The 144179-nt window shown below is 34.6% G+C and overlaps 3 protein-coding genes and 1 long non-coding RNA gene across 5 annotated transcripts; 2 read left to right on the top strand and 2 right to left on the bottom strand.

The window, feature by feature from the left end:
* Positions 1 to 7175: 7175 nt before the first annotated feature.
* On the bottom strand, positions 7176 to 9125 carry LOC124367344. The gene is made up of 2 exons (XM_046824088.1): positions 8931 to 9125; positions 7176 to 7971 (listed from the first exon to the last, which is right to left on the bottom strand). The coding sequence occupies exons 1-2, from the start codon at positions 8985 to 8987 to the stop codon at positions 7387 to 7389; spliced, it is 642 nt and encodes a 213-aa protein (XP_046680044.1). The 5' UTR covers positions 8988 to 9125; the 3' UTR covers positions 7176 to 7386.
* Positions 9126 to 57196: 48071 nt separating this feature from the next.
* LOC124367343 (NCK-interacting protein with SH3 domain) lies at positions 57197 to 79986 on the top strand. The gene is given in 10 exon segments (XM_046824087.1): positions 57197 to 57472; positions 58030 to 58211; positions 59145 to 59411; positions 61621 to 61824; positions 63697 to 63999; positions 69078 to 69242; positions 69244 to 69320; positions 70949 to 71277; positions 73407 to 73576; positions 79190 to 79986. Coding segments are annotated over 9 exon segments (1881 nt in total). The 5' UTR covers positions 57197 to 57472; positions 58030 to 58037; the 3' UTR covers positions 79382 to 79986.
* Positions 79987 to 81268: 1282 nt separating this feature from the next.
* LOC124367342 lies at positions 81269 to 99351 on the top strand. Its single transcript, XR_006922886.1, has 3 exons — positions 81269 to 83640; positions 83955 to 95993; positions 98148 to 99351. It is a non-coding gene; the product is annotated as an uncharacterized LOC124367342 (long non-coding RNA).
* An 844-nt stretch (positions 99352 to 100195) lies between these two features.
* Positions 100196 to 127868, bottom strand: LOC124367340 (troponin C, isoallergen Bla g 6.0301). Of its 2 annotated transcripts, XM_046824085.1 has the most exons (7): positions 127677 to 127868; positions 120638 to 120665; positions 111232 to 111375; positions 110381 to 110500; positions 110160 to 110239; positions 109350 to 109401; positions 100196 to 100373 (listed from the first exon to the last, which is right to left on the bottom strand). In XM_046824085.1, the coding sequence occupies exons 1-7, from the start codon at positions 127677 to 127679 to the stop codon at positions 100345 to 100347; spliced, it is 456 nt and encodes a 151-aa protein (XP_046680041.1). In that variant the 5' UTR covers positions 127680 to 127868; the 3' UTR covers positions 100196 to 100344. The 2 variants fall into 2 exon arrangements, with proteins under 2 accessions (XP_046680041.1, XP_046680042.1); XM_046824086.1 differs by lacking the exons at positions 100196 to 100373; positions 109350 to 109401; positions 110160 to 110239 and adding an exon at positions 109985 to 110129.
* Positions 127869 to 144179: the final 16311 nt, after the last annotated feature.

The following is a 144179-nucleotide window of genomic DNA, read 5'->3' as shown; positions in this document are numbered from 1 at the left end:
AAGGGCAGCTATAACTGTCACCTTCACACCACTGCCTTAGAAATATAAAAAAACACAATTTGTAGACTATTTTATTAACTGCATATTATGCATTGGTAATGTATTGAACGGTAATGTAATAAAAGTGTACGCCTGAATTAAAAGAAGAAATATACAACTAAAAATTAACCATGTACCAGAATCTACACTTCATAGTTTATTAAGATACAGTTTTGTTTCTAGCAATTTTACTGGAATTTTTCAATTTATTAATAGTCATTAAGAGAAATCATAATTAATTATAAATAATTTTTGTCATATTAAGTAATATATGTCATTCAATAGCATAAAACAACTGGAACATTTGTTTTATTTACAAATAACACTCAAATGGTTATAATTTCATTGTATATTGTATGTAAGTGGTAAGAGGGAAATTAATTCGTTTACTCATATATCTCACTCTCGACACGTCTTGAGATATTTTAAAATTAATTCTTCCATTTACCGATTAAAAATAGTTTTATTATTAATCACTTATGTATTATCGGACTTTAGCAGAACTGTAAATCCTTGTAGAAGGGATCATGGTACAGTTTAAAGTATATAGCATACAGTCTACATCACTACCTAACTTTTCTATTGTTTTCGGCAAAATACTGTCAGTTATACAAACTGACATACAAACTGGATGAGTCAGACAGATTATGTAAAGTAACACTTAAACTGGAACTTGAAATGTTATACATCAATGTATAATTCTCATTCATTGTTATAAAACACAGGGATGTGTCATTACGATAACAGATAGGATTATCTAGAAAAGTTGGCATCTTACACGAAAGAATTTTGAGCTGTTAACTTACCATAAAAAGAAGCCTGAATATATTCATCAAGACGTGACTGGCCAAAAACGGAAAATTGCGTTAGAGCATTAACAGTCTAGAGAAAGTTATAATTAGTTGTATACGACATCTCAACGAAACAACTGAGATGGCATCTCACACCCAGCACAACTGTTGTAGATCTAATACATTTAACGTGGATGATACAGACAGTTCTTATCATTACCACAATCCCTTCCGCTTTCCTATTAGAGCCCTTTTACGCATGCGTTTTTCGTACGGACGTTAAAAAAACGGACCGTAAATTTTGTAACGTGCGTTTCAGTTTTATATCGTGCGTCTTGAATTTTCTGTCGTGCGTATGCAAAAGATTGATGGTGGGGGGTAGCAGTGCTACCACAATAATATTATTATTTTATAGAGATTTAAGGTGGCAATAATTAATAAAATTACTATTTTTATTCTCTTATTTAATTCAATATTACTATTAAGTCAGTTACAGTTAAATTTCTTCCAAGTATTTTAATTAAAGTCATTTTCACTAAAATTGGAGTCTACAACTGACATATTAGAACAACTAACAGGACTTTCAATGTTCCGGGTGCAATTCTCCAGAACCTGTGCAATGGGTGCAGTCTGCGAAGACGACAACAGAGTAGACTGGGGTCCATTATTCATTTCACTGAAAGTATTTCCACTGTGGGAAGATTTTGAGTTGTGTGATGCTTGTGGAGCAACTTACATGTTGCAGCCTTTTCTTTAGGAGTCTGGTCTTCGAAATTAGAGCAGAAGAGCATAGTTGTGACCACTGGTTTTTCTTCAGTACTCGGTCCTTGTAAGTCTCAGAAGAAGAATTCCAAATCGCTTCTCTCTTCTTAACTTCATCCATTAATAACTCTGTATTAATTCCCTCCATTGTACACTAAACTACGCGCAACATAAGAAAACGTGGTCAGACAAGACAAAGTGACAGCCTGGCAGAACTACCACAGTGCAGACAACACGGTTGGCTGCACTGCGGCTTGGAGCGGGGAACGCGCGTTTGACGTGCGTCTGCATAAATGCGGCCATATACTACCGTGTACTTTGAGCAAACGTCCGTCCCTGCGTTTGACGTCCGTTTCTAAAACACTGCGACATGTTTTAGAAACGGACGTCGAACGCAAGAGCTGTAAAAACGGACGACAGTGCATAAAGTCGCTCATATGGTCCAATGTATTTAAAAACGTGCGTTTTTTTTATCGTCCGTACAAAAACGCATGCATAAAAGGGCTCTTACTGTACAATAAATCTCGGGGATTGACGTGCATGATGTTTCCTCAAGCTCAATATTCTTATTTAACAAAAAACGATCATGAAAATTCCTAAAACTGACTCTAAATATTGAACTTGAATTACCTATATTAGGAGAGGCAAACTAAAACAAAGCCGTAGAATGCATTGTAAGAAATTATTAAAATGGAATAAACTGAGAACTTACAATATTTATAAACTTTCAAAAAAATGAGTAAAAATAAGTAATTCACTTAATAGAGTTGTAAGAGGGATAATTACATTGGACATAAGTTACCAGTGCGGTATAATACTGTTGCTAAAATGTGACAAATAGCTCTTTGTTCATTAATAAATCTTATAATACCACGTTTACGAGCGCACACAATTGTTCTCGAATCACTTATTCTTAGTTGAATATGGTCCGTATTTTCTTTATTATTGATACAAGTTTTCAACTGGTCAAAAGAAGAAAACTTTCTGCAACCCGCCATTTTAATAACAATGCACAGTGCCGCTTGGCGCTTACTAGAGCTACTTGAAAACCAGTCTGTGACGTCATAGTCGTTCCCGTTTTTTGAAACCAAGTACGGTGACCGGGCACATAGCCACTCCGAATTCAAAAACCTTGGCTTAATTAATTAATAAGTCCTTCAAGACTTGCGGGTTGATGGCGGGTGATATAAGGAAAGTGTCTGTGCGGCTCTTGCAATAAAACGGTACAGGGCCGGCACCATGCCTTGTTATGTAAAGGAATGTGGGGAAAACGTTGGCATATTAACCATTTGGCTGCTAAGAATTTTTTTGACATGTTATCCCAAAAGTGCTCAGGTTTTTATCGGATCATATCCCAACAGTGCTAAGCCTAAAATGGTGAATTTGTAGAGTTTTACTAAAAAAATCATAAGTTCCTCAAATTTAAACCTATTTCATTGATTTATGTTTTGTTTTGTAGTATAATATATGTAAGAAAATAAAAAAATAATACATTTTGAAAAATACAAAACTATGTAAACAAATAAATAAATATTTTTTTTGTTTTTTTTTCAACTTCGACACAGAAAAACATAATTAAATTTAACTTTTATTTTTTTTAAATACATTTTTACCTAAAACCATATGTTGTTTTGAGTACATACTGAAATTTTCATGCAAAAATATAGATTTTTACTTATGTAATGAAAAAAAATTATGGTTGCCTGTAAAGTCGGTTTTACGGGCGAAGATTTTACGTGACAACGTCTTTTTCTCGGTAGAATATTTATTGATATGAATATTATTAAATTGCATAATAGGAACAAGGAATTGAATGAAAATAAGAATTGCACAAATTTTAACTATAGAAATATATTTTTTTTACTAAAACATTGTACATAATTTGAAATTAATTAAAATTTGTTATTGTAAATGGTAAAGTTGAATAAAACATTTACTAAAATTGGAATTTGAAATTCTTGCTAAACACAGTTAAATTCTAACTCCGCGCGTGGTGATTGGTCGGTTTAGTTCGTTTGTTTGGTCGCACTGTTATGACAGGTTAGAGGTTATAATTTGTTATTTTAAATGTTTGACTAGCAATACGCGCTGTTTCTTCTCAATCGACTGAATTACGATTGATTGCAGAGTGATTTAAACTAATAATTTACTTAACACTATCAACATTTGTCAATAGTATGACATAACCTATAAACTCAGTTTCTCAACTTTTGTGTCAATCTAACAATTAATCAATCAATCATAGTTTACGATAATGAAATATCAGTGTACAATTATTTACCTTTATTGTTGTAGTTGTTGTAAATGACGAATCTAAGCACTCCACATTTTCACGAATAAACATAGTTATCTGCTTTATCCCGTGCGGCGGACCCACAGTTATCTGCTTTATCCCGTGCGGATCCCGTGCGGCGGACCCACTGGACGGGCATCGTAACGTTACCGGGCGTTACACTTTTTCATGAGTGACTCCGAGCCGCAACATAATTTAAGACGTTGTCACGTCAAAAACACAAAAAACTTACCCTGTGCAATCTAGATCACAGCTGTTTTGGCGTTAGTGTACTTAAAAAAAACCAGCAAATACAAGTGGTGTTATTATTTTTAAGGAAAAGTAAACTTATTCAACTGTCATTTACAGCAATCCGCGTGTAAATAACGTAATATTTAGCGCTGGAAAAAAAATTCGCAACAACGAAATATCGTTCCATAGCATTTTTCGGCACGATTACCGAAAACGATATATCGTTGCATAGCAGCCAAAGGGTTAATTGTGCTAACATTAATAAAAAGCAATTCGAAGTTTATAGACAGCCGCTTGGTGAATGGCGTGCGGCTGACGCATGCGCAAAGAAGCCTATCCCCCTCTTCGCCCGGCCACGTGGTGCAGTACAGTCACAGGTCGCATTCGTTTCGTTCAGTCTGTCTTCTGCTGCTCGTTCTGTTTAGTAGTGTCTGACAATTGTGATTGTTTTGTTTATGTGCGACAGTACGTTGTATTATTTTACCAATTAGTGATGGCTGATCAAGGCAACGAACTATTTAGTTCAAAATTAGTGAATAAGGTTAAAAAGAGCCAAACTCGAGAAATAGTACCGGTATCTAATGTAGCAAAATTTATGAAAGCCGAAGCCGATGCTGACCGGTTTTTGATTGACGTTAAGAAAGTTAATGCGAGAGTAAGTGCTGCCACTGGAGTTTCAGAAAGGACAGTGACAAGGATTAAAAGCGAGAGGAAAAAAGTAGAAGAATCTGGCACATCTTTCAAAACGCCAAATAAAAATAGAATCTTACCTAAAAGAGTGACGGGGTTAGACGACTTTAATTTGGGTGTTGTCAGGCGTATTGTGGATAATTTTTACCTCATTGAAAAACAACTTCCTACTTTAAAAGGTATACAAGAAAAAATGCGATCAGACATTAATTTTACAGGCTCTAAAAGCAGTGTAAGCCGCATCTTGCGACGAATGGGCTACAAGTGGAGGAAAACCAAAACAAACAAAAAGATATTAATGGAGACTCAAGATATTTCTTACAAAAGATTTGTGTTTTTGAAAAAGATTTCTCAATACAGAGCTGAGCAACGTGCAATTATTTATACAGATGAATCATATATTGATTCAACACACGTCTCCAAAAAAGGCTGGTCGGATGATTCCACAGCGGGTTTAGCTGTCCCGTTAAGCAAAGGAAACCGCCTGATATTTTTACATGCCGGGGGTGAGATGGGTTTTATAAAAGACTGCTTAGTTATGTGGCAGGCAAATCACAGAAAAGGAGACTACCATGATAATATGAATCATGAAAATTATAAAAAATGGTTGACAGAAAAATTGATTCCAAACTTACCGCCTAGGAGCGTTCTAGTTATTGACAACGCTTCCTATCACAACGTGGAAATTGACAAAAGTCCTACTTCAAATTCAAGGAAATGTGACATGCAAGCATGGTTACTTGAAAAAAATATTCCATATTCACACACTATGTTAAAGGTAGAACTTTATGAGATTATAAAAGCTAACAAACCAGCCTACAAAAGATATGTTATTGATGAGCTTTTAGGTGAAGAAGTACATGTAGTCCTTAGACTACCTCCTTATCATCCAGAACTAAATGCCATCGAATTTATCTGGGCTGAAGTAAAAAATTGGGTTGGTGCTCACAATGTACGTTTTAAAATGGATGAAGTAAACAAATTGGTAAATGATAAATTTGAGTCTATAACGGTTGATACATGGAAAAAAAAATATGTGAACATGTAAGGCAAAAGGAATTAGAATTTATAGGGAATCAAGAACCGATTGAAAATGTTATCGAATCTTTCGTTATAAATCTTGGTGAGGATTCAAGTGAAGAAGACGACTTCCTGGAATCTGAGGACAGCAATGCCGCAGATGGAAATATGTCCGGAATCGAAGAGCTGGGCGATTAAATTACATGGTATGATTTTATTATTGTATCACATAAATAACTGTAAATGTAAGCGATTAAGTAAAACGCCTAATTTACACTTTTATAAGTTTTTGTTTGATGTTTTATTGTTTTTAAATATCACATTTAATTAGTAAGAATGTGCTGTAAAATACATGGTTAAAACTTTAAATCATTACAAGGGTTTGCTAATGAAAACCGGTAGGCTAAAAAACCCTTTTATGTAATTGAAACTATTTCTAGAATTATGGCTGTAAAACCCCGTATCTAATAGTATGTGGAGTAAATAACAGTATACGTCAAATTATATTAAATTATCGCAGTTGTCAGAATTCATGCGTAAGCTTGACTATAAGGAGTTTGGAACCGGCAAAGAACAGAGTGGACTGTACATACGTCTTACCGAGACGGCACGGGAGGGGAAATGTAAGAAGTCTGAGTCTCTCGCTCGCTTCCCTCCACGAGCTCCTCACGCCTGAGATTTAATGGGGTGATCAACCGAGGCGGAGAGAAAGAGTGGGGATGGAGGGGCCCCTCCTGCCAACTACAGAATGATAGCCCGTGTATTAAGCCGTGTCCACACTATGCCGCGGCTGGCTTTTGGCAATGCCGCGTTGGCAAAGCCAACGCGGCAAACCTAGATTTTGGCTTGTCGTCTACACGTGAGTTGGCATTCAGTCGCAAAATGTCTGACGAGGAGGATGTACTAGTTGCTTTAGGCGCGTTTGTAATTATCAATCACGAAAAATTGCGTAAACGACGGTTTTGGGTGCGTCCAAGCCTTCAAAGTAGAAGAAAATACGGAACTAGTGAGTTGATGAAGGATTTGGTATTGGATGATGAAGACGAATTAAATCTCGAGTACAGATATGGATGTGGTTTCAAAAACTTTTTTCGAATGAAAAGTAGTGACTTTGAAGATCTTCTAAATAAGATAGCTCGTATCATCCAGAAACGAGACACGTCCTTCAGAAGTGCTATTCCTCCACATGAACGCCTTGCAGTTACTCTGCGGTTTTTGGCAACGGGAGACTCTTACCACTCGTTAAGTTACACATTCAAGATTTCAAAGCAAATAATATCAACCATCATCCCGACTGTTTGTGAAGCAATTGTCAGTGTATTACAGGATTACATCAAGGTAAGAAAAAATTGTATATTAGAAAAAACCTTTATTTGGTAGACATGCGTCTCAAGTTCCGAACAAAACACTCTCCATTACAAATGAAACCCTTATTTACTTAGTTAAAATGAGTATTAAGTTAATTACAATAACAAAAATGAACAAAAGTCTTAACTCAAATTTGAATTTTGAAGAGATGAGGTGTAAAATTCTCTTTTATTTAAATTTGTAAAATTATTATTACAGGTGCATCAATATATTGTCGATAGAGTCATTGTCCGTATGGGTTGATAGCGAGGAGCTTATGACTGAATCTGGAGAGTTTGCCTGTGTGATTCCGTGAAAAGACAGCTGCTCACTACATGGGTTTGGATTGGGACAAGCTGGTGGCATCGGGACAGAAATCGGTTGTTGTACGTAGTTCGGTGTTGGGTAGAATGGCTGTGAGTAACTTCCGCCGATTGGGTTGCCATAGTCGTACTTGCCCATTTCTGCTTCAAACAGAATATTACTAATAAGGTGTTTTGCAATTTTCTGAGCATTTGATGATGGGAGGTCTTTAATACGCAGTCCTACTTGCTCTCCAAAAGATTTGAACTGATCCATACCTTTATGCCGACCTTGGGTACTTCTCATAATTGACAGAGCTTCTTCTGTAGCTGTAGTCTTTTTTTTCTTTTGTGGGCCTCCGCCTGGCCGATCAGACTGTTCCTTTGGCAAACTTACACGTTTTCGAGGCGTTTCTCCACTTGGTCCAGCAACTTGGTCCTGGTTGACAGTTTGCGATTGGTTTGCAGTATCTCCATCTTTATTTGTATGCTCGTCCTAAAAAAAAGGAAAAGATTAATGATTGGATAATGAATATTGCTATATTGTTGTCATTTTGTTTCAGATGCCAAAAACAGAAGCAGAGTGGAAAGTTATTTCAAAAGAGTTCAATGATAAGTGGAATTTCCCAAACTGTGTGGGGGCCTTTGATGGGAAGCATATTGAGTTGCAAGCACCTATCCATAGTGGCACAGAATATTTCAACTACAAGGGGTTTTTCAGTATAGTTCTATTTGCGGTGGTAGATGCGCACTACAACTTTATCTACGCAAGTGTTGGTTGTCAAGGAAGAATATCAGACGGAGGTGTGTTTAGTCACACAACATTCAGAGATTGTCTGAGGAACAACACAATGCATCTTCCTCCTCCTACTCCTCTTCCTGGAAGAACAGATAAAACACCGTATGTTTTTGTGGCCGATGATGCTTTTCCTTTATCGAAGCACATCATGAAACCATATCCAGGTATTCAAAAAAAGGACTCTAAAGAAAGAGTGTTCAACTATCGGTTAAGTAGAGCACGTAGAGTTTCTGAGAATGCATTCGGCATAATATCCTCTGTGTACCGCATACTACAAAGACCTATGCTATTAAAACCAGAATGGGCTACGCTGGTGGTGTTGGCAGTACTTTATCTGCACAACTACTTGAGGAAAAGTAATTCCAAATCAGTGTACAACCCCGTGGGAACATTCGACTCTCAACTACAGGTGAGATCAATCCAGGACATTGGAGACAATCCCCTTCAAATCAAGCTTTGGTCAACATTCCTCGAACTTCAAGAAGAAGCACTGATGAGGCACAAGCCACTAGAAAAGAATTTGCAGACTTCTTCGCTTCCCCGGCTGGAAAATTATCCTTTCAACAAGACAAATAATTAGCCCTAACTATGTAATATGTGTTTGATATGAACGTAAAATATAATTACTAATACTTACTGTGTCAATATATATTTACCTGCGTGATTGTGTCCGTCGTTTCGTTAGGTGTATTTCGATCCTGGAGAAATAGCATGTTGTTATAGCAAAACCATTTACTCTTGTACACATCAGAATTTCCCGCACCAGACTTACTTGAGTCTCTCTCCTTTTTTATTTCACGTAAAAAATGGCACACTAGGTTTTTAATTTTCTTTTCCACTACTGCTTTGTCAACACCAAAAAACATCTGCTATTTCTTGAAGAGCATCTTGTTTCTTGTTTCTGTCTTTGTACCCTTTCAAGCGACAGTCCCACAGAACAGGTTTATCACGGTAGAGCTCAATAAGTTGACACACTTTATCGTTCGTCCACTCCATGACTGTACTCGGCACTGTCTCAGCCACAACTGAACCACGTGCATGCCGCGTGAAGCCAACGGTTGGCTCGTCCCCACTACCGGCTCTCACCGGCTTCCTTTGATGGAGACCGACACTAGAGCGATTTTCGTTGGCAAACCATTGGCTCAGCGGCATATGCCAACGGCCACGTCTACATTGCATTGGCTTTGCCAACGCGGCATTGCCAAAAGCCAACCGCGGCATAGTGTGGACACGGCTTTAGAATAGTGGAATGGGCAGTCCGCGCGTTCTCGCTCTGTACTCATCTGAATTTAATTGTTTAGTAGTAAAATTTAAATTGAATTAAATTTAAAACAAGTAATAGTATCTCAAAACTATGCCACGGAAAATTCTGTCAAATTTATCGAATTTATGTTTTAGGAAGAAGAGTGTAACAGAAGGCAACCAGGCAATACCAATATTACCAAACAGAGGAGTTATTTTTCCACGAAAAAGAACAAAAAATCCTCGCAGAGAGGCCTTGTTATATATGTTATCCAAATCAGGGCTAAATCAAATTTACACTTTCAATAAATAGAGTTCAATATATCTCCTTAAGTAGTAAGTATTCTTGCCTTTTACATGTAAATTGTGGAGTGCCCCCAGGGGTCTGTCCTTGGGCCTTTACTCTTTTTAGTAATGATAAATGACCTTAGCGCATGTGTTCCAACGGAGGTCATCCTGTATGCTGATGATACCACCATCATCAACACACAGAAGATTGGCAGTCGAGCATTGGCATTAGCAATATTCAATCAAAATTTTGTTCAAAATTAGTTGACTGCTAATGAATTGGTTTTAAATGAAGAAAAGACGTCCACAGTTCTTTTTGGAATTAAAGAAAAATCTGGCCCGGCTGATAGTCTTCCAAAATTTCTGGGATTCACTTTGGATCCCACACTTAACTGGTCACCGCATATAATTGGCCTCAAAAAGAAACTGAGCAGCAGTATTTATGCTCTGAAGCGTCTGTGTGGTGAGTTGGATCAGGATGGCCTCCGCCAAGCTTACTGTGGCCTGTTCCAGTGTCATTGATGTATGGGTTGATAGCATGGGGTAGCTCTGTCCATGCACATGATGCATTTCTTGTTCAAAAAAAGCAATTCGTACTATAGCTGGAGTTGGTAGGTTTGAACACTGTAGAAATTTATTTAAAGATCTTGGATTACTAACCTAGTTCTCATTGTATATTCTCCAATGTCTGATTTATGTACGGAAAAATGGAGACAGGGTACAACAAAGAGGTGAGATCCATGCATATGAGACTAGATTTAAGCATTATGTCGACAAGCCTCAAACTAGGCTCCATAAGAGTGATAAGAGCCCATTGATTATGTCTAGTAAATGCCTTAATAAAATTCCTCTAGAGATAAGACTGCTTAACAATGCTAGTTTTAAGATAAGAGTTGAGGAATTTTTGTTAAAAAATGCTTTTTACTCATCCAGGAGTTCATGAATGGACAGTGGATAATCTTAGACTTTTAAGATATAACTGTGAATTTAAGGTATGATAAAATTTGTGACTTGCCTATGTATTTTTGTATGAAATATTTATGTGGCCAATAAATGATTCTGATTCTGACTCACCTCCCTGGTGTTCCAGAGAGCCCTGAGAGAGATCGACGATCCCGGAACTGTAGTGGTGTCGCAAAACCTGGTCTACATCAGCTGTGATATCTGGAGCTGAGACTTAGACAGAAGTTGGGGGAGTTGTGCAGGATCCAGTGCACCAGTCTGGACCTGAGCAAGTATCTGACACTCTCGTCCGCAGACACCAGGTCTCCTCTGTAGGAGTTCATTGACAGGAGTTGTTGCGAGTAGTATGGCGGAAATCACTGTTCAACTGACCATCCAGAACAGACAGGCCACCATCTCTGTCGCCCCTTCTGCCGCCTCTCCTGTCATGATGCACAGCACTTAATCAGAAAAACCGTTTGTCTGTTGGAACTATCCTCTAGTGAAGATGATTGAAGATGCTGCTGTCCAACAACGTTTAATCACCTCCACCATTCATCTTCGACAAGAAGTTTTTGAAATTTTTGGTGGTAGAGTTCATCCCGAAGAATAGAATTTGAGGAGAACCCATTCATATGTTACCTCCCCAAAACGATTCGCTCACAGACAACCAAAATTGTTATGTACGATAATAAATTTTCTTGTGTACAAATACTACTTTATATTGACCTGTGTGCTATAACTCTTTAGAATTCACTGCTTTGTGCATGGTTTGTCTGATCATGATATACAGTTGCTGGAAATTTTCGGAATAACAAATCTAAAGAATCTTGTTTTAAGAAATTTAACTACAAAATTCACAGCTTATTTTTTTTATTTTAAGACAATTGTCTTAGTTAAACTGGTGTGAAGTTTTCCAGTTTTAAAGGGCCTAAGAAAGTTAAACCACTGGAATTTAATTAATTATGAAGTCGATAAACAGAAGCTTTCAATATCAAATGTGTCACTTGCACTAGATGGCAAAGCATTGGCAGACCCAACCTTGGTTGCTAATGTTTTTAATAATTTTGAAGCAGTTGATAGCTTAATACTTCCTAGCATTTCTTCAACCAACCACGTAAACAATATTGAATGTAAGCACTCAAACCAAATGTCAACTACTTTAAAATTTAAACCAGTAAATGAGGTTGACCTAAAAGGAATAATTTCATCATTTAAAAACAAATACTCATCAGGATTTGATGAAATTTCAATTATTGTTCTAAAGCAGTCTTGCTCACTAATAGTGAAACCCTTAACGCATTTGATTAATTTTTCTCTGATATCAGCAATTTCCACAGTTAAGTTCAAAGTAGCTAAAGTAATTCTTATTTTTTTAAAGGAGATCCAAATGATCCTGCATGTTTTAGGCCAGTGTCTCTCCTGCCAGTATTACCAAAAATGTATGAAAAAGTTTTTTTTTAACCAATTATTATCTAGAATCCAATAATTTCTTTAACAGCACGGTTTCCGATCTGGACAACTTTTACGATTACCGCAGGTATTGAGTTATTGATTAAATAATCAAGTCAGTGGTTAAGGGAGAACATGTGATTTGGGGTATTTTTGGACTTTACCCGAGCATTTGACAGTCACATTGTAAATAATCTTAAAATTAAAGGAAAGGAACTTCCATTGTTTAGTTCTTACCTTCAAAATAGGATCCAATACGTTGAAATAAAGCTAATAAATGTTTCAAAGAGTGCTTATATTGGTGCTGAGTTCCTCCTCTACCCAACTTACCACTACCAATGAATACACAGAATTCATTGCCATTACGAACATTACCGATAAAGTTATCAACTCATTCATTACTATCATCCATGCGGCATTGTCTCTGTGATCATTTATGTTTGGTTGGCCATTTTCATCATTTATTTTTTTACGCTGTTTTATTAAAATGTATGGTAATACTAATACATATTCTTTAAAAAATAGAAATAAAATTCAATCTTTTATTTTAAATTCAATTTATGTATTTTTTAAATTTTTTATGCATACGCGGGATTTATTATTTTACTATTATTGTGATTATTACTAGTTTGTACTTATCTAGATTGGATCTGGAAAGCACGCTCAGATATTGCTCTATGCACTGTCAATTTTCATACATTTTGCATGTACAACTTTTGGAAATGTCTTAAAAATAAATTTATTTGAGTTCGAGTACTTTTCTGAAGAAAAGGTCTTTACAGTTGTTTTAAAATTTGTTATAAGAATTAAAGTCATGAGATTATCTTGGATGGATTTAAAATCTCCCTATTGGAATGTATTTGAGTAAAAATTTTTTTAGTTACATATGGCCATGATTGTAAACGCAATTCTTATCTTATGTGTAGAAAAATGAATGCATGAACATTTTTCAAATAAATAGCAAGTTCATTGTTGGATGGATGTTAGTTCAAACCGGTAGGAATATTCATAGTCAAAGACAAGATTATCTCTTCACAGCAATCCTGGACATTCTGGCTGACAATAAAATTTAACCAAAATTGGTATGGACTTCTTTCTATTAAATAAGTAGTAACAGAATGATTTATTCATTTATTTTTTAGCCAAGAAAGTGGAGGCAAGGATTGTAAACATTTTTACAGAACTAGTTTGTCCCACTTAGCATAGACTAAAATCCAAGTTGTAATTTTTATTGTTTAGATGGGACTGACTATAACAAAATAAAGGTAGCTCTTTTGGGGTCATGGAGGCGTAGCCCATAGCTTTAACCATGAATCCTCAGAATGATTCATAATCAAGGCCCATAGGCAGGACAGTTTCCATTCACACAATGGCGGATCTGTGGAATTGGACATAAATTGGTAGGAAATGTTTTATGAAACATGTTTTAATCAGACATCATTATTTTCATGGACAAAAGAAACTCAGCTGCAGGGACAAAAATGTTTTCCCATGAATACATTTGTATTTTTCTAATCTCTTCAATGCATAGACTAAAAATTATTATACTTTATGGAACAAACATTTAACAAAGAATGTTAGAACTCTTTGGAAACGAAAAGAGATGTGAGAGACTCTCATGGCCAGGAACTCTGGGAGTCCAGGAGTTTTAGAGGCTGGTACCTCCCAAAGCTAAGATCTACCAGAAGCCAAATTAATCCCTGCCATTTGAACAAGATTTAGGATATTTTCAAAATTTTTGTTCCAAATTGTTGTTCCAGCATTCAAAGATCTTAAAAATAATGTACCACACAACCTGTCTTGCTATTTGAATCTGTGACACTCTTTTTGACACCCTATAATTTAAACGTAATAAAACCAATTTTGCGATGTTCGCTGTACGAGATTTATTAATGAAGGAGTTTATTCTATTGCTCTATTAAAATAGTTAAATGTGCATACTATGCTCTTTTCGAGAGTCATCTGAGGTACGCAATAACAGTCTGGGGCAACTCCCAGACAAATTTAACACTCAAAGGGTACTAGTGCTTCAGAAAAAAGCAATCCGTATACTAACGGGAACAGGACCTCTAGAATCGTGTAGAGGTGCGTTAAACAGCTAAGAATACTAACCTCAGTAGCCCTGTACATCTTAGAAGTAGTTGCATATGCAAATCAACAACGTCTGACAAGAGGAAATGACATTCACACCCTCAACACAAGATCTGCACACGACTACATACTTCCCACCCATCGTTTGACTCTCTATGAAAAACAACCCACCTATGCTGGTGCAAAATTTCTTAACATCCTGCCACAAGAGTTCAAGAATACCACGGAACAGCAATAACTCCGACGAAAACTGATCGACTGGCTTCTTGAGTGGCCTTTTTATACAATAGAGGAATTCCTGAACTGGAGGACTAACTACCTGACCACATCTCTCGAACCACTGTGATTTATCTCAACTTAAAAAAAATTGTATTTTGATTAATGACACCATTCTTGTCTCAATGATAATGAATAAAGTATATTGTCTATTGTCAGTTCAACTACTGAACGTTGAGGCCAGGTGGGCTGAAACACCCTGTATATTATCAAAGAAGAGTAGCACACTACCTACTCATATAGGCCAATCGATGAACAGGATAGTGCAGAGTTTTATAACAGATCACACCAAAAAGTACCTATGTGACTTTTTTGAAACCTGTCAGCATGTAGTCTAAAGTTGTTTAAAATATAAATTGAAGAGAGAGTAAATATTTCTAAATTTTTTAGGTGGGGTTTACAGAATTGTTTTTAGTTTAGCTGAAAAAACAACTTTCAATATCGTTTTTAGAATTTTGAAATTTTAGGCACTGCATATTACTGCATACCTAAGCTGCAAATATTAAAAATAGTACTATACTATATAATGTTTATAGTACCTACAAGCGTGTGCATATTAAATAGCTTTAATTGTTTCAATTTATTACAAAAGAGATTATTCTCAGATTAAATCAAAACATACATAGTTCATTAAAAAAAATTAATGTGATCTCTCCAGTATCAATTTATGTATTATCAAGAAAAGAACATGACCCAAAACTGACCCTTGAGGAATACCTTATCATTAATGAAGGAGTTTGAATAACGTTAAGTACCAGATGAGTCATTAACAAGTATTCATTGTCATCATCCTTCAATTTAATTTTTAATTTTAATTAATTCACAATTTTTATTTAAGCAATAAATCTATTAATAGTTAATATAAAGTTCTGCAGCCCTCATTTCTACAGGAAACTAAACATAATTTTGTTACTTTTACATCATAATATAATATTAATAATATTATTAGAATGAAGCATAAAACACTGTACCTATAATAAATGTATTTCCCTTTCACTGTGTGCTACAGAAAATCAATGTCTGGAAAAGTACATTGTAATGTACATAGTCAAAAGTCCTTTAAATGCAGCATATAAGACAGATAATACATTGTATGCCTTGCCAAGGAACTAAATTCTGAAGGATATATCTTTTAAAGTTTAAACTACTAATTATTGTCTTCAAGCACTTGTAGTTCAGTCTCAGTAAGTACTTATAATTGATAAACAGTGATTTTTGTTTTGTTTGGAATAATTATCTTTTGTTCTATTTATATAATTTGTTGTGTTGAAAAAATGGGTTTTAGTGTTAGCGACAATATCCTGTTTTGTAGTAGTTTACTTTATAGAGTACAGCTGGGGGCAGAAAGCACAATGGGCTAAGGAGTGAAAGTTTTATTATTTTTTCTTAAAACAAGCTGGGAGAATGAAGAATTTGAGCTACATTGTTAAAGTTATCAGGGGTCTGTTGTCCAATACGTATTCAGTAAAAGGTTTTATATTAAATTGTATTTATTAAAATTAGGCAAAAACAAAAATAACAAAGCAAAAATATATGCTTTGCTTCCCTTAAATAAGTTTATTTTTATGTAAATTTATAAAAATTAATTTAAAACCATCATATTTTTCAAGAAGACAATTACGAAATATATCATCAATCAGTTGGACACCAATTTTCATACGATTACGTACAATAAATGTAGACAACATTTCAAGACGTACCATAGGCTACATTTTTTGCATGGCGAGGATTTTCAAACCTTCAGTAAAACTTTTGTTGGATTGACATTATATCATATATGCAATCATAACTGCTCTCATTTAAAAACAACAAATCTTAGGTCAGTTTATCTTTCTTTAGTTTGCTCCTGTGACTAAGAGTGACAGCAAGTGCTAAACTAGGAATATTGCAACATAAATTGAATCACACTAACTTAGAGTTTATGTAATTGGACTTTTATCACTCAATTTACTTATCTATTAAATGTGCTGTTGAAAATCTCCAAACCATATTAGGTGTCTTGATAACAATGTTGGTTATAATTTGAGTAAAATAACGCCCATCATCCAGAGTTTCAAATATGAAATGAAAAAAATACAAACATCATAACCGGATCTGGTCTTACACAGTAGATGGTAGAAAACCCACTCAGTGTTACCAGTTGTAAAGAAAGTAAATTACCTGACGAAGTAAAAAACCTAAAATTCATCTAGAAGTGTCTTTTGGCCTCAGCAACCTCCTTGGATTCAGTTTTTATTCATTCACTGTCACCCTCATTGTAGCATATCGATGGCACGGCTTTGGGATATCCTCTGTATAGAGAATTTTCTCTTCATAAAGATTTATCTTAACATAGGACAAAAAAGAAGGCAAACATATATTTAATAAAGCAGAAGATTACAAAATGTTAAACACTAAAGAGACAGGAAAAGAAAGGAAGATTCAAACATACAGATTAACAATGTCTTTAAATAATACTATTTAACATATTTCTGCTAGTAGACAGTTGTATATTTTGGTACTGTTTTCTTTAAAACACACTCCTTTCATTGATAACCAACTAAAATTCCAGGATCACATTGATTTTGTCCGCAAGAAATTGAGTTTAGGGACATTTTAAATTCATACTTTATCCAATTTTGCAGATACTCGAGTAACTTTGCCCGCATACTATGGGTTGATATGTTTTATACCTGTCTTATGCTGTGGCCATTTAGAGATTTGACTGTGAACGCACCAGGTCAATATTCAAACTTCAAATAGGGCATTGAGAGCAGCATTCAGGAAACCACGCCAATATTCAAGGATCTTACCTTTCCGCCCCTTTAGATTTTGAGTTGTTTAATCTTTGTGTAAAAACACTTTGATTTGTTCAAGATTCAAGATTCAAGATTTTATTCATCATTAATCATACAGTGATGCAATAGATTTCGTCAATATCAATACAATATAATTTTACTTTTTATTGCTTGTTGAGTTGTTGGTAACTACTATATTTAAATGAAGGTTTAAATAAATATAGAAAAATAAATGTAGAATAACATAATAAATAGCTACAACACTATATACAGTACACTGTAATAGTTTTAACATTAAAAACATAGATTATCAATAGATTAAAAGACATACTATATAACCACTATATTTAAGTGAAAATTAAAACAAATATAAAACATTATAAATAGTTATAACACTATATAAACTACACTGTAATAGCTTCAACAATAAAAACGTAAATTATTAATAGACTAAAAGACATACATTTATGAATAAATAATTAGACAACAGTTAAAAACACGAAAACATAAACTAATAAAATTTAAAACAATGAACAGTGAATAGACTATATACATTACATCAAAATTCATTAAAATACATACATTTAACTATCTAATCTGAATTTAGCTTTGATTAAAAATTAGTAAAATATGTCCTTAAATTTACCATAATCAGTAGCTAGATAGTCATCAACCTTGTAGAAAACTTGTTCCTTTAACCACTTTCTCAAGCAATATTTGAATTTATTAACAGAGACAGTGTGAGCGGATTGAGGCAATTTGTTAAATAATCGATTTTTCATGCAAAATATGCTGTTATTTGTTTTTGTAAGTCTAGCAGATAGTAAATCTAGGGCATAGTTATTTCTTGTGTTATAGTTACAACATAACGGAAACTGGGATTCCGTTCACAATGCCCTTGATGCAGAAGAAGCCTTCAAATCATTTCAAACCATAATGGCTAGAACACTGGATCATGCTTGCCCAAAGAAAAGAACTAGAACAAAACGTAAATCTAAGCTTAAGATCTACTATGATGAAGAAGTTATGATGATGAAAGATGACTTCCTTAGAGCACACTATAAGTATGAAATGACGGGGAATGAAAGCGACAGGATAACAATGATTTCAAAAAAGAAAGCGTATGACATTAAACTTCGAACCCTTAAACGCAACAGTGCCGCTGAACATATAGCTCAATCAAACAACAAGTCCAAAGCTCTTTGGGAGATTATCAATTCAGAAAAACAAAACAAACTATCATGCAGTTCTTTATCGAGTTTAGAAATAGATGGCAAGATAGAAAACAATCCATATCTTATAGCCGAACATCTAAACCTCTACTTCTCACAGATTGCAGACACAACACTTGAAAAATCCTGTAACGAGATTCAAAACAATAACATACTCCCCCTAACTGGAAATGCCTTCACCTTATATCAAGGTGAACCACTAAATCTAACTCCTACTGAATCCAGTGAAGTACTAAGAGTTATTCAGTCACTGAAATTCAAACTCTCTTGTGGTGTTGATGAAATTCCATCGAAAGTAGTAAAACACTGTGCAACACATTTAGCAGCCCCACTTGTAAGCATAATAAATAAATCATTTAATCTTGGCCAATTTCCATCTGGTTTGAAACTCTCCAAAATTTACCCTAAACACAAAAAAGGCTCCACAACCAAAGCAGAAAACTATCGCCCAATTTCACTGATCTCCACCTTTTCAAAGATCATAGAGAAGATTGCACTTTCAAGAATGCTGGTCCACCTTGAACACTATGACCTAATAACAAAAAGTCAGCACGGCTTCCTCAGAGGAAAATCTACAATCAGTGCCATCACAAGCCTTACTGAATACGTCATCGACCAACTTGAAGACAATAATTATGTATCAGCAGTCCTCTTAGACTACAGTAAGGCTTTTGACTGCTTGGGGCATGATCTGATTCTTAAGAAACTGTCCGCACTAGGAATTCAAGGCAGAGCAAATGACTGGGTGGCTAGCTATCTTGAGGGACGCAAGCATATTGTTGAAGTAAAGAAAACTGCAAATGGACAAAGCTGTACTTACAGATCCAAAACAGCTCCAGTGAATAGAGGAGTCCCACAGGGCTCAGTATTGGGTCCATTTTTGTTTGTACTTTTTACTAATGATTTTTCACATTATATCAACACTGACAATGTAAAAACTATCATGTATGCAGATGATACAACCCTTCTTATAAAAAATGACTCCACACTGGGCCTGCATGCAGACATTGTCACATCAACAAACAAAACTCTGCAGTACTGCCTGAAAAATGACCTGGCAATTAACCCAACAAAGACCACCCAAATTAATTTTAGCAGAAGACAAGATCAAGTGCCTAACGTCCAAAACATCACAATAGAAAAACAATCAAAACTATTAGGCATAGTGATTGATGGTGATCTTACCTGGACTGATCATATTAACAGTTTGACCAAAAAGCTTGGATCTGGAATCTACGCAGTAAGAAGAATTAAGTGGATAGGAGGACTGCAAGCGGCAAAGACAACTTACCATGCTGTTTTTGAATCCCATATAAGGTATGGTATATCAGTATGGGGAGGAACATCTGCCCATAATCTTAGCAAGATCTTACTCCTCCAAAAAAAGGCAATAAGGACACTGGCAGATCTGGGACCACTTGAAAGCTGCAGAGAAGCTTTTAAGACTTTAAAACTCATGACTGTCATAGCACTGTACATCTACTCTGTAGTTGTCCAGACAGTTGAAATGGAGTTACCAAGAGCTAAGGATACTCACTCCCACAACACCCGGAGAGCAACTGACTACCTCCTTCCTGGACACCGTACTACACGGTACAGCAGGAAACCATCCTACATGGGAAGAAAAATCTTCAACACCCTACCTCTCAACCTGAAAAATCTTGGAGGGAATGAGATGAAGAAAAGCCTTCAAGACTGGCTCATGGAAAGACCCTTTTACACCATGACAGAATTTTTTGACTCTGTAAACAGTACATTGTAAAGCAAGAGACCTGGATTTTAATTCATTGTAAATTTTGACGCCATTACACTTCTTTATGCTGATGTAAATAAAGAACTTTTGACTATTGACTATTGACTATTGACTATAGTTATGTATATCAGATCTAATTTTATATTTATGCAAATTTTCTTTTACGTTTATTAGACAGAAATATATATATAAACATGGGAGTGTCATTATTTTTAATTCTTTGAAAATGGGAAAACAAGATTCACGATTGTCCAGTCCTTTTATGGTCCGTATAGCATATTTTTGCCATCTAAAAACTTGTTCCATATAAGTACTATTTCCCCATAAAGTAACGCCATATACAATCTGAGAGTGAAAAAAGGCATAATACGCATTGATCAACATATCACTACTAACACACAGTTTAAGTTTTCTTAGTAAATAAATGATTTTAGATAGCTTTTTGCAAAGGTATTTTATATGTACATCCCATTTCAAACTGCTGTCTAAGTATAGGCCAAGTAGTTTAATAGACTCTGCTTCAGTTAATTTAGTTAGTGAAAAAATAATTGATTCTGTCTTTTTTTTATTTATATTTAAATGATTTGTTTTAAACCAGCTCTCTGCAATATTCATTGATACATTCTGATCTATTTGCAATTTTCTCATGTCTTTTCCACTCCAAACTAAAGTAGTATCATCTGCATATAATACCGATTTGCATGGTATATTACCTGGGAAATCATTTATTGCTATTAAAAATAGGAATGGTCCCAATACAGATCCCTGGGGAACACCAGATTTAATTAATTGAAAATTAGATATACCATTTGTTTCCTGTTACACAAGTAGGATGTCATTAAGCCAAGTTCCACACCCCCCAAACCATAACATTGCAATTTTTCCAATAATATTTCATGAGAAACACAATCAAAAGCTTTGGTCAGGTCAATCAGAGTAGCACATGTCAATATTTTATCTTCAAAACCGTTCAAAACATAATTAATAACACATTCAACGGCCTTAATTGTATTCAAACCTGGTATAAAACCAAACTGTTCAACACAAAGCAAATTATTATTAACAAAAAAATTATATAATTGATCTTTAATACATGCCTCAAAAACTTTACTTATTACGGGGATTAATGATATTGGTCTGTAACTTGATGGATCAGACTTTTTTCCTTTCTTATAGATTGGTATTACCTTTGTAAATTTTAACACATCTGGGAACACACCTTCAGTTAAGGCTCTATTGAACAAGAAAACCAATGGCTTAATTATAAAATCAATGATTTCTTTGATTATTCTATTTGATAACCCATATATGTCTTCACTATTAGATGTGCTAAAATTACTGACAATCTTTTTTACCTGTTGTTCAGTTATTGCTTGCCAGAAAAATGTTTTATTTTGCATTATTAAATTATTATTATGTAAGTATTGATTTACAAGTAATGTTGCTCCCATGACATCAATAGGTTTGTTAATGTTCATTTCTGTTGGTGCATTAATGAAGTAGTCATTAAAATCATTAGACTTAATTGGACACTCAAGATTTCTACTGTTTCCACCAGATTCTTCTCTAACTACCTTCCATGCTGCTTTGCACTTGTTTTTAGAATTTGCAATAAATTCATTATTGTGTAACATTTTAGCCTCATTAATTTTATATCTGTAATGTTTTTTTTCCTTCTGATACAGTTCTTTTAATTGTTTTTTTTTGTCCAACTCATCATTATTACATTGGACATATAAGTTATAGCATACAATTACTCTTTCTTTAATTTTTTTCAACTCATTGTTGTACCACTTATTTGTTTGCTTTGTTTTATTATGTTTGAATTTATTAGTTTTTATAGGACAACATTGCTCAAAGGTATTTCTAAGATAACCTAACACATTTGTAAATAGCAATTCTACATTCCGCTCACAGAGCAAATAGCTCCAGTCAGTCTCACTTAATATGTATTTAAGAGAATTGATAGCCTTTACAGATAGCACTCTAAAACTACAAGGTGATGCATCTTTCTGTTTGCTTTCTATATTCTCCCTAAGTATCTGACAATAAAGGCCATCATGATCTGATATATGTGGTTTGAAAACTTTGCATTCACTTACATTATGTACATTATTAGTTATGATGTTGTCAATACAAGCCAATCCTCTAGTAGGATTTTTGTTTAAACAAAATAAATTATAAGATGTCAGAAGGTTAAGAAAATTTTGAGACTCTTGTGAGTTATCTGAAATATTTACATTGAAGTCACCTGTGATAACTAAGTCATATTCAGGCATAAACCTTCTGGTAAGAAAACTTAAAAAATTGTCTAATTTTGTCAAGAATAAGTTATTATCAGACTGAGGGGTACGATATACACTAACTAAAACTATGTGGTAACTTTTTAAAACAATAGCAACTACTTCAAAAATACTTAAAACACAAAAACAATTAACATTTAGTATTTCAAAATCGATGCTTTCCTTAATAAATATGGAACAGCCCCCACCTCTATGAGGTTCTTCTCTACAATACATGTCAGCCACAACAAAACCTTCAGGTACATAAAGTAATTTTTCATATGAGTTAAGCCAGTGCTCATTTAAAACTGACAACATTACAATTAAATTCATTCAACATTACTTCTAACATTCCAACTTTTTTTCTTAATGACTGAATATTTAAGTGAACTAAATTAAGTGGTGTACTGTTTATTACATTTTTACTACTTATATAACATGACATATTTTTTATTTTATGATATCTATTGATGTTGAGGCCAACTTCTTCTGTAGATAAGGTTTTGTGACTGTTCAAGCTGGTCTTCCATTTTCTGAAGTGAACGCGTTTCCCAAGTCTTTCTGATTCATTACATCCACATCACTTATAAGTTGTTGAGGTTTGAATGAAGAGTCCCCAATTCTTTTCTGATTATATTTTATTACCGCTTCACATATTTGTTCTGAAAGCCACATTTTCCCATGAGTGTTGAGATGCATACCATGTCTTGTGTGATGTTGTCGCATTGCCTTACTAGATTCTACAAGAATAATATTACTATATTTTTTACTCAATTGTTTAAGGTTACTATTAACTTTTTTTACCTCACTGTTCACACATGCCCAGTCAGATAGATCATATCTGTGAGGGACATCTACAATAACAAAATTATGGCTCTTCTTTTCATTCAGTACGTTTTCAATTCCAGTTATGAATTTATCACCTTCATTTCTTGCAACATCATTAGTTCCACCGATAATTACACATAGGTCTTCGTTTCCTAAGTTTTCTTTATTAATGGTTTCCATATTTAGAACCTGTTCAGATCGTCCACCAGGTCTAACAAAACCAATTGCTTCATAAAGGTTCTGCTTCTTATTTACATGCCATGATAAATTTTTCCCATGGCTGTCAGCACATATTAACAATTTTTTCTTCGGTTTTTTTATTGTTACTGTGGTATCTATAGTAGTAGCTTGCTCTTCATCTATTTCAACACCTGTCAATTTATTGCTTTCACTCTCTATAATATTAAGTGACTCAAAGCGGTTGGGAGATATAAAAGAAATTTCTGGTTCAGTGTATGTTGATTTAGGTGTTATGTTTATTTTATTTAATCTTCTTACTACTGTAGAGAATAATAATTCCTTATTAACGTTTCCTGTTTTTGGCAGTTCACTCATAGCAGCATCAATATGATTAGGAGTAGATGTAGGTGTATAATTTTGTATTTCAAATCTATGGTTGCCCACAGAAGACTCCTTACATCTGCTGTTATGGCCACTATTGGTAATTCTTAGTTGATTTTCAAGTAGTGCTATTTTTTTTGTTATAAGTACTATTTCTTCTTCTTTTTTTAGAACTAGAGCCTCTAATTGAGTGTTATGGCTCCGGAGTTCATTTACTTGCCTATTTACTTGATTTAGGTCCTCATTTTGTGTTTTAATAATGATAAGTAAATTATTAACTTCATTTTCCAGTTCCTTATTGATTTCATTAGTGATGATTTTTATGCTTCTAAGCTCCTCATTAATATCCATAGTTTCTTTATCTTCCAAAAAATTACTTTTAGAAACTATGTCTTCTTTTTTATTCTTATTATCAAAAATGCAACCCTTTTTATTTTTATTTTCATCTTTTTTTTCTATGTTGTCTGTGGACAACAAACATTTTTCGCAGAGATACTCCAATTGAAGTTTATTTATTTTTTGGAAATCTTCAGTGCTCATATCAATACATTTAAAATGGTGCCATTTGCTACAACTTCCTTTACACAGGACAGCTTGAGCACACTTGAGCACACTTTGATTTGTTTCACGTAACACACACCCCAATTCATTATAATCCCAGGCAGTCCAAAACAAAAATTCCTAAACATCACACAAGTTTCTTTGATCGTCATCTACTTATTAGTGGTACTAAGCTTTTTATAATAATAAATTCGTTTATTTGCCGTAAAACATTTTACATGCATTGACAAAGTCTAATTCAGCTACAGACTAAATAGCATGGTCTCAAAATAATATTTAATAAGTATAATACAAAAATATTTTTATATATATATATATACAATTTATTTCAATAAACATTGAATCGCAAAAAGTACTTGCTCCACCGGGACTCGAACCCGGATCTCTCACTTGCCGGGTGAATGTGCTCCCATTGGGTGGGTCCGTGAGGACCGAATCCGCCAGGGGCCGAATAGTGAAATTTTCCGCCAAGACCGAAAACGAAACTTTCCGTCAGCTCCGAAAATAATCCGCCAAGGTCGAAAAATGGACTTTCCGTCAGCTCCGAATTCTAACGTAAACATTCCTATAACCTCGAATACTTATTCGTAGAGTCCGCCAGCTCCGAAATAAGATATTGTCCGTGAGATCCGAATATGTAATATTCCGTTAACACCGAATCCTATAGGGACGAAAGCAGTTGCAATCCAGTAAGGCCGATAAAACTCAATCGTCCGATAGGGCCGAAACTGAAGCATTCCGTCAGCGCCGAATTATAGCAGGAGCAGTCCGTTAACTCCGAATAAATACGTAACAGTCCGCCAACTCCGAATTGGGATTTTTCCGCCAAGTCCGAATCTGATTCTTTCCGCGAACGTCGAATATTGGACTCGCCCCCAAGCGGAGAGGTATGCGCGCAGTCGGTGAAATGGGAGGAGCTTAGTGGCGAGTCCGCCCAGGCCAGGGGGAATCACAGGGGGTCTCCCAATCACAGTGTTCCGGTTCACGAGCTCCTCATGCAGCGGCATAATGAGGTGATCGCAACCGGCGGAGAGAATGAGTGGTGATGGAGGGGCCCCTCTAGTGGTGGGAATAATCGAATGAAAATAACTGGTTAGTTCGGTTATTTTATTTTAACCGATTAGTCGGTTATTTTTGCTGCATCCAGTTAAATTAGTCTATAGACTAATTTTTCTATAAGTTAACTGGTTGTGAAGACTTAGTCTATATTTGAATTAATCGTTGATTCTGATCGGTTATTTTAAATTAGTCTTTAGATAAGTTTTTCTACCGACTGATTTTTCTATAAGTTAACTGGTTGTGAAGACTTAGTCTATATTTGAATTAATCGTTGATTCTGATCGGTTATTTTAAATCAGTCTTTAGACTAGTTTTTCTACCGACTAATTTTTCTATAAGTTAACTGATTGTGCAGACTTAGTCTGTACTTGAATTAGTCGTTGATTCTGATCGGTTATTTTAAATTAGTCTTTAGATTAGTTTTTCTACCGACTAATTTTTCTATAAGTTAACTGGTTGTGAAGACTTAGTCTATATTTGAATTAATCGTTGATTCTGATCGGTTATTTTAAATTAGTCTTTAGATTAGTTTTTCTACCGACTAATTTTTCTATAAGTTAACTGATTGTGCAGACTTAGTCTGTACTTGAATTAGTCGTTGATTCTGATCGGTTATTTTAAATTAGTCTTTAGATTAGTTTTTCTACCGAATAATTTTCTGCAAGTTAACTGGTTGTGCAGACAGTCTATACTTGAATTGCTCGTTTATTATAATAAGTTATTTTTATTACTGAAATATCGTTCTTTAGCGATTAACTTTCGGTTAACTTTGGTGATTCGTAATTAAAATAAATTATAATTTTGCAATTTGAACGGTAATTATTTTGTAGTGTTATAAATGATATATGATAATATAACTTTTTAAAATGTTATGACTATAACGTATGCACAGAAAAAAGTAATAATACAATTACAGAATTTCGTTTTCAATTACGGTTCTGCCAGTGCGGGTTTGCTTGGAATTTTTTGATTGTATATTCAGGTCCGAACTCAGACCGGGTTTTTCGTACAATTTCTTCCGGAGCCAGTCACACGTCTATATGAAGGGACTGTGTCTGGTGGGGGACACGACGGGACCCGACCGAATATCTTTACCAGGGCTCGCCAAAGCTAAGTACGGCCGTGAGTAAATTGGCCGCGCCGCGCCGCGTACCTGTCTCAACAGGAATGGTTTCATTCCCCCACCACCCCATCCCTAAACTGTGGATAGAATTTAAAAGGTAATCGGTTATTCATTCGACTAAAATAACCGATTAACGACAAAAATAACTGACTGGTTAGTCGGTTATAAAATCCATTCGGTTATCCCATCACTTCGTACAGGTCAGACTGCGGCGGGCTCCGCAACAGGAAGGTTCATTGTTCTCTCGCTCCATTGTAGAGAAGAATGTTATGTGATACATATAAATGACTCAATTAGTCCATCAATGAGTACAATTTGAATGGTATTTATTCTACGTCATAATTATGTTGGAAAAGTGAACGACATTTTAAGAAATAATTTTAAAACTCACATGGAGCTTGAATATTGTATGAACATATTTAGAATAGAATAGAATTCAGAATAGAATATATTTATTTTTCGAAAGTAATTACAATCTATCACAACTAAAATAATCTGGTGCAAAATTATCAAAAAAGATGGTAATAATATTAATTCACATAATATAGTCTTAAATTTGACTGCAATTAAACTATACAATATCACAAATTATCATAATTAAAAGAATAAAAATACTATATATAAGTTTAAATGCAACACACATATTCTAGTATATATCCAATATATATTTACTTTCAAAAACATAGGGCCTCTAAGGCAAAGCCTGTGTAGAGGTTCCTTCTCCAAGATTAAACATTTTGCGCTACAAAGATTTTTATATTTTATTTAACTACATAAATTCCCACTAAATAAATGCATTGTGGCAATATAACTTCAACAAACCTAGCCGCTTAGAATAATGTTTGTTTCTTTACGATATAGATTTAACACAAATTAAACTTGTATATTAATAAGGTGATCAATATTATCTTTTTTTAAAAGCCAAAACTTCAATTTTTTGCAAACAACTTAGCATTTGTACAATTTGCAATGCTTTTCGGAATAATATTAAAAATTCTAGGACCCATAAAACAATAACTTTTTGTAAAAAATGTCAAATTTGGCTTGGGTACTTCCAAACGTTCTTTACACATTTACACATTTAATAACATCAAGTGTAGTCACATTTTCCTTCATCAATAAGTATAATCCTCATTATCATTATATTTCCACTACAATTATTGTACGTAAAATTTAGTTTTAGGAATTTGTGTTGAGTCTACACAGTCAATTCCTTGGTAATATATGCATCATATTTTCATTAGCACATCAACTTTATAGGCATATAGTTAATCGTTTGTTTACATGTGGCCTGTAGTTAATAGTTAGTTAATCTCATTGTAGTTCTAGTATGGGCCGGGTATTTATAGAATACTAGCTGTTACCCGCGGCTTCGCACGCAATCTTAGAACCAAAGTCCTTATATTACTTAGTAAAAGCAATTATGATGTAGGCTAATATGATGGAAGTCCTATAAAAATTTTAATTTGTAGGCATACATCAGGTAGATATTATTTAAGTTCATGGTAAATAGTATCAGAGTTTAACTCAATTATTAAATCATGTTTGGCACATGTGGGAGCATTTCTGGTTAAAATTAATTATGTACATAACGTCACAGCTGAATCTGCCTTGTCATCCCGATCAAGAAAAAGACAAATCTCAGATCATACAGGTCTCGGAAACTTACTTCGGTCAAAAAGCGTATATTTCTAGTCCTTGTCATATATTTCAGGTCTAAGATATTTCCAGTACCATAGTTGAGTTTGCCTTGTTGTTCTGACGAAGAAGAAAAAGAAAATATATATATAATATATATATATATATATATATATATATATATAATATCTAATATATGTTAGTAATATATTAACATATATTAAAGCATTATTTGATGTTTCAACTGATTTTCCTCAAAAAGGTTTGAAAGAAGTTTAACCCTTTTAATTTTATAAAATATTAGGTATACAGTGCATGGTCAGTAGTGAAATGCAGATAACATAGACAAAAGGTACATTGTAAAATGCACAATGGCACTGGAAATATCTTAGACTAAAAGAAGATTGCAAGTTCCGAATGTGGAAATTTTTTGACCGAAATAAGTTTTTGAGACCTACATCGTAACTTATATTATAAATGCGAAAGTGAGTTTGTTTGTATATTAACATATAGGCCTATTCGTATTCCAAATTATGAAAATCCTCATCTTGGTCTCTGAAGTTGTATTGCAGCAAGGAAATGTATTCAAAGACCTGTTAAATGTAATGTAATGTGTGTAATGTATGTTTTGTGTAAACATAGTTTGCTGACGGTAGATACAATCATAGGTTTAACTATATAGTTTAACCACTATTTTCAATTTGGTTACATTTATAGGCTTGAAAACGTACTGAGAGCTTCATAGTAGCATCACTTATCTCTACATTTTCTGCAACCGCTGTTTAGCACTGAGTAAGAAAATATCCAGATAAGATAATAACAGTTTTTGTGAAAATAAACTCTAAATTTTAGCAAATATTAATTTATTCTGTGCTTGGTCAGTACTGTGACGCTAATATAAAGGACAGAGTCACTATCTAACTTACTATAAGCTTAAATAAAGTTGGTTGTAAAACCCATCTTAGTTGTCTTGAGAGAAGCTTTTCCCTGCCCTGTATACATATTTTCTTGATCGGGATAGAAGACAAAATTGTGGAAGAAAAGAATGCTAAGACAACATTAATTTATAATGGCCATATTTAATGTTACGATATTACACTTTTGACAGATTTTCTTTATCGTGGCAACAAGGCATACTACATCGGCGTCGGAAATATAATTCACTCGAACAAGAAGTACTCGTGCACAAATAAAAAGCATACGAAATTGCAAGGCAATCCGTGAGTAACTTCTAGTGATATGATACATTCTATAATAATAATGATTCATTTCAACTTCTCTTTCATGAAGGATACCTCCAGGAAACTATATATATTTTTTACACCTTCATAAATTATATGTTTTGCAATACTACAACCAAAGAAAATTAAATTTACTTTTCATTTTATTAGCGTGTTAGTACTTAAATAGTTTAACCTGTGAATCCGTTTTTATATACTTACCGTGAAAACTTATTATTCGATGCAATTCATCTATTGACATTATTTTGATCAAGTAACAGGATTCGCGGAGGTTGCATAAAAAATTGCTACTCTATGTCTCAGTTCATTCTTAAGATGCACTGTGCACAATCAGACAAACAATCGTACAAAATAGAGTTTGAAACTAAAATTACCTATAATAAAACTCAGTCTTGTATAAATGAAGTTTCATGCAAAATTTTAAACCTTCATATGAAGTCTTTCTTGGCATATCTTCCAGATAATACATTCAAATTTTTGTTCATTAAATTGGGTTTCATATCGGTGTTAAAATCATAAAAATTCTACACACTAATTCACTATTAATTTACATATGTGTTGGGATAGTTAGGCTACATGCGTTAATATGTTAATGAGTTTTATTTTTGAAATTTATTTATGTTGATACTGTCTCGTTTTTATCACGGTTGCCCAATGTAGTCTAAACATTTAGCCAAATCCCATGGAGTGACATGTACCATAATTTAACTTTAATTAATTTAATTTAGCTTTATGGTACAGTTTTAAAGTTTGTAGGTTAGTTCGTTTTTCGTGCGGACAGATATACAGACAGACAGACAAACTTACAAATTAAATTTGTTTAATCCCACAAGTTACAGGCCTCGTTAGAGCAGTCAGTGAAATGTGTATTATTATACTCTATTTTAACATAACTTTTTTGACTTTTTTGTTTGTGCACTAATCTATATACACATACAATTTAGAGATATAACGTAACCGAAATGGACTCTTTAATTATTGATTTAGTATAATTACACTGAGAAGATACATATACTTATATAATCACTGGTGGTGACTTTTGTACAGTTTATTGATGAAAAATCTATAGTTGAACCATTCCTGTTTTGTAAAGATCTCCCTGATACAACAAAAGGACAAGACATTTTTAATTTAGTTGATAAGTTCTTTGAAAATTCCAAAATATTATGGCAGTCCTGTTTAAGTGTCCCATTTATGGGTGGGCACTTCACAGGCTTTCTAACGTTAGCAAAACAGAAAAACACAGATATAGTTTATACACATTGTTTCCTACATAGAGAAACTCTGATTGCCATATCTTTGGCTTCTGGAATAAAAGTAGTACTCGACAGGTGTGTAAAGTTGACATACACAAAATAGCTTACCCACATTTTTTCATATTATTCGTTAGTTCTTCGTAAGTTCCTGTTAGTTCTCACAAAAGTTTCGTTAGTTTAGCAATATTAAAAACTTTACAGCCTTAATTCAATGTGTCACCATAAAAAATTTAGCCTACCCAGATTAAATAATACGTTTTCAAAATTCATATCGTCTGTCCCTCGTTATTTTTTCGTTACTTCAGCAATAATATCTATTTTACAGCCCTAATTTAATGGCTAGGCATACTTCACACCGTGAAAAAGTGGCGAAACAAGATTAATGGGTAATTAGATTGTAGTAACATCGATGCAAAATGCATTCCAGACAACATACATTTTTGGTAGGTTTTGTTACGTTTGTCATTCACCACCTTTGTTTTATATTTAACGAAATATTAAGAACCCTTTAAGTTTTCATTTCTGGCAATTTGGCCCACGCAAAATAGCCCATTCACTTACAACTGGTTGGATCCTTAGTATACGTTAGTTTTGCTATTCCCGAAGTTCTTTATGTTGTTATTGTAAACGCCTTTGTTATTATAACATAAACGCTATAAAATTAAAATTAAAATTAAATTAATTGGTTTGAACAAAATATTGCTTGTCATAGAAAATAGGTATTGTGAAATATTATGGTGGCTTGATAATTGAAATATTAAATTGTCCTATTTAAACATTATTGTAGTTGCAATATTAATAAATACATATAACAAATGAGTTTTGGGATATTATTTTATTAAATAATAAACAAACATTATAATCCAAAGGAAGTATCATCTGTAATTTACAATTTTAATGAGCAAAATAATATTTTTGCCCTGAACTATCCTCCCGAAGACTAGACTAAAGTTTGAACAGGCTATTATCATTAAATATGAAAGATTTTTGTTGATAAGTCTGCTTCGGAATTTATTCTTAAAGAAGTTCATGTTAGAAAATGCTGCTTTCAAACATACGTCAACCCATACAAAGTAAGAAGTTTCAAGGCTAGTTTTCTGGATATTTATTAAGACAAAGTAGACGTTTTATCCAAAAGTATTGACATTACACTTTCTCTTTTTGATGTTTAACAAATGTATTTTCTTGGAAATCGATCATTTCTATCTTGAGAGCAACTTTATTACTCCCGAGAATATTTGCACCTTCATTGCTCCATTCATCAACAGAATCCAAAGAGTAAATGTTACTAAGGATGTCGACAACAATCTCAATTTTCTTGAAATCTGTGAATTTGTTTTCAAATTCCTTTTTAAGGTCCTTAATGAACGTTTTGTATTGGCCGACGTCAAGCTTGTTGTCACTACTGATTATTTTTTTAATTAGGGAAGTGCAGGCGTTCATTTTCAGGATCAATGTTAAAAAGATTTAGTTTGTGCAAAAAGCTTTTTACTTTTGTCAGGAACTGCCATGCAAGCTTTTCTTTGCCTTTAAGTTAAAGTTCAGATTATTGAATTGTTAAAGAATATCTGATAAGAAAGCAATGGATGTGTTTATTCTTTATTGCCAAGAAAACTTAAGTAGGTGATGGTTGATATCTGATCAATATTGAAAAGAAATGTCTTCGTCTTCTAAAATGGTAAAGAATCGTTGTAAAATGCAGTCTTTGCTTTCAACCTTTTAAACCACACATTATTTTGCAACAACAGAACGTCATCTTAAGCGTCTACTTCATAAAGAAATATTTTCAATTCACGATGTATTGCACGAAGACAGTTTGTTATTTAAATAATTTCTTGCATTATTCTCTCAAGAATAGGATTGCGTTTGAAGAAAAGCGCAGTATGCTGAATGATATAGTGGGTTGGAAAAGAAATTTTCATTACTTTTCCATTGATTTTTAGTAGGTGAACTAGTCGTTTTTGACCCAATAATCGCTGGTGCACCGTCGGTAGTTAGTGATAAAAGCTTTTTAAAATGTAACTCATATTTAAACGAAATAATCCATTACCGCTTCGATTATGTATTTCCCTGGGTTTTTCCTATTAACAACAAAATAACTAATAGCTCATCAACAAAAGTTTCTCTAATTTTATCCAAAAAAACGTACAAATATAATGAATTGTGCTTCAACAGTAATTTTACAAGAGTCATCCTTAGCCAATATGTAATATTCGGAATTATATAACTATCCTTTCAAATAAAAATGATTTTATTCTACCAAAACATGTGTGTTTTTTTAGTGAATTTGCAGACAATGGAGTTTCAACACCATGTTTTCCGTTATCACTAGAACATTGCCTACATCGGGCATGTGTTCCTTAATTATGTCAGTATCGTTGAATAGTTTCATGTGCTTAGCAAGAGTCCAAGAAATACGTAAAGAAGCCTCTCCACATTCCACCTGCTCAGTCATTGATTTGAGTTGAAGATACGTAGATTGACAGTAAACTTTAGATTTACTAAGATTACTGGCAGGTGTAAATATATCAGCATATTATTTGTGTTTGATCTCATAATGCCGTTTTATAATCCATCTTTTAAGTAACGCAACTGTTTTGTGACACTTCAAACACAATCGTACTGCTCTAACACGATTTGGTACCAATACGCGTGAAACAATTACAAATCGGTCCATTCTGGCAAAAACTGTTAATTTTCGACTTCCACCTTTCTTGGAATACCTGATGATGAAACAGGTAGTATGTAAACCGTTTGAATGGAAGTACGATAAATATAGCCTATATACAAGTATTTACATGAAAACGTATAATACTTATAAGAAGGTTAGAAAATTAAAGAAAATAATATCGCCTAAGAAATTTCAAATTTTAATTTCTCATGACGTATGGCCTAAAATGAATCCGATATCTAAAGTTTAAAAAACATAATGAGTGACCATGTACAAGAAAGCGGGGAGTACTTCCATTTTTTGCTTCACCTGTACTCGACCAAGTTGTAAAAAAGAAACAGTAGAGCACGACTTGAAATTGGCCTTATTCGTTGTTTCAACCTCTACAGCGGAAAATAGTGTTAACATTAACCAAGAATGTGAATAATGGAAATCAAGAAGTATTTTGTTTAATATTTTCCAACTTTTACTGGTTGTATTATACTACTATATTTTGCTCAATAAGTTAAAATAAATTAAGTTTCTTTTAAATGTAATTTTTTTCTTTCACTTACCCAAGAAAATTATATTATTTTAATAAATAATATAATTTTCCTGATTTTTTGTTGTATAAGTACGTTTATATCAAGTACTTAAGCTTAATCAATGGCATAAAGTAATAGGTGTGCCGTTTTTTGTTGTGTGCCACGAGAAAAAACCGTTTTGGGAAACACTGATCCAGAATAAAAATGGAGGGTTAAGAAACGAGGTTGAAAAAAGTATTGATTGTAACATACCAAGAAAGAGACTTTGCTTATTATAATCAAAAATCAATTTGATGAAATCACAACTGTGTAAACTTTATTAAATCTGTACACAATCTAATTGCCTTTGATGAAAAACTTGTTCCTTATAACGTCATAGTGACAATATATACCTACATATGGTTATTTAGTGGTATACATGAAAGTACCACTTAAATAAAGTTATGATTAGTTCATCCATCAATTATGAGATGAACAGATCGAACTACGTTATGTGATATTGAGACAAGATATTCCAGGACGTTGATCTCCCAACTACTGTTTTTTCCGGTCAGGGTGTATCTATTTTCAGACATGTGATAAGAACCGTGAGAACCCCGGTAGGGGGAGAGATAGTGGCCAGCATACCTACTGATCTAGCTTCCTTTCGAGTTCATCGCCTTTTCCCTCTTTTAAATCAAAACTCTTTCCACTAATACTTGATTACTTTGAAAATCAATGAGCCTCTTCTTTTTGTCACACTTCATTCTATTTATCAGACAATTTATTGGACAATATTAGAACTCTGCATGTTGTGTTTAGAGAGCGATGTCTCTCAAGTTTAGAAATAAATAAAACTGTCTAATACGCATATTTTATTTAGACCTGAGGTAAGGCGGGAGGTTTTGGAAAACAATGTACACAAATACACTATTTAATTGTAATTTAATGTGCAAATTTTAAATCACTAGCTATTCATATTTTTAAAAGGAAAGGAATGAAATCAAATACTTTTCTTTTGTATGTATGTATTATACTAATCTTCTGAAAGAATTCTTCGTCTTGTAAAGGACCAAAGAACATTGCTCTATGTGACAATAACAAAACTATATCCTAGACAGACTAATTCCAAAATTTGTAATCGTATTGCTAATAAATTATATGCTTATTATGAGAAGTGTACGTATTGTTAGAAAACCTGAAGGCATTAGTTTTTCAGGTAGTTTTTTTCCGATTTTTCTTTATCTCAAGCCGACCGAATATGTGACTTTCGTATTTAAAGAAACGTTCAGTCTATTCACATGCACATTTTCACATGAACAGTTGAAGGAAACGCTATTTCGGAGGCAGAGATTGAGAAACGTTTCAGAAACCTGTGATAACAAAGGCTTATCTAAAAAAAAGATGTTTCGTGTAAGTATTGGTGAAAACTCTAAAACTGTATCAGAGGTATCTCTAATCATGAAACGACAGAATGATACAAACTATAAAACTTTTGTAGACTCTAGTGGATTATGTGACCAAATAAACACAATCCTTAGTACATCTTTACCTTCTACTGACAAAATAGGAGATCTACCGTTAGTCTGTGTACTTCATCCACCAGATACCGAAGAAAACTACAACATACCATATAGTTTGCTTAAAGAAGTGCTTAATACAACACAGACAAGGTGACTATATTTCTGTTAGACGAAACTCTTTACAAATGTTTTTCCTAAATCTAATTTTACTTTTGTGTACTTTCATGTATGTCAAGCAGTCTGGAGGTGGCTGTGGGATATAAAACACAATGTGTTGAAATAAGATATGAAAACTAAAATGAAAAGTTTCCAAGAGGTACAACAAGCAGACTGCAAGAATGAAGAAAGTGCGACTTCAGTCGGTGCAGCAGAACAATGGTATGAGGACTAATAAATTAAGAATCGTGAAAAAGGAGTACCTATATGTGTTATTTTAAAACTCTTTTGGAGTGGAGAGCTCTATGGTGCTATCGTTTTGCAACATTGTGATGATCCAAAGGGATGATACAAACAAGTACTGTGAAGCGTTCGTGAGCTTTTTGAAAGATTAAAATGATGTAAATCTCTTGATAGACTATGCTTTGATTAATTATATTTGCAATTGATTTGAAAACTACCGTGAAACCAGATTCATTGATTTCGCCAGTTATCGGTGTGATCAAAATATTATGGAAGCTCAGAAATCACTGAACTGTCAAGAGCTCACTAAATACTATAAGAAGTATATTGTAATATCTTAAGGAAAGTAATTCTTGCTTCCAAAAAAAATGGCAAATGACAGATTCATATTGGATGCGAGGAATAGGCCACACGCGATGTGGGAGATGGTTAATAGAGAAACTAACAAGTTAAAAAATTAAAGCGGATGAGGATCTTGAGTCCCCTTCTTCCAGTGATTTCTAAATTTTTTTGAAAAAGTAGACCCAATCACAATTCTTAAACATTTTACTAAATATAACATTTTGTATAAAAATCAGTTTAACTCATAAACAGCCTAGGCAGTGTTTGAACTAATTGATACAATTTTATTTTTCAATTTTGACAAAAAAACATCATACTGCAACTCTTTTCTGTGACCTATCAAAGGCTTTTGACTGTGTTGAACACAGAAAAATGTTAAAAGAAATTAGAATTTATGGCTTTTCAGTTCACAGTTCAATATCTTCATATTTATCACATAAGAAACAAAAGGTTACAATTAAAAATAAGTCTTCGATAAAGTTTTTCTTCCCACTGACAACTTAACGATCGTGGCGTTTCCAAGGCTCAGTGCTGGGTCCACTACTATTTCTAAATTACGTGAACGATTTTTCACCTAACCTAACTACATTATCTGTAGTTGTGTTTTGCTGACGACACCACTATAAAAACAAAATCTCTTGATGATTTAGAGAATAAAATTAATCAAGCAACTGACGAAGCAGGGTAGTGGTTCTCAGCTACTGTTCAAAGAAAATAAAAGCCAATTATTAATATTCTCAACACTCCAATCGGCAAGCACGTATATTAATTTTAACCTAACTAATATTAAAGTAACATCGTCATGTACATTTCTTTGTTTAGTTGTGGATAATTCAATATCATGGAAAGAAACACATTATGTATTCCTTTTAATGTATATTTTGTGACTTGTGAATGTCCATTTGATAGAAGAGGCCGTTATTGTGACACGAATGAATAACATACTTCATGTTTGTCTACATAATATTATGCAAGGTTATAGACAGCTCAGCCTCACGCTATAGATAGGATATACGGGCCAGCCAGTCATCGGATATCTCTGCCACGCGCCTTGGCAGACCCGACTGGCGACTGAAGCCACTTTGGGGTTGTAAATACGCGTGCGGGCGGCGCGGGTCTGAATGCGCCACGACCACAAACAGGTATGCTCGCAGAGGCTTTGTTCAATGTGCGATGTTACGAAATCATATCCTGCTCGTCCGCACAGCACCTGCGTTCAAATGTGCAGGTGGCCTACTGTTAGCACCTCATTCATGCACCTAACGTTCGCGCTGGCTGACCGAGTGAAAGATTATATACACCGAACAATAGAAACAACTACAAAAAGCACACATTATTTCAGAACTTATCAGTAGGATAGAAACTTGCGCTTAAAATTCGTAATGTATCGTAGTGTACTCATTTCATCCAATATATAATCTTAAACATTATTTTTTTCTGTCCACAGCCAAATAGGGTTTTACATTTAACTCATTATACATAATTTAACTGACTATTACGTTAATTAACTGACTATTTCCCTTGGTTTATTTTCTACATTTTTTAATAATATTTTGAATCATTGGTAGATTAATTCCATTTTCGACTTCCTTAACCTGTGCTTACTTTGGTTAGTTTTTATCTGGTCCTCCAACTTTATGCGATTATCAAGGCTTTGTCTGAGAGGGATATTATAACTACTATTGATCCAACTTTAAGACAAGAAAGGTCTCTACTACTGTATGTATTGTTTCGTGTTTGCATAAATCCGATATCACTAAGTTACTATAATCAACAATTTGTTACGCAAAATATCAAGGTTTAAAGTAAAACCGTATTGAATTGTAAATTGTACAATGAAAAGAAAAGAAGATTCCAATGCGGTATTAATTTTATAAAACCATTCTACTTATATATTTTGTAATAGTTTATTGTTTGTACGCGATTGTTTAGGTTAAAGTGAAGAGGGTGTATATGTTTTTATGTGTTAATATATGGCAAGGTCAGTTCTTCCATAAATTGACGATTTGACTGTTACTATAAAATAATGTTTCCGTCAAAATAATTACACCTATAATTCTTTCGTATAGTGGTGTATGAGTTGAAAGATTCCATTACGTTGGTGTTTCATCGTCGTATAGAAATTATACGAGTATCTTAAAAATGATTACCTACATTTGGATAAATATCAGTTACAACAGTTTTAAGCACTAATCAAATCATTTTTTTTTACAATAGTTCTATAAAATCCAAGAAATAATACAACACATTATATGAAAATAATAATATTTACTATTTACTGTTAATTTTACTACATTTTTCTTTAGAAGCAGACAATTTGGCCTCTAAGTTTTTGTACCTATAATGCGATTAGTTTAACTGTGTACTCTACTTTATGAGACGTATCTGTAATAGCTATTTTATTTCACTTAACGTAAAGTGTAGTAAAATAATCACCTAAATTGAGATGTAATTAGTTTAAAATAACGGTTCCATTGAATTTGTATAAGAATTACTATATAGAAGTACACAATATACGTTTATAGTTCACAAAAATGGTAAATGGTATAATTTTAATGGTTTAAAAAAGTATACACTCTGCACATGTAATAAATAAAAGTGATATTTAAAGAAATAATGTTGTGATTTTCAAGGTACTTTTTTCAACGAATCCATCGACGTAGAAGGGAGCGCCACTACTTTAAAGGTACGCTTGCAAAAACCTCGATTAACAAACATCTGATACCCCTCAACTGTGAAAGTGTCTTGGATACTGAAATAATAGCTACCTGATATGTCTATTCCTGTTTGAAAAAAATACTATACAGCTCCATCATATTACATCATTAATTTTTTTAAATATAAATTACAATGACTACAAGTCTACACTTTTAGACATATTTCTTTGAACAAGGAAATCTTAACATTGACGTCGGATATATAATTCACTGCAGCGAGAAGTGCTCATAAGAAAGCCTAGGAATTTGTGTGCGAAACGCGGGTAACATGAACGAGTTTTAACATGAATTGTAATCGTGCACCTTTAAAAAACCTTACAGCATTTGTGTTTTTTATTAACTACGATATTCCAAATGTTAAACCGTTTAACGGTTAATAGTTTATCGTAAAGAGGAGTAAAACTAATATTGTTTAAGAATATATTTAAGAATATGTTGCGTTCGAAGTCATTGGTAACTAACTGCTAGTAACAAAAAATATTATCTCCTGTCGTTCCTGGATCACTATTTGAACGAGTTTTAAAATATGTCGAAAGAAAGAGGTTTACTTATTTCTAACAAAACCTAAACCAACTTGATGTAATTACAACTGTATAAACTTTGTTGAATGTCTACACAAACTAATTCCAATTGACAAAAAACTTGTTCTCTATAACTTCATAGTAATAATATATACATGAAAGTACCATTTTAATAAAGTTACGATTTTTTAATATATGAAGAATGAGAAAAAACAGACCAAAACTACGTTATGTGATATTAAGGCAATAGATTGCAGGTGGTTCATCCCCCAACTACTGTTTTTGTTTGTGAAGGTAAATCTATTTTCAGAAATATGATGAGGAAACACAGTAGCGTAGCCAGAAATATCGTTCGGGGGGGGGGATCCGAAACCGGGTGATCCGGGGGACGTTTTTGTGTGTTATAGTAAATATCAGATTTACGTACAAAAACACGGGTCATTTAGAAAAACTGAAAATAATTCATTTCAGACCTAAGTTTTGGAGTTAGACTTTTTTATAACCGCCATTGTATCACATTTACATTGCATTATAACCCAAAAAATTTTGTCACACCAAGAGCCACTCACCCTGTATAGGTATTAGTCGGCGTTCAATTGAAAGATGTAGTATTACAATGATGTAAAACTTTTGATGCATAGACTATGTATTGATTGAGTATATTTGCAAGTCATTTGAAAACTACAATGAAACCAGAGTCATTGATTTCGGCACTTATCGGTGTGATCAAAAAATATTATGAGCCACTAAACCTAAGTCTAGTACAAGATTGATAAACCGAGTACTCTGTTAATTCTGAAAAGAAAACATTATGTATTCCCTCAATGTAGATTTTACAACTTGAGAATGTCCATTTGGTGGAAGAGGCCGTTATTGTGACACGAATGAATAACAAAATTCATGTTTGTCTACATAATATTATGCACGGGCTCAGCCTGATGCAATAGATAGGATATGCGGGCCCGCCAATCCGGATATCCCCGCCAGGCCTCGGCAGACCCGACTGAGCGATTGCTGAGACCACTTTGGGGTTGTAAATACGCGTGCGGGCGGCGCGGGCCTGACTGTGACACGACCACAAACCTCGAGGTGCAGAGACTCTGTTCAATGGGCGATGTTACACAATCATCTCCTGCTCGTCCGTGCAGCTGGCCTGCCTCAGTGGCGTACCGAAGGGGGGGGGGTCCAGGGGGTCCGGACCCCCCCAAATTTTAAGACGTATTAAAAAATAAAGCATGGAGCAGGAGAAAAAAAGGAGAGTTGTCTTTACTTTTGTCTACAAACATTAAATTAATTGATTTATTTAATTGAAGTGACCGTTGTTAAAAATATAATTGTCTTTTCGTTTAAATCATAAAGTATCAAACGATACTTTTGGGCTCGGCCTTTCGGATAGTGTAGTGTTATCACGGTATTTCTATAGGGCGCGGTCACGTGACGTCGCAAAGTAACGTGAACCGTAACATGGCGAACAGTTTAAATTAGCGACTACTTCGTTCAAATTCGTCTTGAGGACTTAAAATGACTGCTTAGAATTAAGTTACGACGTTGATTTTAGGTGTCAATAAACTGTAGACGTGTATATAATTATCGGAAAAACATTTAAAAAAATCACTTTCGGTCGGAAATAAAATACACCTGGAAAACTCTAATGATTAGGTAGAACTTCAACTACTTGGGACTTCAGTTATTGAGGTAAACGTGGTATTTTTTGATTGAGTTAGGACGACGATTTTTGTTATCATTAAACTATACAATGTACCTATATAATTATCGAGAAAAAATCACTTCCGGTCGGTAAATACCGAAGAAAAACTGTCTACAGAATCAAGTTTTGACGATTTAGGATTTCACTGGTTGAATGGTTGAGGTAAAAATGGTACTTATAATTTTGTTAGGACGTTTATTTTAGGTATTAATGCAACGTCGACTAATTATCGAGAAAGAAAACAATAAAATCACTTCTGGTCTGAAAATACCGAGGAAAAGCTCTACTGATTTCACTGGTTGAGTCGTTGAGATAAAAGTGGTACTTAGAAGTATGTTTGAACATTGATTTTAGGTATCAATTGAACGCCGACTAATACCTATATAATTAATTATCAAGGAAAAGTTGGAAAAATCACTTCCGGTCGGATAATACACCGGAAAAATCTCTACTGATAAGAAGTTCCGACTACTTTGGATTTCACTGACTGAGGTATTATTTCATTTTCCTTAGTATATTCCGATCGGAAGTGATTATTTTTGTTTTTTTTCTCTCGGTAAATATATATTTATTAGTCGGCATTGAATTAATATCTGAAATCAATGTCCTAACATAATTATAAGTACCATTTTACCTCAACCACTCAACCAGTGAAATCCAAAATCGTCCAAAACTTGAATCTGTAGAGAGCTTTTCTTCTGTATTTACCGACAGAAAGTGATTTTTTTCTCGATAATTATATAGGTAGTCGAGTATTAAATGATAACAAAAATCGTCGTCCTAACTCAATCAAAAATACCACGTTTACCTCAATAACTGAAGTCCGAAGTAGTTGAAGTTCTACCTAATCATTAGAGTTTTTCAGGTGTATTTTTATTTCCGACCGAAAGTGATTTTTTAAATGTTTTTTCCGATAATTATATACTCGTCTACAGTGTAATGATACAAAAAATCGTCATTATAATTCATTCATAAATACCTCAATCAGTGAAATCAAAAGTAGCCGAACTTCTAATCAGTAGAGTTTTTGCGGTGCATTTTCCGACCGTTAGTTTGATCTGTACCCGAGCAAACACTCGAAAATTGCCCTCCTTTTCCTAAAGGGATTTCGACCGTCAGTGGCCCAATGTCCCCGCAGAGGTATTTCATTTTCTCCCACAGAATATAGTTGTATCAACTATACGCTTGAGTGAAGCTCTGTTTTGTTCTTTTTCTTTCTTATCCAGTGAATCCAACATCACTTTGGTGCCTTCTATTCGGCCAGAATCGAACTTTGTGGTACTAGAGTTGCTGTGAGAGTTGTATTTGCCTATTACATCTTTCCACTTTCTATAAGGGCGTAGAGTTACTAAAGCTCCATATTTTTGGTATTTACCTTTTACCAGTGAACTCATTGGCAAATAACACACAAAACGTCCCCCGGAATCCCCCGGTTTCGGGCCCAAATTTTCGGACCCCCCCCCGAACGAAATTTCTGGCTACGCTACTGGCCATTAGCCCTCTCTCATGCACCGCATCGTCCGCTCTGGCTGACCGAGTGACACAGATTATATACACTGAATATTAAAAATAACTTCCGTGAGCATAAATTAATTTCATAACTTATGAGAAGGATAACAAGCTTTCACGTAAAATGCCTAATGAAGTGTACTCATTTAATCCAATATATTAATTTTTAACATTATTATTTTTTTACAGCCAAATAGATTTCTACATTTTTAATCATTATACAGAATTTTAACTGACTATTCCGTTAATTAATTGACTATTTCCTTTAGGGATTTTCTACATATTCAATATTTTGAATCATTGGTATTAATTCCATATTCGACTCCCCTAAAACTATACAGTACATACTTTGGTTAATCCTCACCAGCTCCAAAATTTCTGCGATTATCATGGCTTTATCTGCGAGGGATATTATAAGTACTATTGCTCCAACTAAGACAAGATTGATCTCTACTACTGTATGTATTGCTTTATGTAATATTGTAAATATGGATAGGATTAGTGGGAAAAAACCGCCAAAAGACCAAAACTATTTGGTACTTTATTTATTGGTATTAGGTAACAAGTAGCTGGAAAATGCATATAAGCTACAATAATACGTACGATATGATCTTATCTAATCCTAACAAAGTAGTCAGTGTATCACAACTTAATTAACTGGTTTTATGTGTCTTGTAACCTTGGTTGGGTTTTCAATTCTTGAAAAATCGTATATCAAAGTATTGGATATAAAACTTAATTCATTATTTGTAATAGATAAAAGTTGAGAGAGTAACATAATAAAATATGTGCAATCTATGATTGCAAACATGTAATCTTTTTCCCCATTAAAAATATTTTACTGATATCACACTACAATTAACAATTTGTTACGCAAAATACTACGGTTACAGTAAAAACCATATTAAATTGTAAATTTTGTAGTGAAAGGAAGATTCAAATGTGGTAATAATTTTTAGAAAACCATTCAACTTATGTTTTGTGTTAGTTCGAACTCATTTTTTGTTGCGCCGTTCTATCGTTTATAACTAAGAGGGTGTAGATTTATTATATGTTGGGCCTAATAGATGACAAGGTAAGTTCTTGAACAAACTGAAGATAAAAACCTTCTATAAAGTAATGTTTTCGTCAATATTATACACCTAGAATTCCTTTGTATAATGGTGTATGAGGTTAAAGATGTTTCATCGTAGTATTGAAATTATACGAGTAACTTAAAAATAATTAACATTTGGGTAAATAGCAATTACATTAGTTAAGTACTAATCAAAACTTTTAATTTAAAAGTAATTCTATAAAATCCAAGAAATAATATAACACAATATACGAAAATAATATTTCCTATTTACTGTTAATTTTACTACATTTTTCTTTAGAAGCAGACATTTTGAAGTTTTTGTACCTATCTTAAATAGCTATCTCATTTCACTTAACGTAAAGTGTAGCGGAGTAGTACCGTTAGAGGGAGGAGTGTAGAGCCAGGCGACTGTAATTTACTGTCGACAGTAGGAGGAGCCAGCAGCCATTGCAAACTTGTATCCCTCCATGACTGCCCCCTCCTCACGATTCGGCGTTGACGGAATGGGCTCTTTTCGACGTTGGCGGAATGGAGCTGATTCGGCTCTGGCGGATTGGTTAATGAAATTCGGAGTTCGCGGACAGTTGAAGATTCTACTTTAAATTTTTCCTATAGCACCGATAAATTCTATTATTCGTCCGTCAACATCGAAGAGTTTCTACATCAGTCCGTGAGCTCCGAATTTATTCGACTCTATAGGAATCTTTAATTTTCGCCTCTAAAAGACACATGAGTCCGCCAGGACCGAATAACGAGACAGTCCGCCAACTCCGAATCCTCCTAGATTCCGTGAGTGGCTTCGTCCGATAGCTCCGAATAATTTGCTCTCCAGTCCGTGAACGTCGAATCATTCGGAGCTGACGGAAAGTATCGTTTTCGGTCTTGGCGGACGAATTCACTATTCGGCCCTGGCGGATTCGGTCCTCACGGACTCCACCCTCCCATTACACCACAGAGCACTCACTTTTTACGATTAAATTATTTTGTATTTGGCCGTTTCTTTCACATATGTATTTAAATAACCAAACTAACATATGATCGGAAGACCAAATACCTGTCAAATGACTTCTATTTACATTCAATTAATTTGTATAAATGGCAATAGCCGAATTTATAAAAATTAATTGAATATATATATATATATATATATAATAATACAAGACATTAATTGTCTAGTTGAGAATTATACTAATTATATCATGAGTTTATCTTAAAACAATCATTAAAAGTCTACTTTGTTAATAGAAAAAAACTCATCAATATTATAGAAAGGGTACATTAATATTTAATGCACTGCCTGACTCCCGCAAGGCCGAAAGCTTTTGAAAGAGGTGTGAAAACTCTTCTTTTGAACAGTTACCCTTACAGCGTTCAGGAGTATTTAAACCGTATTGTTACGGCCATCTGAAAAATAGAAGATTTTTAGTACATGTATATTCTCAATTAATAATAATATTATTAGTTGAAGATTGTTTGTAGTAAAGGATTTGAGTTCTGAGTACTTTGGAAAAATATTAAAGAGTGTTTTACACACCAACTATATTTTACTCCCCAATACTAGTTTGGAATAGAATATTTCCAAAGCTTGTTTGTATGAGTTGATAATGGGTAATGGGTTAATTACTCCAGAAATAAAATACTATATTAGTATGTAAAGTAAATTAAGTCTGTTATGCACAGGCAGCTGTCTCTTTATTTTGAACAAAACAATCTGATTTCTGAATTGCAGTTTGGATTTAGAGAGGGAAGATCCACTATCGATGCAGTCATGAATATTATTGATCACACATTAAAGCATTTGATAGTAAGGAATCTGTAGCTTTGTCACTTTTGGATCTGAGTACGGCGTTCTATTGTGTCTCATTTACTTCTATAGTACAGAAACTTAAGTTTTATGGTATCTCAGAGATTTCATGTAAAATAATTACTTCATATCTTGAAAGCAATATGTGTGTGTGAAAGACAAGACAATTCTTTATTTTCACATTCATCAAGAAGGAAATGGCGTCAAATACAAATTATCTTAAACATTTTTCCCAGGTTTGTTGTCATTAGCTGCCTAGGTCTTCACATTCTCTGCGAGTCGGCTCTCCAATTCAAGAATTCTTTTACTGAGTAAAAGGGTCTCTCTTGGAACCAGAAGTGCAGGCTTTTCTTCAACTTCCTTCCTTCCATTTTCTTCAGCTCATCAGGGAGATTATTGAAGAATTTTGCTCCATGCAATAGACAACAATATTAATTTTGTACGAAGAAATATCAGTTTACCATTGATAATGTATTACAACCTTAACTTATCGACTACTGGAACCAGCCAAACCAGGATATAAAAAACTGAATCTTTATTTTTCACCATTCAGACAATTTTAAGTTATTGACAGTTTTTCTCTGACCTCTGAATTTCAACAACAGGAGGAGTCTGACAAACCTCGACTCAAAAACAGTTTTTTTTTCTAACTTTTGAATTTCAATAATCAACTACATTAATATTGACATTTCCACTTTTTGACAATTTGACTCCTCAAAATATACTTTTTTAACAAATTTATCTACAACAGGAATAAGACAAACCTGGCTGAAAAAACTGTTTCTACATTCAATAACACACTTTCTACACAATGTCAAACTACCCTTGTGGCTCCTGTGGTATAGGAGTCAAGTACTCCTCAATTGCTTGCACAGGGCCTTGCAAAAACTGGTTTCATGGAAAATGTGTGGGAATAACAAGTGCTGACCTTAAAAAAATTTCAAAGGCTGGTTACACCACCTGGAAATGCAAACGGTGTAGCGTGCTCCCTATCACAAATCAAAATGAGCACCATCTTAACAAGGAAGACATTCTACAGGATCAAGTACATTATACATCATATACCATTGTGGAAAAAATTCAAAATTTAGAGAATTCCGATGAGGTTGACCTTAATCTGTCTCTGGCTCTTGCGGCTGAAGCAGGAAATGCCCTTCTACAAGAGAAATCTACAATTAAAAGCAGAAAAGGCCCAACTCCTTGAAAAGTGCACAAGACTCGAGGCAAAGTTGGCAGATACTACAGAAGAATTAGAGGAAGTGGACCAAATTTAGGAAAAATGTCAGAGTAAAGTTGAGAATCTGCACCAAGAACTGGCAAACTTGCAAAACCAACTAGACAGAGAAAAACAAAATCAAACTCAACTACATCAGTTCTTTGAAGAACACGACATTAATCAACGTAAAATCATTGATAGCTATGAGATCAAGATTGCCAACCTAGCTAACACCATAAAATTACTCAGTACCAAGCTAGAATCAATGACAAACGACACAGAAATCCACCAAGTCCCACACAGAAATGTCGATACACAAACAAGTCCACCCACTAGAGACGTTTCCTTGCCACTGGCAATCACTTGTAAACCGACTGACGATCAACCAAGCAACCATTCCCTAATACAGGATATGACCTATCTAAAAGCCCGACAAGATCAAGTTGAGAACTCTATTAAAATACTACAGAACCAGTTGCAGAATCATGCAGATGGACTCCAGCCCAGGCCAGCAAAGCACATACCCTCTAACAAAAATAAAATCACAACTCCAAACAACCACTTCAGTGTTTCCCTACAAGTTGCTAAAAATAGAGTGTGTAAGCAAAACAAAAAAGCTGCTCACATACCAGCAGTTAGTCCCCACCATATAGAGCCAACCGAGACTACACCAGTGTCTTCTGCAGAAAATGTCCGGAAAATGTCTAAAAACCCACCTTTGAACTCAAAGCAAAGGGCCAAGGATGAGACCTGTGAAGAGTTCTTCTCTAAACACATTGTGTTTTTCAAGAACCACATGGTCAAGCACTATGGCTACTTGAGTTCACCTGCTGCATTACCACACCTTAAAGATCCAGATCAACCATCCCTCACCTCAGTCGAACTGACACCTCCAACAACGTACTCTACCACAAATGACCTGCTACAACACCCAAAACATTTTTTAGACCACGACTTAATAAACAGCAAATTAAAGTAGCTAGGTCCCAGGCCACTACTTCAAAAACCAGAACAACTCCCATCACCATCTTCCACCAGAATGTTCAAGGCTTAAGAAAAAAGATAGAAAGAATAAATCACTTAATGAGTGACCTCGAACCTACTTTTTCTGGTACTTACTGAGCATGGACTGAGCACAGAGGAGTTATTACTTACTAAAATCAGTGGGTATAATCTAATAACACACTTCAGTCAAAAAGAACACAGATCGGGGGGAGTTGCAATATACATCCAAGAATTTGCTAATACAGAGGTAGAAGAAGTAAATATCTCAAACCAAAGCATAGAGTTGATCATGGAAACGGCATTAGTATAAATAAAAATAAAAAATAAAACACTTTACTTACTGGGTATTTACCGCTCTCCAGGAGGACAGGCCAGACTGGCTGTTGATGTTTCATCTGAAAATACTTGCCTCTTTTCAAGCAGAAGGCAAAGTCCTTGTTTTAATGGGTGACATTAATGTAGATAGGCTGACTGAAAATGCAGACAACATATACCTCGAAAATGAACTACAGACCTTTGGAGCAAGACGACTACCACTTCCAGCGACAAGAATCACCAACTACTCACAAACATCTATAGACTGTATTTGTACCAATATACAGGAGGATTTCATTGAATTTACAGTAGTTGAAGCTGGAATAGCAGATCACACAGGCCAAACATGCACTGTCACAATAGAAAAAGATGTACCTTTTATAAAAGAAACTTCACAAAAAAGAATTTTTTCCAGAAAAAACCTAGACAGCCTAAAAGATGAACTCTCCAAAGAAAACTGGGACAGAGTTCATAGTGCTCCCTCCCGATGCCTGAAGAAGCATACAATGCCTTTCTTACAACTGTAAGACTAAAATTGGATCATACATGCCCCTGTAAAAAAGGTAAGAGCAAAGCGGAAAGGTCAGAAAACCATTCAATATGATGAAGAAGCCAAAACACTAAAACAAGATTTTCTCGCCGCTCTACACAGATACCAGATCACTGGAAGTGAAAACGACAAAAAATCAATGGTAGACAGAAAGAAAAACTATGATCTGAAGCTAAGAAATCTAAAGCGAAACACTGTAGCAGAGTACATTACAAGTACTGATAATAAGTCTAAGGCTATCTGGGAAGTAATTAACACAGAAAAACAATGTAAACAGAGGGAGGAACCAAATCTGCAACTAGAGATAGACGGTAACCTCGTAGTTCAGAGCCCTGCGGACATCGTTGAACAATTGAACAAATACTTTGTTGAAATAGCAGATGCAACTTTAGAAAGAAATAGAAACCAATTTAAAAATAAAACAATAACACATCCAATGATCCTACCACCTAGCAGGAGTTCATTTCATCAACAAGCTGCCACACCGAATAAAAAATGCCCCAACGCTCAAGGCGTTCAAAACTCGTCTAAAACGCTTTTTAGCGACACAGGCATTTTATAATGTCGACGAGTATTTGGCAAAAAACTGGGAGACCAGCCAATAGGTATGTCGCCCCGTCGCTGGTGGTGGGATGATTGGCGAATAAAAGGAAATGAATGAAGGTGAAATTGTATGTTTGATTGAGGATTTTGATGTAGAACGGATGGAAAAATTTTAGTTACAATAACGTTATTTGACGCATGCTATACATGTTAACCATGTCTTGGCAATAAAGAAATTTGATTTGATTTGAGCAATATCCAGCCATTAATTCTAACACCTACAACAACTGAAGAAGTTTTAAAAACAATAGCCTCATTAAAATCCAAGTTCTCAAGTGGAGTGGATAAGATTCCATCAAAAGCTGTAAAGCACTGTGTCAAACAACTAGCAGCTCCTCTTGTCAGTATAATAAACAAATCTTTCAATGTAGGTCAGTTTCCTTCTGCTCTAAAGATAGCTAAAATATACCCAAAACACAAAAAAAGGCTCATACACTAAACAGGAAAACTACCGACCTATTTTCATTAATCTCAACCTTTTCAAAAATAATAGAGAAGATCACACTTTCAAGAATGATGGCCCACCTGGAAAAATATGATCTAATTGCGAAAAAACCAGCATGGATTTCTCAAAGGCAGGTCTACGACCTTAATTGAGCACACTATTGACCATCTGGAGGCTCGCAGGTACGTTTCAGCAGTACTGCTAGATTATAGCAAAGCTTTTGACTGCCTAGGTCATGACCTTATTCTGAAAAAACTGTCAACGCTGGGAGTAGAGGGAGTGGGTGGTCAGTTACTTGAAGGGCCGCAGTCAATTAGTTGAAATTCAACAAAACATAAATGGAAAAAGATGTACATATCGATCCAAACAGCTCCCAGTCACCAGAGGAGTGCCCCAAGGCTCAGTGCTGGGACCCTTCTTATTCATTCTCTTTACAAATGACTTTTTCCAGCTTCATCAGTAAGGAAAATGTTGGAACCTATAATGTATGCAGATGATACAACTCTTCTGTTTACACATAACACTCCACAAGGATTACACTCAGATATCCTATCATCAACAGATAAAGCACTTCAATACTGTCTTCAAAATGATTTGGCCATCAACCCCTTAAAAACAACACAGATAAATTTTAGCAGAAAACAGGAGCAACTCCCAGAAATTCCAGAAATTACAGTGGAAAAAACTATAAACTTCTAGGTCTAACAATTGATGCGGAACTTTCTTGGAACGATCACATACACAACTTGTCTAAAAAGCTTTCGTCTGGAATTTATGTGGTGAAGAGAATGATGTGGATAGGAGGTCTAGAAACAGCTAAAACAACATATTATGCTGTGATTGAGTCACATATAAGGTATGGATTGATCTCATGGGGAGGAACATCTGAAGGAAATCTTAACAAAATCCTAGTTCTCCTAGAAAAAAGGCTGTCAGGGCACTCGCAGGACTAAACTACAATGATAGCTGCAGGGAAGCTTTTAAATCCCTAAAGCTTCTAACTGCTCCAGCACTCTACATCCATGCCGTAGTCATGTATGCAAAGGAACTAGACCTTTCTAGGAATGAGGATTTTCACTCCTATTATACTAGAAGAGCAAACGACTACAGTCTTCCTGCCCATCACACAACCCAATACAGTAAGAAACCCTCATATATTGGTCGCAAAATTATCAACTCCCTTCCATTTTACCTGAAGACTACGCCAGTGAACAAACTAAAGAAACAAACCTATATGGCTTTCAAACAGAGCATGATAGGCTGTTATTGTGGCTTTTGTCGTGCTATAGCTTTCGTCCTATTTATGGCATAGATTGCTGAGCTAAGTTTAAGGCATAAGTTATTAATATGATTTAGCCATGAGAGTTTGTCATCAACAATGATTCCAAGATAATTAGTTGAGCTGACAGATTGAAGATTTGGTAGATCTGAAATGTCATCCTTCTTGTTCTCAAATGAAATTTGTTTCGTCTTTGATTCATTGAAAACCAGGTCATTGTTTCTACAGTAGTCCATAGCAATGTTAACAGCAATGTATGAATTTATTTCTAGATTTTCCACTGAGCTATTGGCAGTTAATAGCATAGAATCGTCAGCATACATGACTAAATTACTGTATGAATGTAAAACGTTAGGAAAATCATTAGTAAATAATATAAAAAGTACAGGCCCCAACACAGATCCTTGCGGTACACCACGGTCCATTGACAGGACCTCAGATCTAGAAATTGTAGTAATTCTTTTTATGGTCTGAGTCACTTCTACAAACCTGGCGTCTTCCTTCAAGGTATACTGAGAACCATGAAAGTGCTGTTCCTTGGATTCCTAGATGAAAAAGTTTTCTTATAATCAAGTCATGGCTTAGACAATCAAATGCCTTACTCAAGTCAAGTTGCACTCCCACTACATTATTTCCAGCCTCGATATTGTCCACAATGTGCTCAAACAGATCTACTATTGCAGTCATGGTGGATCGTCCCTTAATAAAACCATGCTGTTCCTCTGTCAAAAGGTTGTTCAGTTTGAAGATGCTTGAAAAGTCTAGAGAGTACAATTTTCTCAATAATTTTGGATTCAGTTGGAATTAAAGATATTGGCCTAAAATTTTCTATGTGGTGTTTACTGGATTTTTTTGTGAAGAGGGATAACTTTGGAAATTTTCATACTTGAGGGGAAAGTACCATGCAGAAGAGACAGTTGTGTGATATGAAAAATCGGTACCGCTACTTCATTTTTACAAAATTTTAGAATTTTTGAGGATATTTCATTTAAGCCAAAAGAGGATTTTGTTTTTTGTGAGTCTATTACTTTACTTATTTCTTCAATTGGATGTGGGTTCCATAGAGGTGAGTGGCATTCCAACAGGTGAGTTCTGAACAAATTGCATTGTTGGGTTGATGCACAGGTTCTGTTTGAGAGTTTCATCAGCAATAGTTGAGAAATAGTTGTTAAAATGGTTGGCTATATCTATAGGGTCGTCAATTTTGTCTCCGTTTTTTAACTATGAAGTCAAATCCAGAAATTGTGTCCTTGTGCTGATGATTTCTCCTCGCTGTTTATGATCTCCCAAACAGCCTTATTTTTGTTAGCAGCATTGTCAATATGAGCAGCACTAGCCTCTTGTCTTAAGGTCCTTAGTTTTAAGTCGTAAGCCTTCTTTAGCTGCGTAGAAGTTTGTTTATCCTCTTGGCTGCCAGAAAGACAACATCTCTCATTTGCTTTAAGAAAATCTTTCTTTAAGCGGAGAGCTTCTTCGTCATAGCATGGTCGAGCTTTTGGTTTTGCCACAACTCTGAATTTCTTGATTGGACAAGTGAGATCTAAAAAGTATGTTATTGTCTTCAAATATTGTCTGTAGGCCTCTTCCACACTATCTTGTTGAATTACATTAGTCCAAGATTCCTCAGCCAAATATCGTTTGAGATTTGTTTAAGTTCTCTGGACTTACGTGTCGATGAGAGGAGGTAGTAGTTTTTTTTTATTCAACAGACAGAGGCAGATAACAAAGTTGTCCGAAATGGTCACTTATACCAGTATGGAGAATTTTCACTTGAGATTCATCAATTTCAGCATTTGTGCAGATAGCGTCTATGGAGGACTGATGACCTTGAAATACTCTGGTCGCTGAAAGTTGGAGTCGTGTCATGTTATGGGACAAAAGAAATTCATCAAACATAATAGTTTCCCTAGTAGGTCTTAAAATGTCAATATTTATATCCCCAATCAAAATAATTCTGCTGTGAGTCGGAATGTTATCCAGAACTTTATGAAGGACCTCGATAGCTTCTGCTGTGATGTCAGTCAGATTATTAGGAGGCCGATATACACCTATCATATAAAGTTGTTCTTTTCCAGAAAGTTTGATAGAGGCAACTGTTACTTCACAGACTAAGGGTATACTGAGGTGTTCCATTTCCAAACTTGTAGTTTCATTCTCTATTTTTGTTACTTTTGTATAGGAAAGGATCTAACACAACAATGAATACTGTCACAATAGGAGTACCTCAGGGGTTAGTCCTTTTTTATTTTTAGTTTATAATAAATGATTTGCCAAACAATCTCAATCTAAACTCAGTCATCTATGCAGACGACACATCACTTTTTGTAAATAATAGAATTATAAAAGACGCAGGAATATTTGAAGCGGTGAGATTAAAAAGGAAAACATTCCAGTTTTTTGACAAATTGAGTTGAAATAGCCATTTTGTTTTTCAGGACCTAAATGCTTCTAATGAGATAAATAAAGAAAACATTCCTTTATATTTAATAGCCATGGGCAACCCATTTGATTCTAGACTGAGATTAAGAAAGAAAACATTCCAGGAATGTTTTCCTTTTTAACCTCAGTGAGGAGTAGTTCGTTGTTTGGCCAGTAGAGTGCATTGTGTGTAATATTGGTTTATTATTGCTAATACACTAACCTGTAAGTAGTTAAAGTTGTAAGGTTATGAGAGTATTTAACACTAATTTATTTTCAGTAATTGTGCTATTACCCCTCTAAGTTAAGTGAGTTCTAATCATTTTGATGATGATCAAAAACTATGTCTGAAGCATCAGAAAATGAAGAAAGCCCTGCTAAGAAAAGGAGAGGCGTAGGAAATGCTGTAAGTAAAATGAAAGTTGCTAGGCTGAAAGGAGAAGAGTTTTGTAAACAACTTCTGGAGTATTAGTTGAACAAAAGACTACAGGTCCTGAATGTGACTGTAGGAACAAATGTACCTCTAATTTTACTGAGGAACAAAAACTTAAAAATAGTTAGTACGGTTTACAGTGGTAGGCCTAAGAATGAACGGGACACTTATTTGATAGGTTTGATTGACCGCTGTGATGTTCAAAGGCACAGATCTATTAGTCCACATTCAAAACAGCTTTCCTCATCTTTTAAATATAACACCGTAGTTGATGGTAAAAAGTTTGAAGTGTGCCGTAAGGCTTACTTAAGCTTACATGCAGTAACTAGCAGTATGGTTGTTTTTTCGTTTGACATCTATTTTAACCAAAGGAGAGCAGCCTATGGATATGAGAGGTAGACATGGTAATCATTCAAAAATTCCAAATGAAGTTTTTTTAATTAAGTTGAATGAGCATATCGAATCATATCCAAAAAAAAACCTCTCATTTACTCATCCATCGAAGTAACTTACCTAGAGGCTGGCCTTACATGCAAAATTATGCATGATAATGTTCATTGAAAAAACATTCTGATCTTAGCAAAACAATTAAATATGAATACTTCCTTAATTACTACAAAGAAAAATATGGATACCGATTCGGTAGGCCACAAGTTGATGTGTGTTCTACATGCGAAAATCTTAATACTAAAATTAAATCTACAAATCTGACTGATAGTGCAAAGAAAACATCTGCAGTGGAGTTAATGATCCATAAAAGGAGAGCATGTAAATTTTACAAAAAGATTGAAGAGATCACTGGAAATTTGCAAAAATAGGGATGATGTTCATGCAGTGGTGTTTTGATTTTATGCAAAACCTCCCTTTACCTTGCATGCCTGTGCAGGAGATGTTTTATCTCCGAAAATTATGGCATTATGTGTTTTGTGTCCACAGCTTAAGTGATGACAAGGCTACAATGTATACATACCATGAAGGAGTTGCAAAAAAAGGTGCTAACGATTGTGTGTTCCTTATTGAATGACTACATCAAAAACAGTGTTAATGAACAAGTAAAACCTCTTTATGTTTTTAGTGATGCATGCCCAGGGCAAAAATCGTAACCAAACAATGGTTAGGTATTTTTTATCATTAACTCTTATGAAGCGGTTTCATGAAATTCAAGTTTTTTTCCCAACTAGAGGGCACAGTTTTTTTACCTTGTGACCGGGATTTTGGGGGGTCATCAAGAGGGTAATTCGTCGCCATGACAGAGTTTATTTCCCCTGAGCAATACAATAAAATGATACAAAGTGCAAAAAAACTGGAGCCTAAGTTCATAGTAAAAAGTGTTAAAAATCATGACATACTTGATTTTAACCAGTGGTGGCCTGAATATTTCAAAAAAAAACCTGTCAAAGTGTAAGAACTAAGGAACCTTTCAAAGTCAGTACATACAGCCATCTTACTTTTTCTGCAGCAAAAAGGGGATACGTGACTGCACGTCGATTCATTGATGGATTGAACAGTGATAGTATTTTCAAACTTTACAAAGGTGGTGAAGTTATCCTTCCAAGTGAAAGAGCCTATAATGGAAAAGTTCCAATTAAGGTAGCCTAAACTTAATGTTGGGGGGGGGGGGGGGTGGGGGGGGGGGGGGGTGGGGGGGGGGGGGGGTGGGGGGGGGGGGGGGTGGGGGGGGGGGGGGGTGGGGGGGGGGGGGGGTGGAACAACTCAACAAGCAATAAAAAAGTAAAATTATGTTGTATTGATATTGACGAAATCTATTGCATCACTGTATGATTAATGATGAATAAAATCTTGAATCTTGAATCTTTGAATCTAGATTTCATTTGGGCCAACTCTAATATAATGTTTGGCAGACTTTGAAATTTTTTTTTCCGTTGGTGTAAAACTTGTTGTAGTTTGAGTCCCATTTTCTATAGTTGTTTTAGTTTCGAGTTGCTCGCTTTCTTTTAGGTATAACTCTTTGTTTAACTGGGAATTTTGTGTTTCAAGGTATTTAATTCTGGTGATTTGATCTGCATTGAGTTTTTCTTGTTGTTTATCGTGGTCTTCAAAGATTTTTTGAATTTCCTTATTCTTGTGCTTTTTTTTTGAATAATACTTTGTAAGTCTGATAACTCTTGAGTCAAGGCTTCAATCCTACTAAGATATTTGTCTTCTCTACTGGTAAATTCTTCGATCCTTGCTTCAGTGCTTGCCAGATGGCACTGAGCACATGCCAACTTGTTTTCCAGAAAAGCTAGATGCTCTTTTAATAGCTTATTCTCTTCAAGCAATGCCGAACCTATTTTAGCAGCCATCGTCAGCTTATCATCTTCATTTGCATTCTGTTGTAGGAGATTGTTATCCACAAGGCTGTTTTCCAAAGTTTTAATGGAACTATTGAGAATTTCATTTTCCAGACTATTTGAGTTAACAGATGTGCTTAGAGAAAAACTGTCATTACTTACATTACCTAAATGGTCAGCTAGAATGTTTTCTGTGTTAAAACGAGGGCTGGGTTGCTCTGTAAGTGGAAGCATTTTGCATTGATTGCATTTCCATGTAGTATGGCCAGCCTTCAATAGTTTCCTCAGATCACCATTTGAAAGTCCAGCGCATTTTGCATGGAACCAAAGTTTACAGTGTCCTGTGCAAGCTACCGAAGAGTACTTGACTCCTATACTGCATACACCACATGGATTCTTAGACATAATGCAATACAGAAGAAAAAGTTGGCTCAAATTGGGGTTAAGTATGATATAGAATAGGTCAAAGATAAAAATTGGGCAGCTTTGGCAGGTTCCAGTAGTTAATTTAATAAAAAAGGTAAAAAGCTGACAGTTCTTTATATCCTTTATATCCAGTCCTTTATATCCACATAGAGTTCATGTTATGAAATATATTTTATATTTTACTCTGTATAATTTTCAATTGTTGCCTATTTATATTTATATGAAAATTAAAGTAAAAACAAATACACAAATAGAATGTTTTTGAAAATATTTAAAATTTGTTTACAGATAAAATATGAAAAAGTTTGACAAACAACATACAAACAGATAGACACTGAACAAGAAAGTTTGTTTTAAAAAATACACACAAACATATAGACCCTGTAGTATTGTCTTTGAAGGTCAATGCTGATCACTGATTTTATCTACAGTCAATGTATAGCCCAACTTGACAAATGAGACAGTGTCAATGATGTTTACTTAATAGCTTGTCAGTGTCCATGGATACCAGCATAGCCCAGCACCGGGACTGTTAGATAATGACAACAGCTGGTTTTCAGTAGTAGGCTAATCAACCAACTTTCCTGCAAGCTGTTTGTAGTGGGGTATCCTGTTTGGAGAATTCTGCCACAGGAAGACTACAGTAGTCAATCTCTGGATAGTGTTCTTTTTTATTTTAAAAATATAATTTAATTATTTAGATTTATTATTGGTACTTTAACAGCACATGCTCTGATTACAAATTACATTTTAAGACACATTAGTCTCTTTTAGTAGGAATTATAACTTTAAATTCAAAGTTAAATATTACAGTGAAACATGTGCTTCCAACAAATGGTAAGTGAATCCAGATTCTTCATTAATTTAATAATATAGTTGTTTATAAAACTTGAAATGTAAGACTTATGAATAAACTTTATACTTATCCAAAACTTTTGGTATGCTTCAAGTATAGCAATACTGAGTTGAAAAGTGTTAAAAATTGTTAAAGAAAACTGTCCAATATTCACATTATTTCATACACAACACCTCATTTGACTCCTGATAATGTAGCCTAATTCATGCCAATCCTGTGAAATTGTTAATGCTTAATGTGGGACAACAATAAACATCCCTGACTCTTCTTGAAGTGTCAAATCGGTTTTTGTTTCACGTAGTATAGGTTCAACTGAAAGATCAAACGAGCAAGAAGGTAACCCTTTTAAGATTTCAAGGAGTTGGTTCTGTTAAGAATATGGACTATATGTGCTCTCAGTTTGCTTTGAGCATTATGCTTTTGATTATTTACCTTAAACATTTGATTAATTACCTTTTAAACATCATATTTACTATCGGTAATTAAAAAAATAATTAAGTTCAAGCTCAGGAAATAAACAATTTGTGTTTTGTTTCAGAAACGGAAATGCTCAGAGCTTTATATGACTTCGAATCCACTATACCTCAGACAATCAATTTCTCGAAAGGCGACTTTTTCGTTCTTCATCCTAGTATAAACAAGCAACGCAACTGGTGGCATGTCATCAGTGTCACGGGCCAAGTGGGATATGTGCCTAACAATTACGTTCAGACTGTAGAGGTAAGATTATTGTGCTGTGCTTGATTAGGCTAAGTTACTGTACAGTCTTTATTATTGAGACTTCAATCACTGCATCTCATTTACCTACTCTTTAGGATTATTAGGACTTTGAAAACAAAATCGTTTTGTTCAGTTCATGATACAGATATGGTTGATAAAAATATTCTGAAGACACACTAGAGGCTCAGGTATTTGTTGGTCTGCAACTCATATTTGTCCGTTAACCTGTCCTAAAGAACTATAACTATATTTGGACTCATAACATATTTTGAAAACAAAATAAGTTTTTGAAACTGGATGCCTTTTTTATTCCCTCATGTAGGCTACACATGATGAGTTGAAGTAATGTGATCGCACAGAAAATTAATTTTGACATTATGATGAAAATACCTGTTTTGGGGCATCTTGATGTTAAAAGTAATGTTCATAAAAAGAATTGTGTGTCTGACTATAAATAGAATTGAAATAGATGGTCGCATTTTAATGGAATTTGATATTTAGCTGTAACTTGTGAATATTTTTTGTTTATAATATCATTCACCAGATTATTGTTTTAAATTTTAATTTTTTATGGTTTTTTATAATGTGTGTTTTAGTTGAAAATAAAACTTTTCTCAATCAATAACAGTTCTAATGATTTTGATAAAATTTGTACCATTCATAGTCCAAAATATGTTTAGCAACCCAGTACAAGCCATATCAGCATAAGAGTTTTCTAATCCTTCATAAACGTTTAGTGCCAGAACAGTGGTTGAGTTAAGCCTGAAGTCAACATCCAGAGCTGTAAATTTGTATTTTCAAACATTTGTATTACACATCCATTTAAACTAGCAATCTTTGAAACTTTTAAAATCTACATTCTATTAGAAATATGTTTAACTAATTCAGCAACTAAATGCAGCTGCAAAATAATCAGTCCCTCTTCTTTTCCAGGTCGGCTCAAGATGTGTTCTGGATTTTTTAACCAAGTGTATAAAGGCGTTAGATAAAGATAACCAAGCCAACAGTAGCTCTCGGAGGCAGGAATTGATTAATGAGTTGAAGAAGAGACGGCACTTCCTCGCAATGCGGATTGCCCCCCGGGACTCCAGGTCCCCCATACCTCCGCAGAGAGTGTCGTCCAGCCCCTCCACCCCCCGCTGCAGCTCCGCCCTGGCCTTCGCTTCCAATACTGCCAACAGCTCCGACATATTCTCTAATGTGAGTTACAAGGAAAAAAAAAAAACTCATATACACTTTGTTATTGTATAAGAAATCTAGAATACTACAGTAGATTAGGTTCCAAACGGATTATCAATAGATATTTTTTAAGTTTCTAATTTTTTATTGGATTTTTCAAAACTATTTTCCAGAAATTTAATATTACAACATGTACAACAATGTGTTTTTGAAAGTTCAGCTATAAGTGCATTACAAGTGTTGTTTGGCTCATAACTTATATTGATTAGTTTGTCTTATTATGAATTTTCTGTAAATTATAGACTTTAAAATACATAACTTTGTTTCATAACATTTTTCCAGAATAACAAATCTGGACATAACATCCACTTTTCAGTTTCTTAGAAATTCAAGACACATTGTGAATTAAAACAATTAATCCGTCCTAAACGTTAAATCTAAACTTAGAAAGCTAATATACGGGTTCACACAGTTAAGCCAAGTGTTGACCGTGGGTCAGTGCAGGTCTGTTTATTTTGCCTACGTGCAGTCAGTCTTGCTGTATGGTATCCTGGCGTGGGGAGGGGTGTCAGCCAATGTCTTAGAACCACTCGCGGTCGCACAGAGGTCTCTCATCAAAACTGTACTCAAGAAAAATCATAGGTATTCTACTAAAACTCTTTTCAACGAATTTCCAGTATTAAATGTGAGGCAGTTATATATAAAAAATTTATTATTATACATCAAAATCAATAAGATTGAAATTTTATCAGAAATACTATATAATGGCTATACAACAAGGCACAGGACTAACTACGGATTCATTACCCCTAAATTAAATCATGGTTCAGAACTTATTAACTCTTTTTATCTTGCTCAAATCATCTTTAGAAACTTGCCAGAGGAATTAAAAATGGAGAGTGACAGTGTGGCTGTCTACAAACTGAGGGTGAGTGGATGGTTGTACTGCATTGGCTGGGAGGCTGCAGAGAGGCTGTTGCGTTCTCCTTATTTTTAATACAGTTTTAGTTTCTTTTAGTATAATTACTAGTAGCATGTCAGCATCGCATATTCTCATGGATACTCCACACTTGTTAATCTAAATATTTTAAATAGTACAAAGTAATTATATATTTTAGAATATATTTATATTAGTTAACTTTTTTTTTAAAATTATAAACCTACAATGTATATTTAATCAAGTACCATGTGTAAGAAGTTTTTTTATTTTGTATTTTTAGATTAATGTGTGCAACTGTTCCGTTGAACTCTCCCCGCTCACAGACCTACAGTCTTTGCGGGGATTATTCCTGTATTTTAATTTGTATTTCTAAAGTGTGCATTTTGTTTAAGGAATAAATGTTGATTTGATTTGATTTGAATCATTTCTACATTTTCAGTGGAGCAATTATTCACCTTATATGTCAAGCTAAATGTTGTTTATTGATTTAACATAACCGTACAGGCTATTTCTGAGCCACGTGTTAAGACTTCCAGGTATGTTCCATATTCATACTGCCATTTTAAGGGAATGTTTTCAGGAAAATGATCTTACAGAAAATAGAAACATTATATGCTGTTAACTAAATTTAATTTTGGTTATCCAATATGGCTAACTTCAGATTTTACATGAATAGTGGAAGGCATTTAATATTGTAAAATGTTTGCTTACTGTGAACCATTTTTGAAAAATCAAGTTTGAATGCAAGAGCTCCACACATTCAAACTTTGCGCTGAGGAATAGTAGTCATTACTACTGGGAATGGTCCTTAGCTGGGAATGGCCCACATAACTGCAGAGATTGTGCAGTTAATAAGAAAACGACTGTGCAGTTTCTTGCTGGCGCAGTGTTACCAACCAATCACAACATATGAAAAAATTCAAAGTTTGTACCCATTTCAATCTAAAAGCAGTTACTGTTTTAGAGATAAACATGGTATAATTGTCACACGCACTATATATGTCTTACCTTCAGATTTCTAATGATTTTAGAACTTTTCCATGTAATTTTATTTTAACAGTTTATATTACGTGTATTTGGAAAAAATCACCTCAGTAATATCCATTTTTCTGCCTTAGTATTTCATTATCAGTGGCCATTTAAGAATTTCAAACTTTGCAAAATGGTACATTTTTAGAATGTAATACTTTTATTTTTCACTTTGTACAAGAGCTCGTTTTTCAATTTATGTATTTTATAGTTTTATTCGTAGAAAACAGAAGAAATGGCTGAAGTAAATGTTGTTCTTAGCTTGGAAAGAATGCAACGCTACCAAAGAGCAAGAAGCAGAATGCACCGAAAAAGCCTGTAAGGTCAGCCACGTCAGATACGAACAGTCTGACTTGCACAAACACGCCCGAGCCAGGTGACGATCTTCCCAGCATGCCCAACGGACGAGTTTCAAGTCATGGGGACGACCTTGGGCCTGAATCTGTCTACAACCTTGTGCAGGAGGTGAGCTTACAATCTTGAATCTTGATTTCACTGAGCATATACAACAGAATTACATTCCTAAGTTGGAAAGATGACTGTGATTGGAGTTGGTTTGTTACCAGTGACTACACCTTTACATTCAACTCCTTCATAATGATACGTTCATAGTGATTGCGTAATAGTCTGCTACTGACGTAATATTACGCATTATTATATTGTTCCTATTTTATGCTGTTGTCTGACTGTTGTTGGGAAATAGTTCTGGTGTGACGGCCCATTAAGAAAGACCATTTGACACTGTGAGGTTAATATTATTATTGACCAGTGAAGTACTACAGTATTTATATTGTAGTATTACCAACCAACGATTCTTCATTGTTCCTAACAGTAAAATGTAAGTACTATTACTTACAAAAATATCTACCGTCACCTAAATTATTAACAGGAAATAAGGAACAGTGATTATTATATATTTAATTAGTATGATATAAGTCCAAGTAATAGTTGCTCGGAATATTCTAGTTGATCTCAACTGAGTTGTTAAGCGGAAGTAGCCCGATACCCGTGGCAGCTTTAGCTGCAGCTGGCTGAGGAATTTGCTGATTCTGCTGACTCCAGCCTGTGTCTGGCCAAGCTGTGTCGTTTCTAGACTCTGTTACGCCCAAGTAAATCGTTTTGGGAGCAGCACCGTACGGAGTCTAGTCCGCCATTTTAACAAAAATTTTTAGCGAAAAGGTATGTGCGTGGAGTGAGTTGATCGCCGGTACTCGAACGTAACGCGTCGTCGCTCCGTGTTTGCCCTTCCCTCTAAAATCTTAAATTTTTTAACCTACTGTTTCGCTGATGAGTGATTAATATATTTTAAAATTACAGTTTAGGGAATGTGAATAGTATTGTAATAATTATTAATGTGAAAGATTAAATTAAAATCAGATTTTTGCGGCCAACTAGTTTTCTGATTATCTAATTCCCAAGTCCCGTCTCGTCCGTTACACTGGCATTTTCTACTAGATGTCAGCACTTCTTTGGTCCTCTGCCATGAGTGTTTGTACCTTGGTGAGTTCGCTGTAGTCACACAGTGCAGACAACTACCACGTGTTTTATTTGATGATTTATATGTAGTGTTATTCTACCATGGAATTATACGTCATGCAAATATCAGAAATAAAAATAAATAAAAAGATACTAAATATTCATGTTTATTAAAATGTAAGAAAATTTAAAAACATATCAGCTTAGACAAAATATACACAATTATAATACAAGGAACAAAGGCAAGGTAGATATGGTAAATGTTAGACTAGAAAAAACTAAGAAAAGTCATTTATGTATTGAAATTAAACTTTTCAACAACTTGCCAGATAGCGCATGAACAGTTAGTATTGTAAGTTTGAAAGCTCTATTAGTACTTGGTTGAAGTACGAAGCCTTTTATTCAATTGATGAGTATTTGTCCTGTGAAACTAGTGAAATGAAAATTTAGTCTACTGTTTTTATATTTGTTGTTTCTTTTAAAATTTATTTATTATTTCTCATTGGAGAAAGCCTTTTGGTGAGCCTTCCTGTGTGAATTTTGAGGCTGTTGTTACAAATTTATTGAGTTGTTATTTGTTTTATTCTCTGTTATTACTTCTCATATATTTTATTTGTTGTTGTTATGTTATGAACTTATTTATTGTAGTTGTACATTAGTTTTTAATCATGTATTTATTTTATTATAGGCGTATTGAACGGTTTTTGTATACACGAAATTGAGGAATTTGGTATTGGCGAGTTATACTAATATTATGAATTTTTTGACGATGTCAATTGCATTTATGTCTAAATACAAATCTTGCTACTTAGTCTCCATGGTAAACAGGCACTTTAGTTAAGTTGCTTGTTTGACCGTCAGGTACGCAAAGCAACGCACCTGAACTACGAGCTGTCCAAGGTGGCTATCACGGTGGTTCTACGGGGTCTCCAAGAGTTGGTACCCCCTCACTCCACCCCCTCTCTGCTCAGCGTGCAGTCACTGCTGTCCGGCGACCTGAGCATGCCGGCACGCATCCTCGACAAGACCCACGATGCTCAGCGACTGCGGCTCGTCCTGCAGGAGCTGGTCAGCTGTAAGGAAGACGCCCAGCAGCGCTCTTGGGAACTGTACGAAGATGAGGCTGTCATATCTGAATACCTACATGAACTCATCTCCATTCTGGTAAGCCATTAAATTAAATGAAAGTTGCTTGAACACAAATAATATGATCAGCTATATTATATATACCTTCTACCGTTAAAAAATTATCATATTACATCATAAGTGTTCTTATTAAGAAATCACTCTGATTTAAGGAATCCTCCCCACTGGTCTAAAATTGTTCACTGAAATATTTGGAGATATTCAGTGAAGTACTATGGAATGTTGCAAAGAAATCCGAGGGATTGCCGATGACCGGGTGGTCTAAAACGTTGGACTTTGGATCTGAGTTAGAGATAGCGCAGGTTCAAATCCTGTCCGTGCCGTTGCACTTTTTATCAGTATCCATCGACCTTGTACTGTATCGAATCTCCCCCTTATTCTGTTTGATAAGATCCTCGCACAGGCCAGTGGCCCATGAGGACGGGCAGAATAAGGCCCAAAATAGGATTGGCCTCTGTTTAACTATCCAACTTCAGGGTCCTGAAACATTGATTTTCCCTTAAACTAAGTCCAATCATACTGAAGTGGATCAGGAGATGGCCATATCTTCCAGTAGAACATTAGTTATATGAGACAAATCCGCAGGCTTACCTTGAACTATCTTATACGGGTCCTCTGATTAAAAGTACACATTCTGAGAATGCTCTCTACTGGTTGAGAAAGTTTGCAGAGCGTTCTAATTATGTGAAATATGTGTACTTTTATGTGTTCTTTTAATCGGTGGACCCTAGAAGATAGTTTTCAAGGTAAGCCTGCGGATTTTCTTATCAACTAGTAACAATCCATGGTTTTCAGTCCTATTAATTAATTGTAACCAAATTATATAAGAAGTTTTTGATATACTATTTAAAAAAAAATATGCCTGTTATTCAGCAGGAAATTGTCAGTGAAGCCATGGGTAACAGCTAGTAAAGTGTATTTATATAAATCTACACTATTTTTATTAATCATAGAAGTCAAATATGCAAATTGAACATTGCACATTTTAGAATTTCTGATAGACGCTCTTAGGTTACTACCATTATGAACTGTAATGTTTCAAGAAGTAATTCAAGTCTGTATGAGAGTTAATTTATCATAATTTAAATATAAATAGCTGGGTAACTACTGATAGTACCATATCAGTATGCAGCATGTTTTCCCAGAAGTTACTCAACTCGCATGCACAAGGACCATCATTTTGTTTCCTTACTGCTTACTTACTGTTTCCTTGCCGATGTTTATTTTATTCATTGCACTCACTCATTACTATGGTTGTGCATGTTTAAAAAAAACAAACAAAAAAAACATTTGTTTAGGTGGAAGAAATGTTTTTATTGTATAAACGTGATTTAACAAGTTTATCTACTTAAAACTTATTTAACAGCTATTGTAAATTATGTTTGATCCAGACTGTATCAGCTAGTGCCATAAAGTTCACACTTTTGGAACTCTAAAGTCATGGACTTAACCATGTAAATGTGTTCTTATTATTTTCTCTTTCCTATGGAATTAATTCATATTCCTAATACAACTGAATAGACCGAATGTCTCTTGGCATTCTCACAATTTTTACCATTGTTACATGTTCATCTCCACCCACATTTCATGTAATCCTTGTGCATTTTTTGTTCAAAATTTATCCCTTGTTTTGTTGGTATCACTAATATTATTAATATAAATTTTTATATGGTCTGTGTTAATAACAATATGTTACCTAGTATATAAAAACAGCCCGTTTTCAGTACTTTTATGTGGTATTTATATTAAAAAAAATACAAGTTGCTTTAAAATTTGTTATGCTATAATTTTATTTTTCATCAGTATTAACAGTTTTTAACTAAACAGTACAGTCTATAACAAGGTACTCAATAAAATAAAGTGAATAATCAACCACTGCCCAAAAATTAATATATTTTGAGTAGTGGTGCCGATATAAAGAGAATTGTTTGCTTTTTATTTTAATTATAACTTTTCCACAAAAAACTAAGAATTCTGGAAGCAAATCAAGAGTTTCGATACTAAACACCCTTTACGTGCCTGCCTTTGTTAAAAGCTTTAAAGAAGTGGAAAGATTATGAATGCTAGAAATATCTGTGTATTTCCCTAACCAAAATGGTGGTCAATAACATTTTCAAAAACAACTTTATTATCCAAAGAGATTGTTCAGTTACAGTTTTATCTGCACACAGTTTTTATAACATTTTTTTTCTGTTTATTGTTTAGTTTCAATTCCCATTAGCATTCATAAATAAATTAATATAAAATAATACTATCTCACCTACCCCAATGTCATATTTGCAAAGAGTATTTATTGTGAAACACCTTTCTTGTGTTACCGAATGTATTTGATGTTGATGCAGGTTTTAGCAGCTCTTGTGAACACCTTTCTTGTGTTTCCGAATGTATTTGATGCAGGTTTTAGCAACTCTTGTGAACACCTTTCTTGTGTTACCGAATGTATTTGATGCAGGTTTTAGCTACTCTTGTGAACACCTTTCTTGTGTTACCGAATGTATTTGATTGCAGGTTTTAGCTACTCTTGTGAAACACCTTTCTTGTGTTACCGAATGTATTTGTTGCAGGTTTTAGCTACTCTTGTGAACACCTTTCTTGTGTTACCGAATGTATTTGATGCAGGTTTTAGCAACTCTTGTGAACACCTTTCTTGTGTTACCGAATGTATTTGTTGCAGGTTTTAGCTACTCTTGTGAACACCTTTCTTGTGTTACCGAATGTATTTGTTGCAGGTTTTAGCTACTCTTGTGAACACCTTTCTTGTGTTACCGAATGTATTTGATGCAGGTTTTAGCAACTCTTGTGAACACCTTTCTTGTGTTACCGAATGTATTTGATGCAGGTTTTAGCTACTCTTGTGAACACCTTTCTTGTGTTACCGAATGTATTTGATGCAGGTTTTAGCAACTCTTGTGAACACCTTTCTTGTGTTACCGAATGTATTTGATGCAGGTTTTAGCAACTCTTGTGAACACCTTTCTTGTGTTACCGAATGTATTTGATGCAGGTTTTAGCAACTCTTGTGAACACCTTTCTTGTGTTACCGAATGTATTTGATGCAGGTTTTAGCAACTCTTGTGAACACCTTTCTTGTGTTACCGAATGTATTTGATGCAGGTTTTAGCTACTCTTGTGAACACCTTTCTTGTGTTACCGAATGTATTTGATGCAGGTTTTAGCTACTCTTGTGAACACCTTTCTTGTGTTACCGAATGTATTTGTTGCAGGTTTTAGCTACTCTTGTGAACACCTTTCTTGTGTTACCGAATGTATTTGATGCAGGTTTTAGCAACTCTTGTGAACACCTTTCTTGTGTTACCGAATGTATTTGTTGCAGGTTTTAGCTACTCTTGTGAACACCTTTCTTGTGTTACCGAATGTATTTGTTGCAGGTTTTAGCTACTCTTGTGAACACCTTTCTTGTGTTACCGAATGTATTTGATGCAGGTTTTAGCAACTCTTGTGAACACCTTTCTTGTGTTACCGAATGTATTTGATGCAGGTTTTAGCTACTCTTGTGAACACCTTTCTTGTGTTACCGAATGTATTTGATGCAGGTTTTAGCAACTCTTGTGAACACCTTTCTTGTGTTACCGAATGTATTTGATGCAGGTTTTTAGCAACTCTTGTGAACACCTTTCTTGTGTTACCGAATGTATTTGATGCAGGTTTTAGCAACTCTTGTGAACACCTTTCTTGTGTTACCGAATGTATTTGATGCAGGTTTTAGCAACTCTTGTGAACACCTTTCTTGTGTTACCGAATGTATTTGATGCAGGTTTTTAGCTACTCTTGTGAACACCTTTCTTGTGTTACCGAATGTATTTGTTGCAGGTTTTAGCTACTCTTGTGAACACCTTTCTTGTGTTACCGAATGTATTTGATGCTGCAGGTTTTAGCAACTCTTGTGAACACCTTTCTTGTGTTACCGAATGTATTTGATGCAGGTTTTAGCTACTCTTGTGAACACCTTTCTTGTGTTACCGAATGTATTTGATGCAGGTTTTAGCTACTCATTTCTTAAATCCTCAATGTTAATTAACCACATGCATTATTGAGTTTAGCTTCAGTTCACCTTCCTTTTAATTGCAGCGTCTGGTGTCTTACACTGTCTCAGACTTGTTCTAACGTATGTGCAAAGTTTGGTATCTGTACCTTAACTAGTTCTAGATTTAAAAAAAAACCAAAATAGCCACTAGTGGCTAAACTATATGTTTCTTAACCTATATTTATATGACATTTTTTGTTTGAAATCATGAGTACTAACCGCCACAGAAGTTTGTGACACCCTGTATATTTATGTTCTTAGGTTAAAATTATATTTTTAAGAGCTTTAAAAATAATTCAGATAACGAGAGAGAGAGGTGGCAGCACAAAAAACTTGGTCTAGGTCCATCTGTAAATCTGGCGTTTGGTTTCGAAGGTTTTAATTGTTTTTGAATGCTTATATAAAAATAGTTTGAAATACCGGTATCTTAAATTGTTTTACAAAAGTCATTAAATTATTCATATAATATAGGTAAGTTACAGTGTGATGCAGTAAAACGGCACGATTTTGAACAACCACTAATCATTTATTTACAAAAAACGGATAACTGTTTTAACAGAATCTTAAGTACATGAGTGGAAATTGATGGTATACCTTAAGAACAATTATTTTTTGAATATAGTTGGAGCTTTCCTTAATGCAATGGGGGAGTCCGTGGCGGTAGATTAAATTCACAACAAAAAGCGCGCTGAGCACCAACTACACTATTCACGTTTTTGTAATGTGCGATTACAGCAAACGCACATTCCGCACTTACCCAACGATCCATAGCTACTGAAATTTCCATTCTTTCTATACGCTCAGGGACATTTATTTATCCAACTCTCGTAATCCCCCACCGTCAGCCAGAGTCGAAGTCGTGCCATATGCCTCACCCTGTACAATGCTGCATAAAACAAAGGTCTCTGTTTTCCAGTCATTTATCAAAGATCAGCAAGCAAGTTGTTAAAAGGAAAACTTTTTGTGTTAATTCTTATTGACTGAATCTCACGTAATCGAGGTAACCCAGTTTAAAAAAAAGAAGTATTACCAAAACACCCTGTTCTTGCAGGAGAATGCCGACCCTGTGATATGTCGGAGAGTGTTGTCTCAGAATGGGTACGAGGAGATCTGTACACTGCTGCAGTCTCAGAATGGGTACGAGGAGATCTGTACACTGCTGCAGTATTACCAGATGGAAGTGCGCTGGCCTATCCGGCAGCTACTGATCAAAAGCTCTCTGTGTCATGTGTGCTGTTCATCCCCCCGTCATCTCCATCCTGCTCAACTCTGTCCTGCCCATGGAACTGGCCAGGTCAGTGCTGACTGAACAGTCAACTTTATTGATTATCCATGATTATCAACCGCATGCCTCCCTCGGTTAACCCAAAGGAGCCATTAACAATGTTAAAATAGTAATTAATTGCTAAATAAAATGTTTTTCCATTTAAACTTACCTAATAAGAGAGTTTATAATCCATTTATATTGTCTGTATTTTAAGAACAAATTACAATATACAATTACAATATACATAATTCCAAATAAAACAAATTACACAATTTAAGACACAAAAGTTAAGAACAATGTACTATTTTTGCAATTTAACTGATAACTTATTATTTCATTTGATAAAATCGATCATTGTTTTTTGTGTTTTTGAGCAGCTTCTTCCTTCCTTATTACTGTTGAACCTATCTTCCGCAAAACCATTTTGTCATAAAGCAAACTGTCTTCCTGCCCCCCAAATAACGTAGAAAACACTCAATGTGATTTATTGCTGCTCCGTGCACGACCTTGGGTTTCAGAACAGGTGGTAGAGACAGGATATTTCCTCTATAAATATTAAATGTGACAGTTGACGGAAACTAACTGGCAATAGACTAACAGCACATTCCCTTCCCTCTACTAACATCGATGTGGTTGGTGTCTTCGATGCAATGCAGCAGGAATGCCTGTACAATATTCCTGCTCCTACCCAACGTTTTTTGGACAAACATTAAAATGTTGCACAACACGTGTTAAACAATATGTTCATTTGTCACATTTCAGAGTGTTATTACCATACGTTATTCTCTTACAAAGAATACGTTTGTTTGCCACGTAGTATGTTCTCATTTCTTTGTTACAGGGAATGTTTTTAATTGAACACAAGGACGAATTTTATTTTTTTTATTTTGTAAAATGTAGATATTGAAAAGTTTGTAACAAGATGTGATATGCAACAATTAGATTTACTAATAACAATAACAACATACCTTCGTCAAACAGTTCAAACTGGTGTTCCAACTCCAGAAGTAATACCAAAGTTACCTTAGTGTCAATAAATATTGAAAGCGAGGACTATACATCTGAGTCATCATAGTTTACAATTTACAAACACAGCATAAAACACAAGGAATTAATAAATAATAATGAGAAACACAACATTTGACAGGCCTATCACACACATAAAAATAATATATAAATCACATATAGAAAATAAAAATTAAATTTAAATTGTTGTATTTAAAACTACCTCCTCTTTATGTGTGTATTAAAAAAGCTGTATTATGCATTTTTACTTGCTAAAAGTAACTTAATTTTCAAATGACACTCGTATCTTTGTGATGTATAAAAATATTCTATATACTGTTCATAAAAAACTTTAAAATAGCATAAAGTATATAATGAGAATAACATGTCAAGAGCAGACACCAAAGAAATATAATTATAAAAAAATACATAAGGCTTTGTAAATTAGTATAATTTGCAACTTATTATTACAAAAGTAAAGGTGAATAAATATATTACGCTATTAGCAACAATCTCAAAACAAAATATTAATTCAATGTGAAATTTCAAGAGCAAAATATCTCAAATTTGAATATAAATTAGCAATGTGACTCAATCTTGTTAAGGAATAATGGAGTTACCCATGTCAATAAATGAAATGTTTGTTCTAGGGACATGATGAGTAACACTCGTAACATCAGCAGACTTACCAACTCATCGGCTCTACTGACCAGGATATTCTCGACAGGCGAGAGCATGCCGGTAACTCACCTGGAACATGTGGGCAGCGAGTTTGTCACGTTCCTCCTGGCCTTCATCGAGGAACCGCCAGAGACTGACTCTGCCGATGTTATCCCTGACACGTTCCTGCGCGTTGTACTCGCGTACAACCTGCAGTTCCCTCCCCACTCCTCCCACAACCTCGTGTTGGAGGCGCTGGCTCGCCGTAACAACGCCAAAGTCTTCACCGAAAAGATCCTCCTCATACTCAACAGAGAAGGTTTTTGTTCTTACTTTTACTCAATGAAACGTAGTAAATTACGTCAGAGTTTTTCTTTAAAACGTATTATGAGTTGTAAAAATATGTTATGTACAAAATCACGATATTTTGTTTCTTTATCTAGGGTTGTTTATTTTACCTAAGGTTTTTCATACACAAAGTGTGACAAAACCATTTTTTAGCGATCAGTAGTTTGTTTATCTGTTACACACTAATAAATATATTGTAATCAAATATTAGTTACAAAATCATAAGGTTACTTTGTTTATTCACCTCCAATTTTTCATGAACATTTCATAAAAATATTTCTTGGAAAATGTAAAAACAAGTTATTACGTAACTTGTCATATATATGAAATTCATTGTTTTTCCTACAACTTCAAGAGAGTTGTAGGAAAAAGAAAGTTAAATTAAATAAAAGTAATTAACTGTGTGTCTATTTAATGTGTGCAACCATTAGTATCTCAAAAACGATTAAATGTACAGGAAAATTAATATATTTTTAATATACTTAAATTAAATTTAGGAAGTATATTAAATTTAATATACTTAATTTAAAATATACTTCACTTAAATTTTAACAATATTTAAAACTGTGAATTTAGAATATCAAAATTTGGTCGTATTTCTTAATATAGTGAACAACTTGAAATTTTCTTATGGAACACCAAAAGTATTTTATATTTTCTTGCGATTTTTGATCTAAAATAACATTTTGAAACTTTTTTTCTGTTTAACTTACTCGTTTAGGGATCTATAACCTTTTAAAATTTTGAAAATACATTTTGACATGTTTAACCCATTGCGGATCGTGAAAACGGCGCGCGCGGGCCTTAGAGTACGAATTAATCCGTATTGCAACGCAGCACCCGCAGTGTTTGCACGCCTACCTGCCTGCTTAGCGCGCTCGCTAATTATACATGTTTTGTTTGTTTATGTTGTTATTTATGTTATATAAACATTATACAGATCATATTAGACAAGTATATTATACTAGAAGTATATTCAAGTATATTCATAAATATCCTCGGAAGCACTACTTTGAGCGTTTTTATTGATATTGAAATGATGTTGAAATAGAGTTTCCACATCCGGTGGTGTCCCAGGAACAATGTCTGAAATAGTCTGAACATCTGAATCATGGTCACTAGCCCGCTCGTCACTGTCAACATTAGTATCCGCGTAATTATGAAAACGTGGACAAATACGCGTGATAGAACCGTCTCCATCCTCAATAACACTATCGATATCACTTTCATCACTTCCACTTTCTAATAATAGTCTATCTAATTCAGATGATCGTAAATTGTCACCCATTTTATTTACGTACACGCACACGAGGCAAAGGAAAATAGAACGCCACGACTGTACGCCTCAGACAAACAATTTGTCGCAAATAATAACGTTATTGACCGATAACGAGGGGAGTATTTGTGGACGAGTATCAGAGATAAGATAGGAAGCCAGTCCAGGAAAACTGACTATAAATATCTCCGAGGCTTATAACAGCGATAAGCGTTCAAAACAAATGAGTCATCCGTACCACGTCATCCGCGTGAGGGTCACGTCATTGTGCTTTTGGTCCACGCCTAGCTCCGCGTCACCCTCACGTCGTTGATCCGCAATGGGTTAAGAACCGTTGTGTGAGTAATTTAAAACAAAATAACAAATAAAATGACGTTATTGTTAAGTGAATATTGTTATCCATGTGTAAGTGCACTAATAAAACCTTAATATAATTAATAAACTGCTAACACAAGTGTAACAATTTAATACTAACACCATAATAATGATCACCGTAGCCAAGTCCGGTTATATGGAAACACCTTTACAGTTTTTTGAACAATTTGCCGTTGAAGAATAAAAAATATACATGACTACTTTTTCCAGCAAATATCTTAATTTTTATTGTATAAGTGGATGGCCTAAAAGGAATCAGAATAACATCTTACATGAGAGCATAGGTGAAGTAGTTCATCATTTAAAATTCTCTAATTTCATACTTAACACTTTTAACTTTACCAAATTTTTAAAATTGTTTTTAACAAAATCCTTTATTGTTTTCAAATCTCCTCTAATGATACGACTCATGTCGCATTGAAGGTGTTAAACAAATATCAATGTTACAGATGATCCTCTCAGAGCATATTCGTCGACTTCGGGTGGCAAGTCTATTTTCAAGATGTTCTACGATCTGTTCAGTTTCGACAAGACAGCAGCTCTAGTCTACACCAATGACATCAAAGTCCTCATCGACATGATCGTCAGGCAGCTCACAGACCTGTCTCCTGGAGACGCGGTCAGTATCATATTCTATAAAATATACTAAGTTAAAAATGTCTCAACAAAGTCTATGAGTAGTTTGGTTTGATTTACAATTTTAGGTTGTGCAAACGTGTTTCATTTTAACCCTTCGCATGCCACTAATAAATCCATTAAATTTCCTATAATGCCAAGACAAGTAAAAACATTTCGTTTCTTTAAGTTCAGAGCTAATTTTTATTGTAGCTAAACTTTAAAAGGTAAGAGCAAAAGAGTATAAAACAGGGCATTTTACTCAAAAATTAGCGTATTTATTGATAAAAATTAAAAAGAACTATTTACAAAACTGTATATTTCAAATACATTTTAATTTCATTATAAAATGTAGCTAAACTGAAAAGTTTAATTACAGTTTACTATAAAACAAGATAAATATTTCAAACTAATCACAACACTACCACTCAATGAAGAAATAATAACGAGATACGTAGTAGACACACACACTCATGACAACTGAAAAAGCTTCAACACACACCACGGATATGTTTTGTTATGGCTCTGTAGGAGACGCAGAACTAACGAGCTGGTGGTCAAAGTTAGACAAAGGGCGCTCCCCTCCCCTGCCGCAGAGTGAAGGTCATTTATAAATACTTCCTGGGCAACCACGATAAGCACGGAGCGTGCACCGGGCATTTCATTTTGTGAACTAAAAAACTCTCCAAGAGACATAATCCATAATATCGGTTATAACTGTATTTGGCGTTTTGGTCAAAGTCTACCATTCTAATATATCCGTCTATGGCGTGAGAAGGGTTAAAATTCTCTATTGGGAAGAGTTTAAATGCAGTGTGATTTTTACATACATTTCCCGTTACAACTAAGACATCATATTGGAGTGAAATATAAATTTGAAATCAGATTATAATTTACAGGATTTATTATTGGGGCATAGTACAATTCTCTGAAAAAGTTTGCTCTAAAGTAGTGTGATAGAGACTTCACAACAAGGGACAGTAGCCTCTGATGTTACCCGTTTAAAGCTTGAAGAATTGTGGGGTACTGGGGTATACTGTCGATCTACCCCCACGAAATCCGTGCTGGGACTCTGAGAACAAGTTGTTGCGTTCAAAGTGGTCGACCAGTTGGTTTTTCATGACAGTCTCAAGCACCTTCGCCAAAGCAGGAACCAGGGATATAGGCCTGTAGCTTGATATTGACTCAGGGTTACCCTTCTTGAAAATAGGAACTGTCCGAGAAATCTTGAGCACCTCAGGGAAGACACCTTGGCTCAGACACAAATTTATTACAGCAGACAAGGGATCGGTTATCTCATTAATTACAAATTTAATCATAGTTGTACTCATACCATACAGATCCGGGCTAGGTGAGTCCTTAAATTGTTTAGTTATTTTTAAAATCAGGGCTGGTGTTGTAGGGCACCATTTAGAAAATATGGAAAGGTTATTAAGTAGGCCTATTTCATTTGATAATTGGTTAAGACTGTCTCTTACAGAATCTTCACTTGGGATCATTGAGCTGACAATTCGGTCCACCTCATTGAGAATAAAGTTGTTAAACTCGTCTGGGCTGGCTGTACACTTCATCGCTGGTTTAAATTTGTATGTTTGGTTAACCAAGTCCCATGCGGCTTTGCAACGGTTATGAGCATTCTCAATTTTTAAAATGTTGGCCTGCTTCTTTGCCAGATTCACCTGTTGCCGATAAATCTTTTTAGCTCTGAGGTATAAGGAGTAAAACCTATCACTCTCAGCTCCCACAGCCACCCTCATCCTGTCATGTAAGGCTATCACAATTTTGTTTAGATTAGGAAGTTGAGGACTGTACCAGGTGTTATTCCTTTGTAACTTTGGACCTTTAGGAGAGTTTTTGTTTTTATTATTGAGTCTACTCATTCGTACCGGGCAAATTCTATCGAAAATGGCCGTAAGGCAAATAAAAAAGCATGAATCATCTTCCCCGTGTTTTCCGCATAAGACCTGAGTCCAATTTACTTCCTGTAGTGCCATCTTCAGCAGATATAAGTTAGCGTCGTTGACAGTCCTACTAGTTCTTAAGTAGCTATTGTACCACAGAGATTGGGCAGAGTTGTTCATTGCATCTAGTTTCAAATCCACAATTACTGGGGACTGGTCTGCAACAACTGGATCTCCAATTGTAACACAGTATTCCCACGAATTTAAAGATGTGGCTACTGAGTCCAGTGAATACTGGCCTCTAGTAGGCTCTCTAGAGGCAATAAACAGGCCATGGCTTTTAAAACCATAATCCAATGTATTAGATTCATTGGAATTAATTAAGTGTATGTTAAAAACACCACCAATAATAACAGGCTTGCCAAATCTGGACAGCTGAACAAGGCAGAGTTGGAGTTGTTGATAAAGTGGTCCAAATCCCCAGAACGTGAACGATACACAACAGCAACTAACAGGGGAAATTCATTGACCTCTACACAGCTAAGTTCAATATTCAACTCACTGGTAATGTTGCCCAGATCGATAGGCGAAGTGTTCAAGCTATTTATGACATAGGTACCAACCCCCCCCATTTTTGTGATGGGTACGACAGTAGACTGACCTGAGGGTGAGGTGTTCAATGCAACTATAGCAGTCTGTCTCATTGTTAACCATCCAGTGTTCGGTCAAACACAGGATGTCAGGGTAGATATTATCAGTAAAAAGTGAGATTAGGAAACCTAACTAGGAAAACTAGGAAACTGTGAAACCTAAAAGATTATACCAATTAAAGAAACCTCAACCAACAAAATTCATACACAAACCATGACACTAAGGCCTAGGACCAAAACTTAGGGCCGGAAGCGGCTTGCCTTTACCCCTTTTTCCTCCTGACCATCGCCTTCCTGACCCATTTTTCAGATGACACGACACATGCCAAAGAAAGAGCTGACATTTATTTTCAAGTTAGTATCCTACTTTTATCCGTGCCGGTGTGATATGTGGTTGTGTTTCTCGTACTCATGACTTGTGCTCGGGACTTGCGTTCTCTGCAGTGACAATGCCTGGACTAGACTCCAAGCAGCTTTTGGGTTTGTTTGAACCCTTTTATTTCCCTTCTTTTCTTCTCTCTGTTTGTTATTTTTGTATATATTAATACCTCCCCCACTTAACGAAGATATATTGTAATCCTCAAAACGTTGTATTATGCCTTTTGTAACCATAACGATGGCAAATGTCCAATATCCTTTTATTCTGTCAAACCTTCCATCGTTAATAACAAACTTTAAATGAAGAAACAAGAAATTTCTTCAAGAAAGCGCTTGGAAAATGACATGTTGAAAAAAGTTACTAACTGGTTTAACGGTCAGGCGAAAGAGTTCTTTGATTCTGGGATCCAAAAGCTGGTGCCATGACTTGAAAAATGTTTCAATGTTCATGGTGACTATGCAGAGGAGTGAATAAATGTTCATAATTTAGTTTGTAACATAATTTAAGTTCGTAATAAAGTTTCCCTTGATCCATTACAAAATGGTTCTTACTTTAGAAATGACCCTCGTAACATGCTGACGACACAAGTCTAAATATTAATGCATCTTCATGGGATGGCGTTGAAATAAAAATAAATAAATCTAATAAGTCTTGCTGATTTAGAATGCTCCTTAATCCAACTGGCGGTCATTTTTTCCTGTAGTGGCAGCATGTTTTCGAGCCTCGTGCAAGGGTTTTTTAAAAAATGTATTAAAAATATAAATTAAAAGTAATATATATAGAAGTATATATTTTTGTGTTCAGAACTAAACATATAATAATATTAGTATTTAAATTTGGCCTTAAAAAAATGTTTACTAAACATTATTTTCCATGAAATTCAAAATTTACATTTTTTCTTTTTTAATTTGGGGGGGACCATACCTAGCAAACCAAGTTATAGTAAGAAAACTATAAACGTGAGATAGCCATTTTGTGTCAAATTTATTCTAGTTTCAGAAACACATAAGCATTATACAAATTTATGAAACTATAATAACACTATATAACAAAAAGCAGCGATGCGCATAAATTGTGAAAATAGGTTGTATATGTAAGAGTTTGCTAATAAAAGTTTTACTAATACAGTTTTACTTCAATACATTTTATATTGCATATTTTATTACTCAGAATGAAGTAAACTATACAGCAGTAGTAAAATAAATTCCATAACTTTTTTTTTGAAGAGTCGAAAAAAGTTTCATTTTGTCATTACTCAAAACTTTTGCGAAAAATTTTCGAGAAATTTATTTATTCTAAAATATATTTATTTGCACTGCTGCAATATTTAACAATTCACCACACACTAAACACAACACTAAAACACAAATAAACCTACTAAAACTTACTAATAAACGCGACTCGTCACATCAACAACTCAGACGGCATCGACAACATGGCGGTCACAATGAATTGCATCATCTTCTTTTACGTTCCAAACTACGAACTTGGTACGTTGCAACTACAATACAAAGAGGAATAAAACTATAGTATTCCTTAGGCTTTTTTTCCCCGAATCCAATAGTGCATGAATCGAATCGATACGTTGCCGGAATACTATACTGTAATGAGTGATTATGCAAGGGAATGTTTGTTCATCAAAATTTTGACGAACAACAATCCACAATTGGTTGTGTCCATCAAAATTTTGATGAACAACAGTTGGAGGGTTAATTTAGAAAAAACTAATTGTACGATGTTTCAAACAAAAAACTATCAAATTAGCCACCAATTAGCACAGGTGTTTAAAATATTCTGAGTAGAAGTGTACATTTTTGGGATTAATTGTGGACAAAAATCTTAATTGGGACAATCATATTGATAAAGTTCTTTCACAATTAATTATCCTCTGGTTTATGTGCAATGAGAAAATTAAAATATCTGTGTGATTATAAAACTTTAAAAACGATTTATTTTTCTAACATACACTCCATAATTAATTTTGGCATATCTTTATATGGAGCAATTTCCAAAAAAATCTTCATTCAATTCTAAAAGTACATAAAAAGGCAATAAGAATTATATTGAACCTAAAGTCATAAACCTTAGTAAAGGAAAAATTTGCAGAACTACAGATTGTTACTGTTTATGGACTATATGTTTGTGAAGTAATATTGTCAGTCAGGTCAAGAATCTGAGAGCAAATGCTGGTACTAATCATCAGTACAACACAAGACAGAGAAACAAATTGGCTACTCCTTCTCATTGATTGGCACTTTTTGAAAAAAAAAAAAAAAAAAAAAAAAAAAAAAAAAAAAAAAAAAAAAAAAAAAAAAACACAATATGCTGGAATTAACTTTTACACAAAATATAAAATTAGAAACTTATTTTTCAAAATGTAAAAACAAACCAAAAATGTATTTAATCAATAAATCCCTTTATTCATTCAATGGACTATGAGGATATTGTACGGTACTCTATTTTAATTTAGTAAATGATCATAAATACATGGTCTTAATTTGTAAGTTTTTGACACCATTCAATTTTATTCATGTAATACAGTATGAATAAAGAATATTTTGATTTGATGCTTTTGTGACGTAATTTAAGTTCTTAATAAAGTTCCCGTTGGTATATTATTACAAAATAGTTCTTACTTTTAAAATGATCCTCGTAACATGTGCCAATCATAAACTTTGTTTGTGCAGCGGCGGTCTGAGTATCTCAAGTTGTGTCGGATGGTCCTCCGCAACAGCAACTACTACGAACACAAACATCGGATCTCGGACCTGCAGAAGTGCTTCACTCGGATATTCTGTGAGGATACACTCTCGTCGCACAACGATCAGGCGCTGGTGCGTGACATCTCAAACGAGTTCCCGCAATACTTCAAAGGCTAACTCCAGCGAACTCACGAGGTATGGAGTCTGTAACGGCAGTTTGTCCCTGTTTACCAATAATCGTCTAGTCGCTTTATAACTTATTATAGTTTAAATCTGCAATAGGTTCTATGAATCGTTACAAAGATTTATGCAATAAAATGTATACTTATATGGCAGTGCTTAATTGAAAATCATTTGTGTTCATTTTGTGTACATTCCACGATGTCTGTTGTAATGCTGTTATACGTTGAATCCGTTTGTTTACGATTAAAATGGCAATGTTCCTTATTTATTTTTACAAAAATTTGTAATGATTTTTTTATTGATTTCAACAAAGATCTGATTTGTTTTAATTTTAGATTTATTTTTCCGTCTATTTTGTATACAAAGTATGTTTATTTACAATGATTTTTTTTGTTATTTAATATAACAGTTTATCGCAATAATTGTTTTATAACTGTGCCAAATTTTCAACTTTTCTTCCATACCAATGTATAGTGTCAAATATATTACTAGATTAATAGTAATTCCCAATTTTATGTACCGTATTTGCCTTTAAGATTATATACACATATATTGTAGTTACCTAATTCAATACAAATTATATTGAAGTTGTCTGTGTACATTTGCTTTTATATTGATTTTTATAAAACTGTTTCAGTAGAGATTGACTTAGCTTGTGAGTGAAAGGAGTGTTTAAATCTGATAATGAGCTTTTAATTTTACGCTTGAATAAACATTTTTGTACTGCTGAATTAAGGTGAAGAAAAATGTCTTCTTCCAAAAACTGAAGGTTGTTAAGAAAATCTTCAGTTTTGTTGGCATTTTTGCTATAAACGGCCAATTTAATAAGTTTTATTTTGATTTGAATTTAAGTTTTTCTCAGGTTCGATTCTTTATAATGTTGATTGTAATTGCTGTGATATCGTAGCTGTTGAGTCAGATTTGTTTGTCGGAAACTGATGCACAATAAACTTATGGATACTGGAATCAAGTTCAAAGTCTGAAAAATTGGAAATTGATATCTTTGAAAACTGAATTGAGAATTAAATTGGACCAAACTCATCTATTTGCATCCAAATATGTTTCCGATCAGTTTTCCGAATAGTACAGAAGCTTTTGACCGTTAACCTTGAAAATTCATTGTATTAAAGTTATAATGCTTCGATATTTTGTGTTTAGAATTTATTATTTAACAATTTCATTGCTCTATCAAACATGATTTATGGAAATATTCTTTTAATCATCGGACTGGGTTAAGTTTATGATATTATAATAAAGGCTGTTGTAAGTATTGAAGATTTTTAAACAAGATGTTGAGTTTTTTTTTAGTTGTGCTGCTCCGTAAATATTTAATCAGTTAAGGGTAATACAGATTTATTATTACATATATTATATTAAGATACGTATTATTACATTTTGTAATTTAAAAATCAAGTCCCCTTTTATGCACACAACGCCCACTGCCGCAGCAGATGTTCATAGTTTTTATTGTTCTCTTAGGACAAGGAGCTTATAAATTGCACTTAGTTCTATAAGAATCTTAGCACTGCTTCCGGAGTGACAGGATATTCAGGATGGGTAAGTTTAGGGGGTAGGGGCCGCCTCCTATCAAGATCCATGAGGAAAAGTTTAGGGCACTAATCTCAAGTCATATGCTCTAGGAAGAAGGGGAGGCCAGCTCTGAACCAGCCTCTCCAGCCAAAGCTGGCAGAGGGTGGCACACCCTTGTTGAGGCTAGAAAGAACTTCTGAGGTTAGGGAATGAACCCCACCAAACTCTAACAGTCATCTCCCACAGTAGACTAGATCTATTGAATTACCCTTGCACCCCAATATCTTGACATTTGCGGTTAGTGATGTGCTGCTCCTGGACATCCATAAGGTTGCCCAGATTTAAGTGACATTGTTTTCGGTTTTTGCTGTACCCAGTGTGGGTTCAACTGGAAGGTATAAACCAGCCAGAAGTGAACCCTCCTGGGGGACAATTATCTGTATCAGTTTAGTTTATATTTACATGATTTTGACGAAAGGATAAATTTCATAACCTGTTTGCAAGTGTACGTTGCATTTGTTGGCCACACTGGAGTATACGTCAAAATATAAGTACGCTATACCAAGATATCTTCAACGTAATATGTAATTAGCGTCCGCATCGTGATACTGGCAAGACTTAAAAACTTCCAATATATTACGCTAAACGTCACAATATGTCAGTAAGAAATTTACTTCTTATATGATTAGAATACATACAAAATTTCTGCACACTTCTACCGTTTGCTGATAATACTGCTTTACTCTTTAACCGATATTCACTAGATGTTGATGTAGGATAAGAAAACAATCGAATTTTCCAGCCATTCCATGTGTCAGTAATGCAGTACAATCCGAATTGTTTGGAATCACAAGAAGTACAGATTTAAATTGGATTGATCGCGTAGACAATCTCAGCAAGAAACAAAACCAGTCACTTGGCAGTGGAACAGATCATTCCCTTTAATGTCCAGAAACAGCAATAAAATTAATATTTACTCTTTGAGTCCCGGTTGTGATGTAGTCTAGCTACATTGGGCGGAACTTCTGCAACAAATCTTCATCGGTCTCATTATACAAAAAAAGTCATAGAAAACTAACAGGCCTCCAACTTGATGAAAGCTGCAGAGAAACCTTTAAGTCCTTGGGGATTCTCAATGTCATTTCACTTTACATCACTACATGAGGATCTTCAAAGGAACAGTGATGTACGTCACTACAATACAAGAAATTTGTAATGTCACAATGAAATGATACTTCACAACCAACAGTCCAAAAGAGGAAAGGGACTGAAGACAATTTTCCATGATCGTTTCTAGACAGACTAATATTAAAGTCTATTTAATAAATAAAAAATGTATCAATTAATTAATTATAAAATGCTGTTTCTTTCATATGGGACCATATGGCAAATTTTCTACACTCATTTTACCATTGATTGGTCCATTCATTAACAGATTTAATAAGTGAAGAACAACCTGTCTTTTATTTAATTTTTCACTTTTTTGCTACGTTGAGCAGTTTAACATTGTGGACTACAGAAAAACGTCAAGTAAACACAAACAGGTTATTACAAATAACTTAAAATAGGCTAACACTTTTGTAAAATAAGCAAACAAAAGTCATATGATACATATTGAAAGAAATTTGTCAATGGGACATATTTTTGCGGCAGGAGGCGTTTGCATAAAAGGGCTAATGTTACTTTAAAGTATTCAAATTTTACAATTATAGTTTATTTTGTAAACTAGTCTTCTGATTGGAGGATAATGTTAGTTGCGTCACTAATTATGTTTTCTACATATAAAATGTTATATCAAGTTACATTATGTCAAGTAATCTAAATTGCTATCTTTCCTTTCCACTTGAATGTGACACTCTGGCGATTGTGTATCATCGGCTATTTAATGTCAATATTGCTTTATTATAGCATAACGTTTCAATCTAGTTACCAAGCAGACTGTGCCAAAGCTGTTTTAATCTTGATATTTGAAAAATTGGCAAAGAATATTATCCAGGCTGTGAAGTTACTCAAAGTTTTTGATACAACACGGAGCACTGCTGGCGACACTGACTTTGTCGTTTTAATGAATTGTGAATGCTGTGTCGTGTTTATATTGAAGATTAGTTTTAGTGCTTTATTTCTTTTTTATAATATGAGTTCATTTTCAATTATTGATCCTGAAAAATCATACTAATCTATGTCTGCTTTTAAATAGAGTACAGTAGTAGGCTATGTTTAGTGTAGCTTTTACTAAAGAATGTCCTGGGATCTCATGGTAGCCAATATTTTATCCCTTGAGCTTGCTTTTTATATATTTTATTGAAAATTAAAAACCCAACATACAATTTCAAAAAATCTTAAGTGCTTGATTAAAAAAAATGTGTTTTTTTTCATATTGTAGTTCAAGCTAACAAAAATGTAATTGTTTTATTGTAGTTTTTTTATTTTCTAGTAACTGAAGCTCAGTGTAATGCCTCACCAGATTTGAAGGAAAACATAATTATTATGCAGTAAGCCTAATAAATGCATAACAATATTTTGTTTAAAAGCCATGGATTTTCATTAAAAATAAATTAGTTACAAGGAAACAACAGGGTACAGGAAATTCAAGTGGAAAGGAATAATAACGTTAGTGAAAATAGTTAGAGCATGGTATATCAGCTCCAGTAGCCTATTTGATGAATACTCGTACGTTTTTTGTTTTGTAATTACATGACAACAATAGTGTTTTTTTTTAATAGGTATTTGCTATTTATTTTCTAGTAACTGAAGCTCAGTGTAATGCCTCACCAGATTTGAAGGAAAACATAATTATTATGCAGTAAGCCTAATAAATGCATAACAATATTTTGTTTAAAAGCCATGGATTTTTCATTAAAAATAAATTAGTTACAAGGAAACAACAGGGTACAGGAAATTCAAGTGGAAAGGAATAATAACGTTAGTGAAAATAGTTAGAGCATGGTATATCAGCTCCAGTAGCCTATTTGATGAATACTCGTACGTTTTTTTGTTTTGTAATTACATGACAACAATAGTGTTTTCTTTTTAATAGGTATTTGCTATTATTCATAGTTTATTATTTTGTAAGTGGTTGTAGTTTTCTTTAATACTCGAGTCTTTCTTGAATATTTCGAAAATAAAGATTCCATTACTTAAGAGTTTGAAATGTTTTTTTTTCTTAAAAAATCAGTTATGCTTGATCTTAAGATCAATAGACATTGTGCTTATTATTGGAAGATATAGTTTAGTGCTTTATCCTAGTGTTGTTTCCCATAACTGATGTATTGAATTTAAGTGCTTATTTTTTTTAGAAGTACCTAATATAAGTATTGAGTTCAGATAATATTAATTATGGCCTAACGGGTTTACTTTATAACGTTTTAACTAAAATTATAAGGAGTGGTCTTATACTACAGGAACTGATTCAATGTAAAAACCGCACCTCCAGTGACTTTGTTGAGAGTTAAAAATAAAAATTACTAATAAAAAAACTACTTTGAAAATGCAATCACATATATTGATAGTTATATTAACATATAGATAGTAGAATTGAAACAAATTCCAGTCCAAGAGGATGAAAACAGTGTTTAACATTCGAGAACCTCCTGCATTTCAGAGAAATGTTACAAAACATAACACATACATCTTTTGTATTGCAGGAGTCTTTTTTGAAGGAACTCATTTGTAATCAGAAACATGTATAGTGGATTTAACATTTAATTGTTCAATGTAATTTAACCCTTGCAGTGCCGGATATTCAGTTAGACTATGAAAAATATAGGAAAACTTAAATAGTATGCAAGGGGTTAATTTGGATGAAAATATTGGTAAGGATATATAAAACTAAGTAAAAAAGGAAATGAGGTAATAACCTAAAAATACGAAGACGGAGTAATGAAACTTCCTCAACTATTCAATTACACTTCATAAATTGTATATGTGTTATTTTTTAACAACTTTTTAAAAATAATGGGTTGATAAAATTCTTTGCTACAATAAGATGACCTTAAGTTTATATTGAGATTATTATTATGTCTAAAATATCATTGTCCCATTACTTTTTATATATGAAGCCCAGTTTGCATAACTTGCATAGGTTATAATAAAAATCTATTTTAAGAAGTGTAAAAGTGGAATGTTTCACCACTAGTTTCAAACCGTATCAGTTTAACCCAGTATTCTTTACGAAAGCAATTAATACGATGATTCTGGGGAACTAGACTAAGTATTAAATTCAATTAATTATATTAATGTTATAACTAGTAAAGCTTTATTTAAATATTTATTTACTGTTTATTAATTTATAGTATTAATTATTATTGAACAAAGCAAACAAACCTCAGTGAAAGTAATTTATTGAGCAGAAATGTCTGAAAACAAATAACCGTACGATTACCGTTACTAGAGATTTTGAAAAAATTACATCACAGTAGAATAAGTTTTACGTACGTAATCGTTTTGTACCAGTTTGTGAACACCTTGTAACAAGTAGGATTTGATAACACCAAATAAGTACAGGTTTGATGTGAGTATAATATAGATACATTGCTTTTTTACCGTTAAAATACTCAAAACCGTTGTCATTTGAAATTCAACATGTGGTTTTATGATGGTTATCAGGGTGATACAGGACAGGGATATGGTTGTAGAAGTAGGACGAAAACTTTAATAAAATTAATTTTTTTTAAATTTTCTATGAAAAATTGTGAATTTTATCAACACTAACAGTATTGAAGTTGAAAAATGAATATGTAAATGATCAGTTATAGTAATAAAATTGTTTAAAAGTTGTGGAACATGACAAAAAAATTAACAGCTACATGATCTAAAATATACTGTATCCTTCCAACATGGCCGACTGAATTAGTGCTGGCGGCCATCTTGATTTTATCCCCATAAAAACAATGTCAAACTTCAAACTCTTTTACATATTTATTTAGCCGTAGAATCATGGGAGGTGACTATAATTAGGCAGAAAAATCTTAAATCTTTTTTATACTTCATCATTTAAATATTAAAGAAGTAAACACCTTACAAAAGAATCTAAGAAGTGTTCGGATGCTTATTAATTATATCTGTAAAATTAGATTTTTTTTGCATAATTTTATGGCCAAAACTAAGGTTTTAAAAGCGTTTGAAGGTTAAAATTGTTCTTAAAAGGTAAAACTACTGTCATTTCACTTCAGATGGCTTAATTCAGTGTTCTTAAATCTCACTAATTTAGTGTTAATTATGAATGTGCGAGCCTAGATTATATTTAGTATAAATATAAAACAATGTTAACACTTTGAGTGCGGCTTCCGTAGTTTTCCAGAACAGCAAAACTATGGAAGTACACAAATTCTATAGTTTTATATAGTTGACGATTTAAACTCAATTATATTGCGTAATCCGTATTTATTTTACGGGTTCAGCTTGTCCATTGGGATGTTAGTTACAAAATTATCGACTAGAATTCGCACAATGTACTGAATCAACCTATTGATAAAGCAAAAGCTGTTCAATTGTTTTGAAAAATCCCACCGCGTAAAAGAAACGTTTTAAAATGTGCTATACTAAAAATTATACATTTGTACGTAATCATCAATGGATAGATGCTATGCCAAATAAGAAATTGTAAAATGGATGTAAATATGTTTAGATTATTTTGTAATCTGTGTAAACGTTTTTTCTTCTATAGTTGTAAAAACATTTTTTAATAATTTAATTATCAACTAAACATAACAAACAAAGGAAATGTCAGCATTTTTTTTTTATACAGTATATTTCTTGAATTACGGTTTTTTCAATTATTTTAAAAATCCAGCATTCTCTGAATAGGGATAATTTAAGGTCTGCACTCAAAGTGTTGAAGTATATTTTAACAGAACCATGGTAGTCTGTAAGAAAATATCTTGCAGAATCTGCCACAACGTCTTACGTACTGTTTCATCATAAAAATGGGAAATATTTATTTGGAGTAATCTTTGTCAACAGTGGAATGACATATTCTTTAAGCCTATAAGGAGACAGGATACGCTTACAAAATGGATATTAATTACTGTAGAATATGATTACTGGTTGTGGTACGACAAATGTAGACATCAAGATGTCTGTTGTTATCTCAAATATAAAATGTGTCAAGTGAAAAAAAAAACTGTATTGTATAATAGAATTACAGAATCGTTCAATTTGTTTCATCATTTTTATAAAGGTTCTGTTGTATATAGGTCTAATATTATCTTTATTTTTATATTTCTTAAAACTTACATTATTTGGAATATTTAAAATATTTCAGGGGGAAAAATAATTTATCCTTCACACCCTGTTCGAGTCCTTCGCTTAACGTTTGTACTGAATAAATATGAACTTAACCAGTGCTTTGAAAATACTTACAATCGTTGTGAATTTTGGATAAAATGAGACAGTTTTATCATACACACTTTTTTGTATGATAAGTTTTCCAAGAAAAATTCCAAATTTTGTGATCTCATGTGATAGTATATCTGTTAGATTAGAGTTTTACTGAAAATCAAAATTTTCTATCATAGTTGTTGTACGTAGATTTTACGAAAAATTTTGGAATCCCCGTCAGTTATTGTTTACAATTAATATTTTTCTATCCTGTGATGAGTAGCTGTCTAGATGTTGTCAAGTTCGTGGTAAAAGTTTATATGTAAACGTTTTTATTCTGCACTAAACCTTACAAGCACTAAAAGTAATTCTTGGAATTTTAATGTGTAAATTTGTAGTCATGGTTCTTTTACTTGTTCTAAACTCTTAGTTGTGATTGTCAAGAAACAGCTTTATTAGGAGTGTGGATTTTTTGTTGTCATGTGGCACAGAAAACAATAAACCTAAGCAGACAGTAACATTACTATTTTTTAGTTTTTGTTTGTTTTTTTATAACTTTTTTGTAAACTTCAAAATAATGAAAACTTATTTTCTAAATAATATTTGTTGTATTTAAATTTCTGAAATTTTAATCTGATTGTACAAGTGGTAAAACCCAATTCCATTGCAGTTGACATAAGGTGATTTAATTCTGTGTGAAAAGGCTCAATTGCCAACCGTATGGTATCTAACCAATTTTATTAGTTGCAAAACCAAAAATAAATGTACAATTATTCAGTTTTTTAAACAAAATCTCTTGTTCTGATACAAGATTTTGTGTTGAATGAATATAAAACATACTTAAATCTAACAAATAAAACAAATCTGAATTTTTCTTCAAAACATAATAAGATACTATAAGATTACTATATAATAAAGAACACTATCCAGAGATTGACTACTGTAGTCTTCCTGTGACAGAATTCTCCAAACAGGATACCCCACTACAAACAGCTTGCAGGAAAGTTGGTTGATTACTACTGAAAACCAGCTGTTGTCATTATCTAACAGTCCCGGTGCTGGGCTATGCTGGTATCCATGGACACTGACAAGCTATTAAGTAAACATCATTGACACTATCTCATTTGTCAAGTTGGTGGGCTATACATTGACTGTAGATAAAATCAATAATCAGCATTGACCTTCAAAGATAATACTACAGGGTCTATATGTTTGTATGTATTTTTTTTTTAGATCAAACTTTCTTGTTCAGTGTCTATCTGTTTGTATGTTGTTTATCAGACTTTCTCGTATTTTATCTGTAAACAAATTTTAAATATTTTCAAAACATTCTATTTGTTTATTTGCTTTTCTCCAGTTGTTAAAAAATAAAAAATATTAATTAATATCAATGAATAATATAAAAATATTGGAAACTATCCTGGCTGTGTACTACGATTAACAGTTTCTACAGAGTTTTTAGCCATTGCTTTTGATTTTATTTGTTAGTTATAGGCTAATACTCGCTTACAATCAAATCAACTTTTATAAATTGACAATATTCAAACTCTGGCCAAAGAAGCAATACAAATATTTGAAAACCACTGATAAATTTTACATGCTAGTGACCATGCCTGGGAATCAGATACAGTTCTCAATAGGAAACTCCACAAACTAGGAAATACACTATTAGGAAATAGGAGAACACTGTTTAACAGATTTTTTTTTTAAATTCATACTGTTCCTGACCATGTCTAGACACCCCTGTGGAATTTGCAACATTGGAGTAAAATACCAGGCTATATGCTGCACTGGACCCTGCAATATGTGGTATCATTCCAGGTGCTTACCCTGGTCTGACAAAAAATTTAAAAAAAAAAACTTACTTCAGAAGAAATTTTGTCATGGGTATTTGATAGGTGTAAAGAAGGCCTGGAAACCACTTAAACAGGTATTGGCAATCTTGAAACCAAAATACAAAACCTCTCACTGTCTGATAGCTTGGACCAGGAAACATCCCTAATCCTAGCAGCAGAAGTTGGAAATGCACTGCTTAGTGAGAATTTACAACTCAAAGAGAAACTCCATATGGAAAAAGTTAAAAAATCTGAATACCATCTAGAACTAGAAGACAAAATAGTAGCGAAAGAAGAACTTATCAAGGCCCTTACAGTTGAAAATAATGAACTTCAAGTTGAACTCAGTCATTTGAAGAATAAATTGGACACCGAACACAAGCTCAAAAATGATTTGATTGAGCAAGCTGAATCTGAAAAATCCCAATTCTCAAAGCAGGTGAATGATCTCTTATCATGCAATTCAACTCTTAGAGAAAAATTAAACAAATTGAAGGGCAAATAAAATTGAAAACACAAAACTTTGACTCTCTAAATAAACAAAATGATATGATGTTAGGTAGCATGAAAACCATTGAGGAAGAAGTAAAAATAAAAAACTATTTGGTAAACCAAATGACCTCAAATTGTGAAAAACTGTCTGATAAACTGAGTGAGCAAGCAAGAACGGCAAGAGAACACCTTGAGGCTCTCTTTAAAGCCTCTAAGCCAATCCTTAATGCTGTGAGCTCATACAAGGCAGAAAATGACTTTGCATACAATACCGTTCTGTCAGACACACTGACGTTTTGTCTGACCGGGAGAAACAGCCAAACTCCGACACAAAAACTGAGCCTTGAGTCAACCGGGAGAACCAGCCAAACTCCGACAAAAAAAACTGAGTCTTGAATCAACTGGGAGAAACAGCCAAACTCCGACACAAAAACTGAGCCTTGAGCCAACCGGGAGAACCAGCCAAACTCCGACAAAAACAACTGAGTCTTGAATCAACTGGGAGAAACAGTAAAACTCCGACACAAAAACTGAGCCTTGAGCCAACCGGGAGAATCAGCCAAACTCCGACAAAAAAACTGAATCATAACCTGACCAACAGTAGATACAGAAAATCTTACAAAAATTTCTCCTCTAAGAGGAGTGAGAGAACAAATTTTTTCAGTGTATCCCTCCAAGTTTCAAAAATAGCAGCAAAGTCCAATTCTAATCTTGCAGAAGCGGGCCATAAGAATCATGGCCGACCTCTCTTCCCGAGACAGCTGCAGAGAATCTTTTACTGAACTCGACATTCTCACTGTGACTTCAATCTACATCATCGAAGTCATCATATATGCTTCCAAGCAAAACTTCCCGAGAAACAGTGAGGTGCACAACTACTACACTAGACAGGCTCAAGCTCACCGTCTACCAGCTCATAGAACAACGCTCTTCACCAAAAAACCATCATTTGCTGGAATCAAGCTTCTGAACTCCCTTCCTGATGCCATCAAGACCGGCAACGCTAAAACTCTAAAAAGAAGACTACACAAGTGGCTGGTGAAGAACTCTATCTACAGTCTCGATGAGTTTTATGACATTCTCAACTCCTGACTTGTAATGTTTTTGTTGTTAATTTTTGTTCTTTCCTTTCAATGTTATGTTTCATAACTTATTATTTTTATTATTGATTGACAACTATTCTGTTCTTGATGATCATGAATAAAGCTTTCTGTATTCTGTATTCTGTATTTGAGAGAACATACTTTGTCTGCCAAATCAGATGTAAACCAGATACTCAAGGGGAAAACTACAAAAACCACCCATGTATGCAAAAGAAAAGCCACAAAATCAAAGTGTAGAAGAATTTTTTACTGAAAACATTGAATATTACCCCAAAATTATAACCAAAAAACAGGACCACGCAGCTATGCATCAGCCGCTATCACCGCGGATCCCATCCCTTTTGAAAACTCCACAGCAAGAGATCCCACGGGCAAGGAGATACTTCTGACTCACACCGGACTGTATCCCCACAACTACTACAAGAATCAGGGAAACAGATCTTAACACAGGCCGACATTCACCACTCTGATTCTTTTTTAGACCACATAAACCTGATAAACAGCAAGATAAAAACTCCCTCATAACTCAAGAATATACTCTCATTAGGCCCAAAGCGAACATAACTATTGGTCACCAAAATGTTAACTGGCTAACCAACAAACTGGATAGAGTGACACACTATTTAAATGAAGAAAACCCAGACTTATTTATTGTCACAGAACATGGTCTCAACCAGGAAAACCTGCAAAACACCAGGATAACAAACTACTCCTTAGTTGGCGGTTTCTGTAGACAACTTCATACAAAGGGAGGTGTAGCTGCATTTGCTAAGAGTGGTATGGAAAATTGTGTCAGGCTATTAAAAACGAGCAGCCCAGATTCTGAACTCATATGTGAGTCAGCATTATATGAAATTCGAAGGAAGAAAGGGCCACTTCTAGTATTAGGAGTTTACCGACAACCTAGTTCAAATCTTGATGCAGCACTGAACCAACTCTCAAGTATGATAAATGATGGCCTAACCACAGAGAAACCAATGGTGATAGTGGGAGACATAAATGTAGACATCCAGGAAGAAAATAATTATAGTAAAAAGATCACAGAGCTGTTAGCATGCTACAACATTACCAGACATAAACCTCCGGCAACAAGAACAACACCAACCTCATCAACATCAATAGACTGGGTATGTACTAATCTGCAGCAAAATGAAATTATTACTAAGGTAGTTCAAACAGGCCTCTCAGACCATACGGCTCAAATAATAACCCTAATTTCCCAAAACATCTCTAAGCCAACACCCAAAGAAAAAAGAGAGTTTTTAGTGAACAATCTGTACACCAACTCAAATTACTCTTAAGCAATGAAGACTGGACAGAAATTCAAACAATACATAATGTTGACACAGCCTATGACTCTTTTTGTAATGTACTTCAATGTTCTCTAGATATTGCCTGTCCATATGTCACTTCAAACAAAAAACGTAAACCAACAAAGTACGTCTGGGATGAGGAAAGCAAGCTGTTAAGGAGAATATATATAGAAGCAAATTAACAGTACCTGCGCTCTGGGCTACCAGAAGACAAAGCAGAAGTAGCAAGAAAGAAAAAGGACTATGACCTAAAGCTCAAAAAACTTCGTAAAGACCAAAATGCAGCTTTCATTGACCAAGCGGGCAACAAATCAAAATCATTATGGCAGGTCATAAACCAAGAAAGAAAGGAAAAAAATGGAAAACTAACCGAAATGGTGAATGGTAGGGATGTGAGAGAACCAAAAGATATTGCAAATAACTTCAATCAGTTTTTTTCAAACACTGCAGAAAGAACATTGAATGAAAATAACCAAAAACAACCCTACCTCAAATTTCCACATTTTAAAACCAAACATCCTTGAAACACTCTCAGTGTATCCTGCTACTCCTGAAGAAGTCGAGAAAACTATAGATTCCCTCAAACCAAAAACATCAACTGGAATTGATTAAATTTCAGCCAAACTGGCCAAGAGCTGTAAAGAAGAGGTAGCCATTCCATTGACAACCATAATAAAAAAATCATTTCAACAGGGTATCTTTCCATAAAAATTAAAAATTGCAAAAGTCTACCCGAAGTTCAAAAATGGGCCAACCACAGAGATTAACAGCTACCGCCCCATTTCTCTACTACCGACCTTCTCAAAAATTATTGAAAAAAATCGCTTTAACTAGATTACTACTACACCTGGAACAAAACAATCTACTAACTAATTACTAACATGGCTATTTGAAAGGCAGATCAACTACTACAGCGCTAATATAGCTGATTGAAAATATAATTGACAAACTGGAAGAGGGCTATAAGGTGACAAGCCTATATCTGGATTTCAGCAAGGCTTTTGACTGCTTAAATCATAACTGCTTACTTGATAAGTTAAATGCTCTTGGAGTCACGGAAACAGCACTAGCCTGGTTTGACAGCTATTTAAGGAGCAGACAACAGATGGTGGAAGTTGAATGCCTCTCTAATAATACTCTGAAGAAAGCTCAATCAACTCTAACCCCAATGCAGAGAGGTGTGCCTCAGGGATCAGTGTTGGGCCCGGTCCTATTCCTGCTACTAACAAACGACCTACCAGACCAACTTAAAGATGCTTGCCAGACTGTTACGTTTGCAGACGACACTGTCTTTACAGTAGCAGAAAAATCAAATGAACAACTTGACATCAACGCCTACATAGCCTTTAATATGACAAAACAATATTGCTACTCAAATGACCTTGTGATGAACGAGAAAAAGACTCTGCAGATGATCTATAACATTCGGAAAAAGGAAATCGAGGCTGGACTATCTGAACTGAAGAGAGAAGAAAACACAAAGTATCTCGGAATAGTGATCTGGTGATAGAGACGAGAATCTGACCTGGCGAACTCATATTGACCAACTCTGTAAAAAACTCAGCTCAGGAACATATGTAATCAGACGAACCGAACAAACAAGTGGGATAAAAACATCCAAAATTGCATATTTTGCACTTTTTGAATCCCATCTAAGGTATGGCCTGGCAATATGGGGTGAAACAACAAGCTCAAATCTGGAAAGAGTGCTTATACAGCAAAAACGAGCGATTATGAGTCTTGCAGGGTTAAACTACCAAGATAGCTGTCGAGAATCTTTCAAAGAACTTAAAATATTAACTGTAGTAGCACTGTACATAAGAGAAATCATCTTGTATGCAGTAAAAACCAACCAAGACAGACACAGAGACCTACATCAACATAACACCAGAAACGCAATAGATTTCTCACTCCCAACTCACCATTTGAGTCTTGGGAGGAAGCCTAGACTATGAAAGGAAGCCTAGGTATGAAAGGAAGCCTAGCTACAGAGGAGCCTTGTTCTACGTCAATATTCTACGAAAGTAACAAATCACTGCTTATTAATCAATCCTACACTGTCCATTTCCTTGGCTACCTTTGATCAGCGAGATCCCATCACACCCTGTTCTTCTGATTTATCTGGAGTCGATACTGCAGCTCTGGGTTGGATGATTGGTGCCGGATGGGACGATGTATTGGTGGACCCTTCTCTGTCAATCTGGACAAATCTGGTCTAAAGTCATGATTGAATAGTCTGTTCAGTTTCTCAACTCCATCCATCCCTTGATAAACCAACTTCTCATTTTCCCAGGTAAACCTGCATTTGTCTATAATGAGATGATCATAAGAAATAATATTCATTCCTGTCTTACCCGATATTCTGTCGGCTTCAGCTCTAACTGCGAATAGTCGAGCGCGCTTATACCGCACTTCTGGTGGCAAGTCTTGAAATACAACATATTCCGAGCCTCTCAGTTGGTGTCGTTTAGATAGTATTTCACGTATATCTCTCTCAGTTGGTGTCGTTTAGATAGTATTTCACGTATATCTCTCTCAGTTGGTGTCGTTTAGATAGTATTTCACGTATATCTTCGTCATCGGGAAACTGTGCTAAAATCAATGATTTGGTTTTGGTTATTGGGTAAGCCCGGTTCACCCACAACTTGTTTGACATGCCAAACATTTCATAGCAGAAGTTTATTACAGCCTCTACGTAGTTATTCTGAGATGTAAATTTTAAACCTTTAAAGATGAGGTTATTCCTAAGAGAGTTACTTTCTAAGCTTAATACTCGTTTCTTCAGGGAATTAACCTCCTGTTTTAAAGTAGCATTTTCGTCTTGGAGGCCTGTGATTTGAGTTGTTACATTACCAAGGTCCGCCTTTGTCGCAATATTTGCTAATTTTTCATCAATTAGTCCTCTTATATCGGACACTTGTAAATGTTGCAAAGTTTCCATATTGACTAGTCCGTAGAGTAGACTGGATTGCTGCTTGATGATCTCAAGTTAAACCCCACCAGCAGTGCCAACCTGGTTGTAACAACCGCAGAAACAGAAGTGACACTCTGACAGTGTTAACTGTGTATATGGATGTTCTAATAACTATTTTGCTGTTACCTGTAAATTGCAAATTTGTCAATTACGGAATTTGAATTGCACACAGGAGTTCAAAGCATTTTTCATGATGATTTAAACATCATGTGTATACATATTTTTCACATAGTTCCTAAATGCTATCTCACGAAAAAAATTTTTATTTATTATCTCCAGATAAATAATTGACTGCAAAGATTAAAATGCGGAATTTTTGAAACAAAAAATATGGCTGTTGAAGCAGAATTCTTGAAAAGATTTTCATAAATTATTTGTCACAGTTCTGTGAAGTTGTAATTTCAATATGTAATGAATAAACATAGCTCTTTTGTCAGAATCGACCTGCAGCTTTCAACAGCATAATATAAAAAGCAACCTGTTTCTTTCCACAGTGATAAAAAAACTGCTGTTAGAAGAGACATTTTTCCTTTGAAAATCCCTGTTTAAGAATTCAAAACAACTAACAATATTCTTTTTTATATGTTTTTAAAGAACTGTGGTCAGATTAAACAAAATTAATATCTGACAAAATAAGTGTCCGAAATCAGTAATATATATATATATATATATATATATATATATATATATAAATATTATTTCTCTAAAGTTATCTTGATCCACTTCATTACCATTTTTCCTTTTATTCCTTCACTGTACGAAATAAATTAGCCAATAACAACAACTACACGATTTTACAGTTCTTCTATGATCTATAAAAAACTATAGTAATATTAAATTACATGTTATTATTGTGTTATGTTGCCCATTATCATCTGTGGGGATTTAGGTTTATTTATCGTAATGCTGTTATTGTGGCCTTACTTCACTGTCTTTCTTATTGCGTTATAAGACCTTATATAGCAGATAAAAAGGTAGTTTTGAGCTATGATCAGAAAAAAAATTATATGAAAACATCAGTGATGTGGGATATTCTTCGAGGTACGTTAATTAATATTGAAGAGCATGGAGCAAATAGGACCTAAAATAGATCCATGTGAAACACCTTTTAAAACGGTCAAGAGGATAGGATCTCCAAAACCAACCAAGACAGACACAGAGACCTACATCAACATAACACCAGAAAACGCAATAGATTTATCACTCCCAACTCACCATTTGAGTCTTTATGAAAGAAAGCCTAGCTACAGAGGAGCCTTGTTTACGAAAGTAACAAATCACTGCTTATTAATCAATCCTACACTGTCCATTTCCTTGGCTACCTTTGATCATCGAGATCCCATCACACCCTGTTCTTCTGATTTATCTGCAGTCAATACTGCAGCTCTGGGTTGGATGATTGGTGCCGGATGGGACGATGTATTGGTGGACCCTTCTCTGTCAATCTGGACAAATCTGGTCTAAAGTCATGATTGAATAGTCTGTTCAGTTTCTCAACTCCATCCATCCCCTTGATAAAACCAACTTCTCATTTTCCCAGGTAAACCTGCATTTGTCTATAATGAGATGATCATAAGAAATAATATTCATTCCTGTCTTACCCGATATTCTGTCGGCTTCAGTTCTAACTGCGAATAGGTCGAGAGCGCGCTTATACCGCACTTCTGGTGGCAAGTCTTGAAATACAAAATATTTCGTGCCTCTCAGTTGGTGTCGTTTAGATAGTATTTCACGTATATCTCTCTCAGTTGGTGTCGTTTAGATAGTATTTCACGTATATCTTCGTCATCGGGAAAACTGTGCTAAAATCAATGATTTGGTTTTGGTTATTGGGTAAGCCCGGTTCACCCACAACTTGTTTGACATGCCAAACATTTCATAGCAGAAGTTTATTACAGCCTCTACGTAGTTATTCTGAGATGTAAATTTAAAACCTTTAAAGATGAGGTTATTTCCTAAGAGAGTTACTTTCTAAGCTTTAATACTGTTTCTTCAGGGAATTAACCTCCTGTTTTAAAGTAACAATTTTCGTCTTGGGGGGGCCTGTGATTTGAGTTTTTACATTACCAAGGTTCCGCCTTTGTCGCAATATTTGCTAATTTTTCATCAATTAGTCCTCTTATATCGGACACTTGTGAATGTTGCAAAGTTTCCACATTGACTAGTCCGTAGAGTAGACTGGGGTTGCTGCTTGATGATCTCAAGTTAAACCCCACCAGCAGTGCAACCTGGTTGTAACAACCGCAGAAACAGAAGTGACACTCTGACAGCGTTAACTGTGTATATGGATGTTCTAATAACTATTTGGCTGTTACCTGTAAATTGCAAATTTGTCAATTACGGAATTTGAATTCCACAAAGGAGTCCAAAGCATTTTTCATGATGATTTAAACATCACGTGTATACATATTTTTCACATGGTTCCGAAATGCTATCTCACGGAAAAAAAAATTGAACTTATTATCTCCAGATTGACTGCAAGGATTTAAAATGCAGAATTTTTGAAACAAAAAATATGGCTGTTTGAAGCAGAATTCTTGAAAAGATTTTCATAAATTATTTTTCACAGTTCTGTGAACTTGTAATTTCAATATGTAATGAATAAACATAGCTCTTTTGTTAGAATCGACCTGCAGCTTTTAACAGCATAATGTAAAAAAGCAACCTGTTTCTTTCCACAGAGATAAAAAACTGCTATAGGAAGAGAAATTTCTCTTTTGAAATTCCATGTTTAAGAATTAAAACAACTAACAATATTCTTTTTTATATGTTTTTAAAGAACTGTGGTCAGATTAAACAAAATTAATATCTGACAAAATAAGTGTCCAAAATCAGTAATATATATAAAATATTATTTCTCTAAAGTTATTTTGATCCAATTCATTGCCATATCTCCTTTTATTCACTGTACGAAATAAATGAGCCAATAACAACAACTACACGATTTTACAGTTCTTCTATGATCTATAAAAAACTATAGTAATATTAAATTACATGTTATTATTGTGTTATGTTGCCCATTATCATCTGTGGGGATTTAGGTTTATTTATCGTAATGCTGTTATTGTGGCCTTACTTCACTGTCTTTCTTATCGCGTTATAAGACCTTATATTGCAGTGATAGCAAGGTAGTTTTGAGCTATGATCAGAAAAAAAATTATATGAAAACATCAGTGATGTGGGATATTCTTCGAGGTACGTTAATTAATAGATCCATGTGAAACACCTTTAAAACAGTCCAGAGGATTGGATCTTATGTGAGATTTTTATTGTTTTGGATGATTTTAATTTTTACAAGGAAGTATCTGTATTTATGCATTATTTGTAATTAAGTAATTACCTCATATAAAACAAAATTGTAATTTAAAATTTCAAAATATTTGAAAATGTATATGATAATGAGAAGATCACCCAATAAGTTCTTATAAAAGGCAAAACAAGTTAATTTAGGTTATTTTTAATTTTTTAAACCTTCAGCTTTAAAAGATTAACTTTTTGGAGCAAGCCGTTCAAAACATATGATGTGGAAAGACTACAAAAGAGGCATTTATTTGCATAACACTGCAGAAACTCATTAGGGTTGCAATTGAAAAGTGCAAATACCTTGTTGCTAACCTCACAATTGCATTTATTCTCTACTCATACCAACATGGCTATTATCTCTTGGCCAAGAAAAAAGAACTGACACCTTTTTCTGAGTTAGTAAAAAAATCTAGCAGTGGTATATAACTGTTCGTAAGTAATTTCTTTTAAATTCTATATTTCGTAAAGCTGTTTCGTGACAAAATGATAATCTAAATCTTGCATGTTTATTATATTATCCTTTTGTACTATGTGACAAGATTGTAGACTTATTATTCAGAGATGAGAGGTGAGTTGTTATCATATTACAAGTTGTTTTGTTAATTTATTGAGGTTAATTGAACAGTACTGTATTTGTTATCGTACTATATATTTTGACTATTGGTTTTTTACTGTTAAAAAAATAAAATGAATATAATTAAAAATTGAAGAATGTGTAATGTTTGATGTGTAAAACTTAAGATGCTCAAAACAGAACGGAGATTGATTATACAATTTTTTACTCCATGTTCAGTTGTATATAAGATCATTGATAGTAGTTATTGTATTAAAATATTATTCCTTTTTTTAATTTACACTAGGATGTTGAAAACTCAGTGAAATAATTTTAGACCTGGATGAGAAGGTGTAACTTATTTGAAAGAACGTTTAGAATTTAGTATTAATTGTTTGATCACATCATATAAATTGTAATCTTCAGATATCTTCAGACATATATGGTTATCAGTATTAAAATAGTGTCCTTTTGAGGCTGTTTGTCTTTATTTATTAAGATCTCCAAGTGTTCTTCAGCTAAAATAAAGAAGTTTTGTTTTCATTTGTGTTTTTGTTTTATTTAATAACAAGCAGTTACCCTCACTTGCTTTGCATGCAATTCGTAGGCTTTGAAAGTGTATAAGTACTTCTGGTTCTAATGAATTATATTTCCAAAGCCAATATTAAGTTTGCATTATTGCCACAATCAAGAAAATCTATCACAAAGTGTATATTTATGGCTATTGTCAGTAATTTATTGCGGTCTTTTCCATGGTTTGTTTGCTGATCAAGAAAATATAAATACATACACAGGTCTAAGAAGCCTACTTCTGTCCAAAGACAACTAAGATGGGTATTATAACAGTCCTTTAATGTTTAGTACAAGTTATATAGTAATTTTGTCTTTGATATTTGCATTACAGTACTGACCTAGTATTGCATATGTAATATTTGCTAAAAACTTACAGTTAAAAGTGTATTTTTATTAAAACTTTTAATATTTTTATCAGGATATTTTCTTACTCTGTGCTTAACAGTGGTTGCTGAAAAGGTTGAAATACCTAGGTGTTAGGATTTAGGTGTTGTTAATACTAGGGCTATCCAGAAAGTAGATTACGTTTGGCTCTGTAGCCGCTAGGGGTGGGACTATCACGGCCATTTTGATGTCAGTGCGTTTCTTCTCCGTTCAGTGGCTGCCCAGCCATGCTAGTGAGAGCTTACTGTCACTCCTTTTTGAAGAGAATTTGTGAAGACAAGCTTTTTTTAGAAGACACTTAAATAAAATTGTTTTATGGTTACTCTGTAAAGTTATTAATGAAGTAATAACTCACTTCATGAAAGGGAAATCAAAACATTAAACAGCACGAAGGATATTTTAAACAAAGAACGCCATAACAAAACCAGAATAGTTTAACAGTTGAATATTTATTTATAAATAACACAAAAACAAATTAGAAAATGCTGTTTTTGATGATAAAGTAGTCTTGTAGAATTGTAGTATAAAAGAGGAACACAAACGAGATTCATTGTGAAGAAGAAGAAGAACAAGTCAGTATTATTCTCCAGTCATCATCTCCATGAATTCTGCAACAAAACAATTCGAATTATATTTCTATTAAACTTAAGTGCCATAACATTGTTTAAAGAAGAATACTGTATCTGTAATTACCAATACATTATTTACACATACAAGCAAATCTGTACTACTAATGTTTTTAAATGTCATAAAGCCATTTTGTAATAAATGCAGTTTTACGGAAACGATAGTACGGTAATAGATTTATTACGACTACAGCAGTTTCATACTGAGATTTATAACCAGATGTTGGTAGTGAAAGGTTTAGGAACAATTTCTCCTCAACGCACATCCTCTGAAGTATCATATTATGGTTAGTAAACTGAATAATAAATTTTTCTTCAATGAGAATAAAATACAAACTGTTAAACATAGTTTTTGTTTATTTTCAGGCTTTGATGAGATATCCTACTTTTTTTTAAATAAAATTGTTTCAGGTACATTTCTAAAATTTTTGAACCTTTAATCATAAGTTGTTTTTAAAAATAGTATTGAATTTAATACTCTATTCAGGTATGTTCAAACATATTTTCTCCAAAATTCTGGCATACATTTAGCATTTTTAGTGCTGGTAGTACAACTTTTCACAATTTCTAAAGCCATAGACATTTCACATTTTAAAAAATTGAAGAAATTTAGCACATTTTTTACTTCATATATTAAAAATATTTATGTTTAGGTGTAATAATTCAATACTTTTAGTTTGATATTCGTAATTGTATTGAACATAATTAGTAAATATCACATATTTTCATGTTGAGAAAATGCTCAGAAAAATTTTAATTTTAATCTATAATTAGGTTGACAATACTTAAATTTATGTAACAAATAACAGAGATGCACATTATTTACCAATGCATTGCAAAAAGGAATAAAAACCCTCTGGCATGGGCAGGTACTAACTTCTAATAAATGCTTGGGAAAGCATTGTCATTATGTTAGGTGGTTTTAGCAAATAAATCAAAGACATATATATATATATATATATATATATATATATTCATATTATTTGCATTCATATATTTGCCTACCCAACATAACTTAAAACTTGATTTTAAAATTGTATAACTGCCACAATACTAGATGTAATTATTTTTTATTACTGGGAACCAACCTTTTATGCACTCAAAAGAAGTACAATATAATTAATTTTTCTTAAAATTTGTTGGGCAAAGGTGTAATAAGTAGTGTTATGTCATCCAATATTAACAAAGCCAAAGGGTTTTAATTAAATTTTATTTTATAAATGTAATCAAAAATAAAACTTTCTCTCTTAATTACTTGTTGTATAAATACATAAAACCAACATTACTAACAGAGTGATAAAATGTAACGGAATATTTTCTATGAATGCAACTTAAATAGATCTCATCTTATTGGCACATTGTCAACGAAAACAAGCGTTCACCTAGGCATGTGGATGGTAGCCAATTCAAACTAGGGTAAATAAGCATGGGTCAATGGGCTGATATGTAGCAATCAATATATGTTAACATCAACATTACACACTGAACTACTTTAGTTACAATCGTAACTAACGTCTAAGTATTACAGTCCATTTAGATGTCTGGTATTATTTAGATAAATGTTAGTTACGGCACTGGCCGCGTAAATATAAGTAATAGTCCGTTCAACGAATGTTGAGAGTGACGCCAGACTTGACAGGCTGGTTCACATGCTGTCTCCAGCAGCGCAAACGGACCATAGTAGCAATCGTGTGACACTGGCCGTGTAAATATAAGTAATAGTTAGAATTATAGTCCGTTCAACGAGTGTTGAGAGTGACGTCATGACAGTGACGTGACAGGCTGGTTCACATGCTGTCTCCAGCAGCGCAAACGGACCATAGTAGCAATCGTGTGACACTGGCCGCGTAAATAAAAGTAATAGTTAGAATTATAGTCCGTTCAACGAGTGTTGAGAGTGACGTCAGACGTGACAGGCTGGTTCACATGCTGTCTCCATTAGCGCAAACGGACCATAGTAGCAATCGTGTGATACTGGCCGCGTAAATATAAGTAATAGTTAAAATTATAGTCCGTTCAACGAGTGTTGAGAGTGACGTCATTGCAGTGACGTCAGACATGATAGGCTGGTTCACATGCTGTCTCCAGTAGCGCAAACGGACCATAGTAGCAATCGTGTGCACTGTTTACTTGTAAATGACTCGTAAAATGATACGATCCTCGGTAGATAGCTACTGTAGACCTCTGACTTGTTTGCGTGCGAGGGGACACAGGGGTGAGGGGGAAGTTCCGCTCCGCGATTGGGCCAAATAGGTCGTTGCCTAGCAACCGCACGTACTATTCATGATGTTTGTGTACGGCGCCACGGAAAGTCACTGCGCTAGCGCTGTTACACGCTCAGTAGCTACTAGTTAGTTGTGAGAATGGCGTCGGTGCGTAAAAGAGGACAGACTGTGCATAGTGAAGCAAGAGAAGTGATAAGGAGAGTGATAAGTAAGTGTGACGAAGAAGCGAGAACTGGTAATTTGCAGCACTTAATGAAACAGAGCAATTTGCGAGTCAAGAATTACACTGGTGTTTCGGTGAGGACAATTTCTAGCATTAGAAAGGAAGGAGATGCAGCTGGAGAGACACCTTTAACTACGCCTGGTAAGAAAAGGCCGTACTCGGAGGAGAAGAAATTTTATATGGTGATTTTGATAGAAGAGTCGTTCGAGATGTGGTGAGTGACTTTATATTTAGTGAGGAAGAAAGTGCCCACTGTTCCTAAACTGTTAATTGCTTTAAAAGAAAAACTTGACTTCCCTTGGAAAGAAGAAACCCTACGAAGACTCCTGCACCAAATGGGATTTAAGTGGAAACGGTGTAACAAACTAAGAAAAATTCTTATTGAGCGGCCAGACATAGTTAATTGGCGTGCTCGTTATTTGAGAGATATCCAACGGTTTCGACATGAAAAAAGACCAATAATTTTACATTGATGAGACATGGGTGGACAACAATTTGACATTCGGGAAGTGCTGGAGTAGTGATGAAGTGCCTGGGTGTGTTTGACGAACACAAGTTCATTCCAACAGACTGATTGTTGTAAACACGGGTTCTACAGATGGATTTCTTAAAGGGGCTGCTTTAATTTTTAGGGCGGGTAAAGCGAAGGGGGATTACCACGGACAAATGAATGGTAATAATTTTGAGAAATGGGCTGAAGAAAAACTCCTGCCTAACCTTCCAGAAAAAAGTGTTTATTGTAATGGACAATGCACCCTATCATTGCCATCAAGAAAATAAGGCGCCAACAAAGTACGCTGTGAAAAAGGAAATGATAGACTGGCTGCAGAGTAACAACATACAATGCTCAGCAGATATGAAAAAGTTTCAGTTGTACGAGCTGATAGAAAAGCACAAACCTAAAGAAAAGGTGTATCGCATCGACGTGGCGTTAAAGAGGCGAGGCCATGCGGTTCTCAGATTACCACCCTACATGTGTGAATTAAACCCAATTGAGCTGGCCTGGGCTAAAATCAAGAGAGTGGTGAAAGGAAACAACATAAGAGGAGACCTGTCACTAACGAAACTGGAAGAGGCAACACGAGAAGCGCAAAGTTCTGTTAGCAAGATCGACTGGGAAGGCTTCACAAAACCACACCTTGAAGCTAGAACAACAACACTACTGGGAACAGGACGGCCTTGATGGAAGATGCCATCGACAAATTCGTGATTGAGTTGGGCGGAATGGACAGCAGTGACAGTGAAGTGTCAGATGACAGTGAGGAAGAAATATCTGACAGTGAACTGGCTCAACCTCTTCCAAGTACAAGTGATGATTAAATTGTAAGTCGTAAAATAGCACATTATATATATATATATATATATTATATATATATATATATATATATATATATATATATAGTAGCAAAATTTCCTGCTGTTTTCCCTTTTTTATGTTAGAAATCAAATAGAATCTACTTCCTCAAATATCAACTTGTAACTTTTAACTTAAACAATGTATTATGTATTGGGCAAATACCGTACTGTAAATTACCACTTCTCACTTCAGTGTTTTATAAAATATTTAACAAAAATACTCTGTTTTTATTATATTTTTTTAATTATACACCAACTATTATAATATATTATCAACATATTTATTATAATGTATTATCAATATATTTCATGTATTTCACAACTTATTCTGGTTTATGTTTACATAATAATATAAGTTCAATTTGAAATTGTGTTTTCTATTGCCAATTACCAAGTATCAAGTGTTCATCATGAAGTATTACTCCAGAAATAAACTATTTATTAAAAAAATAAATGTGTTGAATAGGCTACAAATAGTGTAATAGTGATATTATGATATTGATATTATGATATGAAGAGGTATATTCAGAGGGTTGGGCTGTCAATGTTGACAGAACCGATGTTTTCGGTTGGGGTCGTAGACGGTGACGGAGAAGCGCCCCAGCAATGGCTGCCGCATTCCTCTCGCGCGCAATCAAGTCAGAGGTCTACAGTACTGTAATTGGAAAGTATCTCTGAGAAGTAGGTAAGGTGTGATTGAAAGGAATTTGGAGAAGAAACGCATTGGTGTTGAACTGGCATACTATATATAGTGTACGATGGGAATTACTGTGGGGAGTTCACGAGTGATGTAGCGAAGGGTATGAGGAAGTCTTTGTACTAGCCATTCCAAAAATATACCGTCATACTTACCCCACCCCTGTACCCTAGTGTAATCCTATCCGCACTGTCCTCATTTCCCTTATTCAACTAAAGAGTATCATTTTAGTCGTTGTTAACATTAGAGTTAATACTGTGTATTATTTAATCAGACCTCTTGATTTGACGAACTAACGAAATTTGTAGATAATTATCGTACATGTGTATAGTGCCTATTTAATTATATACTTATTATTTATATAAATTTGCCAATTTGTGGTAACCATTACAAGGTGGCCGTATATTTTATTTGTGTTATCAATGTTTTTTTAATCCATGTAGTTGTTGTAAATGATTAAAATTGTTGACGTATGAAGTAAATTGGTAACTACAAAAGTAACACTACAGTTAATAATACTAATCAATGTTACAATCATAATAAAATAATTACAGTACCAACATTAGAATTACCAACAAATGAAAATAGTTTAATAGATACAAACATAAATCAAGAACAACGACCTAAACAGTACGATTAATAATACAATGCAAACATACAATTTTTCAAATTTCGGAAAATATGTATTAAGATTATAATAATTTATTGTTTAAAGTTTGTTATTGACGTTGAAAGGAAGGATAACAGGATTTCGGTAATTTGCCATCGTTATAGATTATAAAAGGTATAAAACAACGTTTCGAGGATTAGTGGGGGAGGTATTAATATATACAAAAATAGCAAACAGAAAGAAGTAAATAAGGGAAAGAAAAAGGTTGAAATATACCCAAAAGCTGCTTAGAGTCCAGTCCAGGCGTTGTCACTGCACAGGACGCAAGTCCCGAGCACAAACCACAAGTAGAAGTTAACGTTATCCTCCAGGAACTTGCATCCTGAGCAGAGACAACGCCTGGACTGGACTCCAAGCACCTTTTGGGTTATATTTGACCTTTTTCTTTCCCATCTCTTTACTTCTTTGTATTCGTTATTTTCGTATGTATTAATACCTCCCACACCTGACGAAGAGGATAGACTCCAATCCTCGAAACGTTGTGTTATAGGCTACCTTTAATAACCTTTAACGATGGCAAAAGCCCGAAATCTTATCATTTCAATTTATTGTAATTACAAATTAAATACATAATGTCGTTTTATAAAAAAAAAAACTTTAGTAACTTATTCATAGTCTAGCATGCACAATGTTTTTAGAAATGCATGAAAAGTGATTGACAGGGAGCCCTAACTCTACTCGTGAACTCCACACAGTAGACAGCATCAAAAACGAACCACATTATTGAATGCAAAATACGCACCCATTCATGGAAATAGAATGCTTTGTCTTCCTCAGTTATTAGAAAAGTGAGGCGTATATATATATATATATATATATATATATATATATATATATATATATATATATATATATATATATATTTATGCTTGCTAAATATAGTCTGGTTTAACCTATTAGCACGTATCTAATGTTGTCATTAATTGCCCTGAAATACTCGCCCGAGTAACGCCAGATCGTATGAGCTGTACCAACACCTGGGCGACCTTGGCTCTTCGCCAACGCGTCTCATTTTACGCTCCTTTCCGAAAAAATACTAACAGTTAAAAATAATAACATATCATTAACTCTGCTTTCTATTTTGTACTGTTTACAACCAACTCGGGATTATATCTAAGTTTCATTCCTGTTTTATTTTTAAAGTTTTAAAAACCAATTTTAGCAACGTTTGGCTATTTCATTGTGTTTCAAATGTTACATTAGTACGTTCCATCCGTGTCTTTAGCATTTAAAACATTTGGGGGATCCGAAGGTACTCCCCCAGAAACTTTTTGAAAAGTATATATATATATATACATATACTTTTCAAAAAGTTATAGTTATATATATGTATATATATATATATATATATATATATATATATATAATATATATATATATATATATAATATTATATACTTATATATACATGTGTGTGTGTATGTATGTATTAAATAAAAACTTATTATCAGGTTTAATATTACACACACTACTGTTATTAAATGCGGTCTAACACATTACAACGTAAACATTAACTTTAAAATTGTAGACTTGTCTCTCTTTACAGTACATTATAACAATCCAAATTGACCCCTTGCTTAAAGGAGGTATACTTAAACTGAAACAACCCCAAAGTATTTTGGGGGAGGGGGGGTTGACAAAAACGAAAAATGGGGGGCTGCATCCTCTATGGCGGCGACGCCCGTGCATTCAACCTCTTAAAATTAATATATGACGATACAAATTGGTACATAAATAAATTTTCATGAATACAGCAATACCAATTACTTGATGTATTAAAAATATGTGTTACTAATTTCTAAAGGAACACATGCAAGACATGAAATAGTACCCTGCTATTTTAGAAACTGCCAGATCTAGGGTTCAGGAGGATTGAGAGAGATGAGCAGGTAGGACAGATAACTGATTTCCGGTACTTGGAATGGAGGGAGAATGGACCAGCTGGCTGCTTATCGCAGGAACGGTAAAAAAACAGGAAACGGTGTTGCTGCGATCTAGCGGTCAGAGTTTTGCGATAATGGCGCGAGCACAACCTTAAAGTCATATTTAGGATGTTCTGGATCATCTGCGGTCTGGACCGTAGTTCTTCGAGGGCCAGGTTGGCTTATGTTAAAATCAGACCTAACCTGAAGTAATGTGACAAACTGTTTTCCGGGTTATGATCCTGAAGTATACAGGAGGTTTTTAGTGGGTAGTTCACGTCTTTTGTGAGAGTCCCACACTACAGGTTAGTCACCTGTGTCTCATTAAGGTATGAGTATGGTGGGACTTATTTAAAATAAGCATAACTATGCTTCATTAGCATCATTATCTTAACTTAAATAGCTAAATTATAACATGGTAAATAACTAAACTAGTTTAGGTCTATATTTAATTCTCACTGTTTAACAGTAAAATTGTTATTTAATATGTTTCATTATAAATTTTGTTTTTATTTTACCTTTTTGCTGTACGTAAAAGTTAGTTTCGATGTCATTCTACGTGGTCATGCGCAAAATCGAATTTATAAACATGTAATAAAAAAAAATAATTCCACAGGTGTATGTTAAAGTTGACTGTGTCATACTTTTAGTCAGATAGCTCAAAAAGGATTCCAGTTATTTAAGTGTTATTTCTAGGAATTATTATCTAAAAGAAGATTTTACATTAAAAGCATTTAGGAAGTAGTCGAAAATCTTAATAATATAATACTTCGAATATATATTTAATTAAATTTGGGGTAACACAAAGCAGAAGAAATTATAATCTAAAAATCGTGTGCTCTAAATCACGAAGTAGTGACAGACCCCCGCGCGTAACACCTTATTATATGGGCGTATATAAGGGGGAAGCTTAGGAGGTTTGAGCCCTTTGAAAATTTGAAAGAAAAATATTAAAATTGCACCCAGTTGCTTGTTTTAAGCTAGAACACACTTATGAGGCCTTAAAGCTCAATATTTCATTGGGGAAGATTCCCGAACCCTTTTTTTTGTGGGATATTTTGTACTTCCTAAACGCCACCCAGTACATGCCAACCCCCCTAAATAATTTTCTCTATGTACGCCACTGTCTTCAGAAGGCGGCATTGGTCTGTGCTAGCCAAAATCAATATTATAAGCATTAAGTACTAATTTACGTTATTTTAATCATTCGTTACTGAATACTTCTTATTTAGTGAGTGGGCTATATTACTTTCTTTTCTTTTTGTTGTTCTCTTAGGACAAGAAGCTTATAATTGCACTTAGTAGGGGCTAAGTCTTAGTAGGTTCTTATAGGGATAAGAACCTTAGCGCTGCTTCCGGAGTGACAGGATATTCTGGATGGGTAAGGTAGGGGGTAAGGGCGCCTCCTATCGAGTTCCATGAAGAAGAATCTAGGGCACTAATCTCAAGTCATGTCCTCTAGGAAAAAGCGGAGGCCAGTTCTGAACCAGCCTCTCCAATCAAAGCAGACAGGGGGTGGCATATCCATATGTCTAAGCTGGTAAGAACCCTTTTAACTCTACCAACTCCAACAGTCATCTCCCGCAGTAGACTAGACCTATCAAATTGCCCTTGAACCCCAGAATCTCGACATTTGCGGTTAGTGATGTGCTGCTCCTGGACATCCATAAGGTTACCCAGATTTAAGTGACTCATCGGATTTTGCTGTACCCAGTGGTAGGTTCAACTGGATGTTATAAACCAGCCAGAAGTGAACCCTGCTGAGTTCGGCTATATTACTTTCTACTGATACTGATAAAAACCATGATAGTAAACTTTATTACTAAAGAGGAGAAATCTAATGTCGTAAAATTGCATTTATTTACCATCGAAGTCAACTGTGCCTGATCCGTCTGAGTCGATCTCGTCAATCATCATGTCCAGTTCCTAGTCAATCGGTCAAGGTCATCAGCTCTCTGGATCAGGCAGAATGTGGGGATGTAGCACAACAGAACAACATATCAGTCAATCATCATGTCCAGTTCCTCGTTGGCCAACTGGTCATCCAGCTCTCTCAGGATCTCTTTCAGACAGAATGTGGGGATGTAGCCATTACCTACACAAACACACTAACGTCAATCATCATGTCCAGTTCCTCGTTGGTCAACTGGTCATCCAGCTCTCTCAGGATCTCTTTCAGGCAGAATGTGGGGATGTAGCCATTACCTACACAAATACACTAACGTCAATCATCATGTCCAGTTCCTCGTTGGTCGACTGGTCATCCAGCTCTCTCAGGATCTCTTTCAGGCAGAATGTGGGGATGTAGCCATTACCTACACAAACACACTAACGTCAATCATCATGTCCAGTTCCTCGTTGGTCAACTGGTCATCCAGCTCTCTCAGGATCTCTTTCAGGCAGAATGTGGGGATGTAGCCATTACCTACACAAATACACTAACGTCAATCATCATGTCCAGTTCCTCGTTGGTCAACTGGTCATCCAGCTCTCTCAGGATCTCTTTCAGACAGAATGTGGGGATGTAGCCATTACCTACACAAACACACTAACGTCAATCATCATGTCCAGTTCCTCGTTGGTCAACTGGTCATCCAGCTCTCTCAGGATCTCTTTCAGGCAGAATGTGGGGATGTAGCCATTACCTACACAAATACACTAACGTCAATCATCATGTCCAGTTCCTCGTTGGTCAACTGGTCATCCAGCTCTCTCAGGATCTCTTTCAGACAGAATGTGGGGATGTAGCCATTACCTACACAAACACACTGCTCATCAGTATTATTCATTTTCAATTTTTTAGTTCCGTTTATTATGAAAAATTTACGTTTTCAATAACTTTACTTAATACCAGAAACATTTTATAAGATTAACATTGACGAGATGATTAATTTACCTTCTTTGTCGTAAAGTCTGAAAGCCTCTCTCAGCTCTTTCTGCATTGCCTCGTCGTCTTCTTCAACGATGAACTTAGCTGCTAATGTAACGAATTCGTCAAATTCCAGTCTTCCAGATTCTGAAAAGAATTGAAACTTAGTTGTATTTGTTTGATCACAATTCAGTAAAACCGTAGCATTGAGTTGTCCATATGATAATTTACCACACAAAATGGATATCTATTAATTAAAAAAGGTTTATCTTTATTGCCTTGGTTTATTCTCTTAGTATATAACAATTCCCCTTTAATAACCTATATTTTCTGAATTGTGAAACGATGTTTTCCATCGAAAAACTCTTAAAAGATTCATTTTAAATATACGACCACAATCATATTTCCATTTTTGTTCAAACGCTTTACTGACTACAAGAACACAGTTTAAGGTTGTCACTAATGTAACAATATCACCACGAAATTGAAAATCGAAAGTTTAACATTTTCCACAATTGACTTAGTCTTGGATCTAAATCCATTTGGACCTCACCAACTCCTTTAGGTTCTTAAAATTCCTGGAATTTCTCTCAATTGGTCAATTTTAGTCTGATTCATATTTAATCAAAACCTGACCTTAATTTGTTATTTTTTTTATCTCGATTCAAAGTCAATCAAGATTCTGATCCGATTTCTAGCTCTGAACCAAACGTGAAAGAACTTGTACGGAAACTATCAAAATTTGATGTAAAATAATCCAAAACTTCTTCAAATCGTTTAATAAAATTCAAGTATCGTGCTCTAAACCTTCTATTTCTTCAGTTGATTCCCCTTGAAGGGCTTTTATACCAATCAAAAATGTATCGTATGTCACTTACTATCTGCATCCACCTCCTCTATGAGTTCGTCAAGGATCTTCTTGTTGAAGGGTTGTCCCATCAACCTCAGGATGTCTGCAACCATGTCTGTTGGGATACTTCCAGACCTCTCTCGGTCGAAGGCATCAAAAGCCTTCCTCAGTACTGCAAAATAATAATAAAAATGTAAAAACTTATTTCCTTAAGCCTAAAACAATAATTATATTATAAGCCTAACAATTATAACAACAAACAATTATGCACCTAAATCAATTAGGAAATTTCTGAAACTGTTTAAACGGATCAAATAGAAAATGCTTTCACTATGTCAATCATTAAAGGATGTACCGAATGGACGAAACACATGGGGTTGGATACCGCTGAGGTTGAAGTAATGAATACTCGATTTGCAAAGTTTACTTATATGTTTAATTTTGGCAAATAAACATAAAAGCACCACTTCTAGAGTTAAAAATAAAATAATGTATTGCCACCTTGCTGACAAATAGAATGATAAACAACTAAATGATATCATGGAGGTGGGCCTAATGGTTCCAATGTTCTATGGGAATTTTGCGTACGAACTTAATAATTATTGAAAGCTTTAAAATTGACTTCATTTCACGTTGATGTCGACTCACAAGCGCGGGCGTCAGCATCTTGGCTCGAAATTGTAGCTGTAGTCGGAAAAAAGTGAAGAGTAGTAAACTAGAAGCCTAAAAGCCCTCGAAGTTGAAATCAGAGACTCGGTTGAACTCGCGGACGTGGCTCGCGAGATGTTTCTCGGCAGCTACAAAGTTCACGAGAGAAAATATTAGTACGCGTGCCACTTAGGTTATTAATCCGCCAAGAATTAGGTCCAAGAACATCGGATGTAACTTATATTAACCAGTAACAAGTAACAGAGTTGCGGAAATATGTCTTATATAAAATACAGCTAAATAACGATACAAGAACTAATAGACGTTATTATAATCTTGTGATTTAATTTTTTGTAATGGATACGTTTTATGACCTATCGTATAGGTTTTTTTGTCGTTAATTGACAAAAATAAATTTTAAGAGCTGTACAAAGTTTGTCACACTACATTCTTTCTTCTTGCTATCTAAATTTTGTTCTCTTAAATACCACCTTTACACATTGGTACAGCATTTTAAAATAAAAAAAATAATGGCCATCTAAAGTTAATTGTTTTGAATAGGGTTTCCCGTTTCATCGATGTCTTTGAAATGAGATGTGACGTCATTATTAAAAGTTGAATTTACCCTTCCCCTCCCCCCTCCTCATTAGCGCATGAAAAGGTTTACAAAATATATATACAATATATAATACATATATATATATATATATATATATATATATATATATATATATATAAAATCATCTGAATTTTTAGAAAACGTTGCTTTATCCGCGTTAAGCAATGAAAAACTGCTACAAAGTCAATATTTATTTCTTTGTTTGCATTCTACTGTCAATGACATCTGACGTATCATAACAAGAGTAGTAACCCAATCCTTACAGCTGATGAAATGCCAAAGAGTAATAATCAAATTTTTTGTACAAATTAACGAAGGTTCAAACAGAAAGGAAATTTTGATTTTAATATAAGTTGATGAATAATTTCACTCTGAAATTAAATCTATTTCATATACTTCGTCCCACACGTACTGCTAAAGTCAAATGCCAGCAAACCTTAACTGACATTATACGAGCAGAAAAGTCTCACGGTTTAGATGTTTTGACGTCTACACGATTTGCGGCAGCGTGCGGCACAGCGTGTAGCTACTGACAATAACGAACAACGAGAATACCGATTAGAAGAACAAAGACGTCGAGATGGAAGACGTCGAAGGGTTTTAAAACTTAATAATTATTTACCGACATATAAATGTCCCGTTACTGCAGCTGTGCAATATCACGCCTAAGGACTATTTGAAATTTTGTGTATCCATTGCGGTGCATTGCATTTCCCTGAGGAACGTGTTTCTAATCGCATAAATAAAAATTCTCTTGGTAACTGTTGTTTGCATGGACGAATTTTAATGGAGCAACCAAACTTTTCAATTGAATTAGTACGTCTTTTTTAACAGTCACCCATATTTGGAAGTGTTCATAAAAATAAGAAACATGAACGCATCTTTTGCTCAGTAGCCATGGCATTTATAGTTTTATCGTTTGCGGACAAGTATATCATAAAATGAATCCAAAACATGATTTACCTGTAAAATACCGAGCACTTCTCGGTTTTCTGATTCTGAATATTTATTTATACATAAAAACTTTATAATTGATTAGTTTATATAGTTTCCAGGCGAAGTGTCTCTCCGGACCAGATAACTGTGAAACACAATCTGGACAAGGTGTGGAGGGGAGAGAGGGAGCTATTTCTGGGCAAGGGGACTCGACTGCTTGTCGGTCTCACTAGACTAGACTGGGGGAGACCCGTCAGTAGAATTTGACGTGTCCAGGGGCGTATCTACAATTTTATTTTGGAATGGGGATAACTACGATTCATAATCATATATTGCATAGTATTACAAGAAGTAGTGAAAAATATTGTATTTACAGCTCATTGTACATAGAGTGCTGTCCATCAACCCCCTCCCCCCCTTCAAGGATGTATATATATAGAGATAAAATCAACTTTTTTTCTCCGTAAATTTATCCCAAAAACGTAAACCTCCACAGCAAAGGTCTTCGTTTGTTTCAATACATTTTTAAATAGTCTTAGCCCCCCCCCCACCCACAATTAAAGTGGTGCAATCAATTTTGGATTTTCAAAAAAATTTGGTTAAAAACATTGCGCTTTACAATGATTTTCCTGAATGTAAAGAAATAGAGCAAAATAAAAACGGCTCAATACAAAAATTGAAATTTTTACAGTGTGTAACTTCAGAGAGTGATATTTTTATCGTTCATATTTCATTTATTAAGTTAATTATATGTTTATAATTAAATATAATTTTAGTAATATTGTGTGCTTTAAAATGTGTTTTCTTCCCGAAGTTATGTTTTCATAAATCAAAAACGTGTCACTCTCTAAATCTATAACTTATGTACATACTGTACAAATTTCAAAATTTTTATTCGGGCCAAATAACAAAATGGTCTAAATTGCTTACTTTAGATCCCTTTAATTTCACGTGGAGCACAACATCGATTGCACGGCCTTAAAAAGCCATAAATGCCATAAAGTATGGAATGCATCTTGAACAATATGGACACACAAATAATGACTTTTAGTATCGATTTTATTATTAGGAGTTCAGGGGAGCATTTCAGTTGAAGTAGGTTTCCGCGGAAAAAAGAACAAAATAAAGATTAAGTAGCCTCTATTAATAAACCTATACCACAGAAGGGACGTAACGAAATATGTAGTCCAGATGGGCCAAGGGATCTGTGCGCGCGGCCGAGGCTGTACTAGCCATCCACAAAACATTGGCTTCACCTACGCGCTGTCATTCTGTGATTTATTTCAAAAGAACTGAACTATCGAAACACCTTTTATTGGAACATAACCACGAGACAACTGAATAAATCAATAAATATTCCAGTTCTTGCCTCTTGGGTCACGAGAATACCAAAGATGGACTCTAAGGGAAAGCCCAATGTTTTTGGAAAAAGACGCCCCTCTCCCCCACCCACCAAACAGGCCGGCCAGCCTGCGCGCGCAGATCCCTCGGCTCATCTGTACGGAAGGACTCTCCTTTTTACTTTTTGATCCTAAAATCAATGGAAATCTCCCTTGGAGCAAGGGGGACCTAAATATCTAGGACCTTTCTAACAAGAGCTATAATAATAATAATCTCTTTATTGCATTTTTTAAACAATTTAACATTGTATCGCAATCGTCATAAACAAAAATAAATAGTCCCAACTATACCATCATACACATTCACACTTACAATTCATACATTCGCTCAGACACATTCAAACTGACTCCAGATCCAAAGCAAACAGATACATACCGACTCCAGATCCAGAGCAAACACATACAAACTGATTATTTAAATACTGTGCAAATTTAGACCTCCCAGCGGCTCATCATGAATTCATCGACAGAATAAAACGCTTTTGACACCAAAAGGCATTTGAGACGAGTTTTTAATTGATTTTGATTGATGGAATTTTTTACACTCTCAGGGAGCTTGTTGATGAGTCTGACACCAACTTGTTGCGGGAGGTGTTGTGATAACGTCAATCTGTATTGGCTACTTCGAAAATTGTCCCTGTCTCTTGTCCCATATTGGTGAACGTCACCGCCACGAACCAAATCACACTTTGATTTGCAGTACGTGATCACCTCAAGAATGTAGAGGCAGGGCAAAGTCAGCAACCCCAGCTCCCTGAAAGATTCCCTACACGACCTATTGGACCGACGGACAACACAACTTCAAGAATGGCCTTTCGGATCCTTAATAATTGGTTTATTTTTGGTCATAGAAGTTTCGTGAAGTTGAAAGAATTATTTCGAGGGAACTTCACCATTGGTTTATAAATTGGTTCTGTTTTCAAGAAAATCAAGTTTGAAGGTCTTGCACAGAACACTTTGGGATACGTTAGCAATTGGAACGCCTTTAGTAAATGTCGCTCAGTGAAGGTAGTATTAAAGTACGAATTTCAAACTATAGAGTGGTGAAACTTGAAAAAAATAAACTCTTTGGAATAAATACAGATTGATAGATTGAAATTTTCCTTGTAATGTTATAATATATCCTATCCAGTACGTTTCAGGAGTTAGATTATCCCTGAATATTTCGCAGTTCAATTAAAATAATTATTCTTCATCAGATCATTTTCCCCCTGTTTAAAGGAATTCCCGTTAGAATATGTTTCATATAATTAATTTATCATTTGTCTAGTTAAATTGTTCTTCCCCTTAATACATCGTTCGTTATTTAGTAAAATTACTTTTCGTCTAGCTAATCTAGTTCTGATACTCACCATATAGTAAAATAATCCTTCATACAATTTATTTACTCTCTATCTATCTAATTTTTCTATTTAGAGTATTCATCATGCAGTTAAAACCAGATCGAACCTCTAAGGAAAAATGCCTTCTGAAACGATTTTATGCTTTTATTGTATAGCACTCGTAAAAAGGCAATACCTTAACATGACAGCATTATGAGCAATTTAATTTTAATTATAGACTCACATGAAACGGCAAAATGTATTATTTATTAGTATTCGTGTGTTAAGAAATTGTATTTTAAGGCTGAGTATTTTTAATTGTTTAATTAAGTAGTATAAATCTAAATTTAGCCAAGAAAATATTGAACGTAGCTTTTATAAACACATTCTGCACTAAATAAGAACATTTACATGTTGATATACACTATTCTTAGCTGGACAGTATTTTATAAATTATTACCGAGCACCTGTCACTTGGGAATACGCCAAACCGGTTAGTCTTCCGGAACACAATCGTTGCAGCGGATATAACGCGTTAGAACTTTAGTGCGCGCCAAATTGCATTAACATATTACGCACCATAATGTGGAACTGTAAACCAGCTCTACCACACTACTGAGAGCGCTGTCCCTCGTAGCTGAACGGTTAGCGTCGTAGCTTCTCATTCCGAGGGGCCAGGGTTCAAATCCCAGTGCAGGCATGGGATTTTTGCGCGCTAACAAATATCTATCTGGACCTAGCGTGAATTAATGTCATAAATAGTACTGAGCTTTGAATCATGTAAAAAATCAATAATCCCATTAAACTTTACGTGCATGCTATTAGCATGTATTAGTTTACGCGGCGTGACCTTGCATATCCACGAAGTTTGTAGGATAATGAATAGTAATAGTATGTGGTATAGTAATTATGTACGAAATGCCCAAGAATGTAGCCAGGAAAAAATTGCGAGGAGGGGATCCAGAAAACTGATATTTTCCCGTAGTGGACAGAGAGTAAGGCCCCATTTTATTCCTTAAAAAGTTCTTGACCACTTTCTTTTTTGAGAGCGATCTTTCAACAGTACATGTGAGTAATACTAAATTATTGAAATAATAATCGTTTACTAAAAAAGTAATTGAACATTTTACAAATTGGGGGGATTCCGGACCCATTGGGTCCCCTCGGTGGCTACGTCCTTGGAAATGCTCTGAGTTCTCCATGTTACGCAGATAATATTCGCACCTTCACGATGAAAGGACAAACAGAAGCGTTGTTCGCGGGGACGATTATAAGAGAAACCACATAAGTATCTTAAAATACGGAATACTGCAACCTATGGTCCTATCAAGGATCATAGGTTGTATCGGAAACGTGGCCAAAATCCAGATTGAAATATTAGCACATTCGAGATGACCTAGTCAAGCTAGTCCTTTCATAGGCGATGTGCCTCGATACGTGGGTTCCCGGTTCATACAAACATTATCTGAAGAGGAAATCAAAGGATTTATGGTTATTAAAGTAGCAATGAATGTGTTGAGATTCGGTTATTACATGACGTAAGTGACATTTTGTATAATATATGTAAACGTAGCTTGTTATAGCAAATTTGTAACAGTTTAAACTGTAAAAAAGTAGTGTTGTTAAATTTTTGAAAAAACTAGCATATTATGTGATGCCTTTAAGGCATTAAAATATAGTTCTCTGATGAACAAATCATGTTTTATAACAATACTAGCTGTTACCCGCGGCTTCGCACGCAATCTTTAGAACCAAAGTCCTTATATTACTTAGTAAAGCAATTATGCGCGATTAGCCTGGGTAACAGCTAGTTCGTCAATAAATTTGTAGTATTTTATAACGAAAACTCTTGATTTTCAATAAAATACCAATTACAACCAGATACCCAGTTACCCACGGCTTCGCACGCGATTTCCTACAGAAAAATTGGGACATAGGAGGCATATTTCTTTTGAACGTCGTTATTACCCTTCTGAGGTAAATGATAGTCACTGAAAGATACTCCAAGCTCATGATCTATTTAAGATTTAAATGTTAAAACAGTCTCAATATGCACCTGTGAAATAACTGGAATTTTTCTCCAGCATTTTATGATTTTTGTACACAACTGAACTATATTAGCCCAGCGTGGACAGGAGTCAAAAAGTCGAAATTCATTAGCGCACATACGATGTAATAAATTATGGCCCTCAATGTAATTTTGAAACGAAAATAGGTATATTTTAGGTACATATTATTACAGTCTAATGATTATGAGCTTCAGATGTTAAGCGAAATTGCGTATGGTTTTTATTTTAGGCTTTGCGAGTGCATCACTTCTGGGTCGAATTAGTTATATCTCCGACGCCATGATTGAGCTTGCTTTGTTGTCTCGATCGTGAGAATATGTACGCACGGAGTTCTGAGAACCATACTTCTGTCAAAAAAAAAAAAAAAAACAACTAAGGTTGGTTTTATAACACTCTTTATATTATTGTAGCCAACGTAAGATAGTAATTTTGATATCTGCATTGCTCTTCTGATCCAAGCACGAGCATGGTTTATATTAGATAAATATTGCAGTTAAAGGTGAATTTTTACGTAAAATTTGAATTTTATAATCTGGATAGTAAAGTATATGCTTAACAGTGATTGCAGAAACAGTTGAAACAAAATTTGCTGTTTCTCTTAAGCTTACTCTATGTAAAGAAATTTAAAATGGTAATTAAATTATATAAACATATATTTCTTTTGTTGCATTATATAAGTTTACAAAGAACAGCTGATTCAATTTGAACAGGCTCTTTCACCTAATAACATATGTTTGCTGCGATGCATTTCTTACGGGTATTTCCGTAACTTTTAGAGTCCAGTGGGGCAGAATCCTGAATCGGGAACGGGATAAAAAGTATCCTATGTCCTTCTCCCAGTTCTTAGCTACCTCCCTACCAACTTTCAGCCAAATCGGTTCAGCCGTTCTTGAGTTATAAATAGTGTAACGACTTTCTTATATATATAAATATATATATATATATATATATATATATATATATATATATATATATATATATATAGATTTTAACCAAAGTAATATTTACGCTTTTGAACTCTATTCTTTCAAACAAAATTAACTTTACATTTTTATATTTTCAAACTGTTGGTTGATTTTAAGGAACTCAATACGACAATTTGCAACAGAAATTTATTTGTGTAAACTTATTTACAATAATGTTGTTATTCTTTTGTAAAACACTTTGTATTGCTTGGATTTAATATGTTTGTTTCTCGTTATAGTAGAGCCAGTGTCTTCAAACATATCTGAAATATTTCAAATAAAATCACTAGCTATTGCATTCGCCTACCATTTTGTAAAATGGACGTCAGCACAAAGAAATAAAAAGTTGGCTTTCTCATTTAACCATAGAGCTCGCAATTTAAAAATCGTACCACAGTGGCAATGTTTAAAACAAATTGCTTCAATTGATAAATTTACTTGAATACTTCAATTTAAAAAACTGTCAAGAGATGAGACGGTTCAGATTTCTCCATATCAGGTATTTTAAAAAATATTAAGTTTTTTTAGAGTAAAAGTGATGTAATTGTACAAAATAATAGCTAGTGGTTTGGCAAGTTTCATTGTAACCTTATCTGATTTGATTTACCGAGGAATTCAAAACCTAAACACTTAACCATAAGTTTACCAAACATAACAGCTTATATTGTGTAATATTATATTATTGTAGAATATTACTAGCTGTTTCCCGCGGCTTCGCACGCTTTTCGTAAGCGTTACCCGTGTATGTGCACTTCTAGCTCAAGTAAATTATATTTTTAACGCCGATGTAGAGTTTACTTTGTTGCCACGATCAAGAAAATCTGTATATGTTTATAGCCATTGTACACGTACATGTGTTTTATTATAAAGTGGTCTAACACTCAAGCTTTAAGTTCAACCATAAATTTATCTTCAAGATAAATATACATCATAGCTTAGCGCCTTCAAATAGTGTTTGGCTATTAAATATTCGTAACTGTCTCGTAATTGCAGTTTATAATGTGCAGGCGCTTTGAAAACTATTATCTTTGGCAACGCCACCTGGAGGCGAGTTACATCAATAGATATAGCATAGAAACCTTCTTCGTGGAAAAATGACACGTTGTAAATGTCAAAAAATGTTTGTTTACATAGAAACGTCAAAAATATTTATGTTTACTTAGTTACTGTCAAAAATAACAACAATTTTTTGTCGCATTATATATGTTTACAAAGAACAGCTGATTAAAAATTTGAAAAGACTCTTTCACTTAATAACATATGTTTGCTGCAATGCATTTCTTACGGGTATTTCTGTAACCAGTGGGGCGGAATCCTGAATCGGGAAAGGGATAAAAAGTATCCTATAACCTTCTACAGATCAAGACGAACAAATTTAAAAAAAAATTAGGCGAATCTGTCCAGCCGTTTGTGAGTGATGCTGTTACACACGAACAGTTTCATTTTTATATATATAGATATTCACAGCCCCTTACCTGAAATCTGTTCTGGTGGCAGATCATCCTGAAAAAATAAACGTATATTTAGTTACATAATAAAAACACATATTATTGTAGGTTCTAGTAATTAGTTTTTTAGTAATTTGTAATTAGTAGAGCATTATGAGATATTGAACATTTTTCGAGGCTTTAGCATTCTCAGTGTTTATGTTAACCAATATGCTACTCTGAGTAAAGTTATGTAAATGCTTGTATTAAATAATCACTAAACAAAAGTTTTAATGTATCATAGGAATGGAAAATAATGATTATGTATGCTAATAAGTAAGTAAATAATATTTTCCTGGGAGTACTTTATTTATTGGTTTATATACAGTTAATGTTTTATATGAAACAGTTTAAAAACCAGTATTCCATTGTCATAATTCTTTTTGCACTTGATTATGTTTTTATAACCCACCTCGACAAAATTCCATTGGAATATAATTTGCAAATATTCATTTTGATATAAAATAATTTGATTTCTAGGACTATTTAGTTATTGGTAAGAACTTACAAAGTTGTTTAAAAATGTATTTTTCGGTCCATGTAACCTTAGTACATGTACACTATCAATAAGTTTCAGAAATTATTTCATTTGCAACTTTAAAACCTATTCTTTGTGAATCTTTGAACATTGAACGAGTTTATTTCGAGTGTCAATTGAGTGTATGAATAGAACATAGGTTTTCTGGGCGATATAATGTTAAATGTTTATTTTGCTTAAAGAAAAAAGAAGAATAGGTTAGTAAAGGAATATCAGAAAGTGCCTTAACTATATAATATCTTTTGTTTGAAGTTTGGTTTAAAGGAAGGATAGAGAAAAAAAAGGATTTTCCGGACATTTGCCATCGTTCAGTGATATTTTACAATACAATACCATCAGTAACACAGTAACAGAGCGTTCTATTATAGAACGTTTGAAAGGATGACAGGATTTCGAACATTTGCCATCGTTATATGTTGCAAAAAGTATAACCAAACGTTTCGAGGATTAGAATCTACCCTCTTCGTCAGGTAGGGGATTCTCTGTTTAAAGTTTGTTGCTGACGACGGAAATTTTAAACAGATAACAAAATTTAGGACTTTTGCCATCGTTATGTGTTACAAAAATTATAACACAACGTTTCGAGGATTGGAATCTATCCTCTTCGTCAGGTTGGAGAGATATTTATACATACAAAAATATAGAACAGAGAGAAAAAAAGGAAGCGAAAGAAAGGTGTTCAACCATACCTCCCCCACCTGACAAAGAGGATAGATTCCAATCCTCGAAACGTTGTGTTATACATTTGTCAAATATATAACGATGGCAAAAGTCCAAAATCCTGTTACCTATAAGTTCATTTAAACAGCAACTGGGGAAACTCTGGACTGAAACTGGGGATTATACTGTATAAGTTACTCAGAAGAGGTGAAACTGGCGTGTAAACAGGTCGTGACTCATCACTGCTAATGTTACCTCAACTCAACGTGTTTGTAAACAGTCGAGCCCATCGTTCAGACGTTATTGTACTGGTAACGTCTGCTTCGTTTACTTGCGCTTTGTTCTGCAATGGCATGTTGCAATAGCCGAGCTATATTCAGACTATATCGCAGCCTTTTATTTGAAATCAGACCTTTGGTCGAGGAACTGTTTATGCCAGTAGCAATCATAAGGTTTTCGAGATACATTTTTTGTTGATCTGCCAGATCATCTCAACTTAAGACTAAGAGATCGCCCGTTCCTTATAATCACCGCTAAACATCCTAAAAATGTCTTTTCTGGCAATTGCCACTAAATTTAATATGCATATTTTTGCTTTTACACTTAGCCCTCTTTTCTTTTCAGCCTAAAAATATTATTAAGTACAATCTAGGCTTTCAAAAATGTTCTATCACCCTTTGATCATATACTATGGTTTCACCAATAATTTGATTTTGCCAACTATGTAGTGGCATACCTGGCATGGCTTTGGCAAAATTTCAGCCTCTTTAGACTCATGTCAATTTTGAGAAAACAATAGCTTTGCCAGCACTTCTGTCTTGTTGGTCCCACGTCAGTTTTTTAAAAAACAATGGCTTTGCAGAATTTCTGTATTGTTAGTCCTATGTCAGTTTTTAAAAAACAATGGCTTTGCAGCATTTCTGTCTTGTTAGTCCCACGTCAGTTTTTAAAAAAACAATGGCTTGCAGCATTTCTGTCTTGTTAGTCTTACGTAAGATTTTAAAAAACAATGGCTTTGCAGCATTTCTGTCTTGTTAGTCTCACGTCAGTTTTTAAAAAACAATGGCTTTGCAGCATTTCTGTATTGTTAGTCCCACGTCAGTTTTTAAAAAAACAATGGCTTTGCAGCATTTCTGTCTTGTTAGTCTTACGTAAGATTTTAAAAAACAATGGCTTTGCCAGCATTTCTGTCTTGTTAGTCCCACGTCAGTTTTTAAAAAACAACGACTTTGCCAGCATTTCTGTCTTGTTAGTCCCATGTCAGTTTTTAAAAAACAACGGCTTTGCAGCATTTCTGTCTTGTTAGTCCCACGTCAGTTTTTAAAAAACAATGGCTTTGCAGCATTTCTGTCTTGTTAGTCCCATGTCAGTTTTTAAAAAGAATGGCTTTGCAGCATTCCTGTCTTGTTAGTCCCATGACAGTTTTGAGAAAACAATGGCTTTTCCAGTATTCCTATCAAGGTATCTTAATGGCAACATTGGAAATACCTGTTAAGCTTATCTTGCTACTGCTATGGTAGCATTGGGGTATTTGGATCGTCAACAAGTCGAACTGCTACACAGAAATGTATTTTATATATTTAAGATGATTATAATTTGATTTATTCACAATGTTAACCGTAATATTCATTACATTTAATTTTGCAGTATTTTAATTGCCCTACTCCATTTAATATAGTGAATATTAATTATTACTAGAATTATTGAGAAAATTGTCATTTAAATAAATAACGCATTTCAGTGGAGAGATAAAATAAATAACGATTCGAATATATACTTTATTCAGATCATGACGAATTTTGTTAAAACTTTTCAGTTTTTTTTTATTTGTGATACACATTCATAGCCAACTATAATCTTTTAATACTCTATTGTATATACGAGAGTTTATATAATTTCAATAAACATTCAATGACAAAAAGTACTTTCCCCGCCGGGACTCGAATCCGGATCTCTCAGTGGCCATTAACAATTTAATTAGTGTAAATAAAAATCGTTAGACAGGTATTTGGTGTTACGATCATATGCTAGTTTAATTTAATAATAAAAAGTAAGGGCCAGTGGTGTAGTGGTAGCGCACTCGTCGCAAGTGAGAGATCCGGATTCGAGTCCCTTGGGAGCAAGTGCTATTTGGGATTCAATTATTTAGCAATAACTATTTTTGCACATTTCATTGCAAAACTAACGATAGCAAACTTGCTTAAATCGGTTGAGAAAGAAAATAACTACAACAATTTTAGTTAGTCAGTATTTACGAAATCTTACTGGAATTCTTAGAACCAGTCAAACACTGGCAACAAAAATAATTATTTTTTTTTTAATTTTTACGTACGATCAAAACGTTTTTTGGATATTAAAGTTTGACAATTTCTAAATACCGCCACTTTGAAATAGAAAGTTATGTATATTTAATGTTGTTAATGATCCTTTTATGATCTGAACATGAATGCCAATTTTTATGTAATTTGTATAATCAGTTCTGAGATAGGAACTTCTTTTAGTAAAAAACGCATATGGAAAAAACACATATGGACTGACAGACACTAAACGTAGCGAGATAGGACATATTATGTTTATTAGAACTTTTTTGTTTGTTTTTGTGTCTACTATCATTTCCTGAAGTTGTGCCAACCTCACGCGAAACACCCTGTATATTTTTACAAAATGTAATTAATGGAAGCTCCTTGGTTTTTTTACTTATTTTTGTGAGTAAACTAGTGATAAAAATAAGATATAATTCTACTGAGCCAAATAAAACGGACGTTTATTACTTTCAAAGAATTAAGCTTAATGTGGCAACTCTATTAATTGGCCTGATTCGTTTTGGGAATCTTCGAACAAAATCTTCTTTGCCAAGAAGGTCTTCATAATAATTATTCTGATTAGGCAACTAAGGTACTACAATAGGTTTGAAATTATTCACCATTCTGTTTCTCTATTTGAATCTGAAAACTGTAAAGAATAGTGGCGCAGTAAAAATCGGGGGTTAGAATATAACATCTACATTGCTCGTTGACATTTCGTTTGGGTTTGTGAAAAAATGTTCTGAATGTATTTTTTTTTTTAATTTAGTTAAATGTAAAACATTATAGAACATTCTCCGGCATTGGCAGATTTTTTATGATTTATAAAGTTTGCGTCTTATAAAGATTGCAAATATACTTTTGTCAAAGAAAAACTAAAAGAGAATAATATTAGAGTTTGATCAAACACTATATACAGGGTGTCCCGTAACTCTCTGGACAAAGGTATACCACGTTATTGCTCAGGTCAAGACAAACATATTTCACCATATGAACATGGGTCTCCGATGCTTAGTTTCCCATCTGTCTGTCTGTATGTGTTTTTATAAAAAATTAACATATTAACAAGTAATAAATTAAATTACACCAAATTTGGCTTAAGTGTTTGTAATAAAAAGGCTAGCAACTGAAAAAATATAATGGAATTATCTTTAGTATTTTACAAATGATTGTACATTAAAACTTTTAAACTTTGAATATCTTAAAAACTAATATTTTTTATCAATAATTGCAAGAATAACAGTTTTTATAGAAGATTATTACAAATCTAATGACACCAGAGTTATTTTAACCGAATAATAAATAACTGATTTAGAGCAGATTTACTGTGACAAGACATGGCCCACATTGAGAGCTGCCGTTGTTTATTCAGTGTTTGTATTGTTGGCTATTCACTGAGAACCTCAGCTATAATTGTAATGAGTAATCAATTATAATGAGTGTTTTGCGACAAAGTGAAGTTTTAACACAATACATGTTAACTAATTAATTGGTGTGGTCAAACTATGCAACTTTTAAAATAATTGATCAATTGATAGATACATCTGTACTGTGCCAACTTTAACCCACACATAATAAAACAATCATAGTCCATAATTTTGCTAAAACTAACACCAATGATGCAATCCATTTTCAAGAGTAAAGTTTAACCAACGGCATATCTTATAAATAATTTACTAATACGCACTAAATTATCAATACATACATTTTCATTAGTCGTCCTGGACATACATTTTAATATTTGGATAACAATATTATAATGTATATAAACCTTTCATGTATTAAGTACAATAGTTTAAAATTAAATATAAAGTTATGACTCACTATATTTAAATGACACTAACTTTGGAGTCTATTTTATTTTATTTTCAAATGAATGTTGGAGAGCTTGTAGATACAGGTAATTGAGTTAAAACCTGCATCCCTTGTAATTTATAAAAAATTCTTATTTTCCAACACGATTGTCCAGTATTTTATTGTTATAGTAGGCCTACTAAACATATTTTTTAAACACTGTATCGTTAGGCAACTTACCGAGTTATTATTAACACTTCACTCATTAATTTCGCCAACAAATTTTTATCGTTAAAAATGTCATTTTAAATCCAACCTTTTTAAAAAACTGATCAAAGTTTACCGAATTTAAATGCATCGATTCAATTATTAGACTACACACATTTGATTATATTACAATCCCGAAAGTTGTGTTTATATCTCTCTTTACTTTTATTTAATTAGTACTAAAAACAATACTTTTATTTGTGGAGTCGCCTGATGATTAAACCTTTGGTTTCGAAAGGCCTCGTTCAAAAAATAAAACGTTTGGAAAAGTATTGTTTCATTAACATTTAGTACTATTTAAACATTTTTCCAATAGCTCCAAGAGTCTTGAAATTTTATTTCATTGTTAGCAAAGGTTAGAATTAGGTAGTTTCTATATATTTTCTTAGACTACTTATTTTCTAGATTTTTAAGTAAAATCGGGTTTTAAGATGAAGTTAAATATGTTATTCTTCGGTGCTTACAAGTTAAATTAACTTTTAAAACGAACCTCAAAACGGGGTTTTACCCACTGAGGGCCTAGTATTTTTTTATTTATTATTATATATTTATATATATTTATTATGTGTATGTGTATCTATATTTTATTTGAAATATTAACTTTGTAAATTTATTTATAAGACAATATTAGTGTTATGTTTGTTATTTAATTGCCAATTTTGTACAAAATATATATTCTTATTTTTATTAAAAATATTTCTTAATGTATATCAAATTTTTGAGCACGTTTTATGAGTACATGTTATGATACATTTTACAAACGTTAAGATTATGTAGTTTCTATACAGTTGTATTTATTTTATAAATTTAAGTAAAAGCGGGTTCAAAGATTCTTTAGTGGTTAAAAGTTAAATGAATTATTATAAGGAACCTCGAAATGGGCTTCGTTTTCTGAGACCCTACACAGTATTGTTATAAATTTTTTTGTGCATTAATATAATTTCATATGAAATATTAATTTTGTAAATTTACTTATAAGACAATATTAGTGTTGATTTTGTAATTTAATTGTTTATTTTGTAAAAAAAAAAACAGATTTTGATTGTTAGAGGTTAGGATTAACTAGTTTCTATACAATTGTACTTATTTTCTAAATTTAAGTAAAAGCGAGTTTCAAGTTAAATTATACGTTATTCTTTGGGGCCTTAGTATTGGAGGCACTAGTATTTTTATTTAAACGTGTACGTGCATTTATATTTTATTTTATTTCAGATATTAATTTCATAAATTTACTTGTAAGACGATATTAGTGTTAAGTTTGTTATTTAATTGCCAATTTTGTACAAAATCTTGTGAATAATATTTTTTAAATTTTCTTTGGGAAAATAAATTAGTGTTTATTTTTGTTAAAAATATTTGTTAGTGTATATCAAACTGTTGGGCAAGTTTTATGGGTACATTTTCCTAAAATCCGCCATAAGCCCTATCCAGGTATGCCGTAGCAAACATAACTAGAGAACCTTACCATGGTAAGAGTGGTAGAGGTGTTAAGGGCGGTTCACAACTACAGTCCAGGAACTCGCCGAGCGGTCTACAGAAAGTCCAGGCTGCAGACAGCGTGTGCTGGACTCCGCGTACTATTTTTAGCGCGGAAATACTCAGCCCGCGGGAAACAGCAGTATACCGCTCCTCGCTGCTACCTCCAAACGGCTAGAAGGCGTTGCTAACCCCTCCTGCGTATTTTAGGACGTCGCCGTTTATTGTCGTTTGACTCCACTGGCGTTGATTTAGAAGGCAGTTGTAAACAATATGCTTTACGCTCGACCCGACGAGAACCGCCCGGTTTTGAAAGGCCCGTCATATTTTTACTGAGATATTTGACAGAAATAGTTTCCCTCACTCTGCGCGAAGGAGCGTTAGCGGTGACACAAGCACACGGAGGCTAATATCCACGCTGAAACCGCTGTCACCATTTAAATCCCTCAGAGTGCTAAACAATGCAGATTTTTCGTCGTTTTTTAGCGTTAAAGAACGTGGTTATGTACCCGCAACTCTAACTTTTCAACACAGTTATTTACGCTGCAACGATTTCATGCATGATCCACGTTGATAATGACAACTGAGAATCGGTTTTACGCGTTATCAATTAAACTATCAAATGTCTTCTGGCGATAAAGATAACGGACTAGAATTGGTCAGCCGGGCTTCGTTTCTTTTTATCTCTTTTTGATTGTTTGAACAAGATTAGAAACAAGATTAGAAAGTGTGAGGCTACAGTACTCGAAAAACATCCTTCGAGATAATACCTACCTGAGTATTGTTCATGTAATTCAAATATAGATAGGAATTGGTTCAGTGCGTATGAACTTTTATATATAGGATATAAAGATTAAAAACACAAGTAATGGATTTTTTATGTTACCGTATTCAAATAAAGATGCTCGATTCGAGAGTTTAGTATTTTATTCGACCTATTGAGAATACAGCATATCATAAACTATAACGGATAGAATTCGATTTAAATTAAAGGAAGACTGGTTAAACTAGAACAGATAATAATTTCGTGACTAGTTAACTTATGACAAGACGCTGTGGACTCTATTTTGTCCACTGAATCCACCTTAGAGCTTGCTTCTGGAGTGGTATATTTTGAGAATGGATAAGATTGCTATTAGGAGCTGCCCACTGGGGAAATTCGATGAGGTGTAAAGGTGCATTGTCTCTGAAACGGCTCTTACGATAGTCGCTGATCTATAGTATACAATGTCATCATTGTCACTGAAGCGGCTCTTACGATAGTCACTGATCTATAGTATACAATGTCATCATTGTCACTGAAGCGGCTCTTACGATAGCCGCTGATCTATAGTATACAATGTCATCATTGTCACTGATGCGGCTCTTACGATAGTCGCGGATCTATAGTATACAATGTCATCATTGTCACTGAAGCGGCTCTTACGATAGTCACTGATCTATAGTATACAATGTCATCATTGTCACTGAAGCGGCTCTTACGATAGTCGCTGATCTATAGTATACAATGTCATCATTGTCACTGAAGCGGCTCTTACGATAGTCGCTGATCTATAGTATACAATGTCATCATTGTCACTGAAGCGGCTCTTACGATAGTCGCTGATCTATAGTATACAATGTCATCATTGTCACTGAAGCGGCTCTTACGATAGTCGCTGATCTATAGTATACAATGTCATCATTGTCACTGAACTAAGCGAGCTCTTACGATAGTCAATAGTATACAATGTCATCATTGTCACTGAAGCGGCTCTTACGATATACATCTATAGTATACAATGTCATCATTGTCACTGAAGCGGCTCTTACGATAGTCACTGATCTATAGTATACAATGTCATCATTGTCACTGAAGCGGCTCTTACGATAGTCACTGATCTATAGTATACAATGTCATCATTGTCACTGAAGCGGCTCTTACGATAGTCGCTGATCTATAGTATACAATGTCATCATTGTCACTGAAGCGGCTCTTACGATAGCCGCTGATCTATAGTATACAATGTCATCATTGTCACTGATGCGGCTCTTACGATAATCGCTGATCTATAGTATACAATGACATCATTGTCACTGAAGCGGCTCTTACGATAGTCCGCTGATCTATAGTATACAATGTCATCATTGTCACTGATGCGGCTCTTACGATAATCGCTGATCTATAGTATACAATGTCATCATTGTCACTGAAGCGGCTCTTACGATAGTCACTGATCTATAGTATACAATGTCATCATTGTCACTGAAGCGGCTCTTACGATAGCAGCTGATCTATAGTATACAATGTCATCATTGTCACTGAAGCGGCTCTTACGATAATCGCTGATCTATAGTATACAATGTCATCATTGTCACTGAAGCGGCTCTTACGATAATCGCTGATCTATAGTATACAATGTCATCATTGTCACTGAAGCGGCTCTTACGATAGTCGCTGATCTATAGTATACAATGTCATCATTGTCACTGAAGCGGCTCTTACGATAATCGCTGATCTATAGTATACAATGTCATCATTGTCACTGATGCGGCTCTTACGATAATCGCTGATCTATAGTATACAATGTCATCATTGTCACTGATGCGGCTCTTACGATAATCGCTGATCTATAGTATACAATGTCATCATTGTCACTGATGCGGCTCTTACGATAATCGCTGATCTATAGTATACAATGTCATCATTGTCACTGATGCGGCTCTTACGATAATCGCTGATCTATAGTATACAATGTCATCATTGTCACTGATGCGGCTCTTACGATAATCGCTGATCGATGGTAGCCAATGTTATCATTGTCACTGAAGCGGCTCTTACGATAGCCGCTGATCTATAGTATACAATGTCATCATTGTCACTGATGCGGCTCTTACGATAATCGCTGATCTATAGTATACAATGTCATCATTGTCACTGATGCGGCTCTTACGATAATCGCTGATCGATGGTAGCCAATGTTATCATTGTCACTGATGCGGCTCTTACGATAATCGCTGATCTATAGTATACAATGTCATCATTGTCACTGATGCGGCTCTTACGATAATCGCTGATCGATGGTAGCCAATGTTATCATTGTCACTGAAACGGCTCTTACTATAGTAACTGATCTATAGTATATCATGTGATCATTGTCCCTGAAGCGATGACTTGCGTGAAGTGGCACCATGGTTTCGAGACTGAAGAAGTTTTTATGCAAATACTTTTTTGAGGATGTTAATGAGGATATAAATTTAGTTAAAACGTTTAAAAAATAGAAACGTTACCCCAATTGCACATCGAATTGTAACACATGACATTCGCAAAAAGATACGAAGTAGGCTACTCTAAGATATTGAAAAGTAACAAAGGAGTCTTTCATAGATTCGATTCTTTTTCTAAAGAACTCTGAGGCGATTTCCAATATGGTGGACACTTTTTTCTAAATTATTTTCATTATACAACACCATATATTATAAGACGATTTCAGATTAAAAAAAAAAACTTTATTTTAAGACTTTTCAACTCTTGGATACTTGTCGGTAAACCCAACTCTACACAAGAAACAGCGAGCCAAAGTTTTTTCTAAATGTGGGTATCTGTTAAAAGTGGATCAGCAGGTTATTTGTGATGGATAGCCATAACTATCAATATTATACACTGTCAACTATCATAGTCCGATAGGTGGAGAGACGATTCCTTGGTATAACCACTCTATTGAGATTGCATGCAAGCGCATGTGATAGTAATCATCCAACATTAGTCAAAATTCAGATCGAGGCCATTTTCATCAGATCATTAAATTAAACCATCGCGTTATCCTTTCAATTCGGTTTTCTTAAATGGGTTCAACCACTCATGCGGTCGATGAATTTCTAAGGATTCCACTCTCATCTCTTGATGCAGGCAGAAGCACTGCTGGCATTTTTTGTGATCTAGCCCGTGCTTTTGATACTGTCTTTAGGAGAATATGGAGCTTCATAGTGTCAAAGGTATGCCTCTTGAGTGGTTCTCAATGTGTTGAAATTGCCAATAAAATCGGTAAGGGTAAACCTAGCTGTTTGCCTGTAACGGTAGGAGTTCCTCAAGGTTCTATACATGCCCCTCTCGTATTTATTATGTACGTAAATGTCCTGATCAAATCGATCAAGGGCCACGTAGTTCAATACGCTGACGACACTAGTGTCATTATCCAAGCGGAATCATCTACCATCCTCGCAACCGATCTGTCTTTTACTTTAAAAAGTCTCACCTCATGGTTTTCTTCGAATGATTTATTTTTAAACACCGAAAAAACCAGAATCTACATTTCAGACCCAAAAGTAATAGGAGTGATAAGACGATCTTTGTGGATAGTAATCCTATTCAGAAATCCACATCTGTGTGTTTTTAGGACTTTACATGGACTCTAATTTGGATTGGTCATAACATATTAATCATGTATGTCAAAAACTAAGTGCCTGTATATATTCATTGAGATATGTGTCCACATTTTTATGAAGGAAGACGCTTAGGTACATGGACTCTAATTTGGATTGGTCATAACATATTAATCATGTATGTCAAAACCTAAGTGCCTGTATATATTCATTTAGATATGTGTCCACATTTTTATGAAGGAAGAGGTTTAGGTTGGTTTATTTTTGATATTTTGTTCCTGTTCTGACGTATGGGCTGATCTTGTGGGGAACGGCACCAGTTAACTCTGTTGGGAGAGTTTTTAAATTGCAAAAAAGCTGTTAGAGTGATGTGAGGCCTGGGTAGTCGTGACAGTTGTCGGGCAGTGTTCACTAATGAAAACCTTTTGACTTTGCCTTCACTGTTTATATTTTATGTCTCAATGTATACATTCAAAAACCTGCAAAATTGTCCTACATATAATCATCTGTATTCCACCAGAAACAGATACAATCATCATTCCGCACCACCACAGCAACATCTTCAAAAGGTCCAGGTCATATGTTGGTCCCAAAATATTCAATGCTCTGCCGCATAGAGTGAAAACTTCTTCAACTGAGGCATCAATGTAAAAATAATTTAAAGCAATACTTGTTAAAACATGCGTTTTACTCTGTGGACGAGCTGTTGGACGGGGCTCCTTAGCCTGGGCCATTAACAGATGCGTGATTGTCTATCGTTTTTAGTTTTAATGACAATGTTTTTATAATAGCAATTCATATGTTAGGTTATGGCATTTAAAACATATACTACTACTACTACTACTATATAGTAAATAGTTCTGATATTATATAGTAAAAACTATTTAATGACTATGTTTTATGCATGTATATGTCTTTGAACAATAAATATTTTCATTTCATATCATTTCATTTTTCTTAAACTGTAAGGAAGGATGAGTTATAGTTAACTGATCGTATAAATCATCGCATAGGAATGCAAACCACAATTCTAATTTGCTTTCGATACTATTTTTATTCTAGTACAATGTAATTAGTATAGATCCAATGCAACTTTCAAGGAACATTCGCATATCTTTGCGTGGGCTAAGAACAGGTCACCCAGGAGGGTTCACTTCTGGCTGGTTTATACCTTCCAGTTGAACCTACACTGGGTACAGCAGAAACCGATGTGTCACTTAAATCTGGACAACCTTATGGATGTCGAGAAGCGGCACATCACTAACTGCAAATGTCGAGATTTTGGGAGCAAGGGTGATTCGGTAGGTCTAGTCTACTGCGGGAGATGACTGTTGGGGTTGGTGGCGTTTGTTTCGCTAAGAGTAAAAGTTTCTTGAAGCCTATGAATAAGGGTGTACCACCCCTGTCTGCTTTGAATGGAGATACTGGTTCAGAACTGGCTTCCCCTTCTTCCGAAGGGATATGACTTGAAATGAGTGCCCTAAATTCTTCTTCATGGATTTCGACAGGAGGCGGCCCCTATCCTCAACCTTACTCATCCAGAATATCTTGTCACTCCGGAAGCAGCACAAACGTCCTTATAGGACTAGGTGCAATTTCTAAGCTTCTGGTCCTAAGAGAACAAAATAAAACAAGTCATTTACCATCCACCTTAGTTATTGTTGACTTGCAAACAATCAACTTATCTTTCTGCCTATGTTATCCTTCAGCGTATAAACCTATCTAAAACAAAACAAGTTGCTGAGAACCTAACTTAAGGCACATATGTCATAAGATCTACAAAATCAAATACCAGTATAAAATTAAGGGACGACATCAAACAACTCTGCTTCTAGCCGTAGACTACGCAAGCTGGCAAAATACCTTATTATACATTTTTTATATGTAATACATTTTAAAGCAAAATAGTTCGAATAGGTAGGTCAATTCTCTTAGGCTAATGACATAGATATCAAAGATTTTGATGTTTTCAGAATAGCCAATATGCATGTCTTGTAGATGAATGGATTAGAGTTAACAATAGCGTGTATGATGTACGGAGATGATATTAACTAGAGTAACTCTAGAGTGATATGTTTAGAAAAGAAGTCTCAAACCCAGGATAAAAAAACTCCCCTGTAACTATCTTCTGTTTTATGAATCTATAGAATTTGACATTAATTGGTAAGGAAACATTTTAACCAATAACAGTAGGAATAGTTATGGGGCTCTTTTGGTCCACAGAGATGGAGCATGCAACAACCATCCTGCAAGTCTCAATGCAACAATCAAAATTGGCTTAAAAATGTCATGAAAATAAATATTATCCAAATAATGTGCGTAGGACTTTCGGAGCCGATGCGGTCAATTTCCAAAATCAAACCCCTTTTCTGCACACACATACTTGAATTCTTACATATAGCGAAATTGAAATGAACACATTATGTGACTAATATTAACCCGGAAAGTGAGTTGCTCCTGTACCTTTATACGCAAGGGGGTGGAATCGCATCGCATATTTTATTATACCTAGTGATAGGAATGCAATTTCCAGGACTCAGGAATTTCATAGAAACTAAATTCTCCCACGGGTTAGGGATTCCCAGTGGTTGTAAGAAACTATAGGCCAAAACTCTTAAAGACTGAGGATTTTCAGGGACCATTAATGATCATCGGCTTGGAGTTCTCAGTATGGAGGATACCATAGACCACAAAGTTTTCAAGGGTGGAAGCTCCAAAAGAGCGGCAACTTCCAAAGGTTGACCAAAATTTACAGAAGCTGAAAGGTTTCAAGGATTGGTGACACCGAAGACGGAAACTACCAAAACTGCGAGAGCATCACGGAGTCAGGAACTGTTTTAATGTTGGCAGACATGAATAGCCCCGATTGGTCAAAAAAGGTCCTTCAGTGATGTTCTCCAGAAGGCTCAAAGGGAAATTTTATCGATCCCAAACTAGCTTCGTTTAGACTTTCCGATCCTTTTTGGAATTGGTGTTTTCCTATCTGCTCGATCCTGGATAATATATCTGCCGTTTGTTACGAAGGACGATCTCGGTAAACCCATTCTCATTGGTCTCCAGGCTAGCATTAATAAAATTCAGGACTACTTCTTCCACTAGAACACTAGACATTCGAACCCCACTACGCAGTATCACGCTGGGATAAGAATGCATCCAACTGGGCATCGCTTCACAGTGAGTACGAAAACTTCATCAGTTTATTTGTTTGTTTAATGGACAATGTGCATTTAGATTTTATTGAATTCTATATCGGTCCCTTGGCACACACAGATGTTATTTGTCCTCCTTACAATCACTCCTTTGGCATTGCGTCAGGCCACCAATATTGTATTTCTGTATTTCGAAATAACACCGCGGTGTTTTGTTTGTCACATCTAGTCGCTTTCACACGTCGAGTGTTGACACCAGCTCTCGGCCCAACTTCGCTAAACTTATCCGCAAATAATTACAGCCGTCTTGTTTTTGTTGGGTTCGTTGTGGTTTGGCCAACACCACGAGTTTGACAATTTATTACATGTTCTCAAGAGAGCTCTTGAACATATATTTGACAACGTAACACAACAGCTGGTATATAAATTCAAGTTCAAGTTCGGCCATAGTCTATAGTGAAGGAAAAAAGCGTTTAGCATCGGTCAGTGATACAACAAACGGTAACACGACGTTTCGAGACATGCAATCTGATGTCTTCTTCAGGTGAATAACTAACCTAACACATAATTAAAGTGTATAAATAAACCATACCAGAGCGTCGTGACACGCATAGATCAGAAGTCACAACCACCGGTGAATGCGGACCTAAGGTGACCTGTATTCTGTAGTTCGGTTTTAATAAATAGTGTTGTTTTGTTTTTATTTAGTGTATGTTTTAGAGTTAGTGTAGGTAACACACAGCGTGGTGGTTATGATTCCTATTATATGTAATCCCAAAACCCTTGCTCCCGGTTTGAAGCGCTAGAGTAAGACGAACCCTTAAGGGTAAACAGATTTTTTTGTTATACGGTGTACTAAACAGGGGTTTCCTCAGAGACTGCTTATAGCAGCCACCAGTTCATTTAGACCAAGAATTTGTCGTTCAGAAAAACCTTCTAGAAATAAAAGCAATATTTAAAGCTTTCTAATAAATTGATCTGCTTATACACAATTAAATGCTTATCTCACGCAGTTATTCCATAACTACTTTAATTATACAATTATAAACTCTTGAATTAATGATATTATTGTATATATCATTGGTTGTTTTAATTTACATTACATAAACTATTGCAATATTCGTGCCATGATATAAATGTAATTTCTCCTATTAACTCAAATCCATCAAAAGTCCATATTTTCATTTTATAAGCATAATAATGCAATTTCATAGGGGAGAGTTTATAGTGAAGAATAAATTCATATTTTTGTATCAGTTATCCGAAAAAATAGTATATTGAGACTTTCACTTTGAAAGAGAATAAGCCTTGCATCCATATGGGGATCGTGTAGCAAAATTGTGTTCGGTAAAGTTATAGTTTTCATTCGGGCTGCAACAGGGGGCAATGCAAAATTAGCATCCTAATTCAGGAAAATGCTTTGCAGATGATCAGATGCCTCAAAGATTTTACTTCGACATACCCTTCAGGATTGTTATACCTTCTAGGGAGGCTTGGTCGGAGAGGAAAAACATCTCCCACAAGCGGAGCTAGAATGGTTCACGGTTGGCTCTACATCAAAAAGCGGCACATGCCCTGGAATTGTGGGAGTGAGACCATTTAGGGAGCTGTTTGTCCCTATGGGTCCTTATCCCACAGTTCTTCAGGCAGAAGTCACAGCAGTTATGGAATGTGCTCGTGAGAATCTTCGTCTGCGGTATAGGAGTAAGACGATTAACATTTTCACAGATAGCCAGGCATATTAAAGGCGTTCGACTCTTGTGTGTTCTTCCCTTGGCAAAATCAACATTGTGACTGATTATTGCTGCTTTCTTGGTCATGAGGGGGTCTCTGGGAATGAAAAAGCTGATGCCCTGGCCAACTTGAGCTCAGCGTCCAACATGACGGCCCTAACCGTTATAAGGTATTCCTAGGAGTGAATTATTTTGGGCTATCTTAAAGTGGGTTCACGCTGAACATCAGAGAAGACAGAGACTGCATCCAGGTTTGAGAATGAGCAGAATGGCCCTGCGGTACTTCTCTCCTTAAGTAGATCGGTTTCTTCTCAGTTTATGGGTCTAATTACGGGACATGGTCACCTGAAGAAGCATCTTCACACAGAGTTGGCATTCTTCGGGAGGAACCGCTCTGTAGAATTTGTGACGAGTAGGATGAAACTGCTGAACACCTGCTCTTTAACTGTCCTGCAATAGCAAGGGAGCACTACACCATCTTTGGTAGTCTGGACAAAGGTGATGAATTTTCCCAGAAGTACCAGGATCGGTTGTTTGTGGCGGTTGGTACAACTGCTGAAACCGTAAACTGGTTGGCCTCATGGTGTGCTTCCGGGTGCCCAAAAGGCCCTTGAGGCTTAAGTGCATGGCAATAACCATCAATTTTAAGCCGCCCTTGGAAGAAGAAGAAAGTTAGATAGCGCTGCATTACGAAATCGTTTGTTTAACTGTATTGAACTCTATTCCACTTAAATGTGTTACAAATGGGTCTTTTATACGGAGTTTACTTAATATCACATGCAATACTTTCTGTGGTACATTTATGATCACAGTTTATTCCGTTAACCGCTGGATAGCTCGTACCTCGACGTTTTGGTGTCAACAGATTTTAGCAACGCGATATCTTCTCTTTTAATCTGTTTAATAACAGGTTGAGATTTACCTAAATCGCTGACTCCTGTATTCGCCAGGGAGGAATATTTCGATTGATAATTAAAAGACCTAGCAATCAATGTGACCAGTGGTTACTGTTTGATGTTCCCACCCCAGTTCGCACTTCGCTCCCATAATATCTCAGATCCGCAGCTGGCGATGCACTCATGACGTATGGCACTCCTGGCACACTGGCACTAATAAATCAGAACTAACTGAGGAATTACTCACCATACTTTATAGTGCACCGGTTAGGCCAAGGACACTCGCTCCTTTTTTTGCGCACTATTATATTCCATGGCTTATTTTGGCCACCCAATTTGGCAATGCTAAGGTTTCCAAGAATATGGGAAATCTTTTAGTTCCGTGCCAACAGGTTATTATTCTAAATTGTTAGCCTAAATTTTAACATAATTAAGTATAATTATAACATTTAATTAAACATTGAGGTAATCCTTATATAATAAAGGATAACAGGATATCAGACATTTGTCATCGTTACAGGTTATAAAATGTATAACACAACGTTTCGAGGATTGGAATCTATCCTCTTCGTCAGGTAGGGGAGGTATTAATAAATACAAAGCTAAAGAACAGAAAGAAGTATCCCACTGTAGCCTGTGCTAGTGTGATGTGTGATTGTGATCCTCGTACTTGTGATTAATTTGTGCTCGGGACTTGCATCCTGTGCAGTGACAATGCCTGGACTGGACTTTAAGTAGCTTTTGGGTATGTTTAAATCCTTTTCTTTCCTTTCGTTACATCTTTAAAATATAGTTAGTTTCAATTTACTTTAGTATCAGAGTCTATGTAATTTGTAACCTAACAATACAGTAGCAAGTTCCAACATTTAGCTCAGCAGATTCACTTCTGGCTGGTTTATACCTTCCAGTTGGTTTATACCTCACTGGGCACAGCACAAACCGATGTGTCACAAATCTGGGCAACCTTATGGATGTCCAGGAGCGGCAAATCATTGACCGCAAATATCGAGATTCTGAGGTGCAAGGGTAGATCGATAAGTCTAGTCTATTGCGGGAGATGACTGAGTTGGAGTTGGTGGGGTTCGTTCCCTCAGAGGTTCTTGCTACTCTCGACATAAGTGTACCACCACCTGTTTACTTTGACTGGAGAGGCTGGTTTAGATCTGGCTTTCTCTTCTTCCAAGGGGATATGAGATTAGTGCCCTAAATTCTTCTTCGTGGATCTCGATAGGATGCGGCCCCTACCTCCAACCTTACCCATCCAGAAAATCCTGTCACTCCAGAAGCAGCATAAAGGTCCTTAAAGGACTAGGTGCAATTTATAAACTTCTTGTCCTAATATAACAAAAAAGTTAAAAAGAACTATAATATTTTATTAACACTCCAATTTTTAATTTTTTAAGGTATATGATAAAGATGCATAAATCAAAGCGCAAATTTCTTTCACATACATTTATAGAACGATTTTTGTACACATGGACGTTGCCATCGAGGCGGTCCAAGGGATCCGGACCCCCCCCCCCCAAATTATTTCAATTGCTTTTAGTAAACGATTAATATTATTTAAATAATGCAGTATTACTGACATGTACTGCTGAAAATCGTTCTCAACAAAGGAATTAGTCGAGAACTTTTTAAGAAACAAAATGGGGAACTTTTTAAGAAACCCTCTATCCACTACGGAAAATATCAGTTGTTTGGACAATCAACATTTTTCATGGTTACGTTCTTGGTTGTACTGCCACAAGATCTAAACACAATAAGCATTGGTACTGCATTTTTCAATTTTATTACAGTAGTAATACTTTAAAATAATTAAATTCATATTTAGTATCCTCATAAAAATCACAGCATAAAACGAATTCGAAGTAACCTTATAATTACTGAACTCTAGATATGTAGCATAAGTTGAATCCAGTTTTCTTGTGTTGGTAAAACTGTCACACACCGGCTAAGTCCGACATCTCAACCGCGGAGGAATTAGTGCTCGTCTGATTGTTGACACAAGGAAACATGTTTCACAAATAATGCGGTCAACCAGATGAAACACGTTGGGGATGGAAATAGCCGCGAGTACGTCATCATAACCTAAATCCGTAAAGCGGGAAATAAATGTGACCGATTGGCACCACAGGGCGCGGTTCACTGCGGCCAGTTCCATCTCCGCGCGGTGTCATATGTAACAAACTGGTCATAACCACTGCCGCAATTGATCGCTCATCGTTTGTCTGTCTCGAAACTCACATCGCCACTTTGCGGTCGTAATGTGCGGTCACTCTCAACATTCGGCGCCTTTGAAGTCGACCGCTTCAACACATGTTTGTAGTGTGGAATGTTTTATAGCAAACCGTGTAATGTGGCCATTTAAACTATCCGCATTAGCTACCAAGAACTATAACGTTTTCACGCCTCGACAATAACGATATAAGTACATTTGAAAATGTGTTTCAATTTACTTTTATGCAAGCCACCTTTGCTGTAGACATTTTCACTTCACTATATCGTTCATCACTTCCAAAATTTGAATTAAAATTGGAATTTACACATCAATGAGACACGTAGAAATTGTTAGATTATTCAAAACGAACTACTGTGTCAGTCTGAAAATTAGGAAGGGTACTTTGGTATTTTTCGGATGCGACTATTTTTAGAACAGTATTTCTTACCGGGTTTTTCGAAACTGTATTTGTCTTACTGAGAAAATTACATTTCATTATAAAGATCGGTCCTTGTTTTCTGCCCCCCAAAAGGAAGCGATGTCGGTGAGGAGGGTATATCGATAGGTCTGCCACTCTATCCCTATCTACTTGTTGTTATTACGCTATACAAGTAGGTTTAGATTAGGTTATCATAAATATGTTACCAGTGGTACCAAAGTTAAAGATAACCTTTACGAGCGCTTACATGATCTGAGCTTTTATTTTGGTACTATTTCGAGTGATATTTTTCTTTATTCTACAGAAATAAGAGGTGGCGCGTCAGCGCCACCGAAGCCCGCACTGATGGCCAGAGGCACTTCCGACAGGTACTTTCTCGACCTCAGATCACATCCCTGATCGTCCAACTTTTCCGTAGAGAAAACTCTTCCAAAAGCAGTGGGCTCTGGACAGTAACAAAGTACCCATTTTACTTGTTGTGATAGCGATATAAGTTATATGGTGATTGGTCAATCGCTTTTGAGTGCCATTCGGGAAAGATTCTCTCTCTTTGCGGAACATTGTGCGTTCTCGGCAGCAGCAAAGTTCTGGAAGCGTTTCTTAACACCATAAGTATACCATAACCTTCTTCTGCAGAAGACATTTCGTAAGAATCATGCAACACTTATAGTGGCGCTGACAAGCACAGAAAGACTTTTAAATCGGCTATATCTGCAAGGGAGAATCATAGAACACACAATATCAAGAACAGTTTGGATTTGGCTCGTTTAATTCTATTATCTGCTCACACTCGCCTAAGGGCGCACTCTTTTTTTTGTCCTGCAAGGCTCAAGTAGCGCTAGGTTGAACGTGTATCCAATTACCCCAGCTATATATATATATATCAATTAGAAATTATAATACAAGTTTTCCTGTGCTTTGTTTAAAGTTTGTTATTGACGATGGAAGGTTTGAAAGGATAACAGGATTTCGGACATTTGCCATCGTTATAGGTTATAAAAGGTATGACACAACGTTTCGAGGATTTGAATCTATCCTATTCGTCAGGTGGAGGAGGTATTAATACATACAAAATTAATGAACGGAAGGAAGTAAAGAGGGAAAGAAAAGGGTTTAAACATACCGAAAAGCTGCTTTGAGCCCAGTCCAGGTGTTGTCACTGCACAGGATGCAAGTCCCGAGCACAAATCACAAGTACGAGGATCACAATCACACATCACACCAGCACAAGCTACAGTGGGATGATTCCAATTCTTGAAACATTGTGCTATACCTTTTATAATTAATGGGAAATGTCGGAATTCCTGTTCGATGTGTTTTGAAAATAGTAATGATTTTGCAACACTATTTTAACCGGCACAGCTGACAACTGAACTTTAACTACATGTATTACGATTATGTGTACACAGTTAATGTACAAAAATAAAAAAAATGTATGATAGGTTATTAAAACAGAATACTTTGCAACATTCGTTACATTTTAATGTTTTTAAATTTCTGCGCTCCGAAATTTATTAAAAGTTTAACTTCTTTTTTTATTTAGAACATAAAATAAGTTTTATGCTACACCACATTTTCTGGAAGTATGTAAAATTAATAATCTTAAAAATGGCTCACTTAGGTTTGTTAGGGAGCTGGCAGCAAATGTTATCACGTTCAAAAGAGATTGATTGGTGGAATAATGCTCAAAACAATCCATGCCATCCTACAATACCCTTTTTGTGGACATTTTCAAAGTAATTTTGTTAAATTCTTCGTTGTCTATAAGGAGTGTGTCTGTTGAAACGAAAGATGTAGCTTAGTTCGGTTGGTAGCTACAGATACAGAACGGGTTTTGTGAAAGACAGAGCTTCCAGTACAGAGCAAAATGCGAGTTTAGACCAAGAATGTAGTACGTAACAGGGTCATGACCTCATTCTGTGATATTCGTAAAATTTCGCAGTTCATTATAGACATTTTGGATTTGTTCATATGGAATCCGTCCTAGAGCAACAAGACAGGATAGTTTATTAGTTTTTTTAATAAACATACCTCATAGGTGATGTGGGGCCCTGGTTTTGCCAGGATTCCAAATAATACATGTATATGAGTCCTTTGAATCTGGCATTGAGAAACGAGATGGAAAGATTTGCCAAGATTTAGTTTTCTTCCAAAGATCATAACTTACCCCACGTAGGCTAAGGTACAAAATTTCATGTATGCCTAACTTTTAGAATTGTGATTAGGCCATAATGTCCTGGTTGAAAATCTATTCCTGCAAAAGAAATTTTACTCCTGTACTGAGAATTTGATTTTCTCTTGCAACAAGTGCTTTTAAAACTAGACCTAGAAGTGAGTTTAAATTTGATTGGCGTCGTTATGATTTGTCCTTTTATTACAGGTGCACTCTTCCACATTTTGTTTCTTCCACGTGAGCAGCTTCTAATGTTGATGATGTTTCAAAGGATCTTTCAAGGATTGTCTCTGTCTGCAAAACTAGGATTTTCTCTGTGTAGTTGTCACGTATACCTCTTTTAATCTGTGCATGAAACATATAATCTACTCGTTTCTGTAAATATTTCTTTTATGCACGATTGCATGCCTGCCTTTCTGTCTGCAGGACATATAGATAATGAAAATGAGCTACATAGATTTGAAATTTTGCATGCAACCTCAGCGAAGCCTGTTGCTTCACACTGATGTAGCGTCCTTTTGCATTGTCTTACGAAATGACGTTTGTGCTCAAATATTTTGTTTCATGAACACTACCCTGGAACTCTTTTCAATCTGATATATACTTCTCAACAAGCGTATACGCATGGTACATGGTACAAAACCAGTGTTAATGTTACAAATCTTGGTGTAGCTGCACTAGGGGTACGCTCATACTTCTCGTAATATATTATGTGCACATATTGCTAACAATAAAGCATTAGTAAATAAATCTAAATAACTTTACAAAGTATGTGCTCAAAAGTAGATTATATAATACAATGCACTTATCAATTTCCCAAAATATCTCTAAAAACCTGTGTCCGTTTAAATTTCCTGTCCGTCTGTCCACACGATTTCTTGAGAATGAGAATTGATCTTCGAACTCGAGCTTGAGTTCATTGAATTTCGTTTCCATTTTGGCAACATTGAATTCCATGATGACATATGCCGTTCCATGGAATTTGGCTGAGCGTTAGCGAAGCCTAACTTTCCACAAGATATCTTGAAAACGAATGGAGCTATAGATTTGAAAATGTGTTGTATATATATATATATATATATATATATATATATATATATATATATATATATATATATATATGTATCTTTACTGAGAGGGCTGGACCATTCCTCTAATACTTTTTTTGTATGTTACCTGAAGAAGTAACTGAACAGTAAGCTTGAAACGTAACTTGATATTTACATAAATAATCAAGTTTGATGATGATGCATTTCCATCCATGCGATTTGGCTGAGCGTTGACAATACCTGTAACTCAGAAGGATGCCACGAGAACAAAAAAATCGAGTTATAGCCTTAAAATTTTGCATCTTTATGAACTACCTGACAAGGCCTTCTTAAGCTCACTGTCTGCTCGAGAGATAACTGTTGAAAGAAAGGTCTTAGACAATTGAAACTTGGGAACAATAATATTTTGATCTAATTTTTGTTTAATCAACAAAATGCCATTAAATTTACGAGTTAAGAGTTAGTTCCGTTAC

This window comes from Homalodisca vitripennis, chromosome 8, assembly GCF_021130785.1.
Source record: "Homalodisca vitripennis isolate AUS2020 chromosome 8, UT_GWSS_2.1, whole genome shotgun sequence".
Taxonomy (NCBI): domain Eukaryota; kingdom Metazoa; phylum Arthropoda; class Insecta; order Hemiptera; family Cicadellidae; genus Homalodisca; species Homalodisca vitripennis.
Note: the sequence above shows the minus strand (reverse complement) of the source record. Positions and strands in the feature narration are given on the sequence as shown.

What these genes read in the sequence shown, in the direction of transcription:
- LOC124367340 (XM_046824085.1), bottom strand. An exon ending in CAGACTTTACGACAAAGAAG is followed by an intron (nt 110,240 to 110,380) that starts GTAAATTAATCA and finishes GTGTTTGTGTAG; the next exon opens with GTAATGGCTACATCCCCACA. An exon ending in TGACCAACGAGGAACTGGAC is followed by an intron (nt 109,402 to 110,159) that starts ATGATGATTGAC and finishes TAGGAACTGGAC; the next exon opens with ATGATGATTGACGAGATCGA.
- LOC124367344 (XM_046824088.1), bottom strand. Translation starts at nt 8,987, where the DNA reads ATGCTATTTCTCCAGGATCGAAATACACCTAACGAAACGACGGACACA. An exon ending in CGACGGACACAATCACGCAG is followed by an intron (nt 7,972 to 8,930) that starts GTAAATATATAT and finishes CCTTTTTTTTAG; the next exon opens with GACGAGCATACAAATAAAGA.